The sequence below is a fragment of the Crotalus tigris genome, unplaced genomic scaffold, assembly GCF_016545835.1.
Source record: "Crotalus tigris isolate CLP2741 ecotype Arizona unplaced genomic scaffold, ASM1654583v1 scf7180000022970.308977840:1548163, whole genome shotgun sequence".
Lineage (NCBI taxonomy): Eukaryota > Metazoa > Chordata > Lepidosauria > Squamata > Viperidae > Crotalus > Crotalus tigris.
In genome coordinates, this window is record NW_024099557.1 from 2246571 (window position 1) to 2366503 (window position 119933).

The 119933-nt window shown below is 46.4% G+C and overlaps 1 protein-coding gene and 1 long non-coding RNA gene across 5 annotated transcripts; one reads left to right on the top strand and one right to left on the bottom strand.

The window, feature by feature from the left end:
- Positions 1 to 10351: 10351 nt before the first annotated feature.
- On the bottom strand, positions 10352 to 54221 carry MIDN (midnolin). 4 transcript variants are annotated; one of them, XM_039319280.1, is made up of 9 exons: positions 53816 to 54221; positions 40489 to 40715; positions 38007 to 38094; positions 37672 to 37734; positions 36417 to 36587; positions 25836 to 26273; positions 24740 to 24872; positions 22840 to 23118; positions 10352 to 10641 (listed from the first exon to the last, which is right to left on the bottom strand). In XM_039319280.1, the coding sequence occupies exons 2-9, from the start codon at positions 40704 to 40706 to the stop codon at positions 10388 to 10390; spliced, it is 1644 nt and encodes a 547-aa protein (XP_039175214.1). In that variant the 5' UTR covers positions 40707 to 40715; positions 53816 to 54221; the 3' UTR covers positions 10352 to 10387. The 4 variants fall into 4 exon arrangements, with proteins under 4 accessions (XP_039175214.1, XP_039175215.1, XP_039175216.1 ...); XM_039319281.1 differs by lacking the exon at positions 53816 to 54221 and adding an exon at positions 41301 to 41631; XM_039319282.1 differs by lacking the exon at positions 53816 to 54221 and adding an exon at positions 41188 to 41631.
- On the top strand, positions 50947 to 53081 carry LOC120297065. Its single transcript, XR_005553677.1, has 2 exons — positions 50947 to 51250; positions 51333 to 53081. It is a non-coding gene; the product is annotated as an uncharacterized LOC120297065 (long non-coding RNA).
- Positions 54222 to 119933: the final 65712 nt, after the last annotated feature.

Consider the following 119933-nt stretch of genomic DNA (forward strand, 5'->3'; position numbering starts at 1 on the left):
TGCCCACACCCTGCAGCATCATCTGTGTGTAATGGAGTGCAAGGGCGGAGTCTTGTCCCAACTGCCCGGCTCCATGTGCTTGGCTGCGCTGCTCCGTGTGGGCTGCGCTGGGAGCGACTCTCCTCTGTGGGGGCTGCTGGTAAGAAGGGGGCCGTGGGGGAAGGGGGGGTGGGGCAACAGCACATGTGCCCACAGAGAGGGCTCCGAGTGCCGTCTCTGGCATGCATGCCATAGGTTTGCCACCGCTGCCCTATACCATTTCAGACAAATGGCTGTCCAGTCTCTTCTTAAAAACTTCCAGTGTTGGAGCATTTACTGCTTCTTGAGGCAGGTTGTTCCACTGGTTAATTGTTCTAACTGTCAGGAAGTTTCTCCTTAGTTGTAGGTTGCTTCTCTCCTTGATTGGTTTCCATCCATTGCTTCTTGTCCTGCCTTCAGGCTGTTTGGAGAATAGCTTGACTCCCTCTTCTTTGGGGCAGCCCCTGAGATATTGGAACACTGCTTTCATGTCCCCCCTCGTCCTTCTCTTCATTAAACTAGATGTGCCCAATTCCAGCAGCATTTCCTTATATGTTTTAGCCTTCAGTCCCCTGATCATCTTTGTTGCTCTTCTCTGCACTTTTTGAGTCTCAACATCTTTTTTACATCATGGTGACCAAAACTGGATGCAGTATTCCAGGTGTGACCTTACCAAGGCGTTGTAAAGTGGTATTAAGTGTTCTCTGAGCTTGCTTGTTTTCTTGAAGATGTTTCATGTCCCAAACTAGGTAACATCATCAGTGTTAGTAACTGATGATGTTACCTAGTTTGGGTGATGAAAACATCTGCAAGAAAACAGCCAAGCTCAGAGAACACCAAGGCGCCCTCATTTCAACAACACTGAACGACAAATATTCTCCTTTATTGGGACTGCAAAGGTTTTTTACTCGAAAGGGTGGAACCAAGCAGGCCAGGGGGGTCCAGCCTCCAGTGCTTTGCCAGTGACTTGCTATGTTAACATGTAAACAGGCCTTTCCAGGCAGCCTGAAACGATCCCAGGGGAGCTTAAAGAAAAATAGAGAAATTCCAAGCTGCTTGACTGGAAGGGAGCTCTGTTTCCGGGCTTCTGTTTCTACAAGGGCAGCTGAGATCTTATCTAAAATTATTCCAGCTTGGAGTAATTGGAGAAACATTATGGACTAGAACAGTGGTTCTCAACCTTTTTAATGCCGCGACCCCCAACCGGTCGTAAGTCGAGGACTACTCAACTGGTGCAGCACCGTTTGCAGAATGGGACTTTTGGCGGGCTCAGCAGGGCAGAGACAGCCTGGACAATTCCTATTGGCTTTTGAAAGCCAATAGAATTAGACTCTATTCAAAAGAGTCTATTCTATTGGCTTTCAAAAGCCAATAGAATAAAAGGGAGTAGCACAGCTAAGGAAAAGGGGGGAAAAAATGGTGGACTGCGTTGTTTGGCAACCCCCGTGAAATGGTCGTTCGACCCCAAATGGGGTCCCGACCCACAGGTTGAGAACCACTGGACTAGAAACTTGTATTTGAGAAAGAGCCCAAAGCTGAACTTCGCCTTGGAGGAGGAGAACGGTCTTCATCACGTTCTACAACTTTATTTTACCCTGCCACAGATCTAAAGCCTAGAAATAGCTCTGCCCCGTAATTTCCTGAGTATTCTCTCTTCTATTTTTTTTTTTTAAACTGGGGGTGCGATCACACCAATCTTTGAGGAGAGGGGAACAACCAGAGAGATTTCATTCCAGGAATCACTAATGGCTAATGTCCTTAGGAAACCACCGCAAGAGAAATCTCCTTTCGCCTGATTTTAATTGGCCTTTGCCTCATTTCCATCCTCCCTCAGGAAACAGAGGGAGAAACAGTCCCAGAGCATGACGTCCAACAGGGAAGCCAAAGCTTAACAGGGTTGTGCAATGCAAAGGTTAGCAGGGGAAAAGGCTGCATGCGGCAGCAGAGTCATAAAAGGAGAAATGTAGAAAGAGAAGAGGGGAGGGAGCAGGAGGAGGAGGAGGAGGGGGAGGAAAGGGGGAGGAGGAGAAAGGGGAAGAGAAAAAGAAGGGGAAGAGGAGGAGAAGGAAAAGGAAGAGGAGGGGGAGGGGAGAAGGAGAAGGAAAAGGAGGAGAAAAGGAGGAGGAGGAAAAGGAAGAGGGAGGGGGAGAAGGAGGAGGAGGAGGAGAAGAGAAGGAGGAGGAGGGGAGGAGGAGAAGAGGAAAAGGAAGAGAGGAGGAGAAGGAAGAGGAGGGGGAGGGGAGGAGGAGAAGAGGAGGAGGAAGAGGGGAGGAGAAGGAAAAGGAGGAGGAGGAGGAAAAGGAAGAGAGGAGGAGGAGGAGGAGGAGGAGGAGGAGGAGAAGAGAAGGAGGAGGGGAGGAGGAGGAGGAAAAGGAAGAGAGGAGGAGGAGAAGGAAAAGGGAGGAGAAGGAGAGGAGAAGGAGGGGAGGAGGAAAAGGAAGAGAGGAGGAGGAGGAAAAGAGGAGAGGAGGAAAAGGAAGAGAAGAGGAGGAGAAGGAAAAGAGGAAGGGAGGAGAAAGAGAAGAGGAGGAGAAGGAAAAGAAGAGGGGAGGAGGAGAAGAGGAGGAGGGGAGAAGGAGGAGGAAAAGGAAGAGAGGAGGAGGAGAAGGAAAAAAGGAGGGGAGGAGAAGGAGAAGAGGAGGAGGAGGAGGAGGGGAGAAGGAGGAAGAGGAAGGGAGAAGGAGGAGGAAAAGGAAGAGAGGAGGAGGAGAAGGAAAAAAGGAGGGGAGGAGAAGGAGAAGAGGAGGAGGAGGAGGAGGGGAGAAGGAGGAAGAGGAAGGGAGAAGGAGGAGGAAAAGGAAGAGAGGAGGAGGAGGTAGTGGTCCAAGGCAAGTGTCACTTTCCAGTAGTGCACAAGTCCCTGGATTCACACCTGTCCCCATCAGTTCTAATGGAGAAAGAGAAGGAAGTCACAGCAGGAAGATATTTCTCCAGCTGAGTGATCAGTTGAGTAGAAAACATTGGTATTTCAAAAAGGACAAGAGGGAAACATATTTTTTCTGGAATCACCTTTGTCTCCTGCAAGAAGAAACCCGATAGACCCCTGGTAGATCTGTTGCTAGCAGGTTCCACGATATTTTTCTGAAGCACCTTTTCTTTGATGCTTGGGATTTGTCTTGCTAGGCCAGTGGTGGCGAACCTATGGCACGCGTGCCAGAGGCGGCACTCAGAGCCCTCTCTGTGGGCATGCACTCTATGGCCCCAGCCCTGCCTCCCCCTGTGGCCCCCTCCTCACCAGTAGCCCCCCTGGAGGAGAGTCACTCCCGAGCGCGGCCCTTGCAGAGCAGCACAGCCAGGCAGCGGGGACAAGACTCCGTCCTCACACGCAGTTGATGCTGCAGCGTGCGGGTGGAGGGCGTGGCCACCATGGTGCTGCTGGACCACCTGGGCAATCTGCGACGGGCCGTGGAGGCAGTGAGTGGCCCCGTGGGCAGGTGGGATGGGGCAAAGCAGGGGTGGAGGCAGTTTTTGGGCACTCGGTCTCTAAAAGGTTTGCCATCACTGTGCTAGGCCCATCACTCTCCTGGAGGACCGATAGTCCCGTTCCGGACGAGGATGTGGCCAATAAGGAAAATTAAGGCCAAAATCAACCCATGACCAATTAAGGGTTCCCCCACCAGATATTCAGGAGCCAGACTGGGCTGCTGGTCAATGACATGGACCAGGAAGGAAAGGATGGGCAGTAATCCATCAGTCACTGTCCTGAATTTACCCCACATAAACAACGCAAGAGCAGCAAGTTTGCTCATCAAAATAGGACATTTTAGTATGGGCAACACACTATTAAACACAATGTGAGGACCAGAAGGAAGTATATTTACTTGGCCTCAAGGAAGATCTCCAGAGGGATCTATAATTTCAGCCATCAAATGCGAAAATCACAAGACTTCCATTCTGAGTCCAGGCCAAAGTCTAAAACGCCAGTGCTCCCATTTCAAACATTAGTTGGACATTACAAATATATTGGAAATTAGAGCTAGTTTGGTCCGGTGACGAAGGCACCAGGCTAGAAACAGGGAAACAGTCATTCTAGTTCAGTGGTTTTCAACCTGTGGGTCGGGACCCCATTTGGGGTCGAACGACCATTTCACGGGGGTCGCCAAACAACGCAGTCCGCCATTTTTTCCCCCTTTTCCTTAGCTGTGCTACTCCCTTTTATTCTATTAGCTTTTGAAAGCCAATAGAATAGATTCTCTTGAATAGAGTCTAATTCTATTGGCTTTCAAAATTCAATAGGAATTGTCCAGGCTGTCTCTGCCCTGCTGAGCCTGCCAAAAGTCCCATTCTGCAAACAGTGCTGCACCAGTTGAGTAGTCCTCGACTTACGACCGGTTGGGGGTCGTGACATTAAAAAGGTTGAGAACCACTGGTCTAGTTCCTCCTGAGGCATGGAGACCAGCTCGATAACTTTGGGCCAATCATCAGGAGATGGTGACTTCTAGACCCTCCTTAAGCATGAAAGGGGTGACTTTGGGTGAATCACCAGGAGATGATGAATTCTAGTCCCATCTTAGGCATGAAAGCTGGTTGGGTGACTTTGGGCAATCACTAGGAGACCCTGAGTCCATCTTAGGCATGAAAGCCATCTGGGTGACTTTGGGTGAATCACCAGGAGACTGTGAGTTTAATGTGGAATAATGAAGAATCATTAGAATAATGATGTGTCTGCATAATTACTGGAAAAATGCTGTTAGTAGTATGTGACTAACCTAATGCGCATTGCACTTGGATACAATGTATGGACTAGATGACCTCCAAGGTCCCTTCCAACTTTACTACTACTACTACTATTATTATATAATGTAGCAAACTCTCTCCATTATATACCCGTGAGAAACAAACTTAATGTATTACAATGTGTATTTCAATGTGTATTCCTTTGTTCCTGAGAAAAGGAAAGTATAAAACTGAAGTCTGAACCCGCCCTCTGGGGTTCAGAATTGCTAGTTGCTATTGCTTTTGAATCTGTGCAATAAATCTCTCTGCTAAAACCCTCTGGAATTCGTAAGAGTCCTTGCATTTTCCACAAGAAGTTCTAGTCCCGTCTTAGGCATGAAAGCCAGCTGGGTGATTTTGGGTGAATCACCAGGAGACAGTGAGTTCTAGTCCCGTCTTAGGCACGAAAGCCGGCTGGGTGACTTTGGGTGAATCACCAGGAGACAGTGAGTTCTAGTCCCGTCTTAGGCACGAAAGCCGGCTGGGTGATTTTGGGTGAATCACCAGGAGACAGTGAGTTCTAGTCCCGTCTTAGGCACGAAAGCCGGCTGGGTGATTTTGGGTGAATCACCAGGAGACAGTGAGTTCTAGTCCCGTCTTAGGCACGAAAGCCGGCTGGGTGACTTTGGGTGAATCACCAGGAGACAGTGAGTTCTAGTCCCACCTTAGGCATGAAAGCCGGCTGGGTGACTTTGGGTGAATCACCAGGAGACAGTGAGTTCTAGTCCCGTCTTAGGCATGAAAGCCAACTGAATGACTGTACCATCACTCTCTCTCAACCTATCTCATCGCAAAGGGCTGTTATGGGGAAAATCAGAGGAAGGTTATTTTTCCTACCTTGAGTTATTTATAAAAATAATAAAGATGGGATATAAATAATAAAAAAACAAACATAAATCATTGCTATCCGAAGCATCAGGGAGCAATTCGTAGGAAAGGAAATTTGTTTCCAGGTCAGATATGCCTTCCTCATGCATACCCCTGGGGAGAAAACTGGAAATGAGGCACATTGTCTCACGCACATTTATGCCTGTGTGTTTGTGAACAAACCATACCACTGCAAAACAGCTGGAGCTTAAAAGGATCTTTCCTTCTCTTGCCCGGACAGTTTAATTCCATACCAAAATGAAAGAGAATTATTTAGGCTGCAACCGAAATGTGGCTCAAGCAATCTTTATTTTGTGTTTATTATTTTTTAAATCATTTTAAAAGTTTCTTTTTTTTAATACAGGTAACTTAAATGAGGTGATAAAACAAGTTATGTGTTTTCTCCTCGCACCCCCTCCCCCACATTCTTTCAAATCACACATACAGGAGGATCTTTATTATTATTTTTTAAATAATGCTTCTGGGATTCATTTTTGCTGCTACCTAAATGTTCAGCAATGGGGCGAAAAAAAAGCTGACCCCTCCCCCAGGTGACAAGTAGGGAAAAAAATGGATGAAGTGGGGAGGGGCAGGAAGTAAGAATATATATATATTCACACACCATACAAAAAAGTAGTACATTTAAATACACAACTTAAAAAAACATTTTAAAAACTTAAAAAAAAAAATCCCGCTACAGCATCACATACAAAGGAAATTTCACATCTAGGGGAAAGAAAAGAGGAAGTGTAATGACACAATTTGACCAGAGGGGGGGCGGTTGCCCACTTCCCTTAGTTGGCAAGAAAGTTCCAGGAAGAGATGCAAATTTTGTGTGACCTCAGAGGGTGGGGAAGGTGAAGAGCTGTGCAATTGTCTTAACATACAAGCAAAAGATGAGATGAAGGGGCTACCCTGGATTTTTGCTAAACACAAGGTTGGGGGGACCAACATAGAGAAATATAAATGGAGTTATTTGGAAGCAACAACCTGACACCATCTTGCAGGCACCCCAAAATTAGTTTTACAATCTTATTTGGATGAGCTCTCCCCAACACTTCAATCATCCAAATGTGTTGGATCCATCCAGATGTGTTGCTGCACCTCTCACTGGAGCAGCTGGCCAGCACATCTGGAGAGTAACATGTGACTTTCCATTCTCTACAGGACCTTAGTTTTCCTTTTAAGAAGTTTCTGGAATTATCATTAATCTACAAAGGAGAGAAGGCCCATCTTCAACCTGACTTCTAACCATAAAATGCTGCAAAAATCGTAGCCAAATTCCAATGCAAAGTTTGCCCCCTACTATCTTGGGTACCCTATTTCCCCCCCCAATAAATCTGAGTGGTGAACTTCAAAACCAAGTTTAATTAAACTTTTGATAAACTTCTTAAGACAGCCAAAAAAGTTGACTAGTCTCTAATCACAAATCTCTGTATTTCATAGATGGTGGAAAACAAAAAGTAATGGACACAGAACGGCCCATTGTTTGAAGAGGCAAGAGTGTTTCCGAGCTACAAAAAAGTTTTGTGCATTTTTCCTCCAAAAGGAGAAAACAGAGAATATCCCAGCTTCAACCTTTCAAGAGGACCCCCCTTTTTTTTTGAGAATGCCTCTTGATCTCAGCAGCGCTTTAAGGCACCAACCGCTGAAAAACTTTATCATTTCAAGAGCAGGCGCAAATTTGGCACAAGAGGGAAGATAGTGGAGTACAGTAATTGATAAGAAAGCCTCTCTCCAAAAAAAGACATTTGCTTCACAGATTTGTTCTGGTTTTGATTAGCCTCTTTTTTTTTTTAAGGAGGGGGAAAATTAACATGGGGTACTTAGTAGTGTTACAAATTCCTAGGCCAAAGATGCAGGTAGCCATGGATGGAGATGGGGGTCTCTCTCCTGTACCCCAAGATTGCTCCGATCATCTGAACTATGGAAAAGGTTTGCATAAAGAGAGGAGAAATGGTGGATCAGTCAGAGCAAAATGATAAATGGAGAGGGACCTCTGCCTGGTTTCCCCCCCCCAGTGTGGTTTTCCCGATGTTTTAATGCTTGCAAAATCCACTTGGACAACTTAAATGAAAACTCAAAATGAAACAGAAGGCTGAAGAAAGGGGGGGAAAGGGACACTTTCCAGCTCTTGATAAAAAAAAGAAAATGAGTCCTTATCTTTCTCTTCAGCCTGCCTAGATCAGTGGTTCTCAACCTGTGGGTCGGGACCCCATTTGGGGTTGAACGACCATTTCACGAGGGTCGCCAAACAAGGCTGTCCGCCATTTTTCCCCCTTTTCTTTGGCCACGCCCCTGGCACCCGGTGATGTATAAGTGGTTGGGGGGTCACCACAACATGGGGAACTGTATTATGGGGTCGCGGCATTAGAAAGGTTGAGAACCGCTGGCCTAGATGGATGGACTAAAAAGGACCTAGAATAGATGTTTAAAGAAAGAGGAGATGGAAAACTTGTCTTAGTTTCATCCCTCATCAATTGTGAAAAATGCAATCCAGCATCTTAAGAGGGGCATCACAAAGCAAGTCAGGAATTGCCTATTTGCTCTTAGAGAGACCTACACCAAAGTTATTGTGACTTTCTCTTCTCATAAGCCTAGGTTTATTGTAAGTTGGGGAACCTCATTGACTGGGGGACCTCGAAAGAAATTCATGCAAAATGTGGCCGTCAAAAATAATTTGCCAAAGATCCAGCTTTGAGTCACCATTCTATTCTATTCTATTTTCAGGGAGAACTGTGATTTTTTTTTTTTATATAAACATGTGTTTATATTCACATCATGACCCAGAGATGCTTAGGCCCTCCATGATAAGGTTTTCATAGAAATGGACTTGGCAGATTAAATCCTTATTTCAAAAGTTGGATCTATGGATGATCCCAAGTTATTCTCCACACACAGTCTTTTCTTTGAAACTCAAACATCACACATATACACACATATACACAAACGTACTTGTGGTTGCTAGATCTGCGAAGAAAAATGAGAACTAATTTCTACTGCCTATGAAAAATTATTGGCTCAGATCATCAATGTCAATCAGCAACAACAACAAAAATACCCTAGCATTTAAGTTTCCAGAGATTACTTTTGTGTCCATTAATTAAAAACTAAAAAGACAAATTAAAACAAAAATTGGATGAGAACAAGGACTTGGTCTCTGTAACCAGAGGGTGTAGTTTGGACTTCTGTGCATGGCAAAATGGCCTCTGAGAATGGACAGAAAGCCTGGGTCTTTTCATGGAGGATATGGGAGGCAGGATCAAGGATGCAGGCCGTTTTTAGGGGCTAAAAAAAAAAGGCATTGAAAACTCTCTCAGCAGCTACCCAACATGGATGAGGTAAACACGAAAGGAGGTGAGAATTCTGTCACAGGGAGAACCAAGGGGCCAAGTATTAGGGCTGATTTTTGTATGCAGTTGGCAAAAAAACCCCAGAAATATCACAAGACGGCTTTCTAGCTGTCCAAAGGGGCTCCAGAATGGTAGGTTTTAAATCTTATTCTCCCCAGCCTAGCTTGTAACATATTTTGTTGGTTCTTTAAAACAACAACAAAAAAACAAAAAACAGGCAAGATCAGAATCCCCTCTTATGTTTTAATGCACAGAATTGTTTTTTAAAAAACCTCCATATCTCGCATTCATGTTGTACAATGTGAAGAGAGGAAGCCCTCAAACTGGGGGCATATAGTATTTCTTTACCCTGTGTCCCCCACTCCATATCCCCTTACTCCTCCATGGTTTGAGAATTGCCTCCAAAACTCTCCTCCCCCCCCCCCCCCCGCACGAGTCACACCTCTTTAAAGTGCCCGTGACAGAAAACATCCTTGGAAGTGAATAGGGGGAGACCAGTGGGGTCTTAAGAGGAGATTGGACAGATCAAGATTAATTCAGAAATGCTACATATCCAGGAAGGGAAAGAAACACACACAGATAGACATGTGCGCACACACACAAGCATACACCCTTATTTCTTTTCTTTCTTTTTTTGACCCACCCACCCTCCGTCGGGGCCCTCCCTTAGTCTGAAGAATGCACAGCGCTTCCCGTTACACAAAAGTCACCCAAATAAAAAATAATAACAATTATTCTTTTTTTTTTTAAAAAAAAAAAAAAAGGAGGAAGCATTCTGAGACAAACCTGCCTCCCAGTTTCAAACACACACCCTTTTGTCAATGCTCGGGTGGGGAGGAAGCAGCCCATGCAAACTTTTGGGTTGGTTCGCCCCTTCCTCTTGGCCCTCCGATCCCCAATGGTAAAATAAAATTAGGAAGTAAGAAGGTTAAACTTTTCTTTTCTCTCTCTCTCTCTCCATTCAATCCATGACTGGTCCGGCTTTTCCTGAACACGTTTTTTTCTAAGGCAGCCATTGAAGATTCTTCTTTCTGAAATCAGAGGAAGCTCTCCCCAAGAAATGTGTTTGCCATCTTGCTTTCCAAATTGTCTCTCGCTCGCCTGCTTTTGCCCCCCAAGCTCTTTCAGTTCTTAAAATAAAAGCAGAACAGGTTTTTTTTTTTTGAAAATAGAAAATACTGTTCCAAGGCTGGGCTGATCCACTTCGGTGCAGCTGAAAACGAGGTCCACGCAACGCAATCCACAGCCATCTAGTCTTGTGTTAGAATCAAGCACCCAAAAAGCTTTGCTCTCACGGACCAAAAAAAAAAGTATTATTATTATTATTACTACTAAATGGTCTTTCAATTCTTTTTTTTTTCCTCAACACTCCCTGTCCCACCCTGCCCACCCCAAAAGATGCCATTTTCCCCCTACTCAAGGTTTATTATTTTTTATGCTACGACAAATTCGGATTTCATGTCCGCTTTGACTTCGGGTTTCCAAACTGAATCTTCGAAGTCTAGATCAAGGCTGCCTTCACTGGAAACACTGCTGTTGCGGCCAGATTTTCGATTGGGCAGCCAGTGGTAAGGGGCCCGGGCGTCCCTCCTTGCCTTCCGGCGCAGCCGTTTTTGCTGCATCAAAAGCTGCAGGCGTTCCACTTTGCAACGGGTGGCGCGGTTCTCCGTCTGGCGCAAGCGGTCGCCTAAAAGCGGAAGGACACAGAGAAACGAAGGTTGTTAGAAGGAAGAGTTGAGATGGAATCAGGTCACTCACTCAGCGGTGAAAAAGTGGGTTTTATATTGGGCTCCCGGATACAGATCCACTCCCAAGGATGTTTTTTCACGAGGCAACGGGACTTTCTTGTTTTTCTTTGAAAACATTTCGCTTCTCATCTAAGAAGCTTCTTCAGCTCTGACTGTATAAATCAGGGGTCTTCAAACATGGCCCTTTAATGACTTGTGGACTTCAACTCCCAGAATTCCTCAGCCAGGCACACTGGCTGAGGAATTCTGGGAGTGGAAGTCCACAAGTCATAAAAGGGCCACGTTTGAAGACCCCTGGTATAAATGCTCCCATTCCTCACCATCCAGTCAGAGCTGTTGGGTGAGAACCGAAATGTCTTCAAAAAAAAAAACACAAAAAAACACAAGTCCAGTTGCCTCATGAAAAAGCATCTTTGGGATAACTATAACCTGAATGGGCTGAGAATCTCCATAAACCAGGGGTCTTCAAACTTGGCCCTTTTATGTCTTGTGGACTTCAATTCCCAGAATTCCTCAGCCAGGCACTCTGGCTGAGGAATTCTGGGAGTTGAAGTCCACAAGTCATAAATGGGCCAAGTCTGAAGACCCTTGCCATAGACATACAGATCCACTGTTCTTTTTACCTTGTACCAACTGGACTGACAAGCAATTAATTGACTAGTCATTGTCCAAGCCCAGTTAGTCGACTTACAACCATTTGTTTAGTGACCGTTCAAAATTACAACGGCTCTTTGGTTTACGACTTGATCCTCATACTTGCGACTATTGTAACATCCCTCACGGTCACAATAAGAATTCGGATATTTGGCAATTGGCATGTATTTATGAGAGTTGCAGCGTCCTGGAGTGTGTGTCTGTGTGTGTGTCACATGATCGCTATTTGGGACCTTCCCAGCTGGCTTCTGCCAAAGTTAATGGGGGAAGCCGGATTTGATTAACGACCGTGTGATTCATTTAACAGCTGTGGCAAAAAAAAAAGATTGTTAACAAAATTGGATGTGACTCACTTAAGACTTGCTTTGCTTAGCAATGGAAATTCTGGTTCCAACTGTGGTCTTAAGCCGAGGACTAACTGTATGTGTCATCAAGACAGCGTCAACTCCTAGCTAGATCTGATCCAGGGTGACTTGTCCCCAGTTTTGTCTCTCTGGTGCATTCACCCATATTGAACCAAGTTCATTGACCATTATGCAACAAAGAAATGCAACACAACACTCTTGATTTCAGTCATCCCCTCTCATTGCCCAAGGAACAAACAGAAACCACAAACAGAAAACTAAAAAAAGAAGTTTTCCTTGCAAGTCTTCAGGCCTTTTTTTCCCCTGTATTCCAGGTGTGTGTCCTTTGGAGGGGAGGGGACACAAAATACTTCCCATCAGTGCTGAATTTTTGTTCTTGCAACAACCCAGCGATGTGGGTTAGCTGTGGGCTTTATCCTCAGCTAAGCCTCCCTTTGACGCACTTGACTATGTTAGCTAATTTGGCTGAGGTATCTGTGTTAAGCCTTGCCGTGTGCGAGTAGGCGGCAGTATAAATTTTTCTAAATAAATAAATAAATAAATTTCATTTTCTCCTCCCGACATGCAAAGTCAGTTGGGGAAGTTAGATCAGCTTAACCGCCATGTGATTCACTTAACAACTGCAGTGATTTGCTTAACAACCTTTACAAAAAGCGACGTGGTGTGACTCGCTTAACTGCCTTGCTTAGTAGCTGGCCCCAATTGTGGTTGCAAGTTGAGGACCACACGCATCAGCTGCTGGAGGAGAGCTACAAAAGTGAATTTTTGCTTTAGGCTCCCCTTTCCAGCTTCATAGGCCTATCCCGGCTGACCACTTCCCTCCTGGATATATTGGATAACTAAGTTAAAATCAGGCCACTTTCTTTCCCAAGGACCCTGGTCTGCCATATGAGATCCCCTCCCATGCATTTAAAAGACCTCTCAGCCCCGGGAGGGGCTTTATCTAGGTCACTGTCTCCGTGGCAACAGAGTCAGGATGCTGAAACAGTAGGTAGACAATGGTGCTGGGCATCTTCCTGACCCTTTCCCAGGTTTAGATGGCTTCCCCCTTTTAAACATAACCAAAGTCACTCCACTCCCAGCTTCCGAGACAGAGGATGCTTTTTCGAAAGAAAATTCCTCTTCTTCTTCTTTGCTACTTGCTTTAGCAGCCCGTGGGTGGGTGAACAATTGAACGTTTACACAAATGAGACAAAAGGAAAGTGAAAACCACTCGAACAATACTTGGCCGTGGCCCTTTCTTTCTAAGGGTCTCCTGCTAGGGGCACCAAGTGACTTATGGCTGATTTTTACACTTAAGACCGCTCCAATAACACCATGGTCCTGTGATCAAAATTGAGACGCTTGGCAACTGACTCATAGTTATGACGGTTCCAGTGCCCCAGGGTCATGTGATCCTCTTTTACGACCTTCTGATAAGCACAGTCAATGGGGAAGGCAGATTCACTTAACAGCCGTGCTTGCACATGGAACAGCTGTAATGATTCACTTAATGGCTGTGGTAAGAAAGGTCGTAAGATGGGGCAAAACTCACCACAGAAACATTGGGCTCCATTATGGTCATAAGTCAAGGACTACCTGTATTTAAACTTCAGTTTTGCTTAAGAGCTGAAACCTGAAATCACAGAGCACCATTCTTTTTATCCTACCATTATTTAAACCTTTCATTTCCCTCCCCAGAATGACAATGAGAAAGTCATGTCAAAATAGGCGTCTGTGACGGAATCAGGAAAAAGGAGAAAATACGCATTTGAGAGAAAGACCACGCTAGGCCAGCTTTGGCAGGCCCCAAAGTAGCCAAGCATGTGAAGAATTAACTAGCTGATCTCATGCCTTAAAGCACAGAAGGTGACAGGCAGGACAGAAACTGGAGGCGGCATTTATTTTGGAGGAATTCACCCGAAGAGACCACAAGTGTGCAAACGCCACCGGAGAGAAATACTTGACTCGGTGGACAGGCTGATCAATGTGGTGGGGTGTGTGGGGGTGATGGTGGAAGAGAAGAGCGGATTCATTTCCTTCACCAACACTTTAATTGGAGCGTTCCCCCAGTCAGTTTTATGGTGGACAGGAGGATTTCAACTGGGATCTCCTCAATCTTAACCTGGCCCTGTCTTGCAGTGTTCCCAAACTGGGCCACTGTGAGGGGACTGGACTTCAACTCCCAGAATTCTCAGCCACGGCCCATCTGACTAGGGCAGGGGTAGGTAACCTTGGCTCTTTTATGACGTGGACTTCAACTCCCAGAATTCCTGAGCCACACATGCTGAGGAGAAATGGAGAGGTTTCTATGCTGAGCCATGCTGGCTCAGGAATTCTGGGAGTTGAAGTCCACAAGTCATAAAAGAGCCAAGGGTGCTCTGGGAGTTGAAGTTCAAGCATCTGGGAGTTAGTCGGGTTGGGAAAAACTGTCGCAACCCCAGGAATTGGGAAACTGAGACAACACGACCAGTCCTTTTTGCGTTGCACAATTAGTTAACAGCGATATTCAAATAACCAGACTACAACTGCCCCTGAATTACGACTCCCATCATGTTTTTGAACACTAAAGTAGGGCCTCCACGCACATGTAAGCCTACGACACTCAAATCGAAATCAATCAGTTGAACTGAACTGAATTCAATTCAAATCTTCATTATAGTCAGAGGTCAGCGTAAAGCTGAGCCAATGATTAGAAACCATCCCAAAACAAAGGGGGGGGGGAAAACTGGCGTAATATGAGAGAGGCTGATTCTCTTCTCAGCTTGAAGTAATCCTGACCAGCTAAGATTCTCAGATCTGCTACGAAACCTTCCCACCAGTCCTCCTGCAGACACATCTCCCACCCTCTCCAACAACCTCCCACTATGGGGCCAGACCTATCTCTTTGCCAAATCACTTTGCACAGCCATTCCAAGCATTTTTACCCTTTGCTCTCTCAAGGGTGCAGAAAAACATTCCAGGCCTTTTCACGCCCCTGAGTGCAATCACCTCTTTTCTGAGAAGACCCTTTCCCATCCCTAAGCATGCAAAGCAAATGGAGTAACACACGGAGATTCGTGTGTTCTGCCTATTCCTCTCTCCTTCTTCCTCTGTAACGTTGCAGGATTTGGGCACCAATCCCAAAGACCATGCATTTTTGTAACTGTTCTCACCAGCGGCCTAATTTAACAACCACATCACTTAGCGGCAGACGTTCTGCTGCCAATTGTGGCCGTAAGTCAAGGACTACCTATAGTTTATTGAAGCAGAACCGGGGAATATTCCTCTCATTTTGCACACAGAGCACAAAAAAAAAAAAGTCTCTGGATTTGGGATTCCCCAAAGCCTCCATATTGCTGTAGTAGCTTAGCCTGATGAAAATAACCACAACTTTGAGCAAAGGTCACATGAAATGAAGTGAATCCTCAAGAAAGGAGGTAGGTGGAGGGTGAGTTTGTCCTCTAGTTATTCCCTAATTATATTCAATACAAGCGGGGAGGGGGAGAATTAAATGCAGGACTGGAAGGGATGAAAGTTGGCTATATTTGAGGGAGGGAGGGAGGAAGGAAGGAATGTCTGGATGTCAACAACTCAGGGGGTCACAATCTTCTTTCTTACCAAGTAAATATCGAATTGGGAAATGTTAACTTTCCCGTTTGAAAGCAACCCAAGCTGATGACCTGCAGTGAACCCCTTCTGTTTGGCAATCAAAATTATTTCAGAGCGACTGAAGAGCACTGCACTTTGCTTATGCTCAGAGATGGCCTCTTTCCTCACGCTTAACTTCCCTCTGCAGGCCAGAAGCCATGCTCCCATCTATACCAATAAACAAGCCAAAAGAAGGTTAAAAAAACAAAGAACAAGAAAAGGGTCTTTGTCTCCTTCATTTGTGTCTATGAAAAATGAGATCTGCCCCAAGGGCCGTCACCACCATCACCACCACCCCTGGCACAATATAATGGAGCAGGTACAGAGCTTCCTCCCCCCTCCCCAGAACTGGTTTGTGCATCCCTCCCACTTGGCTGTAGACAACTTCCCAAACAGTGTTTGTGTGTGTGTGTGACTGTGTGTGTGTTAAAAAAGTGCTCAATGCAGCATTTGTGATTTCAATATCTCCTTTATCCAGTTCCTCCCTTGCTTCCTTCCGTCCCTTCCCCATTCATTCTGGGGCCCTTTGTTGGGGAACAGAAAAAATACTGCCTGTGTGTGTGTGTGTGTGTGTGTGTGTGTGTGTGTGTGTGTACCCCAATGTTGCTTTGGGAGGGCGTGGGACAGATAGGAACCAGAGACAAAGCAGCATTCAAGGTGCAAAGGCAGAAACAGCAAAGGAAGCATGCAGCACAACCGCACTTCCTTTGCAGCACCCTTTTAAAAGGTGGCTCCCCCCCTCTAGTTGCAACCGTTTGCTTTTGGTTTCAGGCAGGTGGCATCTGCCGGCCCCTCCCTGGCCATCTCGCTTGTTGATTTTTGCTTTTTTTTATTTTTTAAAAAATTGCCATGTCAAGGAGCGCCTCGATGGTTGCCAACCTCCCAGGTGTTGGGGTGACGTCGCAGCTCAGCCGGCGTGCGTGTGCAGAGGAGTCTGGCGGCGTTGGTGCATGAGAAGAGAAAGGGGGAGGTGGGGAAAGGAAGGCTGTGAATTCCTAGAAAATGGGGAGGGAGGGAGGAAGTGGAGGCTGCCGGTTCCTTGGGGCGGCCTTGAAAGGCAGACAGCCTCCTCTGTGACAGCCTTCGTAGCAGAGAAACGGACACTAAGCCAGGCTCTGAGCAAGCAGAGTCACAGCTGGTTGCTCAAGCAGGGAGGCGGTTGGGAGGGGACCTCCACCTTCCCTTGACAAAGGGTGAGGCCAGATAGCCTTAGAAACCAGCAGAGTTTTGCAATGTCCAGCCCACAGCCAGACTCATGTGGGCAAAGGAAGGCCCACTGCGGGTTTCTCACCCAACCCCTTCTCACTTTGGACGCAGGAGCAGTCCTTTTCTGAACAAAGATTTAAGAGCTCAGCGCCATTTCTCACCTCTTGGAATTCAGTCATAATACAGATTGTCCTTGACTTACGATCACAATTGGGACCAGTGAACTGTGCTTGATTTTACGATTGATTTTACGATCTTTGTTGTGTGTTAAGCGAATCACTGCAAGTGCTAAGTGAACCGCAAGGCTATTAAGCAATTCCAGCTCTCCCCCCATTGACTTTGCTTATTGGAAGCTAGCTGGGGAAGTCACAAATGGCAACCACATGACCCCCACAGTGCTGCAACTGCCACAAATACACATCAGTTGCCAAGCAGACAAATTTTGATAATCTGACGGCAGGGATTTTGCAACTGTCGTAAGCCCGAGGACTGGTCATGTCACTTTTTTCAGCTGTAATTTTGAACGTTCGTTAAATGAATGGTTGCAAGTCAAGGATGGTCTATAGCGTTAAGCACTAAGATGGGTGGACTAACACCCAGAATTCTTCAGCCAGCCTCGTTTGCTGATTGGGGAATTCTGGGAATTGAAGTCTGCACATCTTAAAGTGGCCTAGAGGTGGAGATGTTAAGTCAAGTTTACTGGTCTCTCTGTTATGGTTCATCCTGCTGGGTTGCTTTTCTAAAGTCAGAAAATATTTTTCTTGCTTCTGATAGTTATCCAACACCATGCAGCCAAAATGGCTGCAAAACGGTAATGGAGAAGGCCCTTACAAGCCCAAAGAAGAGGGGATTAACCTATTTTTCCAAAGCGCCTGAAGGCAGGACAAGAAGCAACGGATGGAAACTAATCAAGGAGAGAAGCAATCTAGAACTGAGGAGAAACTTCCTGACAGTGAGAAAAATCAACCAGTGGAATAACCTGCCTTCAGAGGTTGTGGGTGCTCCAACACTGGAAGTTTTTAAGAAGAGACTGGACAGCCATTTGTCTGAAATAGTTTAGGGCAGTGGTGGGGAACCTATGGCACGTGTGCCAAAGGCGGCACTCGGAGCCCTCTCTGTGGGCACATGTGCCATTGCCCCAGCCCCGCTTCCCCCCACGACCCCGTCCTCACCAGCAGCCCCCCTGGAAGAGAGTCGCCCCCGAGCGTGGCCCACACGGAGCAGCGCAGCCAAGAACATGGCAGCCAGGCAGCGTAGTCAAGACTCTGCCCTCACGCCTCATTGCGCACAGTTGATGCTGTGGGGCGTGGGCAGAGGGCGTGGCTGCCATGGTGCTGATGGGCTGCCTGGGCGATCTGTGGCAGGCCCTTGAGGCAATGAATAGCCCTGTGGGCAGGCGGGATGGGGGGCAGGGTAGGGGGTGGAGCGGGGGCAGGGCCATTTTTTGGGCACTCGGTCTCTAAATGGTTCGTCATCACTGGTTTAGGATCTCCAGCTTGAGCAGGGGGTTGGACTAGAAGACCTTCAAGGTCCCTTCCAACTCTGTTATTCTGAAACCCTTTGCTTTCTTGTCATTTTTAGTCTGAGACAAAATAAGAGTCTACAACCCAAAGGCAAGAACAGGAGGCAAGGAAAGGCCTGGGACTCTTCTCCCTTTTCTTTCTGGCCCCAGCAGAAAATGGCTAGGTCTTATTGCTCCTTCCCGTTCTGCTACATAATTTTTGGCTCCTGCCCCAGAAAAGAGGCTGGTTCTCTTTATCCAAAATGTTATATATTCTAGCTTTGCTACTATGGAGCAGAGAAACTTGCCCATTGGGGCCTTCTCCTCCCAGTTACAGAATACAAAGTTTTCCTCAGCCTAGTTTCTCTCTCCTGCAAACATTTAAAAAGGTAGGCGCCTGCTCCAGCGATTAGCATGGTTGAAAAGATATTCGGAATCATGCAATGTTATTTGTTCTTCTTCTGACACGCCACAGATGCTAAAGTTGGATTCTGAAAAAGACAGGGAGGTTTTGAAATCTGGTGTCGGAGAAGACTCCTGAGAATACTATCGTCGGCCAGGAAGCAGATCATCAAACAAATCCATTCAGAATTCTCACTCGAGGCACAGGCTCAAATTAGTCTACTATACATGATGCGAAGACCAATGGACCAATAAAGGCCAATAAGAGTCAAAACCAACTTGATGGCACGTAATGAATCTATAGCAGTGTTTCTCAACCTTGACAATTTTAAGGCATGTGGACTTCAACTCCCAGAATTCCACAGCCAGCATTGCTGGCTGTGGAATTCTGGGAGTTGAAGTCCACATGCCTTAAAATTGTCAAGGTTGAGAAACACTGATCTATAGTGTGGTGGGCTAAGGAATTCTGGGAGTTGAAGTCCGCAAGTCTTAAAGTGGCCAAGGTTGAGAAATTCAGTGTTCAGAGCACTCAAACTTATGAATTGTCCAGTTCAGGTTTTTCAAACCAAGTAGACCCAAACCTGAATTCTAGGGCCGACGGTAGAGATGGATTTAGAGGTGCAAATATTTTGAAGTCACTAATTTCTCCAACTTAAAGTCCTCTAGACCAGGGGTCCTCAACCTTGGCTACTTTAAGACATGTGGACTTCAACTCCCAGAATTCCTCAGCCAGCTTTAAAGTTGGCCAAGGTTGAAGACCACTGCTCTAGATAGGCTGGGACTACAATTCCCATACTTTCTTTCGAACTCAGCCTCTGTCATCAAGGAACCTTAAAGGAGATTCAGATTGCAGAAGCTTTAACGACCCTGCCTGTTTCCAACAAATGCGTCTTTATTATCATTTACTTGCCCTCTCTATTCCCAAACCCACGCCATGTCAAGCAAAATACAAAATGAAAGCCATATTCCACTTTCCAGTGGAAAAGATGCCCACTGGAGGAGGAGGAAAGTATGAATGGAGAATGGACTGTTTTCACACATACAAACACACTCATTGAACAGTGGTGAAGAAAGAGTGGGAATCAAATTGCAGACTTTAATCCAAGCTATCATTTCTCCACTAAGCAACAGGCAGTCTATTTACATATGCAAAATCGAAGTTGATAAAATAGTAATCAAAAGTCTTGAGGGAAGACAAATTTAAGGTCTCCTGGGCAGGCAATGAGTTAATGCCATCTATTAGCAAAAGCAAATAGATAATCTATTGTTCCATTATGCTTCAGGGTACCAGGGACCTAGGCCTTATTAATCCTGATAAACAGTTAATAAAGGAGGTTGATGGATGGAATAACTTAGTTGCAAAAAATTCAGAGAGAGAGCTCAGGGGTGGCTCTAAACCAATGATTCTCAACCTTTCTAATGCCGTGACCCCATATTACAGTTCCCCATGTTGTGGTGACCCCCAAGTGGGTGTGGCCACCAATAAGAGGGAGTAGGACAGCTAGGGAAAAGGGGAAAAAATGGCGGACAGCATGGTTTGGTGACCCCCGTGAAATGGTCATTCGACCCCAAATGGGGTCCCGACCCACAGGTTGAGAACCACTGCTCTAAACCAACATGCTGGCTGGGGAATTCTGGGATTTGAAATTCACTTATCTTGAAAGGTTGCTGAGGTTGAGAAACACTGCTCTAAACCAGCATTTATTTACTGTCTGAGTTCACGCCCCATGTAAGTCACATTTAATCCTGACTCCAAGAACATATCCTAGCAGGTTTTTTAGCAGTGATATTGAAGAGTTTTTTTTCCCATTCCTCAGCAGGAAATCTAGTTTTGAATTTCCTGGTGGCCTCCTTTCCCAAGAAATAATCAACTCAGGCTGTGCTTTTGGACTTCAGCCAAGGCCAATGAGATAAACAGGAGGAAGTGTTGGGCTGATCTTGAAAGAAAGGAAATGTAGGTCGTATTTCACAGCTCCTTTATTGCATTTTGGACTGGAGTGGATTATGGGGTGGAGGTTTTACACACCTGCAGGAAGAGCTGACATTAGGGACAGGGATAAAAGCAAGACACTCTTGACACGTATGCCAGAACTCCCACAAAGCAAACAAATATAAAAACACCTATACTTAAAAGCGACAAACCAATAATATTTCATCAGTCAAGATCACACTAAAACAGTGTTTCTCAATCTCAGAACTTGGGAGATGTCTGGACTTCAACTCCCAAAATTCCTCAGTCAACATGCTGGAATTTTGGGAGTTGAACTCCAGACATCTTCAAGTTGCCAAGGTTGACAAATATTACACAAAAGGCTAGACGAGGCAATCCAGAAAACCAAGACCACAAGGTCCAGATCACAAACTATCCTACCTCACAGGGTTGTATACTGCCACACATACTCATGAGAGGAAGAAAGCTAATTGCATGTTTGAGAAATAGACTCGGTTGTGAGAACCATAACATACGGAGGCGGTTGTTATTTTCCAGGAAGGGAACTGATGCAATAACATGTCCAAGAATTCTGAGAATAAGGTAAATACCTCCAGGAAAATTAATCGTAAGTCCACATAGCTCCTATTTTTTGAGCTACAGCTGAAAAAGGGCCTGAAATACAATACCCCCATATAATTTACAATATTCCAACTATAGGGATAGACAGGCATCCTGCTTGCTCATTTCAGATAGAGCAGGGGCCTTCAAACTTGGCCCTTTTATGACTTGTGGACTTCAACTCCCAGAATTCCTCAGCCAGCATGCCTGGCTGAGGAATTCTGGGAGTTGAAGTCCACAAGTCATAGAAGGGCCAAGTGTGAAGATCCCTGAGACAGAGCATGCCTACTGCTTGCTGTCATTCTCACAAATGTTCATCATGGCTAAGGCATTCAGCCGCTTCCTCATGAATGTATCATGGTGACAGCAATCTATGGTTTATTGAGTCCCTTCTTCCTTCCTTCGGGGCATCCTGCAACTCTGGTAATGACTGGCACTTCCTGGCCTTTTTTAGGTTTCCAAAAAACAAGCAAACAAAAACAAAAACAAAAAAACAAAAACCCATATATCCATAAACTTCTTTGGCAAAGGATTCAGTAAAACAGCAGAAATCAGCAAAAAAAAAAAAAAAAATTACATCAGGAGTAAGACTGGTTTGTATAGGGAAGCCCTCTATTCCCGCCTTTCATGCAATTTTTTTCTGGATGAGTAACAACGAATTGCACCAGTTCTAGAATTGCACCAGTTCTAGCCCGCCTGAGGAATTCAGCATACGAATCCAATTAAATCATTCAGAAAAGTTCACTGCAACTTAAGTTTCTTTGGCAGTTTATTCCTCTCCATTGCCCAATGTCACAATGCTGAAAATCCAAAGGCAGGGGTAAAATGATGTAATAAAACAAAGAGCTCAAAGTTCTAACTTAAACCATCGTTTCTCCAAACCAGGATTCCCCAAACTCTTTTTTCAACCTTACAGGCACCCAAGTTCACCCCCTTTGAGAAGTTCCAGATCGTTCATCGAACCCCATTTATTACATGTAAATAAGTTAACAGCAACTACTTTAATGGTGCTGCCAATAACAATGCTGCTAATCCTCAACTTATGACAATTGGGATACCAGAACGCTTGTCAATAAGTGAGGCAGACGTTAAGTAGGTCACACCCCCTTTTACAATCTTTTTTTAACCACAGTTGTTCAGTGAATCTGGCTTTTCCCCCTGATTTGGCTTATCATATGCTGGCGGGGAAGGTTGATCTTAATTATAAGCCACCCAGGGTCGCTTTTTAGGGTGAGATGAGTGACATATAAATTTAAAAAATAAATGTGGATCATATGACCCTGGGATGCTGCCACCGTTCTAAATAGATGCTGGTTGCCAAAATGCCTGAATTTTGATCGCGGGATGTTGTGACAGTTGTTAAGTATGAGGCGAGGTCACTTTTTGGAGTGCCGTCGTAACTCTGAGCAGTCACTAAACGAATGGTCATACGTTGAGGAGTACTTATAATACCGTAACAAAAACAATCCTGGATATTCCACAGATGCTGCTCCAAACTCTTGCAAAATTAGGACAGTCCCAACCCAAAAACAATAACTGATCCTACCCAGGGGTGGGATTCAGCGGGTTCACACCACTTCGGCAGAACCGGTAGCTAATTTTTTGTTGCCCAGGCCCAGAATGGACTTCCGGAAGCGGCATCCACACAGAGAACCGGTTGTTCACATATTTGAATCCCACCACCATTTTTGCACATGCCCCTCCCAAGAATAAGCCCCGCCCCCAAGCTCCACCTACCCAAGACTTTCTGTTCTGCTCAGAGACCAATCTTCCCCTCTCTGGATGACTAAGACAGGGAAGGGAGAAACAAAGGGGGGGGGACCCCTAAAATCAAGGTTTGTGGACTCACCAGTGGGTTTGCAAGTGGCTGCTTGGCTTGGGCACTGGACCCCCAAGTGCAAGGGCTGGTTAGCAGCAGCTGCCGTTCTTTCTGAGGTAGTGTGGTTGTTGAGATCCAGGGAAGGGGTGGACAAGGAGCACTGCGTCTGGCACCGCAGCTGCGTCAGCGACTGGGGCATGCCCTGGTAGTGCCGCGTGGCACTCAGGAGGTCGTTGAGGATCTGCAGGATGGTGCTGATGTCTCGGCGTGGCCTCCCGCTGCTGTCTTGGCAGTTGGGGTGCAAAGTGCCTGCAGGATGGAAGGAGAAGCAGAAAAGGTTGTAGCAGCGCATCAAATCTATTGTGGGGGGAAAACCAGCAGTATTGGTTTATAGCAGGGGTCTTCAAACTTGGCCCTTTTACGACTTGTGGACTTCAACTCCTAGAATTCCTCAGCCAGCGTGCCTGGCTGAGGAATTCTGAGAGTTGAAGTCCACAAGTCATAAAAGGGCCAAGTTTGAAGACACCTGGTTTATAGCAATGTTTTTCAACCTTAGGCGCTTTAAGATGTGTGGACTTCAACTCCCAGAATTCTGGGAGTTGAAGTCCACACATCTTAAAGCACCTAAGGTTGAAAAACACTGCTATATATTGTAGTGAGATTTTTTTCAAAATGTTTAATCTCTGGTGGCTTTTCTAACAAGCCAAGTTGCTAGTCCTGTAGGGGAAGGATCAGCAAACTTTCTTCTCTTAAGGGGCCAGATCCTGCCCCTCCTTCATGTCTCTAGGCACACCTGCCAGGTCTATGGGCCAAGGAACATGGCAGGCATTGGGAAGGGCCAACCCTCCAGCAAGGAATCTGCTGATAGGCTGCTTGCATTCAAGAGGCCCCTTTGCCCTGGTAGTCCAGTTGAGTCTCGGGCTTGATGTCATTTCCCCCCCCACCTCAACCAGATTTGGCCAACCAGCTTTAATTTACCCACCTCCCGGTCGAAGTTATTATTCAACTTTTTCTGTAATAGAAAGCAACACATGCCACTTTTTTTTCTTCTTTAAGCCAAATGCTACTTTCACTTATAGCAGAATTTTTTAATAGGTTTCTTTAAAACAGTGGTTCTCAACCTGTGGGTCGGGACTCCATTTGGGGTCGAACGACCATTTCACGGGGGTCGCCAAACAACGCAGTCCGCCATTTTCCCCCCTTTTCCTTAGCTGTGCTACTCCCTTTTATTCTATTGGCTTTTGAAAGCCAATAGAATAGACTCTCTTGAATAGAGTCTTGAAATAGACTCTCTTGAATAGAGTCTAATTCTATTGGCTTTCAAAAGCCAATAGGAATTGTCCAGGCTGTCTCTGCCCTGCTGAGCCCGCCAAAAGTCCCATTCTGCAAACGGTACTGCACCAGTTGAGTAGTCCTCGACTTATGACTGGTTGAGTAGCCTTCAACTTACGACCGGTTGGGGGTCGCGGCATTAAAAAGGTTGAGAACCACTGCTTTAAAAAAACGGGAGTGGGGGAGGGAAAACAATTTTGAAGTCTCTATTTATCATGGATAGATTGCTGAGTGTTTGGGCTAATGATAACAGCGGCATCTTTTGCAAGCTGAACAGGTTCTGCAGCCATCAAGAGACAATGAGTTCCACAGGCTGGGGGCGAAAAGCAAAAAGTCATTTAGCTTAAATAAGGATAAACCTGTCAGATGCAGCCGCCATATTTCCTGGGAGAATACAAACCTAGGCAAACATTTGGAATTTCATTGGTTTCTTTAATTAATCCAGTGTTTCTCAACCTTGGCGACTTTAAGATGGGTGGACTTCAACTCCCAGAATTCCCCAGCCAGAGCCCCTGTGGGACTCTGAAGCTTGCATGTATTACCATCAACCCATATTTCCTCTTATGGGGCAGACAAGAGAAATGGAACACAGACATACCAGAAAACGTTCCCGAAAAAACCCCAGGGGCGTGGTTAACAAAGCTTTCTATCACAGCGCCATGTTTGCGGGTCCGAGAGGCCTGTGTGGGGCTGGTGCTGGGCGAACTTTTACTTCTTGAGGCGCAGTCTACCTGCAAAAGTCAAAGAACAGATGCTAAGCAGGGACAAGGACGGGCTGGAGACTCGTGAGAACCTTCCCTGAACCTTTTTTCAGACATGGGCTCATGATCACAAAAAGTCTGAAGCCAGCTTTTTCCTGCTCTCTCAAATGAAAACAGGGATAGGAGAAGATTGGACGCCTTATTCTGAGGCAGCTAGAAAAAAAAGAACAGAAAACCTGAAGCTCTAAGCCAGGGGTCTCCAAACTTGGCCCTTTTATGACTTGTGCACTTCAACTCCCAGAATTCCTCAGCCAGCGTGCCTGGCTGAGGAATTTTGGGAGTTGAAGTGCACAAGTCATAAAAGGGCCAAGTTTGAAGACCCCTGGGTATAAATCCTCCCATTCCCCACCATCCAGTCATGATGATTATGCTACCCTAGCAGTGTACCAAAGGCAACCAGAAATAATAAAATAATACTAAATACATTTGTATTTCATAGCAAATAATGAAGTGCTCCCACAGATTCACTAAGCCAGGGGTCTTCAAACTTGGCCTTTTGAGGACTTGTGGACTTCAACTCCCAGAATTCCTTAGCCAGCGTGCCTGGCTGAGGAATTCTGGGAGTTGAAGTCCACAAGTCATCAAAGGGCCAAGTTTGAAGACCCCTGCTCTAAGCCTCTTCTTTGGACCAAAGTTACGGTGGGCTTGTGATGTTCATCCTTAAGGACAGCATCTTCACAAATCCGCCCTGAGTCACCTGGAGAGTAGCCTAGTTTTGCTGAACTCTCTGTCTCCTGGTAAATGGCCCAAAGTCAACTATTTTGAGTTTCATGCCTAGGGCTGAATTAGAACTCTGTCGCCTGGTTTCTAGACTGGTGCCTTGAAAAGCTGCCATGGGTCAGGACTCCGCACCCAAAGGTCCAGCTTCAGCGTTTTCTGCTCATGCTCCACCCTCATTGGTTTTAACACCCCACAAAGCACCCCATAACTGACCTCTGAACACGAAGACATGACGCTGCCGCTCCCCCCTCCGTTGACTGTCTGTGCGCTGGCTCCATGTGAATGGAACATCCCTGCCGTGACGGGTGTCGGGTTAGCGGTGGTACAGTAGAGAGGCATAGTCTGCATTGGTGACGGAGAAGCAGCAGGACTGGGCACAGGGCTTGGCGGGCAAGCGGGCGCCGTGGGGAGCCGGGCAAAAGTGGGGGAGGCGGGGCTGCTCCCAGGGAGGGTGCGGCAACTGGAAGCAGCTGGTCCGGCCGCGGCGGGTGTGGAGCCTCCAGCTTGTTCTCCGCGGCTGGCAATCACGTGGCGATGCTGGAGCTGCCCGCTGTTTTGCTGAGCTGCCAGCTGCAGCTGGACAAACATCATGTGATCGCCCACCCTCAGGGCAAGGGTCAGGGGGGACCTCCCGGACAGGAAGTCGTTTACCTGGAAAAGAGAACAGCAGGTGGAGTGGTCAGATCAGATGGCTGATTTTTAAGCCAGGAGTTTCAACTAAGCACAAAGATATTCCTGGACACCCCCTCCAAACGTGTGGTAGATGGAAATTAGTGCTACCTGGTGCAGGATTAAATTAAAATAAACTAATAAGTAAACCTTAAGTTACTGCAGTTACAACACTGCAAATGCTATAGAAGTAGTCTTTGACTTATGACGGGTCACTTAGTGATATTTTGAAATCACCACTGATCTGAAAAATGGGATTTACTACTCAAAGTTTCAAAATTTCTGACGGTCAGGCCCCCTCCACAGTCACATGACCAAACTTTGGGCACTCAGCAACACAGCCACATTTACACCCGTTTGCAGTGTCCAGCGGTAACGTAACTGTGTTCTACAACATTTTTCCCCAAACTGACACTTACTTCCAAGGTTTAGCAAAACCACAGCCGTAATGAACCACTGATTCACTTAAGGATTGTGGCATTTGCTTTATGACTGCAGCATTCACTTAACAACTTCCAGAAAAAAAGTCATAAAATTAAAATATGTCACAGGACCATCCTGTTTTACGACTGTTATTGCCTACAACTGTAGTGGGAAGACTCCATTGTAGTTGTATGTCAAGGACCACCTGCTCCTGAAAACATATCTTAAGATTTCTTTGGTCCTTTCTTAGGAGACAAGGGGCTTCAGCACTCTAATGCTTAGTGCAGGGGTCTTCAAACTTGGCCCTTTTATGACTTGCGGACTTCAATTCCCAGAATTCCTCAGCCAGGCACCGCTGGCTGAGGAATTCTGGGAGCTGAAGTCCACAAGTCATAAAAGGGCCAAGTTTGAAGACCCCTGGCTTAGTGGATTTGTGGGAACACTTCCATTATTTGCTATGAAATATAAATGTATGAATTTATTAATTAGTATTATTTTATTATTTCCGGTTGCCTTTGGTGCACTGCTACGGTAGCATAATCATCAAACTAAGAGACTCATCACACAGTAAGTTGCTGTTTTGAATTAAGACTTTCCTGCATGCAGCAAGATAGGTGGCAAACAAATTTAATAATTAAAATAAAATATTCAAGAAAACACAAGACCCTGGTTAAAGCTCTCTTCCTAGACCAGGGGTGGTGAACTGTGGTCCCTTCATGACCTGTGGACTTCAACTCCCAGAATTCCTGAGCCAGACATGCTGACTCAGGAATTCTGGGAGTTGAAGTCCACAGGCCACAAAAGGCCCATAGTTCCCCACCCCTGTACCTAGATCTTCTCCTTCCAGTCAGCTATTGAGTGCAGAACAAGAGGCAATGTTCAGCTGAGGTGGACTAATTTAAAGACAGATCATAATATACCCGATGGGCCTTCAGAACAGGAGAGAGGACAATGTGGCCTAGCGGATGGAGACTGGCTAGGAAACCCCAGAGCAGTCAATATTTGCTTAACAGGTGGGACCTGTAACTGAAGGGTGGCTTTTTTAAAGTAAGTAAGTAGGTAAGTAAGTAAGTAAGTAAGAAAGAAAGAAAGAAAGAAAGAAAGAAAGAAAGAAAGAAAGAAAGAAAGAAAGAAAGAAAGAAAGAAAGAAAGAAAGAAAACTAGGCAGTGGCCTTTGATGTCAGAACTGAGGTATTACAGAAGAGAAGCAAGAAGAAGCCACCTTCAAACCAGGATGAAACTTTTCATAGGGTGGCCTCCCCAAATCTGGGAAGGGGAAAAGGCCACAAGGGCTGACTTGTGCACCAAGGGCTCATGCTGCTGGTGTGTGTGTGTATCTATTTATCTCTTAGGCACTGCCACCTCTGGTGTAAAGAGACTGGGAAAGGTATGCCAAACAGGGCTTTGGCACCACCCAGCAGGTCTTGGGGTGCTCCTGATCCCGTTTGCAAGCAAGCCTAGAGCAGCTGAGCCACTTTTTCAACCCCCCCCCCCACATGCACTAAGCAAGCGTCTAGATCTCATGGAGGACTGCCATATCCCTCCGCAGCACCATGCACACAAGGGATGGAGGACAACAAGGACTGCAGCAAATGATTCACCAGCCCTTGGAAGGTGCCAGATGGCAAGCTGCGGGCTTCCGGAAAAAAACAAAGCACAATGACAAAAGGACCTCTCCCATCTCGCTGACGGAGAATCGCCCTTCTGCACAGCTCCCTGCTTCCTGTCAGCGCACGATCAGCAACAAACAAACCCCCCCCAATCTTCCTTCGCCTCTGCAAAAACGTCAGCAAAACGAGAAAGGCGGCAGTTATCCATGCCTCCAGCTCAAAACACCCAACCTTCTACCACTTCTGCCTTTCTAGCCTTCCCCCCCCCCGCCTCACTGCAAAGACGGAAGCACGGATGGGAGGGAGGTTTCTGAGAAACCCGTGGGAACGGCAGCTCAAGGAAAGGTGGGTGGCCTTAAGAGGCGGTCGGGGCTGTGAACGGCAGAGCATCTACGGGAGGAAGAGGTGGGTGGGGAGGTGAGTTTCGGACACCAGGTAGGAAAAAATTGGGGTGGGGAGGCAGCCCAAGCAACTGAGTAGGACTTTTGGAGAAAAAAAAAAACACATTTTTTTTTCATGTAAAACAGGGCGGGAGGGAGCTAGAGTAAAAACTAAGTCCTATTCTAGCAAGAGGGCACCCGAGCACGTGCAGAGGGCGCCCCTCCTTGCCAAAAGAGAAAGTGTTGCATACTGTATACATATCTGCTTCTTCCTTTTGTACTTATTATCGCAAGCTGAAAGGTGCATGCTTTTTTTGAGATCAGAGGTCTCAAAGCACCACTTATTTTCTGGGTTCCAAACCGACTTTACTCGCCCAGCTTTAAAAGCCAGCAAGGTTAATCACAAAGGATCACAGAATCCGGGAAGGTTTTTTTTTTTCTTTTCTGATACTTAACCAGGAGTGGAGCCCTCAATTACGGGGGCACTCTATCCCCAAACACTAACCAGATGTTTAAAGAGAGAGGAGGCTGCTGAGGGGCTTTCCAAAATACATCAAAATGGATGGAGGGCTCAAGGGAAGTCAAATGAAGCCTGGATCACAAGCAGCATGAAGAGCTTCAGGGTCCTTGTGGGTCTAAAAGCCACTAATGGACCCTAAACGCCATCCTGGCAGGGTTCAGAATTGCGATGGAAAAAAAAAATACGTCTCCCCTAACTTGATGCCCCTGCAGGAATGCCGGATTATAATGCCCATTGCACTTAGCCAGCACAATTGATGGAAATAATAATCCAGTACAATTTGGGGGGGGGCAGCAGGGTTGGGGGGGAAAGTGATTCCCCAATTCTGCTTTCTGAAGTTCAAAACCTTCACATTTTTTTTCTTCGTGCCACTGATGCTTATCTAAGTTGACCACGCTGTGCTCAGAAGGGGAAGATGGGTCCTAAACAGCCTTCGCCATCAATAAATGGGACCGCTGGATTAACATGTCAAGGAACAAACAAAGGACCCCCCCCCAACAAAGCACCCCCATGGGCTGCAGACAGAATGCAGCCCTGAGAGGAAGGCAGGAAACTGGGGATACTGCTGTTGGTCTGGGCCAGCCAGGAGATTCCTGGGCCTTAAACCGCAGGTCCCCAACACTGGTTACCCTGAAACTGGGGAGCATCACTTAAAACCTGTGTTGTTGGTTTTTTTTAAATCTCTGCAGCTTGTTCTTACATCGCAGATCGCCCAGCTTTTCTTTATGCTACCAGTCACGAAATTCCAGCTTGGCCCGAGTCACAAAAGGCTCCCTTACCCTGCAAGTCACGACATCCGCACACACCTCCCCGTGCGCAAAGCGCCCGCCCCCATTGGTGGCACTTAAAGACCGCTGGGCACCCACCCAAGACAGTGCCTACCGCATTGAAAAGCAAAGGGGAAAGAGAGAAACGGGAGGGGGGGCTCCTTTAAGGAGAACAAGAGCACCAGCTGCAGAAGGACCCTCCCTCCCTCTCTCCCTCTTCATACATGCATGCGTGTGTGGTTTTGATGTGCTTCAGCCTTCTCTTCCCTCCCTCCCTCCCCCCTCCCTCTCTCCATCTTCATACATGCATGCGTGTGTCGTTTTGATGTGCTTCAGCCTTCCCTCCCTCCCTCCCCGGAATTCCCTCTTCTTGGTGTCTGAATGCAAATCATCCCTTTGTTCTCCCAGGAACATCCAGCACAGATGGTAATTACCATATGCAAAAAAAAAAAAAAAAAAAAAAAGCCAGCCAGATAGGTTTGATTGACTGGGGGTCCTTGGCTGGGAGCCCCCCCCCCTCCTCCCAGATCTGCTCTCAGCAGCTTCTTTGTCTTGGTTGCCAAATAGCACAGATCTTTTAATTATTATTATTTTTTTTTCAGAAGGGAAGCAGGTCACCACCACCCGGGAAAAGCCCAAGGTTAGGGTTTCAGGACTGCCTCCTTTTTAATATTCTCTTTCCGGATCTTGGACAAACTGCAGCAGCCAGCCTTGCAGGAAGGGCTGTCAAGGGAAATGGCCCCTCCCCCCCTCCCCGCCACCCTACACAAAAGGGGAAAGGCAGGAAGGGACACACAAAGCAGGGTGGAGAGGAGACAACCGTGGCAACTTTAAGAGGTTTGGACTTCAACTCCCAGAATTAGCTGGCTGGGGAATTCTGGGAGTTGAAGTCCAGACCTCTTAAAGTTGCCAAGACGCTTGTCAAGATCCACCCAAATCTGCTTTCTTCCATCTAAGCCAGTGTTTCTCAACCTTGACAATTTTAAGGCATGTGGACTTCAACTCTCAGAATTCCACAGCCAGCAATGCTGGCTGTGGAATTCTGGGAGTTGAAGTCCACATGCCTTAAAATTGTCAAGGTTGAGAAACACTGAATTCTAAGCCAAAGGAGCTTAAGCTCTGCATCCAATCAGGAAGGGATCAAGGAAATCTCCCTGATTCTCACAATCCCCCTCCAGGCAGCACAGGAACTAAATCCTCAAGAAATCTTGCCTCCTCTGCTTCTGGTTTGGGAGAGCTGGCCATCTTAAGACCTCCATCTGTTTATTCCCTCCCGGCCAGCTCTTGTTTTCCTCCTTCCCATCCCTCCTGCTCTCCTCCAGATCCCTTTGACGTCAAGAGACCAATCTTCGGTTAGCGGAGATCTCTCCGGACACCTCCCTCCCTCCCTCTCTCTGTTCCCCCCACCTCCTTTGTGGGATGACTCACTCAGCCTCAGCGTCAGTTTCCCCCCCCTAAAAAAGTGGAACACTCCGTGACCAGGCCCTGGCGTGCCACAGGATTCTTGGCAGTGCCAACATGTCCTTCCTTAAGCTGCTTGCCTCCCCCTCTAGTATATGGGGTGGGTGAGAGGGAGGGGAAGACACACACATTTGCACACCAAAGCTTGGAGGCTCAAAAAGATCACAAAATAGGAAGTCTCTCTCTCTGTCCAGGGCAATCAATCTGTAGCATGGTTTGATTCAGGCAGCCCTTTAAGAGGTTGGGGGGGGGGAAATCTCCAAAGGTATCTAGAACACCCCCTTGCTTGGTGCAGGGTCTTCTGTTGTGTTTCCCTGAAAATAAGACCTGGTCTTATATTAATTTTTGCTCCAAAAGACGCATTAGGGCTGATTTTCCAGTTAGATCTTATTTTCAGGGAAATACGGTACTAAATGCGATCTTAACTGGGGCTTATTTTTCAGTTGGATCTTATTTTCAGGGAAACACAGTACTAAAACACTATGGACCCTAGGCTATCCAGCCTGGGTTTTGAACACCTCCACCAAAGAGGATATGCCACATCAAGAGACCACCTCTCCTAGTGATTGACAGCACTTAGCTTCAATAAATCAATCCTAATCACAAACCTGAACTTTCATTCTCTGTAGATGTAATTCCTGATTTTCATGCAGAACGGGTGGGGTGCTAAGAGATTTTTAAAAGGTCCACCTGAGAAGGTGTTAGGCTGCAAGAGCAGAGTTCCAGAAGAGAAAGAAAAAAATGAAGTACAAAGGATAATCACCCAACTGGAAAATATCCTTGAGGTCATCTAGTCTGACCCCCCCTGCCCAAAGGTGAATGTTGAAGAACAACTTCAGCAAAGGAAAGACAATTTCCTTCAGAGTCAGGCCATACAACATCAAACACTGGGAAGTTTTTACTAATGTAAAAAAAAAAAAATCTGCTTCCGTATTGATCAGACTTCTGCCCTATAACAAAACCAGAACAGGTCTTGTTCCTCTTAGGCGTGACAAACTCTTTAAATGTTTGATTACCACTAGCACAGCACTTTCCCATCTCATTTTGGATACACACATACATAACCCTTTCGTGCTTTCCTCTCCCCCCTTGCCAGCATATAGGCAGTCCTCAACTTATGACAACCGTTCAAAATTATGACAGAACTGACAAAAAGGTGATCGGTCATCACACCACTGCAATGTCCCAACAGTCACATAATCAAAATCTGGGCAGTTGGCAACCGACACGTATTCACAATGGTTGCAGTGTCCCAGAGGTCATGTAAACAGCATTTGCGACCTTCCCAGATGGCTTCTGACAAGCAAAACCAATGGGGAAGTTGGATTGTCTTAACAGCTGGCTGGGGAATTCTGGGAGTTGAACTCCACACATCTTAAAGTGGCTGAGGTTGAGAAACTCTGCTCCAAAGGGACTGAAGGGATAGGATCCAGTCAAAGAGGAAGAAAATCCAGAGCAAAGCTTACCATTGAATCAGAAAGCAAAGTCCGGCTTCCCAAACCAAGAGAGATCATTCAGATTAGATTCAATTCCCCCCCCCCCCATTCAACCACGCCTGGCCTAAGTTAACCCTGGCTTCTTTCCAAGCTGTGGGTGGTGGCATTGTAAACACAGGGTGAGCCGGGCTTGATAATCTCCTTGGCAGCAACGCACACGGCCTCATTTCATAACCAGGAATGCCCTCTGGTGTCAGATGATTACCCCCCCCCAGGTCCCAGCATCCACAGCCAGAAGAAACAATGGAATTTGTAATACAACCAGGATTATCAGCAGGTTACTGGTTGTTTCTTAGCTGAATAGATGAGGTAAAAGGAAAAGAGACTCTCTTAATAAGCTCTCCTTCTTATCCACCCTGAGGAATTCTGGGAGTTAAAATTCACAAAGTTGCCAAGTTTTTAGAGCCCCTTGCTTTAAAGCAGTGTTTCTCAACCTTGACAATTTTAAGGCATGTGGACTTCAACTCCCAGAATTCCACAGCCAGCATTGCTGGCTGTGGAATTCTGGGAGTTGAAGTCCACATGCCTTAAAATTGTCAAGGTTGAGAAACACTGCTTTAAAGTATCAGCCATGGATGGAAAGGGGGGGGGGGCAGCAATTTTTTTATAAAGCTGGTCAGTTTACCAGAGGCCCTGTTCAGCCTTCCTAAATCTGAAGCCCACCAGATGGCCTCATCCAGCAAACATCAAGAGCCACACACCCAAGGGGCCCTTGAAGGGAAGGACATCACTCTATCAAGCAGGACATTTGGCCTTCAAAATTAACAATTCAGAGCAAAGCTTTCCAAATTTACAGCATTTGGGCTTCCTACGCTGGGTCCTCAAAATACCTGGGGGGGGGGGGAGTTATTCCAAGTGTCTTATTTCCCTTAGGAATGTTGACCCACAAACATCTGTGAACAGGTAGTCCTCAACTTACAACAGTTCATTTAGTGACTGCATAAAGTTATAATGGCATTGAAAAATGTGATTTATGACCGTTTTTCAGTTACGACCTTTGCAGCCTTCCCCATGATCATGGGATCAAAATCCAGGCCCTTGGCAACTGACTCATATTTGTGACCAAGTCACATGATCCCCTTTTGCGACCTTCTAACAAGCAAAATCAATGGGGAATCCAGATTCACTTAACAACAGGGTTACTTAATAGTGGCAAGAAAGGTCGTAAAATGGGGCTCACTTAACAAATGTCTCACTTAACAGAAATTTTGAGCTCAATTGTGGTCATAAGGACTACCTGTATGTCTTTGTTGGCCAGTGAGGGCCAAAGGGTAGGACAGGGGTAGGGGTAGGCAACCTTGGCTTTTATGATTCATGGACTTCAACTCCCAGAATTCCTGAGCCAGCCATGCTGAGGGGAAAGGGAGAGGTTTCCAAGCTGAGCCATGCTGGCTCAGGAATTCTGGGAGTTGAAGTCCACGAATCATAAAAGAGCCAAGGTTGCTTACCTGAAAGGTACTAGCAACTCTTAGCTTTTTTGTGGTGCTTTTTCCCCCTTTCCAATTTCTTGAGAAATAAGCCATGCCAAAAATCTTTTCCAAAGCCCGGAACTGTTACAGATTAATCCATGGACCACGGTATGTGCTCATCTCTCCTCTTCCCTCCTCATCGCTTCTTCCTTTCATCTCTTGCCTTTCAGAAAGGTAACTTGTGGGCAGGGAACACTTCCTGCTTTAATATTATTGAGGATCATAGACTCATAAGGGCTGGAAGGGACCTTGGAGGTCTTCTAGTTCAGGGATAGGCAACCTTGGCTCTTTTATGACTCGTGGACTTCAACTCCCAGAATTCCTGAGCCAGCCACGCTGAGGGGAAAGGGAGAGGGTTCCAAGCTGAGCCATGCTGGCTCAGGAATTCTGGGAGTTGAAGTCCACGAGTCATAAAAGAGCCAAGGTTGCCTATTCCTGTTCTAGTTCAAAACCCCCTGCTCAAGATGAGAGCCACATCAAACCCCTAAAACCCCACTGCCTAAATTGCCCTTCCTTCTCCAAGCAAGACTATCTTAGTCTTATGGCACATTCTCGCTCCTGAAAATATCCCAGGGTGTCTGTCTGTGCAAAGAGAAAGGAATGTGCAAATAGCAAAAGCAATTGAATCAGAGCCAGAGTTATCACAAACAGAAGGCCAGCTAGCAAGTCCCTCTTCACTTCATCACTCTTTGGTATCCTTCCCCCATCTATTTCCTCTCTAGGTCTCCCTATCCAACCCTTCCTTTTCTGCATTTTAAGTACCATAAACCTGAATGACTCCCAAACCCCTCTTTCCACCCTCCCTTTCTTCTCTGTCAACTGGGTGCAATGTGATTCCCCCCCACCCAACACTCTGCAATCCCTTGACTTCCCTTGCAACCCGATGTTTTGTTTTGTTTTTTAATTGCAAAAGAACAGGAAGGGATGTTATGCTGGGTTACAAAAAATTAGAAGTCACATGCAACAAGGGAAGGGACAGGATTAAGTGAAGGAAAAGTTGGAAGGGGAAGGAGAGTGTTTTGTGTTTGTTAAGGGGAGGGGTGGAGGCAAAAGAGAAGGGTACAAAACCCTTCAGACAGGGAGGAGAAAATGAACAAACAGGCAATTAAAATGCAAGGACTGTAAGACAGCCTATGTCAAGGGGATTCATTTTGAGTAGAGAATCAAGGAAGTAAAACCTTGACTCCTGTAATTCTCCTCCCAGGGTGGAGATAGCTAAGAAATACTATTATCTGGCTGGAGAAAACCCTATTATTCTCAGCTCTTTGGAGAAGCAACTTTTCTCAAAAAGACTTCCTAAAAAGAGGGGGGGAGGGGGAGGAGGGAACCTAGAGAATAGGTAGGTCCCCAAAGTCAGTCAGTCTTTCTACATATCAGCTCAGCCAGGCTTCACCAAACTTAAGTATCAGTGACAAAGCAAACTATGATACCTTCTCATAATATTCATTCATTGCTATAATTGATCAGTAGAGACAGATCTAGGAGTTAAAAGTCAGACAGATTTGGTGGTTCTTTAAAAAAAAAACAGTTAATGAGTTAAACAGAAAGTCTAACGAATGAAGATCAGGAAGGATGAGCAAAAGCAGTAGAAATTAAAAGCCAGTGGAAATTGCTTAAGTCAGGACCTAAAGTAAAATACAACTGGTGAAAATGCTAATAAAGAGAATCTGTCTATAGATCTGCAGAGGAGAACCAAAACAGAATTAGAGCACCCTGGACTAGTCAAATAGACAGCACAGGACCCAGCCAAAAACTTAAGCACTCAACTAGCGTTGATAAGACAAACCAGCTGCTCATAAGCTTGCTTGCTTAATCAGAGCATCAAAAAAAGATCTGAAAGCGGTTGACTCTGAAATCAGGTTTTGTGTACATGAAGCCTTAGCTTTTTCTGTCTTACCGAAACTACAACTCTCAGGATTCCTCTCTAGCACGCTACCTGGGGAATTCTAGAAAATCTTGGCATACAATGAGGACATCAAGTAGAGCAGAGGTCCCCAACCTTTTGGGCATCAGGGACTGGTGCCATGGAGAACGTTTTTTCCGCGGACCAGAGGGGGTGTGGTTTTGAATACTGCCTGCATCCCGAGGACGGAGCTTTGTTCGTTTGTGTGGCCCGCTTGCTGGCATGCTGCGGACCGGTGCCGGTCCACAGACCGGGGGTTGGGGACCCCTGAAGTAGAGGATACATTTTTATTACTATTATAATAATAAAGAAAACTGTAGCAGAACTGAAACAATGATAAATACAAGAGAAGAGCAACTACTTAGATAGAAGGGAAATAGGCTAAACGCACTAACCTTCCCATGGACAAGGACAGGGGTAGGCAACCTTGGCTCTTTTATGACTCGTGGACTTCAACTCCCAGAATTCCTGAGCCAGCATGGCTCAGTTTGGAAACCTCTTCCTTTCCCTTCAGCATGGCTGGCTCAGGAATTCTGGGAGTTGAAGTCCACGAGTCATAAAAGAGCCAAGGTTGAGTACCCCTGGACTAGAATCTTGATAAGAGATTTTGCTTTGTCCCTGACAAAGTCACTATTTATTTATTTATTCATTAAATTCTCAATTTATTCAATCCTGATGTCCTTCCAATGTTTTGCTTTGTGGCCTAAGGTGCCAAATCACTTGGACTCCTGGGAATTGTAGCCCAAACTTCTACAGCAGTGTTTCTCGACTTCAACCACTGGAATTCTGAGAGTTGAAACCTCAACCTACAGGGTCCTGCTCCCTTTGCAGTGGACCCATAATGACAGTGCTGTATCTACTACAACTCCCCATCTTTTTTTTGCCTGCACATCTTTTTCTCTTAAACAGTGGTTCTCAACCTGTGGGTCGGGACCCCATTTGGGGTCGAACGACCATTTCATGGGGGTCGCCAAACAACGCAGTCCGCCATTTTTTCCCCCTTTTCCTTGGCTGTGCTACTCCCTTTTATTCTATTGGCTTTTGAAAGCCAATAGAATAGACTCTCTTGAATAGAGTCTAATTCTATTGGCTTTCAAAAGCCAATAGGAATTGTCCAGACTGTCTCTGCCCTGCTGAGCCCGCCAAAAGTCCCATTCTGCAAATGGTGCTGCACCAGTTGAGTAGTCCTCGACTTATGACCAGTTGAGTAGTCCTCGACTTACAACCGGTTGAGGGTCGCGGCATTAAAAAGGTTGAGAACCACTGCTCTTAAAGATGGAAGAATTGGACCAAGCAAAGTTTTTAAAAGAGCACAGACCATTTATTCATATCTACCTGAGTCGCATCTTACCTGAGTTTCGGTTAAACTTTCTAACGCTTGCATCACCGACTGTTCTGGCCTGGATGCTTGAGACTGTAGAAGAAAAGAAGAGAGGAAGTTCTGAATTTCCTGCCCCTAGAACAGGGGTAGGCAACCTTGGCTATTTTATGACTCATGGACTTCAAGTCCCAGAATTCCTGAGCCAGCCATGCTGAGGGGAAAGGGAGAGGTTTCCAAGCTGAGCCATGCTGGCTCAGGAATTCTGAGAGTTGAACTCCATGAGTCATAAAACAGCCAAGGTTGCCTATCCCTGCCCTAGAATGACCTTGGCCTGAAACCATGGTTAGCAAACGACTAAAAATTACCATCAAGCCAGCTTCCACCGTGGGCACCAAAGTCAGCTTGCTCCCTTCTCCGACCCCCAAATCTTGCAGCTTGCCTGAATTCAGCCGACTGGAGGAGAAAAGCAAGGAATGGAAAGAAAAAACAAAGACTTAGTTTACAAGGTCAGAAAGGGCCACACCGATTACCAAACACTTCCTCAAACATTTTAACTGTTTGCAACTGTTATAAAGACAGGGAAAAAACAACAACAGCAGCATAGGATTTCTAAGGAGCTTGTGATTAAAAAAAAATAATAGAAGGCTGCTGTTGCTTTTATTATTATTAAAATGGTTCCTGTGACAACATTAGTTCTAATAAAGATGCAGCCACCAAGAAAATCCTTTTTTTCTCTCTCTCTCTCTCTCCCTCCCACTAAACTCCTGTCTCAGCCCAGGCGCTCCACTTTCCGCTCCTTATGTAAACATAATATCATAAGTCTCTCTCTTATCTCTGCTGCCCCCATGAGAGAGGAGGGCTGTGATTCTGCAGGCAACTCTCCAAAGGCAAACATCCCTTGCTTTTCCTACTGTTCCAGACAATTGAACTGACAGATCTGGGAAGCTAAAGAAGGTTAAGGGATGGGGGTGGGGGAGAGAAGCAGATAAAAGAATCCTATCAGCAGCTGTTGGAATATTTTTGGTGGGGTGGGGTGGAGGGTCCAGAAGAAAGAGACTTGAAGGTGGGTGAATTTTGTTTTTCCAGTCTGATTCCCAAAAAAGGATGGGAGAAGGTAGCTTTTTGGGAACAGATCAATTGATAAAACCAGCTCCCCCCCCCCCCCCGCACACCTTATCGTTTACCATTATTCCCGTCAGAATATTCTAAGCTTGTACAGATACCTAGAACTTCTTAATTGCCAAAAGGGCTGGGAGATAAAATGACATATTTTTTTTGTTGTTTTAAAGCTAGATTTTAAATCATCTTTCAGTTTACCTTAAGCTCAGAGGCTGGGAAGATGCATAAAGGAGTAAAAGAGGGGTAGACTTTGGGGCCCAGTGCAGCGTTGAGGGCTGATTGTACAAAGACAGAGCTGTTTTGCATCTTAAGGACTGATCCGTTCTGCATTCTCTAACAAAGCTAAGGGGGGGGGATTTAGTTAAACAAAGAGAGCGGCTCAGACACTCCAGATAGCCCTGTCTCTCCCCCCCCCCCAAACCAAACCCTTCCTCCTCACAAAGGACATTTCAAGTCAGCCCCAGCTAGCCTTCCCTGCACCTCCAAGATTTCTCCAGAAATCTTGGGGGGAAATTTTTTTTTTTACAGCAGTTAGAAGGTCTGTGTAAGTGATGGCCTGCATCTGTGTGCATGCAAGCGTGAATGTGTGTGTGCGCGCGCGTGCATGTGTGTGTAGGCGTACATTTCTCTCTATGCACTTGCACGCTACCCAAATTCAACCTTCAGAACAAAGGACACCTCCACCAAGGGAAGGGAGGCGAGGACAGAAAGGGAATCTGAAGCCAATATATCTTTTTTTTTGGAGGGGGGCGGGGGCGGGAAAGAACCTGAAGAGGATTTTCCTAGTCTTCCTCTCTCTTCATCTTAAGCAAAGTTGCCAGGACAAATTCTGATCCGGAGATCAGATCAACAGATATTAATATTTCTTCTCCAGCAGGGAAAAAGAGTGGGATGGGGGGGTTGCATCGGCATGTTATTTAAGGAGAGGGGGCTACACTTCGCTCTTTACAAAAGCTTTCTGAGTTTTACAAGGGGATAAAAATGAGGAATAAGGTATTTTGCGGAAAGAAATCTGCAAAGAGGATCAAGCTATATTTTTCTCTTCTAAGTACTCCATATAGGCTCCCTCTTGGCTGTTTTATAGTATGCCTGAATGTCAAAAATGAATCCCACTGCAGTCCCTCTCTCTCTCCTCTCCCTCCCTATATACACACACACACACACATACATACATACACAGTCTCCCTTCTGAAGAGATGCATGGATTCTTATCTAAACAGTATTCCACAATCAGCACATTTGCAATATTCCTTTTAAAAAAAGACGGTATATAATTACAGGCAGGCACCAAGATTTCTGCAGGCATTCACACACAATACACAAGAAAGTTCAAAGGCAGTTGCTGAGTAGCCTAGAATTCTACACTGTCTACTTTTCTCCATACACTTCGGGAAGTTTTCTCACTCCTTAGGAAGGCGGCTGCAGCCCTCAAAAATCTTTTAATACCCAGAAAAATCCCAAGCAGCTCCCGAATTTGCCTTTGAATTTGCCTTATCTGAACTCGAGATGATTTCCCCAGAGGTTCAAAGCAGCTAGTACTGCTTTTAATTAAAGGTCTCTCTCTCCCAATTCAAAAAAAGAAACAAATGGCTTGAATTCTAACTTCCCACTATCTTCTGCCCCCCACCCAAGTCTTTATTTCGAAACGGGGGGGGGGTAGGAAACGGACGAAAGATTCGACATACACTCAGAGGAGAGAGACATCCACAATCGCACAAGAGTGAATACCTTTCTTTATGTAAGAGAGCCAGCCGTTCCTTGGGGACTTTAAGCTTCTGAGACAGCCTCCTCTTCAGACCTTCCACCGTCTCTTCCACGGGGACAGAGAGCTCATACCGGGCCCCGGTGGTCGTGTGAATGAAAACATTCATAGGAGGGTCACTCTGGACAGTGTCGCAGGCTGGGGGCCCCCGGCTGCAGCTCCTGGGGGTGGGTTGGTGGTCCATTCGATTCACCTGGGGTGCAAAGGGGAAGGAAAGGGGTGGAGGAGGCAGAGATGAGGCCGAGAAGAAGCTGGGAGGCAGGCTGCCCCGCAGACAAAGGAGCGCCTTTTTCCCCCCGCCGCGTTTACACGACCCTGGAGCGACTCCGTCTCCTCTCTCTCCCCTCACCCCCCCCCCGCTACTGCCCTCGGCCGGGCGCAAATTCAAGTCCAACTAACGTCTTCGGATCTTTTCAAGAAAAGTTCTGCTCCGCCAGCCATCCGTGCGCAGAGAGCGCGGAGAGGGGAAAGGGCGTCTTTTGTCCTTTCACGACCCCCTTCCGCCAGAAAGCTACCCGCAACTCACTTATTTCTCCCCCCCCCCACTATTCCCGCGGATTACACGCGTCCTTAAGGGATGCGGAGAGGGAGGAAAGGATATTGTTCTTCTTCCGATCCCCGACACACATACACACATTCCATCCCACCCCCCCAAATAATACTACCTCTGCCTTCTTACGGAAATGCAGCAGGGAAGGTTAAAAATAAAAATCTGAAAAGCCCAAGAAAGGAGGAAAAACTAAAAGAGAGGCGCGCGGGCTACAGCTGGCTTCCCCACCTGGGCTTGAACCCGTGGCCAAACGCGCGCACACCGAGCAGCGAAGCAGCCGGCTCCAGCCGCCGCCGCTGCCGCTCCCGGAGTCTGGTGTGAAAGTAACCAGTGCCGGGAAGACACAGCGAAGGAGGGGAGATGAAAGAGGAGGGGGGGGGGAAAGGAAGAAAAAGTTAGAATGTATCAACGTTCTAAATGGGCGGAATTACTCTCCCCCTCCCCATTCATTCTTTACTCCTTTTTTCTCTCGGCCAGCCCCGCCGCAGCCAATCGGAGCTCTCCTCCCGCAGAGACGCCAGCGCGGCCGACCAATGGCTGTCGCTTCGCGGCTCTCCCCCACGTGGAAGAAGACCGGATGCCTCGCCTCGCCGCCCCCACCCCCCCCGCCTTCGCCCGCCCCGCCAGCGATCAAGCAATAGTGGGCGGGGCTTTGGGTGCCAGAATGGAGTTTTTCCTCCACCCACGCGCTTCTGCGAAGCCAGCCCCCGTATTTCCTCGCCCTTCCCCCCCCCTTTTTAAAGGGCCATTCATGATGTATTATTTCTACAACAAAGAGCTTTATTAAAAAAAAAAAGTGATACGGCGTGCGGGAGTTTTATCGAGATGCACAGACGGCGATAAACGGAGGGATCGCAATTGTAAAAGGGAGGGTTGGGGGGGATGCAATTAAAAGAGGCAGGAGGGTTTATTCAAACGTCATAATTCGGCTTCTTTTGATGCTTCAGAAAAAAATCGGTGTTTTTTTTTTTTTAAAGAAACGCTGCAATAACGTTTATTATTTAGGAAGGGTTTCATTTGGGATTTCTTTCGGCCGTTTAGACTGAATCTTCTTGCAACTGAAACAAATGCTGGGCTACATGCACTTTTTCCTCGGGGAAGTAACTTCTACTGTTCCCTGGGGCTTTTACTCAGAAGTAAACATGACCAGTCCTATTTATGTTTCCTATCTCCACTATAAGCATCGGTGTAACAGGCTTAAACTGGAACAGAACCAGACAAATAACTTGAGTGTGCAATTGTATCACTGGGGGGGGGGGTAAGGAACAAGAGGGGTAGACACTTCAGTGGGGGAACCCAAACAGTTGTAATTAACGATATAATTAATAAAGCCCCGGAGGATTTCAATGTATCAAAGTCTCAGTAAATGCAATTTTAAAAGAAGGATGAGAAACACGATCCTGCGTTCCTGTTCCATTGTGATCTATTTCTTTTGATAACTAGAAAATCTTCACATCTGAGAGTCATAATTTATAGAGTAGAATACTTTGTATAGAGTATAGGTCAGGGGTCTTCAAACTTGGCCCTTTGATGACCTGCGGACTTCCAACTCCCAGAATTCCTCAGCCAGCCCACAAGTCATCAAAGGGCCAAGTTTGAAGACCCCTGTCCTTATATATATACAAGGAGTATAAATCCTTCCATTCCCCACCATCCAGTCAGAGCTGAAGAAGCTTCTTGGATGAGAAGTGAAAGGTCTTCAAAGAGAAAAAAGAAAAGCCAGTTGCCTCGTGAAAAAACACCTTGGGGACAACCATGACCTAGAGCAGGGGTAGGCAATCTTGGCTCTTTTATGACTCGTGGACTTCAACTCCCAGAATTCCTGAACCAGCCATGCTGAGGGGAAAGGGAGAGGTTTCCAAGGTGAGCCATGCCAGCTCAGGAATTCTGGGAGTTGAAGTCCACGAGTCATAAAAGAGCCAAGGTTGCCTACCCCTGACCTGGATGACTGATAATTTCCATAGACACCTCCCCCATCTTACTGAAAAAAAAAAAAAGAATAGGACCTACCGCTGTCCAGATTGGCCACCATAAAACCTATAAACCTGAGTTTCGATAGACCTTTTTTCTCAGCGTGTCACGAATCACGAGATAACCTTTCTCTTAATCCCCGAATACACAAACCCATCAAACATAACTCCCTCCTTCCCTGCACCCCCAAAACTGTTTGCTCAGGTGGTGAACAAGAGCGGAAATCTAAAAATTTAAATTCCCTTTGGAGAAGGCAGGAAACAGGCAAAAATGGCTAATGTTATGTTCAGCTTCTTTAACACCAGCAAAAGTTAAAAATCCCAATTGTTTGGAGAAAAGGGTTCAGTTATTATATTGCTCTTCGGTGCCACAAACGGGAAGAAAAAAGAATCACTGGTGCCTTAATCAGCCTTCAGATGTGTCAGGATTAAAACTCTCCAAATTCTTTCCAAGAATTCTTGGAATTGTATTTTCCTTCTGCCTCTGGAAGAGGCCAGGTTGAAAAAAGCATCTTGAAGACATCTATCTGGCCCAGGTCAATAACTAAATTTCCTAGTCCTGCGTCTCAGACTTCAGATAGATCCCAAGAACTGAAGGAAAATGTTTTCAAGGGGGAAAAAAGACCCAAGAAAGTCCAGTTGCCTTTTGGAAAAGCACTTTTGAGACAACCCTGACCTGCATGACTGAGAATCTCCGTAGACAGGTAGTCCTCAACTTATGACCACAGTTGGGAGCAGAATTGCAGGTGTTAAAGGTGGTTGTTAAGCGAATCACGATGGGGTTTACTACCGTTTTTGCACAATTCTTAAGCAAATCACTGCAGTTGTTAAGTGAATCACTTGGTCACTGAGCAAATCCAGCTTCCCCCATTCACTTTGCTTGTAGGAAGCCGGCTGGGAAGGTTGCAAATGGGGATCACGTGACCCTGGGATGCTGCAACCGTCATAAAAGACAACAACAACAATAATACAGTTGGAAGGGACCTTGGAGGTCATCTAGTCCAACCCCCTGCTCAGGCAGGAAACCTTATACCATTTCAAACAAATGGCTGTTCAGCCGCCTTCTTGCCAGTTGCCTGAATTTTGCTCACGTGGCCCTGAGGATGCTGCAACGGTTCTAAGTGCCAGGGCGGGTCATTCATCCTTTTTTTTTTCAGTGCTGTTGTGACTTTAATTGGTCACAAAATGAATGGCTGTAAATCGGGGACTACCTGTAATTAGAAGGCTTAATCCTAAAAGGCAAGCAATGGAAAATGGAAAACAGCTTGACTTACAACCATTTGTTTATGGGAGAGTTCAAAGTTACGGAACTGAAAAAAAGTGACTTACGACCAGTCCTCACACTTACAACCAACTCAGCATCCCCCTTCCCCCCTCCCAGGCATGTGATTAAAATTGGGTGCTTGGCAATCAGGATGTATTTACAACAGTTGTAGTGTCGTGTGTGTGTGTGTGTGTGTGTGTGTGTGTGTGTGTGTGTGTGAGAGAGAGAGAGAGAGAGAGAGAGAGAGAGAGAGAGACGATGGCCATTTGCCCCCTTCCCAGCTGGCTTCAATGGGGGGAAGCTGGACTGATTTAATGACTGGTTGATTCGCTTAACAACGGCAGTGATTTGCTTAACAACCATGATAAAAATGGGTTGCAAATTGGTTGTAAAATTGGGCTTGACTCATTTAACAACGGCCTTGCTTAACAACGGAAATCCTGGCCTCAATTGTGGTCATAAGTTGAGGACTACCTGTAAAAGTTGAAGAGGACAGCCAGCAGCAAGGGAGATAGTTACAGAAGTGATGTGGTCACTAGACCTGGAAGACCGTGGCTGGCTGGGGGAATTCTGGGGGTTGAAGTCCACAGTGGCCACGGTTGAGAAACACTGATAGAACATAATGCTTTGGCAGGCTGAGAAAGAGATGGGTCATAACCATCCAAAGTTCAGCTTGTTTCAGATACTAGGCTAGGCTTCCTTCGGTTCTGAATCAGCCCGTTGGGCAGATGGCCGCCTATGATTTCAACAAATCAAACAAACTATCATATATGAGTCGTGTTCTCCACCTTTCCAGATTTTCGCGTCCTTGCAAGGAGGCCATCAAGAGCCACGATTTACCTAAAAAGGAAAAGGATCTCCTGCTTGAGCAGGGGGTTAGACTAGAAGACCTCCAAGGTCCCCCTTCCGGCCTTATGTTTTAACTGCTAGTGCCGTTCCTTAGCTTCCAAGGCTTGAGCCTTGGCTCCTGATCTTGGGGAGCCAAAGGGGGGAAAAAAGCAGGAACCAGCCAGAAAACTCCCTGCCAAGCCTGGCAGCCAGAAGGGCAACACCCCAGCTTCCTTCTGACCAGTCCAGTCTCATAATTCGGGCCTTGTGCCAATCACATTCACAGGACATACCTAAATGGGTTGGTCACTCCATAGGGGAAGTGATTTACCTTCCTGGTTCTCACTTCCCTTTAGAACAAAGATGCAAATGTAAACACCAGATTAAAAAAAAATATTATTATCCAACTTATTTGCCGCCCATCTCGCAGTTCAAAACAACTCAGCAACGGACTCTGATTTTAAAAAGTACACAGGGCCCCCATCGAATCAAAGTTCTCCCTTTCACTCCTCTCTATACAAAAAAAAAAGAGCACGCAACGGACAAATCTCAGACAAAAAACGACATCTTGCTCATAGCATGTATCCTCCCGCCATGGCGAGATACAGGTAGTTCTCTACTTACGACCATTCATTTAGGGCAGGGGTAAGCAACCTTGGCTCTTTTATGACTCGTGGATTTCAACTCCCAGAATTCCTGAGCCAGCGTGAGGGAAACTTTGGCCCCCTTCATGACTCGTGGACTTCAACTCCCAGAATTCCTGAGCCAGCATGGCTCAGCTTGGAAACCTCTCCCTTTCCCCTCAGCATGGCTGGCTCAGGAATTCTGGGAGTTGAAGTCCATGAGTTATAAAAGAAGTGGCCTACCCCTGATTTTGGGAATTCAAAATTACAATGCCACTGAAAAAAGTGACTTATAACGAGTCCTCACACTTATGGCCATGAATCAAAATTCACATCCAGTTTTTGCCCATAGGGTTAACAAAAAAGTGAGGAAAAAAATGGCTTGGCTTTATTGTTATTCCAGCTTCCATTTTTGGGGGTGTCACCGAGGTAAATAAGGCATGGATACAGAGAACCCAGGATACTGGCTGGATACTCACATCCACAAACAGTTAACCACAATGAATTCTAACCAAGTTTAAGATGGGGTGAAAATGCAGCTGCCTGGTCCTTAGTTAAGCAGTTAAGCCTCAGCACATTGTGGTTTGCTGTGTTCCAACTTAGCACAACTATGAGCAGAAAATGAATTACAATCATTTGTAAAACATGGCTGATAGCTTACTACAGTGTTTCTCAACCTTGGCAGTTTGTCTCCCAGAAGTCTGGGAGTCGAAGTCCACCCATTTTCAAGCTGCCATGGTTAAGAAAGACTGGCTTAGTATGAGGCATGAATCTAGCTGTTATTCAGCAGGCCATGATTTAACAGATCATGGCTTAACCCATTGCTCTGGCATGATGTATTATTAAATGTGATAGCAATTTGTATCAGTGAGCAAAAGGCTATCAGAAAAACATGAAGTGGGCATGAGTTCTTGGTCATTGGTGATACAGCTGATTTATGTTTTGGAAATTTTTTATTATCTGCCATGTGACAGCGGCTGAAGACTAACCCACAACCCCAGACTGAACTGAATCACTGGGTCACTGTGTGGAAGGTATCAGGCAAGCTTCTTTGAGCCTATTGCTACACATATATTTAGATTAAAATAGGAACATGCAGACTTTTGGGCTTGTCTGGACTGAATCCAGAATTAGACCACTTTCAGGTGGAGATGATGACTTAATCTTGAGAAGAAGAAAAAAAAAATGCTCACAAGACCAGGGAAGCCATAGCTGGATTCCTATTTTAAAGCAAGTCATATTGTGGTTTGTTGAGTTCCTGCTTAAGAGTGATGTGCGAACTAGATCACCTCCAAGAGATTTTATTAGGCAAAGACTTTCTAATCTAGATGAGTCATCATCTAGGGTTAAAAACAATGTTCTTGTAGAGGTTAAAAGCTCAATGAGGAAAAGTAACAACAGAATAAACTTGTATGGATTATAGACCAAATTATCTTGAAAGACTTGGACTGTGTGGAGAATAATAGCAGAAGAGGTCAGAAAGAAAGAAAAAAAAACAATGCAGAGAGAAATAATTATGTATAGAGGGCGGAATCCTTGGTGCTCTCTGAGCTTGTTTGTTTTCTTGCAGACAGTTCATTACCCAACTAGGTAACATCATCAATGCTGGTAACTAGTAGCATTGATGATGTTACCTAGTTGGGTAATGAAATGTTTGCAAGAAAACAAGCAAGCTCAGACAGCACCAAGAATGCCACAGTTCAGCCCTGAGATACAAATATTCTCTCCTATCAGTATGTACTGTATGGGTAGGCAACCTTGGCTCTTTTATGACTCGTGGACTTCAACTCCCAGAATTCCTGAGCCAGCATGGCTCAGCTTGGAAACCTCTCCCTTTCCCCTCAGCATGGCTGGCTCAGGAATTCTGGGAGTTGAAGCCCACGAGTCATAAAAGAGCCAAAGTTTCCCTCATGCTGGCTCAGGAATTCTGGGAATTGAAGCCCACGAGTCATAAAAGAGCCAAGGTTGCCTACCCCTGGTATAGACAATTACTATTCTCCCAAGAATTTATCAGTCATTTCTTCCAGTTTATCTTTAGGCCAATAATGGAAGGAAGATTTGGGCTCAACAGACATAAAGAAACACAGTTCTGATTTCCCTGACTATTATTAGTGCTTTGAGGACGCAATGAAAACTTACGTTGGGTCTTTTGTCTTTAAAGGGGACTAGGAACCGAGGCCTAGAATGAGCATCTAAGGGACCGATTCTACTTTTATTGTAAAAAGCAAATAGGGGCAGTGTTCACTTTGGGAGCTTTAAGAAGCGCGGACTTCAACTCCCAGAATTCCCCAGAATGCCCAGCTACCCAGCCAATTCCCCATGGCTAGAGAATTCTGGGAATTGAAGTCCCCATTCTCTTAAAAGTTGCCAAGATTGAGAAACATTGTTCCGGCCTACTTTCCACCTTAATCTGACTATATAGATCATATTCTGTATTAACGTGGCTGCCAAAAGGGGTATTATCAAGAATGAGTCAGCAAAGCAAGAGCTCCCTCTGCTGGGATAAACTGAAATAGTTGGGGACAATAGGGTTGAGAAAAAGATCTGAGGTGGCAAATGGTTTGAGGATGTGTGTGTGTGTGTGTGTGTGTGTGTGTGTGTGTAAACTGAAATAGTTGGGGACAATAGGGTTGAGAAAAAGATCTGAGGTGGCAAATGGTTTGAGGATGTGTGTGTGTGTGTGTGTGTGTGTGTGTGTGTGTGTGTCTGTCTCTGTGTCTCTCTCGAACCTCTGCTTGGAAACTTTTGTGGCTCAGTGAGTGATATCATGGCTGCCCCCAGGTTAAACTGCAATCATTCCCATCGGTTTATCCGAAAGACCTCAGAGAAGTCGGGAAGCGTTTTTGAACTGGATTGTAGGGTGAAATTAATTTATAGTTTCTGGAGAGACAGAAATATTCTCTCTTTCTCTGCTCCTGTGCAAAGAGCATTCAGCTGACCAATCTAAGATGAAAACAACCAACGCTCTCGTTCAGGGGTCTTCAAACTTGGCCCTTTTACGACTTGTGGACTTCAACTCCCAGAATTCCTCAGCCAGACACGGGTGCCTGGCTGAGGAATTCTGGGAGTTGAAGTCCACAAGTCGTAAAAGGGCCAGGTTTGAAGACCCCTGCTCTGGTTTATAGCATCCTCTAGCTCTGGAAAGATACAGGTAGTCCTCAACTTACAACTATCACTTTAGCCACCATTCAAAGTTCCACGCCACTGAAAAAAAGTCCCTTCGGACGAGTCCTCGTGCTTACTACAACCATCACAGCATCCTCACAATAATGTGATCAAAATTTGGGAGTTTGGCAACCGGTATATATTTACAACGTGAGGCTGTGTGATCACCATTTCCAACCTTCCCAGCTAGCTTTCCAACAAGGAAACTCAATAGGGCAGGGGTCTTCAAACTTGGCCCTTTTACGACTTGTGGTCTTCAACTCCCAGAATTCCTCAGCCAGCATCGCTGGCTGAGGAATTCTGGGAGTTGAAGTCCACAAATCATAAAAGGGCCAAGTTTGAAGACCCCTGCAATAGGGGAAGCTGCATTTGCTTAATGACCCGCTTGATTTACTTAACAACTGCAAGGATTCACTTAATAACTGTGGGGGGGGAGGTTGTAAATGAGGATGCGACTTACTTAAGTACCGCCATGTTTAGCAATGGAAATTCTTGTCCGAAATGGGGTCATAACTTAAGGACTCCCTGTACCTGCGGCTTAGGCACTACTGTCTTTGATTGTGTGAGCCCCCCCCCAAAAAAAGTAGCCCAGGAAGGAGCTGCAGGCAGAAAGGAATAGAGGGTGTGCGGTTAAAATGACACCCCCAAGCCCAAAGGGTCAATAACAAGTAAATATTATTCTTCCTTCATTTGAATGGTAGGCAGTGTTAGTCCCCTGGAAGAGAGGCACCCCAAAATTTTGCCACAACTTTGTGTCTTTTTTCACTGTTTGGGATGCCCCAAATCCTGGAGCTTTCTGCCTCCAAACTGACATTGTCAAAGTTTGAACCGGTCAGGAAAGGAACAGGATTTAGCGTGCCTGGGTGTGTGGAGGGCGTATTAATTGCAGCTGACTTTAATTCAACATAATCTCCAGTGGAGGAGATTCCCATTCCCTCCCCTCCTTTTGAAGCAGGGCCTTCCATGTGTCACCCGAAGGCTCCCCAGTGGGAGCACCCACTCCTGTTTTAAAGGAAAGTGAAAAGATTCTCAGGTCAAAATGTCAAAGGCATGCATGCCGTTCCCCCGGCCTGCAAAACTAGACTGGAAATTTTCCAGCCCCACCGCATTTTTTCCAAGTGAGGTGGGGTGGACTGGGCTGCAAGCTCACACCCCTTCCGCACCAATAACTTAAGCCTGCAAGCTGAAGCTACAATTTATTTTCAAACCAAGGAAAAATAAAGTCTCCTAAATGCTCTCTGGACCACAGAACACTAAGCCGGTGGGTGGGTAAGTTTATATTCCCTCCCCATGCCATCCTCCAGACAAAATAGAGGCAGAGGTGTCAGAGAAAAGGCATAAAAAGAGAAAAACAAAAGCTTTGCCATTTGCAAATCTGTAGGGCTATCCCTGTTTCCCCCCCCCCTCTTTTTAATTAAATGGAGCAACATTAACATTTTCAGGGTCCATCCATCAATGTGTTCTGGGGGATGCTGGCCAATTCAGCTCCACAAACCCAGGACCTGCAAACTCAGACGCAGAAACACTGTTTACTGTTTACAGAATGAGAAAGACTCAATGCCCAGGTCTGAAGATGCTGGCACAGGAATAATTCAAGAGACCCAAATCTCCCTTGTGCCTTACCGAATCCACAATTCTTTTGAGAATCAAGGGGAAAAAATAGTTGTTGTTTTTTAAACTAGTCTCTGCAATCTCCTCTGAACAAATAGGGTGGTAGGATTTGGAAACGGGAAGATCACTTTGCAATGCATCTCCTCCCAGTCCTCAAAGGACAGCAGTTTTTTCCCCCCCATCACTGCCCTTGACCCTCCTTACAGTAAGCAAGCATTTTGTGCATGGAAACCTCCCCTTTCCACTGAGGCATTGCAAATGCTGAAGCAATATTTGAAGTGGGCAGAGAAGGGCTCAGGACTTGCGTGACTCAGGCAGGCAGCTTTAATGGCCTGAGATTCCTTCCTCTCCCCCCCTCCCCCCCCAGCCTCTGCCAATGCACAGGGCGTTGCGCGTGGCCGAGTTTAATTTTCTGAATGCTTCAGTGACACATCTTTGGATCACCCACCTTCCCACTTCGGCAGCCTCCCCTTCCCAGTGCCAAACAATGCCTTCCATCTCCAATCCCGCCTTTGGGATTTGGAGAGCTGGGGGTCGCCACCCAAACTGTCCTCCCTCCCCCCTCCTCCCTTCCATCAGGAAGGCAAAATCATCCCAAGTTTCCCAAGGACACCCAAGTGGGTGGCCAGCAAAGCGGTGACTGGAAGGAGGAAGGAAAGAAAAGTGGCTGTAGGTCCAGCGCAGAGGCAAGAGAGGAGCAAGGAAGGCCATCCCAAGGTGGGGAGGGTTTAAAGGGGGGGGGAGAAGGAAGAGGAAGAGGAGAGCACCCTTTGCTAAAAGATGGCTTCTCTGCTCACAGGTCTTCAACTGAACCTCACAAATGAAGGCAAATATAAATGTCCCAGGATAACGTTGCAGGATCCAATCTGGCTCCGTCACCCAGATCAGAGATTCTACTCTTCCAGAGCTTCACACATTCACACATTCTGGCCAGAGAGAACTTTCTTGAGGAGTAGACTCTGGCATGAGTCCAAAACCTCAGAAGACTCAACCTCTGATCCTACTGATGGATCCAGACGGGATTCCTGAATCATCTGAATCTGTTCCGATCTGCAAAGCTATTTCTTTCCGGCTCCTGGATTGGGGAGAATAAAGTCACCTCGCTGTTCCTGAGCATATTCTGATGAGTCTCTCATCAGAGAATAAACAAAGGCGACCTGCTTGCAGGCACCCAGGTTTCCAGGTCAGAAGCCATGCGGGAAAATATCACAATTAATGTGTGTGTGTGTGTGTGTGTGTATTCTATTTGCCTAGAAGGAGGCCTCGGACTCTGGTCACCCACTCTGTACTCCCACCATATCATAGAGTTTCTGGGAAGCCTGAAAACTGAGTGGGAGAGAGAGAGAGAGAGAGAAAGCTGGGATAGGAGAGCGTGGATCAGTTTTTCCTGCAGGAGGCTGGGGGGGGGGGGAGAGAAACAAGGGTGAATGGAAGAGGTGCTGACAATGCAACAAAGGAAAAGGGGGACAGGGTGGGCGCCAGACACGGGATTAAGTCAGATCCTGCAGACGTGGGCAAAAATCAATGGGAGGTGGAAAGGCTGCCCCCCCCTCTCCAAAGGGAGGGTACTTCGGTTTCTTTTGGGCAGAAAAAGTGGCTGGATAAAAAAAAAATGAATGGGATTCCCTCAAAAGGAGACACAGATTCTCCCCAGCAGACATCACATCCTGGGGTAATACATGTGTGTTTTCCTATCTGTGTTATCTTGCCTTTCTCTCTAGGAAATGAAAAGGAAAAAAAAACATAGGACATTTTTTTCTTGCTTCTCTGGACTGTCTAAATGTCCTGACTTCCAGCTTCCCCCAAAATTAGGACCGGGGAGTTTTGTAAAAAGTATCTAGTTCTTATGATATTCAGAAATGGATTGGTAAGGGTAGGAAAAGTTAAGGCACCATCCAAGCCATAAGCCAAGAGACTCTTGGTTCTTAAGAGAAGGCTAAAAATCTGTGGAGATTCTCAGTCATCCAGATCATGGTTGTCCCAAGGGTGTTTTTTCCCCCCCAAAAGGCAACTAACTGGACTTTCTTGGTTTTTTTCCCCCCTTGAAAATGTTTCACTTCTCATCCAAGAAGCTTCTTCAGTTCTAACTAGAGCAGGGCTTTTCTAGTTTTTTCTTCCCTCCCACAGCAAACGGATTATTCCGGAAGGCTTCTTAACCCCTTATAGATGTTCATAGGCAAACACAGAGAGAATCCAGGCACTAAGAAAGAAATCAAGCCAGATGGGCTTAAATGCCAAACTCTCCTCTCCCAGAGTGGCTGATTCTTTTAAATAAAATGATTTCTTCCTTGTCAACTAAAACCATAAAGTTTGGTTCAGAGAGAGCATCTGGCTGGTTGAGAAAAATGCCTTTTCCCATAAAGGCTTGAGAGAACACATAAAGCTTTTGTTCACTGTCATACTCGCCCATCCTATCGCCCTCCGAAATCCCACATCTGTTTAATGTCCGCAGGGATTCCAGGCCATTATACTGATTTTTTTTTTTTTGTTCCCTGGGAAAGGAGGAGGGGGATCTTTCTTGGATTTAAAAAAAAAAAAGAGTGAAAAACAGCATAAAAATCATTTCTTTTTTCCCTGGCCTGCAAAATGTGAAGACCTAATTCTATATTAATTCGGTGGGAAGAAGTCCCAAGATGGGGTCACATACTGATACAGCCCCTCCCCTCCACTTGCGATGCTACCCTTGCTTAATCTGGATTTGATCCTGCCGAGAACAATAAACTGGATCTAACTCTCTTCAAGCAGTGGCCACCCTAACTAAGATACAAAGGTTAGCCATGACCGATTTTTTTTTCTACCTGCTTCTTCCAGCACCACCCAATTTATTATTTTGACAAACTAGAGCTCTCTCGATCTAGTAGTGCCAGCAAGTCTTCAGTAGGACAAACAGATCTACTCAATAGGAATGACACTACTCCAACCTAAGGTGCTTCTAATACAAGTTGTTGCTTAAAAAAACTCTGGAAAGTAGTTTTAGATGGGTCTACTCACGGCTCAGCTCTACTTGAGCTGAGTGGGATTTACGCCGAAGTAAAAGAAAAGAACCAACTCGGCCAGAGAGCAAAAAAAGAGATCATCTACCGTATCAAAGAAGCATCGCCCAGGTGATTCCGACCCGATCTCTCTGCTTCCCACAGGGGAGCTGGCCCCGCGTCTCCACAGCGTAACGTGGGAACCCAAGCCCGGTTGACCCCCCCCCAATACACCGGATTCGCCTTCCCAACACAGAGAGCCGCCACGGGTCTCTTTTGGCAAATTCCGAGACGCTTCAAAGGGACTCACCGAGGCCGTCAGACGCCTCTCCCCCGGACCGATCCCGAATCAAAACAAAACGGGGATTTTAATAAGCTGAATAGTCGACAATCCGAAATGTCCTCTCCGCAGGAAAACAAAACAAAACAAAACGGGGGGGGGGGTATCCTCGCTCCGGACAGACGGGAGCTCCTGAAGCGCCGGCAAAAAGATCCGTAAACGGGAGGAGGCGAGAGCAAACCCAACCCGCGTCTGTGATGGTCGTGGGAAAGCAGCGGCGGTGGCGGCGGCGGCGGTGGCAGGAGGGGAGGGAAAGCGAGGATCTCTCGCTTTGCAAGCAGCAGCAGCAGCCGCCGCCTGCGCTGCCCGGTTCGCCAAAGGTGTCCGCCTGCCAGCCCCGGTGGCTTTTTTAATGTTCAGGGAGGCGCTCCAAAAAGTTTTTTTTTTTTTTTCCTCTCCCACACGCGCGCGCGCGCGCGCACACGGAGAGTCACACGGGGCTGGGTGGGGCTTGCGAAGGAGGGGGAGGGGGAGGAGAGGGGGGGGGGAAGGAAAAGAAAAAAGAAAAGAAAAAAAGAAAAGATCCAACTCCGAGAAGAGAAAGGCGGGGGACGATGAGGCAGCGCGGCTTCCCGAGGCTGCAAAGTCAGCAGTGGGATTTGCCCGGTGACGTCACGCCGCCGCCAACCTCGCCGGCTGCGGCTTCGGCGCTCGCGGCCGCCCGACGGAGGCGCGAGGCGGATCTCGCCCGGGCTGGCTGGGATCGACCCGGGCACGGTTGTGGGGCCCGATCGCCTCTTCTTCTTTCCCTCTCTCGCCCCCCCCCCGCGCTTCCCCTTTGCAGCTCCGACCGCCGGGGCTTTTGCGGGACGGCCAGTCCACCTTGGCTTTCTCCGACCCCCTTTTAGGGTCGCAAAGCGAGGCTTGGAGACTAGGGGCGGGAAGGGATAAAGTGCACGGTCGCCCCGGGCACGGTTGTGAGACCCGATCGCCTTTCCCCCCCCTCCCCTTTGCAGCTCCGACCGCCGGGGCTTTTGCGGGATGGCCAGCCAGCTTTGGCTTTCCCCGACCCCTTAAGGTCGCAAAGCGAGGCTTGGAGACTAGGGCCGGGAGGGGCGAGCCGAGCAGCCCGGTACACGATTCCAATCTCGCTGTTCCGTGGGCGAGGCTTTTGAAGACTTGGGCGGCGTTCACACGACGCGCTGGACCCGGGCGGCTGCAGACGCGTTTGCGCAATAGGCTGTTGTTCGTGGCTTGGGCTGGGCAAGCCCGCCAAGGATAATAGACGGCGTGCTTCCGCAAAGGAGTTAATGGGGTAACTAGGTGTAGGGAAGGGGTTGTGTGAAGGCAGCCAGGGACGATGAGAGGCGATCAGTGGCTCAGTAAAGGGCGATGAATGGGTAAAATCTATGACTGGAGCTACTGTATTTTTGAGCTGACAGTCTTGCCAATTGCTCGAATGAATGGAAGGGGATCAGTTCAGCACATCTTTTCAAAAAAACTTCAGGCTGTATCCTGAAGGGTCCTATCCCTCCACTTGGTTTATTTCCTAAACCTAAACCATGATCAGCTGAGTGTTGAGCCCAAACCACATTCTCTTTCAACCACTAGCTGGGCTCTGAGGGAGATGGATGGTTTAGAAATAATAGTGATAGGAAATATAAACAAACAAACAAATAAATTGTGGGAGGACAGCACTCCCCCCCCCGCAGATATTATAAAGGCAGAATATTATATTTCCCCAAAGAATCTTAAAGGCAGAAAAAGGAGGCCCGGTTTTTCTTAATAGCCCCAGGCAGAAACCAGGTCTGTAGAAATGCAGATCTGATAATCCTATTCAGAAAGGTTGGAGCAGGAAGTTAGAAGCTGATGAGATTAGAAAGACAAAGATCCTTAAAATCTATATACCCACCAACAGAATACCAAAAGGACACACTGAACCTCAGGTCAAAGTTCATGCCACAGGAACAGGAAACAATCTCAAAAGCCCAAGAAGGTATAAAAAGCCATCACTCCCAGCAACATGCGGTCAGCTGTTCCAGAGCCTCATGTCTTGTGATTCTGCTCTTCAATAAAACTACAACCTTCGTTCTAAAGCAGTCTCCATTTTGTTTATTCCCGGCTTGGATTGGACCCTGATGAAGATTTTTCTTTCAACAAAATAAAATCAGATAATATTGATTGGAAACGTGGAAAAGGCCTTCATCCTGCAGTGGATAGACCAGTGGTTCTCAACCTGTGGGTCGGGACCCCATTTGGGGTCGAGCGACCATTTCATGGGGGTCGCCAAACAACGCAGTCCGCCATTTTTTCCCCCCTTTTCCTTAGGTGTGCTTCTCCCTTTTATTCTATTGGCTTTTGAAAGCCAATAGAATAGACTCTCTTGAATAGAGTCTAATTCTATTGGCTTTCAAAAGCCAATAGGAATTGTCCAGACTGTCTCGCCCTGCTGAACCCGCCAAAAGTCCCATTCTGCAAACGGTGCTGCACCAGTTGAGTAGTCCTCGACTTACGACCGGTTGAGTAGTCCTCGACTTACAACCGGTTGGGGGTCGTGGCATTAAAAAGGTTGAGAACCACTGGGATAGGCGATGACTAAAATGATGATGAAATAAAATAAAAATCCAGATCATCATTAGAGGGAAGTTAAGAGTTTGCAGGCTATCTTTGCTGCCCTTAGCGTAGGTGAGGGGCGTCTATGGGAGGGAGACAAAAAAAGTTAACATGGCACCTTCAGGGCTGCCATCTTGACCCCATGGATGTTTCTAGTAGGAAGGCAAAGAATTATTTAAACGTGACTGGAAAGTAACCGTTATCAACTCTTATTTCCATTTGTTTTTATTTAATTTCTTCCAAATGCTTTTATGGTTCCCAGGAGGAAACATATACACTAACCAATAAAAAACATATATCAAACGTATCAGACCATTAAAATGCAATAACTGGGATAACATTATAAACTTAAAATTTCAGCGCCATTCGCTATAAAACCCCAAGGAATTTCACTGTGTAGAGAACTCAGGTATCAGTTTTCATCCAAATGTATACAGCTAGTCCTTGACATATGACTGTAACAGAGCTTGCCCATTACAGTCATAAATGGCGTATGGTCATGATTTAAGGTCATAAATCATGGTGATTGTAAAATGAGTCGGTCACATGACCAAACCCAATTTCACAACCTTTTTTTGCAGCAGTTAAGTGAATGCCGCGGTCATTATGTGGGCCCATAATTCGCTAAGGGCATGACTTTGCAGAAAACTGGAACTAAACTGCAGAAAACTGGAAGTAAAGAAAACTGCCAGTTTTCAGCAAAACCGTCATAAAATGTGGTCATGTGACTGCAGGACGCTACAAACATAAATGCAGCCATATTACGAAGTCACATGTCCACAGAGGGGGCACAACGGCCAGAACTTCGGATCCAAGTTATAAGTAGACCCAAGATAGGGCTGTCATAACCTCAAAATGGTCCCTAAATGACCGATCATAAATTGAGGGCTATCTATATTTAAAAACACATCTTACCAAAATTCCCAAATATTAAAAAGTGAGGATGTGAATCTTAACATCTCTATGGAGAAGGCCACAATTCAAATGTAAATGAAATGATTTATTATTATTTATTTATTAATATTAGATTTAATATTCTGTTGGCCTCATTTTTTGAGCCTGTCCCTTATGACAAAGGACCCAGAAATATTGCAAATCGCAGCTTGGTGCCATTTTTTTCAGTAGTTTTCCTTGTTTCCTATTTTAATGTTATTATTCATCAAATATAACCAAAATAGTAACTTGTTATGACACACCAGTGATCGTGCACACTTTTTTTATATACACAAGAGCGATTAAAATGAAGCAAAGAGATTCACATAATATTAAAATAGAATTAATTCTGTCCTTTAGCATGTAACTTAATCTAATCCATAAAGAAATATAGTACAGGCAGTCCTCAATTTATGACTACATGACGCATCCTTATGACCAGAATTTCCATTGCTATTCAAGACAGTTTTTAAGTCCGACTCATGCCGGCAGAGGAGGCATGCTACGGGCCCCCGTCAGACCAATTATTCCGCCTAGTGGGGTACAGGAGGAGGGCATTCTCTGCTGTGGCTCCTCCCCTCTGCAACATCTTGCCCCACCCCAGATGTGAGGTTGGCCCCCACCCTCCCATCCTTTTGTTAGGGCCTAAAGTTCTGGCTCTGCCAGTTGGCTTGGGACCTCAGTGGGGGAACAGCGCAATGGAGGTGGTTGATCGAGTGACAACAGATCCCACACCCTCCCCACTCTGGCCCCACCCTCCCCACCTGTCCTTAGGCTTTAATGCTGATTTTAATTATTTATGTTTTAATTGTACATGTACAGACATATTTTTTGACTGTAAGCCGCCCAGAGTTACCCTACAGTAAGATGGGAGGCCAATACATTTTATAAATAAATAAATCATAGATAAATAAATGCCAGTTGCCATATATCTTGAATTTTTGACCATGTGACTGTGGGGATGCTGCGATGGTCATAGGAGCGGAGACGGATCGTAGATTGCTTTTTCTCCGCACCTTCAAACAGCTGCCAATGGCCTTAAAAACTGAGGAATGCCTATTTGCTTTCTTCTAATTGTTACAATATAAACACACTTCAAAAATCAGATGGACGGATAGGTAGGTAGGTAGAAGATGCTTAGATGACAGATGGATGAGATAGGTAGATAAATAGATAGATGAGATGGATGGATGGATGGATGGATGGATGGATGGTGAGGGTAGAAGGAAGGAAGGAGTTTGATGGAGAGAGAGGGAAGATAGATAGATAGATAGATAGATAGATAGATAGATAGATAGATAGATAGATGGATGGATGGATGGATGGATGGATGGAGGGAGGGAGGGATGGTGGGTGGGTGAGGGTAGAAAGAAGGAAGGAGTTTGATGGAGAGGGAGGGAGGGAAGGAGGGAGGGAGGAAAGAGATAGATAGATAGATAGATAGATAGATAGATAGATAGATAGATAGATGGATGGATGGATGGTGGGTGAGGGTAGAAGGAAGGAAGGAGTTTGAAGGAGGAAGGGAGGGAGGGAGGGAGCGAAGGAAGGAAGGAAAGAAGGAAGGAAAGAAAGAAGGAAGGAAGATAGATAGAGAGATAGAGATAGATGCATGGATGGAGAGAGAGAAACAGAGATGAGCTTTGCAGCATCCCCAGGATCGCATGGTCAAAATTCAGATGCTTGGCCACTGGTTCATATTTATGACCATTGCTGTGTCCCGGAGGGGTCATGTGATCCCCTTTTGCTACCTTCTCACATGCAAAGCCAATGGGGAAGTCAGATTCACTTAACAACCAGGTTACTAATTTATCAACTGCGGGGGTTTGCTTAACAATGGTGGCACGAAAGGTTGTAAAATGGAGCAAAACTCACTTAACAAATGTCTCCTTTAACGACAGAAATTTTGGGCTCCGTGGTGGTCGTACGTCGAGGGCTACCTGCGTTGTGTCCCGCCAACAGAGATCTGATCAAGCACAAGAAACAGCTTTAGGGCAGGATCCACCCTCAACTCCCTCTGCTCCTTTCAGCCTTCTGACCTGTCCTTGTGGCTGGTGACTCAGGCGCAAAGGTCAGCTTTCTCTCCCTTTTTTCTTTGCTTTGGATTCACCCAACACTTGGGCAGGGCTTCAAAAGAGTCAGCGGAATATTCCAAAAACCTTTGGGCAGGGTGGTGCACTGCAAACAGCAGTGTTTGGACAAGGATGCCTGTGACTTTTAAACCCAGACGAATTGCCGCCTGCTGCTGCTGCTGCTGCTGCTGCTGCTGCTGCTGACTGTGAAAAAGAGAAACACACACACACATATACACACACACACACAAACACACAATCACAAAAGGTTACACAATGCCGCTTTTACCTACAGGTAGTCCTCGGCTTACGACCACCATTGAGCCCAAACTTTATGTTGCTACGTGAAACGTTGGTTAAGGACGTTTTGCCCCATTTTACGACTTTGCTCGCCACAGTTGTTAAGGGAACCACTGCAGTTGTTAATTTAGTAACAGGGTTGTTAAGTAAATCTGGTTTTCCCTTTGGCTCTGCTGGTTAGTAGGTCGCAAAAGGGGATCACACGACCCCAGAATGCTGCAACCGTCATAAATACGAGTCAGTTGCCAAGCATCTGAATTTTGATCACGCCACCATGGGGATGGTGCAACAGTCATAAGTGAACAAGGGTCTTAAATTCCTTTTTTAACCATTGTTGTAACTTTGAACGGTCACTAAATGAACTATTGTAAGTTGAGGACTAATGGTATTTGCACCTTGGTCCTTTGGCTGTGCCCCTAATCCAGCCCTCTTGAGGTCCTGTGAATGGAGGGTGGGCAAGTTGAGGAAGGCCATGGGAAAGTTACAAAAATGGGGTTGCACTTCTATGAGATGCAGCTGAGCAAGTCATCCCTTAATAATAATAATAATAATAATAATAATAATAATAGTAGTAGTAGTAGTAATAGTAATAGTAATAAAGTTGGAAGGGACCTTGGAGGTCATCTAGTCCTTTGACAGGCCAGACTGGAACACAATGACTGGGGATTACAGTTAGTCCTTGACTTACAACGGTTTGTTTTAAGTGACCATTTGAAGTTACAACAGCACTGAAAAAAGTGAGTCGTCCTCGCACTTACGACTGTTGCAGCCTCCCTGCAGATCAGAATTCAGGCGCTTGGCAACTGGCAGGTTTGTAGAGTGATTGCAGCACCTCAGGGTCACAGTATCTGACAATTAAAGCCAAGAGGGGGGGGGCAGAAGCCGGATTCACTCATTGACCATACGATTCACTTAACTGCAGTGATTCACATAACAACGGTGACCAAAAAGGTCAGAAAACTGGGGTGTCACACCACCTTGCTTAGCAATGGAAACTCTGTCCAAATGTGGTCATCGGACAGGAACTATGTGAAGCTACAAAAAAAATTACAAAAAGTATAAGCGGGGCTAGGCAACCTTGGCTCTTTTATGACTCGTGGACTTCAACTCCCAGAATTCCTGAGCCAGCCATACTGAGGAGAAATGGAGAGGTTTCCATGCTGAGCGATGCTGGCTCAGGAATTCTGGGAGTTGAAGTCCACGAATCATAAAAGAGCCAAGGTTGCCTACCCCAAGCAATTGTTTAAAAAAAAAAAATCAGAAAGCCAGCTTGCCATTGACTTTGTTTGGGAGAAGACAGTAAGAAAGGTCAAATTCTGATTATGTAACTGTAGCAGCTGTGAGTGGTTGACTGTGAGCGGGTTGCAAGGCATCCGAATTTTGTTCACAAAATTGTTCATGGTCAGAATTTCGAGTACCGGGCATAAGTCATTTCATTCAGCATTGTGGTAACCTCAAATGGTCACTGAATGAATGGCCATAACTCGACGACCACATGCATCAAGGCATCACCTGCGCATCAAGTATTTAAACCTTTGACATTAGAGAGAAAAATAGCTGAAATGCTGGGCCTCTAATACCATTTACAGGTAGTCCTCGACTTACAACAGTCTGTTTAGTGACCATTTGAAGTTACAACAGCACTGAAAAAAGTGACTTATGACCGGCTTTCACACTTATGACTGTTGCAGCATCCCCGTGGTCATGTGATCAAAATTCAGACTCATATTTACGACAGTTGCAGTGTCCTGGGATCACATGATCCCCATTTGTGAACATCTGACAAAGTCAACCGGGAAGCCAGATTCACTTAACAACCGCATTACTGACTTAACAACTGCGGTGATTCTCTTAACGACTCTGGCAAGAAAAGTCGTAAAACGGGGCAAAACTCACTTAAAAACTGTCTTGCTTGGCAAGGGAAATTTGGGCTTAATTGTGGTCGTACTATTAGCTGAATAGACAGTGGTTACACAGTGGTGAGGGAACGGCTCTCTCTTGTATGCTCAGAGGCCCTGATGCAATCTGTTTGTGCTTTTTAAAAGAAGGCCACTTATGGGAAGCAATTGAGACACGAGATAGAATCTCGATCACATTAAATCTCCGGATTGGATGGAGATCTCTCTTCTTACTGGAACTCTGAGGGCTAAACCGGTCTTAGTCACTGGAGAAGCTCCATGGGGAATGCTAATAGCTTTTTCACATGCTGGGTTGTGACTAAGAGCTTCCTGTCCTTTTTTCATGCTGGCTTTGACTAGATAGCTTCAAAACCTCGATCAGATTCACACTGCCTTGGCTGCCTCCTGCTATGTGTCGGCACGGTATAATAAAATACATGTAATTAACTATGGTCTGGTCATAATGGACACAGCTCCTGTTATGGCTGCCATCTTGACTTTTTGACCATTTCTGACAGACACTGAAGCCATCCATCACTAGGTTCCCCCCCCCCAGCTCTTAAATTCTCCCACTTGCTCAGGACACCTCATGGCCAATACAGGTAGTCCTAAACCAGCGGTTCTCAACCTATGGGTCGCGACCCCATTTGGGGTCGAACGACCATTTTACGGGGGTCGCCAAACAACGTGATCCGCCATTTTTCCCCCTCGGGGCGCCGCCGCGCATGCACGCTGCGCATGGGGCCGCCGCCGCGCATGCATGCCGCGCATGGGGCTCCACTGTGCATGGGCGACGTGCATGGGGGCTACGCTGTGCATGGGTGATGCGCATGGGGGCGGCAATGCGCATGGGTGACGCGCATGGGGGCAGCGATGCGCATGCGCACTGTGCCATGCATGCGTGCCGCGTGAGTGTGACGGGGGTTGCCGTCACACAAAGGTTGAGAACCGCTGTCCTAAACTTTTGATCACAATTGGGACCAGAATTTCCCTTGCTAGGTAGTTGTTAAGTGAGTCACACTTTTTTTTTTAACTAAGTGAAGTTGTTAAGTGAATCGCTTCAGCGGTTCACTGAATCTGGCTTCCCCGTTGAGATTGCTTGTCAGAAGCCAGCTGGGAAGGTCACACAAATGGTGATCACGAGACCCTGGGATGTCCGAAAAGTGCTTTTTCAAAGGGCGACTGGATGTTGTTTTTCCTTGAAGATGTTTTGCTCCTCATGTTTGCTTCTTCGGTTCTGACTGAATGGTGGAGGATGGAACGATTTATACTCCTTGCAGTCATCTGGTTGTTAAGCACTCTCTCTGAGGATCATTGAGATCACTTGGAGGTTTTATCTGTGCCCTCAGGGTCACCTGAATCAGAGTGCAAATGGATGTGGAAATCTTCTTGGAACTGCTGAAAGGATTGTGTCGCAAACAGGAGATAGGTGATGTCCTATCCCTCCCCCCATCCCCCATCCCCCACCCCAGTTGAGAGAGCGCTGCTCAGTCTTAAGGTAGATGGCCTTTTTGTCCTCTCTTTCAAACCGGAGGTCCTCTCTATCCAGAATGTGGACTTCGCTGTCTTCAAAAGAGGGACCTTTGTCTTTCAAACCTAGACGGACGGCTGAATCTTGTCCTGATGGGTTTGAAAAAACAGGCAGAAATTCACTAAGGCGGTGTGGCAGCAGGGTGGATGCTTCTCCATTTGCATTCCCCTAAAGCAGGGGTAGGCAACCTTGGCTCTTTTATGACTCGTGGACCAACTCCCAGAATTCCTGAGCCAGCCACGCTGAGGGGACAGGGAGAGGTTTCCAAGCTGAGCCATGCTAACTCAGGAATTCTGGGAGTTGAAGTCCACCAGTCATAAAAGAGCCAAGGTTGTCTACCCTTATCCTAGGACAAAGATTAAGAGCAGGTGTCTTCAAACTTGCCCCTTTTACGACTGGTGGACTTCAACTCCCAGAATTCCTGGACCAGCCACGCTGAGGGAAAAGGGAGAGGTTTCCAAGCTGAGACATGCTGGCTCAGGAATTCTGGGAGTTGAAGTCCACGTATCATAAAAGAGCCAAGGTTGCCTACCCCTGCCCTAAAGAGAGGGGTTGGCCACCTGAAGCCCATGGCTCCATTCAGCCCCGCCTCTTTTTTTCTTCAAGTCTTCCAAACACCTTTGTTGAAAATCACCTGCTTGGTTTTGTACCATGGGGAGACCAAGGTTGTACAGGTAGTCCTCGACTTACAGCCACAACAGAGCCCACAATTTCTGTTTATAAATGTGAGACATCTGTAAAGTGAATTTTGCCCCATTTTACCACTTTTCCTGCCACAGCTGTTAAGTAATTACCACACTTAAATTAGTAATAGCAATAGCACTTAGACCACAGGTCGGCAACCTGCGGCTCCGGAGCCGCATGCGGCTCTTTGAGCCTTCCCCTGTGGCTCCCAGCCTCCTCTGCCTTTGCAGAGAGAGACAGAGACAGAGAGAGGCAATTGCGCTTCCCTGCTTTCTCTCTCTCTCTCTCTCTCTCTCTCTCTCTCTCTCTCTCTCTCTCTCTCTCTCTCTCTCTGTGTGTGTGTGTGTGTGTGTGTGGTGTGTGTGTGTGTGTGTGTGTGTGTGTATGTGTAAAAGAGAGTGCACTCACATGTTCTCCGAGGAGCTGAAAAGCTTTCTGGGCGGAGCTCCTCCCTTTGCTGCGTCTCAGCAGGAAGCAGGAAGGGCAGGAGAGAGCTAGCTAGCCCAGCTAGGCTGACTCAGGAATTCTGGGAGTTGAAGTCCATGAGTCATAAAAGAGACCAGGTTGCTTGTTGGACAACAGCTTGAAGCTTGCCAGGTGAGCAGCAGATAGGAGGGGGGGGGGAGAAAGAGAGAGAGAGAAAGAGAGAGGGAGGGACGGAGAGAGAGAGAGGAAAGAGAGAGAGAGAGAGAGAGAGAAAAAGAAAGAGAGCGGGGGAAGAGGAGTGGCAGACCAAGGGCAGATAGAGAGGGAGGGAGAGAGAGACAGAGAGAGAGAGAGAGACCCTTTTGACATCTAAAATGAAGATAACACTGCATATATCCTTTTTTTTACCTGTGTGTGTGTGTGTGTGTGTGTGTGTGTGTATACACATACATATATACATATACATATACATATATATACACACACATACATACACACACAAACACACACACACAAACACACACACACCTATAATAAAGGTAAAAAAGGATATATGCAGTGTTATCTTCATTTTAGATATCAAAAGGGTTTTGCGGCTCCCAGTGTTTTGTTTTTGGTGGGAAACGGGTCCAAGTGGCTCTTCAAGTGTTTTGGGTTGCCTACCCCTGACTTAGACTTATATACCGCTTCATGGTGCTTTACAGCCCTCTCCAAGCAGTTTAAAGAGTCAGCTTATTGCCTCTACCCCCCAAACAATCTGGGTCCCCATTTTACCGACCTCGGAAGGAGGGAAGGCTGAGTCAACCTTGAGCCGGTCAGGATCGAACTGCCAAACTGCTGGCAGCCGGCAGTCAGCAGAAGTAGCCTACCAGTACTGCATTCTAACCACTGCGCCACTACGGCTCTTGACCCAGTTGTTAAATGAATCTGGCTTCCCCATTGATTTTGCTGGTCGCAAAAGGTGATCCCATGAGTGCAGATGCTGCAGCCGCCGGAAGTCCATGCCAGTTGCCAAGCCTTCCACTTTTGATCACATGACCATGGGGCTGCCTCAGTGGTTGTGTGAAAAACAGTTCCTTTTTTTCCAGTGCCGTTGTAACTTCAAACTGTCACTAAACGAACTGTGGTAGGTCAAGGACCCCCTATAGCAGTGGTTCTCAACCTGTGGGTCGAACGACCATTTCACGGGGGTCACTAATCAACGCAGTCCGCCATTTTTTTCCCCTTTTCCTTAGCTGTGCTACTCCCTTTTATTCTATTGGCTTTTGAAAGCCAATAGAATAGACTCTCTTGAATAAAGTCTAATTCTATTGGCTTTCAAAAGCCAATAGGAATTGTCCAGGCTGTCTCTGCCCTGCTGAGACCGCCAAAAGTCCCATTCTGCAAACGGTGGTGTACCAGTTGAGTAGTCCTTGACTTACGACCGGTTGAGTAGTCCTCGACTTACAACCGGTTGGGGGTCGCGGCATTAAAAAGGTTGAGAACCACTGCCCTATAGTATGTCATCTAAAAGAAGAGGTAATAAATAAGATTTTATCCTGGGCTGAAATGGATAGGTTGACGTTAGAACTCAAGGATAAGAGTGACACAGATTATTACAAAATCTGGAACAAATTGTATAATTGGTTGGGGAAAAATAGATGGGAAAACTCTCTGATTCAGCAAAACACGTTGATCAAGAAAGATACTGATCAAAGGAAAAATATTAAAATATTAAAGTGAAAATTAAGAATATAGATGTCGGGATCTACCAGGGAGAATATTTAGGAGAAAAAAAACCATTTGTTTGAACATGTGGATTGTGAATGATAGAAATCAATTGTTAACGATTTTTCTTTTTACAAATGTAAACCAAGCAAACCCACTGTTAACCAACTATTCTGTGATTTATGTTTTAAAAACCGATAAAGCTTATAAAAAAATAAAAATAAAAGGGAGGTTTTAAAAAATCAAAATCTCCCTCTCAACCCCTTTCCCCACTGCATCGCAAGTAAACAATTTTGGTCTCACCCACGGAGGTGACACAGCCCTGCCCACGTCACCTCTTCGGCAGTCTGCTGTCCCTTCCTAGAAAAGGAGAATTGTTCCTGCAAAAGTACGTAACACAAAGGCACAGATCCGTGGGTGTGAGTAAGAAATAGACTCGCCTCTCTGCTTCGGTTCCAAAGTAGTAGGTGGCAACACAATTTTGGCTGTGAGTGATCTCCCAAAATTAAGCAGAGTCAGACCGGGTTGGATAGGGATGAGACACCACTAAGAAATCCCAGGGGATAATTTTAGAAGGAGGCAAAGAGAAGCCACACGTGTATCATTAACAAACAAACAAACAAAAAAACAACGACAACAAACCTGGTATAGAGATTACCATGTCTATTGTCATTATTTTCATTGTCATGAGATCTGCTGTCGTTGGGAGTTGAATTTGACCTAAGGCCATCACTACGTGTCTCCGATTTGTATTTTTAAAGACTGGAACTCAGATCCCTTTCTGCTACAGTGTTTTTGATTGGTTATGTGACATCAAGTCATTGTTGACTCCTAGTGACCACATACAGGTAGTCCTCACTTAACGACCGTTCGCAGTCACACAGACTCCTAAGAAAGGAACGTACGAGCCATCTATGGAGTTCCAAAGGCCACACACACATTTTCCCCATGAAAATGGGGAATGATGATCGCATTTTGGGCACTTGGCAACCAGCCCGCATTTATGGCTGTTTGTAGTGTCCCACGGCCACCTGGCTGAGTTTGGGCATTTGGGGCCAGTTTCCAGCATTTACTTCCAATTTCCAGCAAAAACAGCCTATTGGATAAAATGGATTCATTTAAGGACCTCTGCATTCGCTTAACGACTGCCACAAAAAGGGTTGTAAAATCGGGAGTGGTCACGTAGTAATCTACTTAACAACTGCCTTGAGTTACGACCGTAAATCCAGGCTGCATTAGAGTTGTAAATTGAGGACTGTTTGTGAATAGCTTTCTCCATGATGATCCCTCCCCTTCCATAGAAGAGCCAATCAGGTGTAGCAGGAAAGATGACAGGACTAGGAGGGGGAAATCCAGTTCTAGCTCCCCCCCCCCAGCCATGGAAGCTGATTGGCTGAATTTGGGTCAATCCCTCCCTCTTAGCTCAAGAGCTAAGAAGTGTAGTGGGGGAGGGGATGGACTAGGAGTGGAGAGATCTGTGTTCTAATCCTACATCATTTCCAGAAGCTGATTGGCTGGGACCCGCCCACTCCATCTAAGAGCCAATGAGGTGTAGCGTGGAAGGGACTGGATTAGGAGTGGGGAGATCTAGTTCTACCTCAGCCATTTAGAAACTCCCTGGATGACTTTGGGCTGTTCCCCACTTTTTCACCCAGTCTACCTAACAGGGTTGTTTTTGTGGAGAAAATAGGAGCAAGCAGCAGGTTCACTGAGCTCCTGAACTTTAAAGGTGAGACAGAAATCTAAGCTGCTCACAAACTGACAGTCTTCAGCAAAACAGACGCTTCTCCTGCTTGTACAGATGATCTTTAACATGTTTGCACAACGATGGGTCCTGTTTCTTCCCTGCCCTGCCCTGCCCTGCCCTGCTTTTACCTCTGCAGCAGGGATCAGACCACAGTACCCATCTGTCCAAACCACTGTGGCTGGCTGATGGGAGCTGGATCCCAGCATCATCTCTAGAAGGCCAAGTAGATTCCACAAACATACAGAGGAGAAGGCGATGCCAACCTCAACCCCTAACATTGCCTCTGAAGGCAGGACAAGAAGTGACAGATGGAAACTCACCAAGGAGAGAAGCAGCCTAGAACAGTGGTTCTCAACCTGTGGGTCGGGACCCCATTTGGGGTCGAACAACCATTTCACGGGGGTTGCCAAACAACGCAGTCCGCCATTTTTTTCCCCTTTTCCTTAGCTGTGCTACTCCCTTTTATTCTGTTGGCTTTTGAAAGCCAATAGAATAGACTCTCTTGAATAGAGTCTAATTCTATTGGCTTTCAAAAGCCCATAGGAATTGTCCAGGCTGTCTCTGCCCTGCTGAGCCCGCCAAAAGTCCCATTCTGCAAACGGTGCTGCACCAGTTGAGTAGTCCTCGACTTACGACCGGTTGAGTAGTCCTCGACTTACGACCGGTTGGGAGTCGCGGCATTAAAAAGGTTGAGAACCACTGACCTAGAACTATTTCCTGACAGAGAGAACAATTAACCAGTGGAACAACCTGCCTCCAGAAGTTGTGGGTGCTCCAACACTGGAAGTTTTTAAGAAGAGATGAAGGAATGAATGAATCTTTATTATCGAAGTATAACATGTATACAGTGAGAATGGACAACCATTTGTCTGAAATGGTATAGGGACTCCTGCCTGAGCAGGGGGTTGGACTAGAAGACCTCCAAGGTCCCTTCCAACGCTGTTATACTGTATTTCTGCAACCCAGTCACCCAAGAGTTGTGAGTTCACAACAAGAAAACGTTGCTGTTCCCCTCCTCCAAGGAGGAAAATGGAGGAGGCAGAGGAGATTTACATGCAAAGCAATCAAGCTGCTAGTCCAAATTTGGCATTTTGAGACCAAGTTTATCTCGGTTTTTATCTCACAGGTGCTTTTTTTTTTTTTTTTCAAAAGGCAACTGAACTTCCTTGGCGTTTTTTTTTCTTTGAAAACATCTCACTTCTCATCCAAGAAGCTTCTTCAGTTCTAGAATCCATTATTTTACATGTTCTAGAACTGAAGAAGCTTCTTGGATGAAAAGTGAAATGTTTTCAAAGAAAAATACATAAGGAAACGTCCAGTTGCCTTTTCGGGGAGGGGGGAAAGCACATCTGGGACAACCATGGACCTGGGTGATTGAGAATTTCCACAGACACCTGGCTTTTATCTTTTTGCAGCAGCAGCTGGGGGACCCTCCGATTTGTGCAAAACCCCCAAAATAAATTAAACCCGGTTTGGTTTTATAAGCCAGCTTTCCCTTGCTCTTGAGTGGTTGTCTTGGGAGCCATCCTCACACACCTGGACGAGAGAAAGTTGGCAAAGGGTTTACAGTGTGCAAAGCATTCCTGCCTGCTTACTTTATCACAAAAGGAGCTAGGCGTGGGTGAATGTCATTGCACAGGCATCCTTCCTTTCCGTGGGGCCTGCTGATACCCCACCTTGAGTCCTGACCTCTGCTCCCCCAACAGCTATTGCTAGCTTGATGCCTCCCACGATCCCTTCCTTCTTTGGACTGCCGCTAGAGGCCTTTCCAGCTCGTTTCCAAGTCTCCCACTCGCTGGTTTGCGAAAGCCGACAGCAGCGCACCCTGATTTGCAGCACACCTCCAGCAATTCCTGGGCTGGGCTGAGTTTCACCTACACCTGCCAGCTCAGCGCGACCACGCTGGCCTCGGGATCACAGAGGCCCCAGGCAACAGGTAGCTCAAGAACCAGCTGTGTTACACGGCACCGGCAACTCTGGGCCAAAAAAAAAGATCTCGCACAAAGTTACTCCTGATTCTCTGCTGGAATTTATATAGAATAGAGCTGGAAGGGACCTTGGAGGTCTTCTAGTCCAGCCCCCTGCTCAAGCAGGAGAACCTATGCCATCTCAGACCGGTGGCTGTCCAGTCTCTTCTTGAAAATCTCCAGTGATGGAAGCGCCCACGATTTCTGGAGGCAAGCTGTTCCACTGATTGATTGTCCTCACTGTCTCACATTCTCCAGCTTTTCAGATGTTCTCAGATCAGGACGTCTATGGGGATTGTCCGTCATCCCGGCCATGGTTATCCCAAAGTTGCTTTTTCAGGAGGCAACTGGACTTTCTTGTTTTTCTTTGAAGACCTTTTGCTTCTCATCCAAGAAGCTTCTTCAGCTCTAAATAGATGGTGGGGAATGGAAGGACTTATATCAGACCAGGAGCAGATCCATTTGGGATCTAGATCCCGCAGAGCTCTTGGCCCTTTGGTTCTTCCATGCCAATACCTCCAAGCAGTGGTGGGATTCAAATATGTGAACCAACCGGTTCTCGGTATGATTGCCGCTTCCAGAAGTCCATTCTGGGCCTGGGCAACAAAAAATTAGCTACTGGTTCTGCCGAAATGGTGCGAACCAGCTGAATCGACCGCTGCCTCCAAGCAATTTGCTTCAGCAGGTTCACTGGCCTCCACCATCTTGTCTGAAATGACATTGTTAGGACCGCCATCCTTTTGCTCCTTTGCTTTGCTAGATGCCAGTCTGCGATGAACTATGGGAGGGAAGGAGCTGGGGGGAAAGGGGCAAAAGCCGAAATTAAGCTCCGTGTTGTCAGCTCACCATCCCAAGGCCACAAGCTGGGAACTGGAATGCAATGGCTTGTGATCCGGCCCACCTTGGAGGAATATCGCAAATGCTGAAATTTGATGATGATCCTTACTGCAAGATTTCAAAATGGGAGAGGAGAGAGATGATGGGAGAGATCTTGCTGGAGAAGATCCACTTTGTTACAAGTAGATCTCGACTTATGACAACAGCTGGGGCTAGAATTCTTGTGGCTAAGATGGATTATAAACATCGTAGCCAATTTTACACCTTTTGGGGGGGGGCACGGTTGTTAAGAGAATCACATTCCCCCATTGACTTTCTTATCAGAAGCTGGCCAGGAAGGTCACGAATGGAGATCACGTATGTCTGGGATGCTGCAACCGTTGCCAATACGACAATCGTACAGGCGTAACTTGGAACAATGATTGATACAACAGCCTATTACATTCAATCTGGGTGTCCGGGGGGGCATTTAAAAAGTCAAGATCACAGCTGTCATTGGGACTTTTTTGACCCCCTCCCCACCACCAATGCTCCTGCAATTAATTATTTCTCTGTCACACTCAAATATGTTATACATTAGTATATATTATTATATAATGTACTGTATATAGATAGTCCTTAACTTATGATTGGTTAGTAATTGTTACTAACAGACCCCTCCAAAGGCTAGGTGTGATTCAGTTCCAGAGTTGGGATGGCTGCACACACACACACAAACACACACACACACACACAGAGAGAGAGAGAGAGAGAGAGAGAGAGAGGGAGAGAGATTGTTGCAAACTGAAGATTACCCGTTTAACATCAATATATAAACTAAGAGCTTCTGAACTGTAAGGCCTATGACGCCGAATAATACAGGTAGTCCTTGACATATGACCACGCTTGACCTGAAAATTTATGTTTCTAAGCAAGACATTTGTTAAGTGAGTCATGCCCCATTTTATCATTGTTAAGCGAATCGTTGAAGTCGTGAAGTGAATCATGCAGTCATTAAGCGAATCTGGCTTTTCCCCTTGACTTTGCTCACTAAGAAGGTCACAAATGGTGATCACATGATCCCAGTTTGCTGCAACCATCGTCCATACATGCCAGTTGCCAACCCCCAAAGTTTGATTACATGACCATGGTCAGGGGTAGGCAACCTTGGCTCTTTTATGACTCGTGGACTTCAACTCTCAGAATTCCTGAGCCAGCATGGCTCAGCATGGAAACCTCTCCCTGTCCCCTCAGCGTGGCTGGCTCAGGAATTCTGGGAGTTGAAGTCCACGAGTTATAAAAGAGCCAAGGTTGCCTACCCCTGACCATAGGGAATGTTGTGAAAATGTTGATAAGTCATTTTTTTTCAGTGCTGTTGTAACTTTGAACAGTCATTAAATGAATGGTTGTAAGTCGAGGACTACCACGTAATAAGCAAACTTTGATCCATTTATTTATTTATTTAAAGCACTTTACCTGGAGAGGGCGGTGGGGAGAAGACATAAAAGAAAATACACGATTTTATATGTTTTTTAAGTTTCAATGACCCAATTCCAGGAGTAATTCTGGTGGAAGTCTGTTCCATAGAACTGGAGCCAGGTGTGTGTGGGGGGGAAATTCTTGACCACACAGTAGCTATTCTAAGTAGAATCTAACTACATTTCCTCCACCCTGTTCTCCTGCCAAGCTTAACCACTCGACCAATTTTTCCATTCGGCGTCAAAGAATGTTTGAAGTCCACCTTGGAACAGATCCTAATTTTTTTCTACCGGAGCTTGAAAAAATGGCCAGTCGGTCCCCGTGGCTGTGCAAAATTCATGGGCAGCGTCTGTGAGGAGAATCTCTACAGGACTGCCACCCACGTGCCCTAAACTGGACTTGGAGCTTGGATGGGCCACGAAAAGCAAGAATTGGAGGAGGAAGCGCTTTGCTGGACCAGCGGACCCCAAGTCTCGCTCTGGGGTCCGGCTTGATATCCTCGAGATTCCTTCCTTCCCACCCACCCACCCACCCACCCACCAAGCCGGGTAAATCCTGCTCAACTAAACTGATTGCAGGCTTGTCTTGGTGGAAAGCTGCCTGCCTTCCTCCCGTGGCAACTTAAAAAGCAAAAGATTAAATCCCCGCATCGCATTCCCGTCTAATTCCACCCAGCGTGCCACGAAACCTGGCAGCTACAGTGCTGTGTGCCAGGGTTTCTAGACTGGCGGCAGATGGTTTTGTCTGCCTAGCTCTGCCTGTTTGGCCTGAAATGAACAGAAATGGCAGATGTTCCTGGCTGCACCATTCTCCACGTACACACTTCACCTACATGCAAAACCAAAAAACAAAAACCCCATCCCCTCGTCTTCTTTCCTGGCTCTGAACCGGTGTGGGATCCCAGCACCCCATGATCATCAGATTTTGAGCTTGTGGTTTGCTGCTGTAGTGCAGCTCACAGCCCTAGCATCACACTCCTCTCTGCTGAAGACTCGAATCTATGTTCTGGATGAATGGCAGAAATACAGCAGATGTCAATCAGCAATTACCCAGTGCCACAGAGGCTAAGGCCCAGCGAGATAAATCTCGGCAGAACCTGAATTGCTAGCTCAAGGCACTCCTTTTGATCAAAGCTTAGAATTTGGGGCACGGCAATCAAGGAAGATCTCTACTCAATTTGTATCTGTTAAGGAAAACCAATCAGAGCACTAATGTAAGCGTTTTTTTTTTTTTTTTTCCAAGGGTAAACTTTGCAGGAGAGGAGTTGCAGGAAAAAAAAACAGAATTTCACTGAGAAATCCCAGGTTATTTGAGGCAAGGCAAAGAGAAACTTTGGACCGCATTATCTGAGCCATCTAATTCCGACACTGATCTTTAGCACTGCACATTAAAATAAACCTTGGATTACGTGAGTCATTAGAACTCGGGGGGAATGGCTCAGAAGAAGCAGATTGCAGATTTACGCCAAGTGGATTTTTCTGAATGAAACTGGAACACTTTCTGTACGTGGAGTTTTTTCAAGGAACTGATGAATTCCGTCACGTATTTGTATGCTGTAAGTGGAGTGAGCTTGACTTGCAATCAGATACGGGCAGTCCTCGACTTACAACAGTTCACTTAGTGACCGTTTGAAATTACAACAGCACTGAAAAAAGTGATGTAGGGATGTTTTTCACACTTATGACCGTTGCAGCATCCCCCAGGGTCATGCTTGGCAACTGACTCACATCGTAGCTGGCTGACCAGCTGTACTCAGCGTACTCACTCAAATATGAGCCAGCCGTGTGCTGCAGCTGCCAAAAAAGCCAACACAGTTCTAGGCTGCATTAACAGAGGGATAGAATCAAGATCACGTGAAGGGTTAATACCACTTTACAAGGCCTTAGTAAGGCCACACTTCGAATACTGCATCCAGTTTTGGTCACCACGATGTAAAAAAGATGCTGAGACTCTAGAAAGAGTACAGAGAAGAGCAGTAAAGATGATTAGGGGACTGGAGGCTAAAACATAAAAGGAATGGTTTTGGGAATTGGGAATGTCTAGTTTAATGAAGAGAAGGACGAGGGGGGACATGATAGCCGTGTTCCAATATCTCAGGGGCTGCCCCAAAGAAGAGGGAGTCAAGCTATTCTCCAAAGCACCTGAAGGCAGGACAAGAAGCAACGAATGGAAACTAAACAAGGAGAGAAGAAACCTAGAACTAAGGAGAAATTTCCTGACAGTGAGAACAATTAACCTGCCTCCATAAGCGGTGAATGTTCCAACACTGGAAGTTTTTAAGAAGATACTGAACAGCCATTTGTCTGAAATGGTATAGGGTTTCCTGCTGAGCAGGGGGCTGGACTAGATGACCTCCAAGGTCCCTTCCAACTTTATTATTATTATTATTATTATTATTATTATTATTATTATTATGGTTGCAGTGTCCCAGGGGTCATGTGATCCCCTTTTGCAACCTTCTGACAAGCAAAGCCAATGGGGAAGTTCAGTTTCATTTAACAACCAATTTAAGAACTGCAGTGATTCACTTAACAAATGTGGCAACAAAAGTCGTAAAAGGGGGCAAAACAAATTTCTCATTTAGCAACATAAATTTTGGGCTCAATTGTAGTCATAAGTTGAGGACTACCTGTACTTGAACAAACTGAAAGCCCGCCATAGCAATGGCTGCCAGCTTGAACCAAGAACATGGGTTAACTCAACCAGCAAATTAACTATGTTGCCCAAACATAATGACTGTTTAATTGTTACAGGTTACAGTTTACAGACAGTCCTTGAGTTACGACCACAAGTGAGACTAGAATTTAAATTGCTAAGCAAGGCAGCTGTTAAGTGAGTCACGCCCAATTTTACTATTTTTTGCCACAGTTGTTAAGCAAATCATGGCAGCTGTTCAGGGAATCCCAGAGTCGTTAAGTGAATCCGAGTTCCCCCATTACTTTTACTGGTGGGAGACCAGCTGGGAAGGTCACAAATGGAAATCACACGATCCTGGGACACGACAACAGTTGTAAATACAAGCCAGTTTCCAAGAGCCCAAATTTTGATCATGTGACCGTGGGGATGCTGCAACTGTGATTATAAGTGCAAGGACCGATTGTAAGTCGTTTTCTTTAGGGCTGTTGTACCTTTGTAGCTAAATGAAAAGTTGTAAGCCGAGGACTACCTTGATACTCATTCAACCAGAAGTAAGCCCTGATTTCGGTTAAATGCATTCTATAGTGTTGCCATTCTTCTTAGAAGAAATAAATAAAGTGGGCTTTGAGCTGGGCTATTGCTCTAAGCTTCAGTTTGCTGCTTTCATCAAAGATCAGCCGCAAAGGGGGAGATGCCTTCATGTGAAAGCGAACTACTTAGGGCTGCATAGAAAGACAACATGCTCAAAGGACATTTGACTCAGCTCCAAATTAGCTCAGATTATCACACATGAGGAGGAGGAGGAGGAGGAGGAGGAGGAGGAGGAGGAGGAGGAGGAGGAGGAGAAGAAGAAGAAGAAGAAGAAGAAGAAGAAGAAGAAGAAGAAGAAGAAGAAGAAGAAGAAGAAGAAGAAGAAGAAGAAGAATAAGAAGAAGAAGAAGGAGAAGGAGAAGGAGAAGGAGAAGGAGAAGGAGAAGGAGAAGGAGAAGGAGAAGGAGAAGGAGAAGGAGAAGGAGAAGGAGAAGAAGAAGAAGAAGAAGAAGAAGAAGAAGAAGAAGAAAAAGAGCAGGAGGATGTGGAGAAGGAGGTAGAGGAGGAGGTGGAGGAGGAAGAGATGGTGGAGGAGGAGGAAGAAAAGGAGGAGCAGGAGGATGTGGAGGAGGAGGAGGGGGAGGAGGAGGAGGAGGAAGAAGAGGAGAAGGAAGAGGGTTAACTCTAACCAAGCTTAAATAGCTGTGCCAAGGCTTGTAAACCAGCTTCATAAATTAGCTAGTCAAACAGGTTGTGTGTACATACCTAATGCATCCTCGGGGCATTTTTCTCTCTCACTTTTTGCAAGGGGTGATCTGACACCAGTTTTCCAATAATCCCAGGGGCTGCCACAAAGAAGAGGGGGGGGGTCAACCTATTCTCCAAAGCACCAGAAGGCAGGACAAGAAACAATGGATGGAAACTAACCAGGGACAGAACCAACCTAGGAGAAATTCCCTAACAGTGACGACAGTTAACCCGTGGAACGACTTGCCTCCAGAAGTTGGAGGTGCTCCATCACTGGAGGCTTTTAAGAAGAGACTGGACAGCCACTTGTCTGGAATAATATAGAGTCTCCTGCTGGAGCAGGGGGTTGGACTGGAGGACCTCCGAGGTCCCTTCCAACTCTGCTATTTTGTTAATTAGACCTGGCTCGTAGCATCGCCAAGCGTCAGACACAACTGAATGCTAAGCTTGGGGAACTGACCCATGGGAGGGAAGGAGGCAGGGAGGGAGGGCGTCCTCTAACTCTCCCATCTCCTTCGGCCAAACTTGGCAGGGTGGATGGTGCAGGAGGGCTGGGTTTCCAGGTGACTCAAACTGGCCTGCACACCCTTCAAATATGCTCAAGGGTTCAACCCTGGGAAGGAAACCATCCAGAGGGCCTTCAGGATGAGTTGCGGCTGAAGGTCAGCCTCTTGGTCTCCTCGCTCTGAGTCAGAAGGGCTGGTGGGTGTTGCTCCTCCCGCAAAGGTGTGGCCTGGCCATGACGCCATGGGGCTGTCACACAGCACACAGGGGCACACTCACAGCCTAGGCATTCCCACGCCAAGGCAAGGCGTGCCAGTGTCCCAGTTGGTACCCAGCCAGAAATGCAACACTGGTCCTGTCATCCACCCAGCCCGGAGGAGGTGGGAAATTGCACCCGGGTGCATCAGTCCACAGAGCACGCCTGCAGCCAGTTCTCTCTCTCTCTCTCTCTCTCTCTCTCTCTCTCTCTCTCTCTCTCTCTCTCTCTCTCTCTCTCTCTCTCTCTCTCTCTCTCTCTCTCTGTGTCTGTGTGTGTTTGAATTTTCTCTGAAGAAGGGATTGGAAAGACGCACACACACCAGGTGCAAGAAAGAGAATTAAAATCCTGGGATGGGGAATACCAATTTTTCAGAGACATAATTTTCGATCGTAACCCCTCTGTCCTTTTGCACTTCGTAAAGGCCCAATGTCCAATGCGGGTGTTTAAGCGTGCGTGACTCCCAATAAAACCAACCAATTTTAGAAACAAGCAAATAAAGAAAACACTATTTTTGAAATACATCATTTCAATAGCCAGGAAATTTCGCAGAAGGGCTGAGTTCCGTTCCTCTGCTGCATTTTTCTGTTGTTGTTTGAAAGATTCCAGTGTGATCTAAGCATCAGTTTCACAATATAAAAAAAAAAAGGTTGAGACTCTAGAATTAAAGTGTGCATAGAAGAGCCACAAAGATGATTAGTGGACTAGAGGATAAAACATGCAAAGGACAGTTGCAGGAATTGGACATGTCTAATCTAGTAAAAAGAAGGATTAGGGCTGATATGATATCAGTTTTCTAATATCTAAGGGGTTGCCACAAAGAAGCGGTGCGTGTGTGTGTGTGTGTGTGTGTGTGTGCGCGCGCGCGCACGTGTGTGTGTGTGTGTGTGTGTGTTTCAACCTATTTTCCAAAGCACCAAAAGGCAAGACAAATCAAGGAGAGAAGCAACCTAGAACTAAGAAGGAATTTCCTGTCAGCAAGAACAATTAATCAGTGGAATGGCTTTCTCCAGAAATTGTGGGTGCTCCAACACTGGAAGTTTCTTAAGAAGAGACTGGACAGCCATTTGTCTGGAATGGTATAGGGCAGTAGTTCTCAACCTTTTTAATGCCGCGACCCCCAACTGGTCGTATGTCGAGGACTACTCAACCGGTCGTAAGTCGAGGACTACTCAACTGGTGCAGCACCATTTGCAGAATGGGACTTTTGGCAGGCTCAGCAGGGCAGAGACAGCCTGGACAATTCCTATTGGCTTTTGAAAGCCAATAGAATTAGACTCTATTCAAGAGAGTCTATTCTATTGGCTTTCAAAAGCCAATAGAATAAAAGGGAGTAGCACAGCTAAGGAAAAGGGGGAAAAAATGGTGGACTGCGTTGTTTGGCGACCCCCGTGAAATGGTCGTTCGACCCCAAATGGGCTCCCGACCCACAGGTTAAGAACCACTGGTATAGGGTCTCCTGCTTGAGCAGGCGGTTGGACTAGATGACCACCAAGGTTCCTTTCAATTAAATATCTATATGGTCATTGAGAGTTAACAACAACTCCATGGCACATCAATCAATCAATCAATCAATCAATCAACAGGCAATACAAATAGTCCTCAATTTACAACCATAATGGAGCCTGCCCATCATGGTCATAAATCTTGATGGTTGTAAATTGGATCACTCATATGAATGACTGGATTTTACGAGCTTTTTGGGGTGGTGGTCATTAACTGAATGCTGCAGTTGTGAAACAAACCAGTGGTTCACTATGGGACAGTTTGGCCAAGACACAGAAGTAGTAAAATATGGTCACCTAACTGTGGAACACTGCAATCATCCTAAGCTACTGGTCATAAGTTGAGGAGTACTTGTATTTCTTAATTTTATTTGCTCATTTTAACAGTTTTCCTTCCAAGGATGGCTTATTAGAAATTGAACACTGGTGGCTTTCAACATTTGGGTGCTTAATAAACAGCAGCAATAAGCTAATGAGTCATGCCCTGAAAATATTCCTGAGAATAATTCACACAAGAATATACAACAAAATTGAAGAGCGTCTAGGTAACACACAATTTGGTTTCAGAAACAATCTTGGTACACGAGATGTGCTGTCCAGCATTCAGGTTCTTGTACAGCGTTGTAGAGATGTCAATCACAGTGTTTACATGTACTTCATTGATTTCAAAAAAGCTTTTGATAAAATAAGACACAGCAAACTATTAGAAATCCTGAAACAAGGGAACTAGATGACAAAGACATCCAAATAATAAAGAATCTGTATTGGCATCAGGTAGCAAATGTGAGACTAGGCCAAAAATACTCAGCTGATGCAGAAATAAGAAGAGGGGTTAGACAGGGATGTATTCTGTCTCCACTGTTGTTCAATATCTACTCTGAGTCAATCTTCAATGAGGCACTGGAGAACATCAATGCTGGCATCAAAGTAAACGGTGTTTGGATCAACAACTTAAGATATGCTGACGATACAGTTCTGCTTGCCAGTAAGCATGAAGACCTTCAGCTCCTCATCAACAGAGTCACAGAAATATCTGAAAAATACAGCTTGAAGCTTAACACCTCAAAAACCAAGATCATGGTCGTCAGCAAACAACCCGTTAATTTCCACCAATAAATTCAGAAGGAATACCACTAGAAAAAGTTGAAAGGATCATACACCTCGGTTCCAATTTACATGAAAGCTGGGACATGACCGTTGAAGTAAAGGCAAGGATAGAGAAAGCCCGAACAGCATTCTTCAAAATGAAAAAGGTCTTCTGCACTCATGACAGAAGCCTAAGATTGAAAATCAGGCTTGTCAGATGCTCTATTTTTCCTATCCTGCTCTATGGAGTAGAGAGTTGGTCTCTGACAGTAAGGCCACCTGAAGAGACTAGAAGCATTTGAAATGTGGATTTACAGGCAGCTGTTACGTATAAGCTGGGTTGACAAGATCAGAAATGAGGAGGGGAAAAGCCGCCTGGGAAAGGCAAGGGAAATCATCAAAACAATTAAAAAACGAAAATTAGAATATTTCGGACATGTGATGCGACACCCAGAAAAATACGGCATACTCCATTTAATCCTCCAGGGAAAGATTGAAGGCAAACGAGGTCCAGGCAGAAGAAGAACATCATGGCTTCAAAATCTAAGGGACTGGTTTGGACAAAACTCAGCAGCACTTTTTCATGCGAATTGCTGATAAAAACAGGATTGCCAACATGATCGGCAACATCCGATAACGGATATGGCACAAGAAGAAGAAGTAAACAGCAGGTAGATGAGAGACAGGGCGAATTGTATGGACAATAAAGAGAGCTCCCGTTTTCCCCTCTTCCTGTATTAAAACATAGGAATATATGAAAGAACAGGTGAAAAAGATGTCTAGAAAATGAATTCACCTGTACACAAGGTATTTTCAACTAGAATCCCATATGACTATGCTTCCTGCATTTCTTTTCCCCCTCCCCTTCCTCCTTCTCTTCCTCCTCCTCTTCCTTTCCTCCTCCTCCTCTTTCCTCCTCCTCCCTTTTCCTTTCATCCTTCTCCTTTTCCTTTCCCTCTGCTCCTCCTCTTCCTTTCCTCCTCTTCTTCCTTTCCTCCTCCTCCTCTTCTTCCTCTTCCTCCTCCCCTTTTTCCTTTCATTCTTCTCCTTTTCCCTTCTCCTCCTCCTCTCCCTTTCCTCCTCTTCTTCCTTTCCTCCTCCTCCTCCCCTTTTTCCTTTCATCCTTCTCCTTTTCCTTTCCCTCTTCTCCTCCTCTTCCTTTCCTCCTCTTCTTCCTCTTCCTCCTCCCCTTTTTCCTTTCATTCTTCGCCTCCTTTTCCTTTCCCTCTCCTCCTCCTCTTCCTTTCCTCCTCCTCCTCCCCCCTCCTCCTCTTCTTCCTTTCCTCCTCCTCCTCTTTCCTCATTCTCCTCCTCCTCTTTTTCCTTTCATCCTTCTCCTTTTTCTTTCCCTCTCCTCCTCCTCTTCCTTTCCTCCTCTTCTTCCTTCCTCCTCCCCTTTTTCCTTTCATCCTTCTCCTTTTCCTTTCCCTCTGTTCCTCCTCGTCCTTTTCCTTTCTTCTCCTCCTCCTCCTCCTCCTCTTCCTTTCCTTCCTTTCCTCCTCCTCCTCCTCCTCCTCCTCCTCATTTTCCTTTCCTCCTCCCACCTCCTCCTCCTCCTCCAGAATGGGTGTAGATCTTTTACATCTGGCTGGGAATTATGAGAGTGATATTCCATCCATCTGGAAAGCCACAGACCAAGGGCTGATTGAAACATTTGCACCTTCCCTCTGACACAACGGGCCCTCCCAGCTCTGCTTAATTGCCACCCACTAATGGGATTCTTGGCTGCCACCCCGTCTCTGCCAGTCTCTCTCTCTCTCTCTCTCTCTCTCTCTCTCTCTCTCTCTCTCTCTCTCTCTCTCTCTCTCTCTCTCTCTCTCTCTCTCTCTCTCATTCTCTTCGCTTCTTCTCCGCTCTCCGTTCCCCCGTGCCTTTGCATGACTGGCGATGCCACAAGCTCTTCTTCAAAATCATGATTATCATTAGGGCAGCGTTACAGAATTAGCCAAGCAGCTCTGGAAGGAGGAAAGGGATGCCTCAGAGACCTGTCAGCATACCATCCAAGCCCAGAGCGGCCAGTGCTGAATTCCTCTAACCACTAGACCACCCTTCCTGAACGCCTGGAGACTAGCCAGAAGGGCAGGGAGGCGTTTTGTGGATCACACACCAACAGGGAGGGACAGCCGCCAGTAGTAGGTACAACATGGGTGGCTTGGGAAATGGTTCAGGTAGGTTACTTGCAAAGTGTAGTCTGGAAACAGGTCTACTCAAAAGCAAGCTTCAGTGGGCTCAGCCAGGTTTTCCTCCCGGCTCACTGGGCCCAAAGTTGAAAACAACTCAGAGTTTAATGCCTTCTGTTTTCAGAAGAAGAGGAAAGAGATCCATTGGCTTACACCCTGGGAAACTATGACTAAGATTTCACAGGGCGCCACCCCAGTTAGATTTTTCTTAATCCAACAACGTAAGAGATTCGCTGGACATCTTTCTTTAAAAAATAGCAGCCAGCTTTCTTATAAAATGATTGTGGATGGCAGGAAGGATAATAATAATAATAATAATAATAATAATAATAATAATAATAATAATAAGAAGAAGAAGAAGAAGAAGAAGAAGAAGAAGAAGAAGAAGAAGAAGAAGAAGAAGAAGAAGAAGAAGAAGAAGAAGAAATGTTTCTACCAATTCAGAAACGTTTCTACTAATCCATCAATGGAGAAACTGCAAGGAATCAGTCAGTACCTGACAAGAAAGAAACAGTGCAGTTCTGGAAGCAGATATGGGATAACCCAAAGAAATACAACAAGGATGCGGCTTGGTTAAAAGAGGTAGATGCAAATAAAACAGAAGTTGAAATGAAAGAACTAGTAATAACAACAAAAATGGTAGAAAAAAGAGCAAAGAAAATCAAAAAATGGTCAGCACCAGGTGAAGATGAACTGCATGGGTTTTGGTTGAAACATCTAACTGTTATACACCCACTCATTGCCAAGCAGTTCAACAATATACTACAAGGAGGAGAAATTGAAAAATGGCTAACAACTGGGAAAACCTACCTAATAATGAAAAATCCAGCAAAAGGGACAACACCAGGCAACTACAGGCCAATTACCTGCTTACCAACAACTTTCAAATTACTAACTGGTGTGGTAGCTGATGCAGTACAACAGAATCTAGTTGAAAACAATCTCTTTTCACCTGAGCAGAAAGGAAACCGCCCCAATAGCAGAGGAACAAAAGACCAACTCCTAATAGACAAAATGATCTTGGGAAACTGCAAGAAAAGGACGACCAACTTGAATGTGGCATGGATTGACTACAAAAAGGCATTTGACTCTCTGCCACATGACTGGATAATCAAGTGCCTAGAAATAACAGGAGTCAGTAGAAACATCAGAAAATGTGTGCAAAGATCGATGGCACAATGGAAGACACAGTTGCAGATCAATGGTGAGAGGATGGGAGAGGTTAATATCAAGAGAGGAATATTTCAAGGAGATTCATTATCACCATTACTATTTGTTATTGCACTGTTTCCTCTGTCAACAATACTGAATAACTCAGTACATTGCTATCAAACATCAAAAACATCTGCCAGACTATCCCACCTCCTTTATATGGATGATCTGAAGCTGTATGGAAAAACATCATCTGAAATAGAATCGCTGCTCAACACTGTCCGTATATATAGCCAAGATATTGTAATGGAGGTTGGCTTGGACAAATGTGCCACACTTACTATCAAACAAGGAAAAATAATGAAAACTGAAGGAATCAAGATGCCCCACGAAAATAACATTAAGAGTTTGGATGAGGAAGAGTACTACAAATACTTGGGTATCCTTCAAGCTGACAACATCAAGCACACTGAAATCAAGAAAAAGATTAGAGGTGAATACATCAAGAGAGTGAAGAAGATCTTAAAATCCAAACTCAATGGAGGAAATACCATAAAGGCAATCAACACCTGGGCAATCCCAGTTATTAGGTACACAGCTGGAATAGTGGACTGGACTCAAGCAGAACTAAAGCAATGGATAGGCAGACCAGAAAAATAATGACAATGAATCATGCCATTCATCCACGCAGTGACATTGATAGACTTTATCTACCAAGGCAAATAGGTGGGCGTGGAATGCTACAAGTACATCAGATGGTTGAAGAAGAAAAAATGGCTTTGGAAGAATATCTGAAGAACAATGATGAAGATGCACTGAAATTAGTATATCAGGAAGGCTTACTGACTACTGGAGAGACCAAACTGGCCTACAAGAAAGACCAAATGAAGAACAAAATAGAGGCATGGGAAGACAAACCACTACATGGGCAGTACATTAAAAAAATAGCTGGGAAAGCAGATAATAACAAGACCTGGCAATGGCTAAGAGCAGGAAAATTGAAGAAAGAGACCGAGGGACTAATTCTGGCTGCACAAGACCAAGCCTTAAGGACAAACGCATATAAAGTCAAAACTGAGAAGACAGCAACAGACAGTAAGTGTCTGTGCAAAGAAGCTGAAGAAACAGTGGACCACCTGGTAAGCTGTTGCAGGAAGATTGCACAGACTGACTACAAGCAGCAGCACGACAAAGTAGCAACAATGGTACATTGGAAGATCTGCAAAAAATATCATTTGCTTGTAAGTGAAAACTGGTGGGATGATAAAATAGAGAAAGTCATAGAAAATGATAAAATTAAACTACTCTGGGACTTCAGAATTCAAACAGACAAGCACCTGCAACATAACACCCCAGACTTAACAACTGTCGATAAGAAAGACAAAAAAGTCTGGATAGTGGACGTGGCAGTGCCTGGAGACAGCAGAATAGACGAGAAAGAACTGGAGAAGATAACAAATACAAAGACCTACAAATAGAAATAGAAAGACTGTGGCAAAAGCAAGCAAGGGTAGTACCAATAGTAATAGGCTCCTTGGGTGCAATCCCAAAACAACTGGAGCACCACTTGAACATCATTGGCATTGACAAATTCGCTATTAGTCAATTGCAAAAGGCGGCCTTACTAGGAACTGCTTCCATCCTGCAACGATACCTGTAATACCATCAAACATCCACATCTGCCTATCCCAGGTCCTGGGTAAGGACTCGATAGGTAGACAAAATGCCAAATCCAGTCTGAACATCTGGCTGACTGTGCGATGATCGATAATAATAATAATAATAATAATATAAACATCCCCTGGATTTCATTGAGCAAAACTTCATAAGGCATCACCCTTCCCCAATTTAGCTTGCTTTGTGAAGGAAATCACTATTTTCAGCCGAGGTTGGCCTTCATTTCAAAATAGTCAAATCTGCTTCTCTGGAATTTGGACAGGACATTTAAATGTGCTTAATTTACAGAAGTAGCAAACTTTTTCCTGCGTTTTTTTACTCTGCCCATTTCTGTCTGGCTCAAAACTTCTGTTCTGCTGCTCTTTTCATTCCCAGACACTTTTATTCCTTGCTCCTTGGCAAGAGGTGAGAAACATCTGGATTAGTGTTTCTCAACTTTGGCAGCTCGAAGATGTGGGGACCAACTCCCAGAATTTCCTAGCCAGCCATGCTGGGAATTGAAGTCCCCACATCTTCAAGCTGCCAAGGTTGAGAAACATTGTTCTGGATTAATCACAACCTATCTATGTTGGGTGTTATGGAGACAGGTCTTATGGCTATAGTATCCACGCTTGTCAAAACTTGTCAGGCCCTGTTCTCAATTAACTCAGGTTAATACTTCTACTAGGTAGGACTCCACTGGAGTGAACTGACAGGAGCATAAAAGAATAAGATAAGATAGATAAAGTAATAGAAAATGAAGAAGCTAAATTGCTCAGGGACTTTAAAAATCAAACAGCCAGAAAATTGCTTGCTTGCTTGCTTGCTTGCTTGCTTACCTGTCTATCTATCTATCTATCTATCTATCTATCTATCTATCTATCTATCTATCTATCTATCTATCTATCTATCTATCTATTTCTCTCTCTCTGTGTCCTATCTATATCTATATATCATCTATTATCATCTAGTCCAGTGGTTCTCAACCTGTGGGTCGGGACTCCATTTGGGGTCGAACGACCATTTCACGGGGGTCGCCAAACAAGGCTGTCCGCCATTTTTCCCCCTTTTCTTTGGCCACGCCCCTGGCACCCGGTGATGTATAAGTGGTTGGGGGTCACCACAACATGGGGAACTGTATTATGGGGTCGCAGCATTAGAAAGGTTGAGAACCACTGCTTTATCATCTATCTATCATCTATCCATCTGTCTATCTATCTACAGTATCTATCATCTAATTATCTATTATCATCTCTATGATCTATCAATCATTTATCTGTCTATCTATCATCTAATTATCTATATATCTATCAATCAATCATCTATCTATCAGCTAATTATCTATCAATCATCTATCTATCATCTAATTATCTCTCTCTCTCTCTCTGTCCTATCTGTATCTATATCTATATCTATAGCTATATATCATCTATTATCATCTCTATCATCTATCATCTATCCATCTGTCTATCTGTCTATCTATCTATCTATCTATCTATCTATCTATCTATCTATCTATCATCTAATTATCTATCTATTATCTATCTATCTATCTATCATCTCTATCATCTATCAATCATTTATCTATCTGTCTATCTATCATCTAATTATCTATCTATCATCTAATTATCTATCTATCTATCTATCTATCTATCTATCTATCTATCATCTATCAATCAAATTTTTTGCTGCCCATCTCACTGTCAAGTGACTCTGGGTGGCTAACAACATTATAAAAGCAATTACAAAAATTAAAGCATTAAATATTAACATAAACAGAGATATGTTGTTCAATCGCTAAGTTGTGTCCAGCTCTTCACAATCCCATGGATCACAGCACATGCACCCCGCCCCATCGTTCACTGTCTCCCAGAATTACACAGAGATTATATAAGATAAAAACCAAAATATAGGTAGTCCTCAACATACAACCACAATCAATTCGTGTTGCAAAGGTTGTTAAATGACTCACATTCGACTTTACAATCCCTTTTGCCATTATTGTTATACCCATTCCTGCAGTGGCTAAGCGAGTCACAAAGTTGTTAGGCAAAACTAGCATCCCCCATTGAGTTTGTTTGGGGCGGTTGGTTGGGAAAGTCACAAGTGGGGATCACCTGGCCCTGAGCTGCTGGTTGCTAGGCACCTGCTGGTTGCTAAGCACTCAAATTCTGATCACAGGACAACTGGGATGCTATAACGGTCATTAAGTGTGAGGACTAGCCATAAGGCACTTTTTTCACTGCTGTTGTAACTTTGAATGGTTGTGAAACAAATGGTTGTAAGTTGAGGACTATCTGCACAGTGGGAGGGGGGAGGGGAATCTTCTTCCTACCGGTAGATTCGCTGTGGTGGCGCAGTGTGTGAAGGCTGTACTGCAGGCTACTTCTGCTGACTGCCGACTGCCAGCACTTCGGCAGTTCGATCCTGACCGCCTCAAGGCTGACTCAGCCTTCCATCCTTCTGAGGCCGGTAAAATGAGGATCCAGGTGGTTGGGGGGGTCAATAGGCTGACCCTGTAAAAGGCTTAGAGAGGGCTGTAAAGCACTGTGAAGCGGTATAAAAGTCTAAGTGAGATTGCTATTGCTAATCCACTAACCACCTCGTGTCGAAGGCCTCCATCGGGATCTCAAGTCAAACTGCAGAATCAGATTTTGGGATCTTTTCAGAAGGCCAGGCAGGTGGGTGCAGATCTCACCTCAAGGGATAGGAGATTCCAGAGCAGGGGTCCTTAAATGTGGCCACTTTAAGACTTGCGGACTTCAATTCCCAGAATTCCTGAGCCAGCCATGCTGAGGGAAAAGGGAGAGGTTTCCAAGCTGAGCCATGCTGGCTGGGGAATTCTGGGAGTTGAAGTCCACAAGTCTTAAAGTGGAGGTGGGAGCTACAGCAGAAAAGGCTCTTTTCCTGGACCCCATCAGCCAGAATTAGTCTAATTAGAATTAGACTGATGGGGTCCACAGCAGGCCCCGTCTGTCAAACAAGTGTGGAGGGCCAATCCCATTGGAATTAGCTAGTCCAGGGGTAGGCAACCGTGGCTCTTTTATGACTCGTGGACTTCAACTCCCAGAATTCCTCAGCCAGCATGGCTCAGCTTGGAAACCTCTCCCTTTTCCCTCAGCATGACTGGCTCAGGAATTCTGGGAATTGAAGTCCACCAGTCATAAAAGAGCCAAGGTTGCCTACCCTTGAGCTAGTCCTTTCTTTCTTACAGGTAGTTCTCAACTTACAACCACAACTGAGTCCAAAATTTCTGAGGCAGTTGTTAAATGATCCCCTCCCATTTTACAACCTTTCTTGCCACGGTTGTTAAGTGAATCCCTGCAGTTGTGAAGTTAATAACACGGTTGCTAAGTGAATCTGGCTTCCCCATTGACTTTGCTCAAATACAAATAGTCCTCAACTTACCACAGTTCATTTAGTGACCATTCTAAGTTACAAAAAATGAGTTGTGACCACGTTTCACACTTAGGATTGTTGCAGCATCCCCATGATCACATAATCAAAACTCAGATGCTTGGCAAATGATTCATATTTATGACGGTTGCAGAGTCCCCAGGTCATGTGATACCCTTTGGTGACCTTCTGACAAGCAAAGTCAATGGGGAAGTCAGATTCACTTAACAACCAGGTTACTAACTTAATAACTGCAGTGATTCACTTAACAACTGTGGCAAGAAAGATTGTAAAATTAGGCAAAGCTCATTTAACAAAAGTTTCACTTAACAACAGAAATTTTGGGCTCAGTTCTGGTCGTAAGTCAAGGACTACCTGTATATATAGCATTAAACATAAAGATGTTTAGTGTTACATATATTTGACATTTAGAGTTTGGGGTTTTTTTTTTTTCCTTTTTCTGTACACAAATATTTTTTTATTTTTTATTTTTCTTTATTAATGCTGGATGTCTAGCACTGATGGTGTTACCTATTGGGGTCATGAAACATCTGCAAGAAAGCAAGCAAGCTCAGAGAGCACCAAGGACGTCAACCCTGAGCTACAAATATTCTCTTTTATTAATGCTGGGTATTTGTTCGTTTTTCTGTTTTGTGTTTTACTCTTGTTGATAAGCGAAAGTAAAGACCAAAAAAGAAAAAAGAAAAAAAGAAAAAGTAGGATGCTGCATTTGGGCCTTTGGAGATAATAATAATAATAATAATAATAATAATAATAATAATAATAATAATAATAATAATAATAATGGATGATCTGAAGCTGTATGGAAAAACATCATCTGAAATAGAATCACTGCTCAACACTGTCCGTATATATAGCCAAGATATTGTAATGGAGTTTGGCTTGGACAAATGTGCCACACTTACTATCAAACAAGGAAAAATAGTGAAAACTGAAGGAATCAAGATGCCCCACGAAAATAACATTAAGAGTCTGGATGAGGAAGAGTACTACAAATACTTGGGTATCCTTCAAGCTGACAACATCAAGCACACTGAAGTCAAGAAAAAGATTAGAGGTGAATACATCAAGAGAGTGAAGAAGATCTTAAAATCCAAACTCAATGGAGGAAATACCATAAAGGCAATCAACACCTGGGCAATCCCAGTCATTAGGTACACAGCTGGAATAGTGGACTGGACTCAAGCAGAACTAAAAGCAATGGATAGGCAGACCAGAAAAATAATGACAATGAATCATGCCCTTCATCCACGCAGTGACATTGATAGACTTTATCTACCAAGGCAAATAGGTGGGCGTGGAATGCTACAAGTACATCAGATGGTTGAAGAAGAAAAAATGGCTTTGGAAGAATATCTGAAGAACAATGATGAAGATGCACTGAAATTAGTATATCAGGAAGGCTTACTAACTACTGGAGAGACCAAACTGGCCTACAAGAAAGACCAAATGAAGAACAGAATAGAGGCATGGGAAGACAAAGCACTACATGGCCAATACATGAAAAAAATAGCTGGGAAAGCAGATAATAATAAAACCTGGCAATGGCTAAGAGCAGGAAAATTGAAGAAAGAGACCGAGGGACTAATTCTGGCTGCACAAGACCAAGCCTTAAGGACAAATGCATACAAAGTCAAAATTGAGAAGACAGCAACAGACAGTAAGTGCCGCCTATGCAAAGAAGCTGAAGAAACAGTGGACCACTTGGTAAGCTGTTGCAAGAAGATTGCACAGACTGATTACAAGCAGCGGCATGACAAAGTAGCAACAATGGTGCATTGGAAGATCTGCAAAAAATATCATTTGCCTGTAAGCAAAAACTGGTGGGATCATAAAATAGAGAAAGTCATAGAAAATGATAAAATTAAACTGCTCTGGGACTTCAGAATTCAAACAGACAAGCACCTGCAACATAACACCCCAGACTTAACAATTGTCGATAAGAAAGACAAAAAAGTCTGGATAGTGGACGTGGCAGTGCCTGGAGATAGCAGAATAGAAGAGAAAGAACTGGAGAAGATAACAAAATACAAAGACCTACAAATAGAAATAGAAAGACTGTGGCAAAAGCAAGCAAGGGTAGTACCAATAGTCATAGGCTCCTTGGGTGCAATCCCAAAACAACTGGAGCACCACTTGAACACCATTGGCATTGACAAATTCGCTATTAGTCAATTGCAAAAGGCGGCCTTATTAGGAACTGCTTCCATCCTGCGACGATACCTGTAATACCATCAAACATCCACATCTGCCTATCCCAGGTCCTGGGTAAGGACTCGATAGGTAGACAAAATGCCAAATCCAGTCTGAACATCTGGCTGACTGTGCGATGAATGATATAATAATAATAATAATAATAATAATAATAATAATAATAATAATAATAATAAGAAGAAGAAGAAGAAGAAGAAGAAGAAGAAGAAGAAGAAGAAGAGAAGAAGAAGAAGAAGAAGAAGAAGAAGAAGAAGAAGAAGAAGAAGAAGAAGAAGACGTAGTTGGAAGGAACCTTGGAGGTCATCAAGTCCAACCCCCTGCTCAGGCAGGTAACCCTATACCATTTCGGACAAATGGCTGTCCAGTCTCTTCTTAAAAATTCCAGTGTTGGAGCATTCACCACTTCTGGAGGCAGGTTGTTCCACTGGTTAATTGTTCTAACTGTCAGGAAGTTTCTCCTTAGTTCTAGGTTGCTTCTCTCCTTGGTTAGTTTCCATCTGTTGCTTCTTGTCCTGCCTTCAGGCGCTTTGGAGAATAGCTTGACTCCCTCTTCTTTGGGGCAGCCCCTGAGATATTGGAACAGATGAGAAGGTGAGAAGGAGGACAAAGCACCAGGAGACCCGAGATTGCCAAGGGAATCAATTGCTAATCCCAAGCATTTCCATGATCGTATTGGCCACTGCTTACTCATTCGAGTATTTGGGGCAGTTTGTCATACAGTGTCTCATTTTTGCCAAATTTGGCTATCTTTCCTGCTGACACCTGATTCACCCCTGTGTGAGCGATGAAGCCATGGGTGTATCATATCTGGGACAATCCAACATCTTGCACTCTTGGTCTTCCTTTGCTTTTAAACATCTTTAGTCCTGATTTCAGGAAAAGTCTAACCAGTTTTCAATCAGGGTAACTTTAAGGGACGGTGGACTTCAAGTCCCAGAATTCCCCAGCAGGCTGTGCTAGCTGGGGAATTCTGGGACCTGAAGTCCACCATTGCTGGGCTGGGAAACTCATTCTACAAATCTTAAAATTACCAGGCAAGTTGGTTGGCTTAACAAGTCCTTGGTTGCCTCTGGCCAACATCCAACATTGGTTATTCTTGAGCACGTTTTTGGAGCATTTTACCAAACTGTTTGTTATCGCTGGCCAAAAACACATGGCAAAACAGTGGCTGTTTGTCTCATGTCTAAATTATTTAGTTTGCAAAACATCAGCCACTAACACCCAGTGAGGCATACCTTAGGTAAAATATGCTAGCTTAAAAAAAAAAAAAAAAAGACATTTTCAGCGGTGATTTGAGTTTACAGAATTCTTTTAGTACAGTGTTAGATTCCTGGGGCTTTCTCTCGTCCTCCTTTTTTTAAAAAAAAAAATTAGTTATTAATACAGGTTATCCTTCCTTAGTGATTGCCTCAGATAGCGACGGTTCAGTCATGAAGGTGATGAAAATAAGGCTTATTTTTTTGTGGGGGGGGGCAGGGTGGCCATTGGCCCTTCAAATCTGTATCCGAAGTATTTTGGGGGGGAGGAATCCGTCATAACTTTGAACAGTTGCTAGGCAACTGATCGTAAGTCAAGGATTACCTATGAGTAGTCCTCCACTTACAACCAATAGACAGCCCAAAGTTTCCATTGCAAAGCAAGAAAGCTATTAAGTGAGTTGTGCCCCATTTTACCTTTTTTGGCTGCAGTTGTTAAGCAAATCACTGCAGTTGTTAAATGAATCATGCAGTCATTAAGCGGATCTGGATTCCCTCATTGAAGCTGGCTGGGAAGGTTACCAACAGCGATCCGATAGTGCTGGGAGAGTGCAACCCGTCATAAATATGAGCCACTTGCCAAGCGGCCGAATTTTGATCATGTGACCATGGGGAGACTGCAACAGTTGTTAAATATGAAAAAGTCATAAGTCACTTTTCCAGTGCTGTTAACAATAATAATAATAATGTTGGAAGGGACCTTGGAGGTCATCTAGTCCAACCCCCTGCTCAGGCAGGAAACCCTATACCAGTGGTGGCGAACCTATGGCACATGTGCCAGAGGCGGCACTCAGAGCCCTCTCTATGGGCACGTGCACCATGCCGTGGAGATGGCAACCATCCCTCTTCAAGTAGCGGCCTGCTAACTCTCCGAGATAACCAGGTGGCCCGATGCATCCCAGCACGGCTGGTTTCCGTCACCCCGTCCCATCCTTCTTGGCCTCGCACGCTCTCCTTTTCCCGGGCACGACCCACTGCATCGCCTCCTCAGCTGTCCCAGCTCAGAGGTGGCTTCTCTGAACTGCTGGCGGAGGGCTGCAGAGCCCCAGAGTGTGCTGGTTGAGGAGCCGGTAGGCTGTGGCTGCTGACGGACACTGTCGGCCCCATATGCTCGCTAGCCTCTGTGTGCGGGGGCCGATGGTGTCAGGCAGCAGCCACCCCGGCCCCTGCCTCGCCTTGCCCTGCAACAATGGCACCTGCCTCGCCTTGCCTCGCCTCACCTCGCAGGACGAGTCTCCTGCCCACCGCCCCACCTGCCAGAGACCCCCTGGATCTCCCCCAACTCTGCCCGGCCCCCACAGGCGTCCCTCCCCACAAGCAACATTGAGATGACCATGCCCACCTTGGCCACACCCACCCAGTCTGCCATAACCACATCCATGCCCACCCAGTGGGCCACGCCCACCTGGCACCCAGCGATAAATAAATGGGTTTTGGGTTGCAGTTTAGGCACTCGGGCTCTAAAAGGTTTGCCATCACTGCCCTATACCATTTTGGACAAATGGCTGTCCAGTTTCTTCTTAAAAACGTCCAGTGTTGGAGCATTCACCGCTTCTGGAGGCAGGTCATTCCACTGGTTAATCGTTGTCACTTCAAACGGTCACTAAACAAGTGATTGTAAGTGAAGGACTGCCTGTATATTGTACGTTGGCTACAGTGACTATTTTAATAAAAATATTGAGGAACGAGTCATGAGTGCACTGAAAATCAAGGTAAGGCGAAGGTTCGTGACCAATTTGTCAAAAGCTCAGGGGCCAGCTTCACAATCTTAAGAGTCAACAACGTTGTCTTCCTGTTTGATATATGGCAGTTGCCGGCGAGGGAGAGGGCAAAGCTGTGAGACACCAGGAAACCATCTCTATTTCAATCATTAGCGACGTTTAGCTAAATGGGCAACACGTGTAGCTGTGAGTCATGAGGCGGTTTCTGCCAGTGACCGAGGAAGGAAAAAACAAGCTGACTGCTTCCTTATTAAAAAAAAAAATAATACTCTGAGCAATTAATCTCCGGAACTCACTTCCTCAGGGTATTTGCCGATGCGATATTCCAACTCCCGCCCCCTCCCAGAGGATGGGATGATTGGACGTGGAAAGGCGTCTTCTGGAGTGCTGGTGCCTATCAGTCTTGGTTGAGAGGAAGCTGTAGGAAGTTGGAACAGTTTGGGGGTTCTTAGAGCCCTTTTCTTGGAAAAGACTGGGGTGGGGTTACCCTTGTCTTGAGCTGGGAAGGGACAAAGAGATCCAAAGAGAACCGAACTGATAGAAGGAAATATTTATTGCTCAGGATTGAACTGTGGGGTCCTTGGTGTTCTCTGAGTTTGGCGCTATATCGTTCTAACACTGATGAGGATACCTAGTTGGGTCATGAAACGTCTGAAAGAAAACAACCAAGTTCAGAGAGCATTAAGGAGCCCACAGTCGTTGTCGTCGTACTCCTCCTCCTCCTCCTCCTCCTCCCTGCAAACTCCTCTCCCTTCTAGCACTGATGATGTTAGCTAGTTGGGTCATGAAACGTCTGCAAGAAAACACTCAAGCTCAGAGAGCACCAAGGACCCCACAGTCGTCATCTTCATCGTCCTCCTCCTCCTCCTCTCTGCAAACTCCTCTCCCTTCTAGCACTGATGTTGTTAGCTAGTTGGGTCTTGAAACCTCTGCAAAAAAGTAACCAAGCTCAAAGAGCATCAAAGACCTCAAACGAAACTGTCCTCAGAAGCCTTCCAAAACAGCCCTGGGAATGGATGGGTCCATTCCACCGGTAGCTCAAGCTGACCTTCAGTCTAAGTTGAAAGCAAGATGACCGTGGTCTTCTGCTCAAGGATGATATGTCTAGGACTTCACCTCTGGAGGAAGCTGAATTCTCCCATGGAGAGACATAGGGCTTATCTTGTTTGGCTGACTTCTAAGAATGACAAAGCTGTCCAGAGGTTGTGGAAACGGGTGATGTCAAGGTTATGACCTGAACCTTCTCCTTGGAGGTGACCTTTCTCTCGCTGAATCACAGAGCTTTGCAACAACAGGTGGCCCAACCTCAAGGCAGGTGATTCATGGGTCCTGCTGGTTCCTCTGGCACCAAGACTTTTCTCATCTTCCTTCAGATCCTTCTAACAGTTGATGCCAGGGATCAAACGCTGGCACCTCCTGCTCCCGAGGCAAGGACAATGCCGCTAAGCTGTGCTACGAAAGCTGCCTCATAGGCAGAGAGCCACAGGTCCATTGCTCTTGTTATGAGCTGCTCAGGATGGCACCAAATCATTCCCAGTTTGGCGTCACATGGGAAGGAGACTGGACTCCTAAGCAGAGCCTTTCCCAGATTCCATCAAACTCCACCCATCCCCTTTGATCTCTTCCCAATGGACCTGGCCCATTGAAGACCTACAGAGTTTTGATTACCAAGAATAACAGAGTTGGAAGGGAGCTTGTAGGTCTTCTAGTCCAGAGGCCCCCAACCTTGGCCACTTTAAGACTTGTGGACTTCAACTCCCAGAATTCCCCAGCCAGCCAAGCTGGCTGAGGAATTCTGGAAGTTGAAGTCCACAAGTCTTAAAAATGGCCAAGGTTGGAGACCCCTGTTCTAGTCCAAACCCATGCTCAAGCAGGAGACCCTATACCAGTGGTTCTCAACCTTTTTAATGCCGCGACCCCCCAACCGGTCATAAGTCGAGGACTAAACTGGTCATAAGGCGAGGACTACCCAACCAGCTGTAAGTCGAGGACTTTCCCTGCCCGGGAGCGCCGCGCATGCGTGGTGCCGTCCCCTGTGCCGGCCGAGGCGTAGCTGGCAAGCGGCAGAGACGGAGCAGGCTGACCACCGGCTGGGCCACCAGCTGGCCCAACCCAAGGGAGGTAAGGCACCCATCGGAAAAGGGGAAAAAAATGGCGGACAGCCTTGCTTGGCGACCCTCGTGAAATGGTCGATCGACCCCAAATGGGGTCGCGACCCATAGGTTGAGAACCACTGCCCTATACCATTTCAGACAAACGGTTGTCCAGTCTCTTCTTAAAAACCTCCAGTGATGGAGCACCCACAATTTCTGGAGACAGGTCGTTCCACTGATTAATTGTTGTCACTGTCAGGAAATTTCTCCTTGGTTCCAGGTTGCTTCTCTTCTCAGTTAGTTTCCATCTATTGCATTGGTTCTCAACCTTTTTAATGCCGCGACCCCCAACCGGTCGTAAGTGGAGGACTAAACCAGTCGTAAGTTGAGAACTACCAAACCGGTCGTAAGTCAAGGACTTTCCCTGCCCGGGAGTGCCGTGCATGCGTGGTGCCGCCCCCTGCGCCGGCTGAGGCGTAGCTGGCAAGCAGCAGAGACGGAGCAGGCCGACCACCAGCTGGCCCAGCCCAAGGGAGATAAGGCACCCGCCGGAAAAGGGGAAAAAAATGGCAGACAGCCTTGCTTGGCGACCCCCGTGAAATGGTCGATCAACCCCAAATGGGGTCGCAACCCATAGGTTGAGAACCACTGATCTATTGCTTCTTGCTCTACCTTCAGGTGCTTCAGAGAATAGGTTGACCCCCTCTTCTTTGTGTCACATTGGAAGACTGCTATCATGTCACCCCCTAGACCACAGGTCGGCAACCTGCGGCTCCGGAGCCGCATGCGGCTCTTTGAGCCTTCCCCTGTGGCTCCCAGCCTCCTCTGCCTTTGCAGAGAGAGACAGAGAGAGGCAATTGCACTTCCCTGCTTCTGTGTGTGTGTGTGTGTGTGTGTGTGTGTGTGTGTGTGTGTGTGTGTGTGTATGTGTAAAAGAGAGTGCACTCACAGTGTTCTCCGAGGAGCTGAAAAGCTTTCTGGGCGGAACTCCTCCCTTCGCTGCGTCTCTGCAGGAAGCAGGAAGGGCAGGAGAGAGCTAGCTAGCCCAGCTAGGCTGACTCAGGAATTCTGGGAGTTGAAGTCCATGAGTCATAAAAGAGACAAGGTTGCCCACCCCTAGCTTGTTGGACAACAGCTTGAAGCTTGCCAGGTGAGCAGCAGATAGGAGGGGGGGGGGAGAAAGAGAGAGAGAGGGAGGGAGAGAGAGAGAGAGAGGAAAGAGAGAGAGAAAGAAAGAGAGTGGGGGAAGAGGAGTGGCAGACCAAGGGCAGATAGGGAGGGAGGGAGGGAGAGAGACAGAGAGAGGGAGACCCTTTTGACATCTAAAATGAAGATAACACTGCATATATCCTTTTTTTACCTATGTGTGTATGTAATTTTATTCTCTTAAAGCATTCTCTTGGTGATCATTGTTTTAATGGTATGGATATACCCAAGAGTCATATTTTTACTTTTATTTTTAACATGTGTGTGTGTGTGTGTGTGTGTATGTGTGTGTGTGTGTATTACACACACACACACACACACACACACACACACACACACACACACACACACCTATAATAAAGGTAAAAAAGGATATATGCAGTGTTATCTTCATTTTAGATATCAAAAGGGTTTTGCGGCTCCCGGTGTTTTGTTTTTGGTGGGAAACAGGTCCAAGTGGCTCTTTGAGTGTTTTGGGTTGCCTACCCCTGCCCTAGACCATAGGTCCCCAACCTTTTGGGCACCAGGGACCGGTTCCGTGGAGAAAGTTTTTTCGTGGACCGGAGAGTGCCTGGTTTTGTGTGCTGCCTGGGGCTTTGCTTGTTTGTGCAGACCGGTTGCTGGCATGCCGTGGCCCGTACTGATCCACAGACCGGTGGTTGGGGACCCCTGCCCTAGACTTTCATTTTATTAAACCAGATACTGTCCGCCTGAGACTGCAATACATATTCTTGATAGCCTGCTTCCCCCAAAGCAATCTTATTTATTAGGATGCTTGGTGTTACAAATGGACTCTCACCTCTTGGAATGGAAATTAGTAGCAGATTTCAAGCTCTGCAGATCCAGCAAACCAGCCTGGGAACCACCTGTCCCGCCCCATCTCACTGGAACGCCATTCCTCCATCATGGCCTGGGTCATTTCTAAATCTAGCGTCTAGGAAGAAATCCTAAACCTGGCCAGTTCAGGGTAAGAAGGGCCATCCTATCCTTGAAGAATCCTGGACATTCATTCCTCAGCATACTTTCTTCAGAGGGCAGGACAAGAAACAACGGATGGAAAAGAGAGAAGCAACCTGGAATTAAGGAGAAACTTCTTAACAGTGAGAACAATTAACCAGTGGAACAGCTTGCTACCAGAAGTTGTGGTGCTCTATCACTGGAGGTTTTTAAGAAGAGCCTGGACAGTCTGAAATGGTAAAAGATCTCCTACTTGAGCAGGGGGCTGGACTAGAAGACCTCCAAAGTCCCTTCTAGCTCTATTCTGATTCTGAGGCAGGGCTGTGCCAACAGGTTACAGGTAGTCCTTAACGTACGACCACAATGGGCGCCAGAATTTCCATTCCTAAGCAAGACGGCTGTTAAGTGAGTCAAGCCCGATTTTACGATCTTTTTGCCACGGTCGTTAAGAGGATCACTGCAGTTGTTAAGCGAATCACGCAACAGTTCAGCGAATCTGGATTCCGCCGCTGACTTTGCTTGTTGGAAGCCGCCTGGAAAGGTCGTAAATGGGCGATCACAAAGTCTCAGGACGCTGCAACCATCGTAAATACATGCCGGTTGCCAACTTCTGATCACAGATGCGTGGGGATAGTCCGACGGTCATAGGTACGAGGACTGGCTGCAAGTCATTTTTGTGGTAACTTCAATAAACAAATGGTTATAAGCTGAGGCTACCTGTACTTTGGGAATAGGATGCATTCAAGATCTGACCCCATTACTGAGGGATAGTTATCTTCACCCATCTTTGAGTCAGAAGAAATACTGATCAACTTTAGGGGAGGAATGAGAAGGAGCTTCCGGTTAAAAAAAAGATGGTGGATCAAAGCAAAGGATAATCATCCCAGTCCCTGATAGGCTGCTGCAGCCTTCAAACCACGCCTACAACAGTCTGTCTGGCCAATGGGCCAGGGATGATGTCAACACAGATTCCCCAGCCGGAAGTAATGGAGAGTTTATATACCTGAAAGGTTGACCTCTGACTCAGTTAGCGGAACTGTGTGCGCTGCTTGATCCACCCAGCTCTGCTTGCGATTGGTGGCTGACCGGGTAAAGTACATAATGCACAACCCTGGCCCCTCTGTGTGAAACCTGCTTTTGATTGGTCATCCCTTGAAGAGTGCAGGTGTGCAGGTGTTTAAGTTGGGTGGAAGCACTTAAAAAGGACACCTGCCTAGGAGGCTTCTGGAGTCTGGGAAGGCAGCTACGGCAACTTTAGGGCCTGTGGACTTCAATTCCCAGAATTCCTGAGCCACGGGTCATAAAGGTCATAATACAAAGATGATTAGGGGACTGGAGGCTAAAACATATAAGGAACGGTTGCTGGAATTGGGTATGTCTAGTTCAGGGGTAGGCAACCTGGGCTCTTTTATGACTGGTGGACTTCAACTCCCAGAATTCCTGAGCCAGCTATGCTGAGGGGAAAGGGAGAAGTTTCCAAGCTGAGCCATGCTGGCTCAGGAATTCTGGGAGTTGAAGTCCATGAGTTATAAAAGAGCCAAGGTTGCCTACCCCTGGTCTAGTTTAATGAAGAGAAGGACGAGGGGGGACATGATATCAGTGTTCCAATATCTCAGGGGCTGCCCCAAAGAAGAGGGAGTCAAGCAATTCTCCAAAGCGCCTGAAGGCAGGACAAGAAGCAACGGATGGAAACTAACCAAGGAGAGAAGCAACCTGGAACTAAGGAGAAATTTCCTGTCAGTTAGAACAATTAACCAATGGAAAGTTCCCAGAGATGAGAAACATTGCCAGACGCCATCTGAAATGATGGTCCTCGCAGGGAGTTCCACTGCAGCTCAAGAGTCCTACAAAATAGTCCTTGGTATATGACTGCAACTGAGCCTGGAAATTATGGTCACATGTCCTAACAGCCATAAAGCAGGTCACCACGTGATTGGATCTGACTTTATGACCTTTTTTGCAGCAGTCGCTGAACAAATGTGGCAGTGAAGCGAAGGTGGCAGTCGTAAAGTGAATCCATTGTTCGCTATGGGCTGGTTTTTCCTGGAAACCGGATGTAAATGCAAAAGTCTTGTAAATTTGGGTCACAGGAGCACAGGGTGCTGCAAATGGCTGATGCTGAGCACCCTAAATGCAGCCATGTGGCCCATGCAGTGTGTGTGTGTGTGTGTGTGTGTGTGTGAAGTAGCTTTGCTGGGTCCATTCTAACTTCAAATGATCATTAAAGTCACAAGCTGAGGACTAACTGTACTTCAGAGTCACTTCGTTGTTGCCTGTCAACTGAAACAGGAGTCAACAGGCTAAGAAGATGCTCTTCTGCTCAGAGAGGATATTTATCTCACGTTCAGGTGAACTGGGTTAATGTCACCTCTCTTTCCTCCTACATGCTGAATTATTATAAACTCCTTTCTCTGCCTTGTCTAGGAATAATGTGCTGCCCACACAAATAGGGCAATGGGTGGCCATTAGCTTAGAAGCGTAATTATAGAACTAGTTCATAGATGCTAACCAAGCCCAAATCAGCTGCACTGCTGAGCCTGGATACTTGGTAGAGCCTCCACACGCCGGAGTAGTCTACCTGAAGTTCAAGCCCTGCTGCAGAGTTTGGGCTCTATTTTAACCAGGAGCTTCTGGGACAATGTTCTCAACTTCAACGGCTTTAAGATGTGTAGACCGCAACTCCCAAATCCCTCAGCCGGTATTTGTGGACTTCAATTCCCAGAATTCCCTAGCCAGCATTGGAGTAGGTGAAACTAGCCCCGATTCTCTCCCCTCCCTTCCTCTCTCTGCTCTCTGCCAACTTCATCCAAGGTGGGCTGATGCTCTGGATCACCCTGCTTCAGTTCAGTACTCGCCACTACTTGCCAGGGCATTGCTGTAGACGTGCTTGCTAAGCATTATGGGAGCTGTAGTGCAACCCCTCAAGCAGGCATCGGATAGCTTCCCTGCTATTAGGAAAGAGGGAAAAGATTTGGACCTGTTGTTCCCCATCTGCACTTTCTGCTCCTAAAAAAAGATTTGGAGGTTGCACTCAGTTCTGGAGAGGGATTTCCAAACTTGGCAACATTTAAGACTTCAGCTCCCAGAATTCCGAGAGTGGGTCAAGGATGACTTGTAATGGAGCATGAATGAATGTCACCAGGGCCCCCTGCTCTGAAAATACAAGTTCTCGACTTACAACCATTCACTTAGCAACCGTTCAAAGGTATAACAGCACTGGAAAAAGTGACTTATGATCGTTTTTCATACTTAACAACTGTTGCAGCATCCCCATGTTCACGTGATCAAAATTTGGATGGTTGGCAACTGTCTCGCATTTATGACGGTTTCAGACAAATGGCTGTCCAATCTCTTCTTAAAGACTTCCAGTGTTGGAGCATTCACCACTTCTGGAGGCAGGTTGTTCCACTGGTTAATTGTTCTCACTGTCAGGAAGTTTCTCCTTAGCTCTAGGTTGCTTCTCTCTCTGTGTGGATGCCACTTCCGGAAGTCCATTCTGGGCCTGGGCAACAAAAAATTAGCTACCAGTGCGAACTGCCTGAATCCCACCACTGGTTATAAGTTGAGGTCCATCTGTATACTGTAAGCTGCCCAGAGTCTCCCTAAACCAGTGGTTCTCAACCTTTTTAATGCCGTGACCCCCAACCGGTCGTAAGTCGAGGACTACTCAACCGGTCGTAAGTCGAGGACTACTCAACTGGTGCAGCACCTTTTGCAGAATGGGACTTTTGGCGGGCTCAGCAGGGTAGAGACAGCCTGGACAATTCCTATTGGCTTTTGAAAGCCAATAGAATTAGACTCTATTCAAGAGAGTCTATTCTATTGGCTTTCAAAAGCCAATAGAATAAAAGGGAGTAGCACAGCTAAGGAAAAGGGGGAAAAAATGGTGGACTGCATTGTTTGGCGACCCCCGTGAAATGGTCGTTCGACCCCAAGTGGGGCCTCGACCCACAGGTTGAGAACCACTGCCCTAAACAGTGAGATGGGCAGTATATAAATTTAATAATCGATAATAAACGAATAAAGGAGAGTGCTGGAGGAGGGGAGAGTTAGCCAGGTCGAGCAATGTCTCTTGAGAAAAAGAAAACAATTTTGCAATTGGCCTTTTCCACCTGGCTCTCCCCTTTCTAATCAGCCTGGCCTGGAGCTAAACCAGGGGTGGAGGGACCACTTCCTCCCCAGCTCTGCAGTGGGGAGGCTTGCCAAAACAAGCAGGCTTGGAAGGGAAGGGAGCCAACAAGCACAGGGAGAGCATCAGTGGGTGGCTGGCTAACTGGGTGGGGTGATCTGGGAAACTTCCACCCCCCCACCCCAAGATAGAAATAACGAAAGCCTATTTAGGCTATATCAGCAGCAGGAAGGGGCACATGGAGAGGAAGAGGGGCTGTGTGAACTTTCTAAAGCTTTTCCAACTTGGCAAGTTGGGTGGACTTCAACTCCCAGAATTCTCCAGCCAACAGGTACTGAGCACTGGGACCATTTGCCTTCCTACCCCCCCCTCCCCTCCCAATTTTCCTGAGGCAATTATGGTCTTTTGGATATGTTTGTCGCAGGAATTAGATCAGGGGACTTCAAACTTGGCAACTTTCAGACTTGTGGACTTCAACTCCCAGAATTCCTCAGTGAGTTGCCAAGTTTGAAGACCCCTGAACTAGATCATGGCGGGTTAAGAATGAGGCTTTAACGGCATCATAGCGCCATGCATCCATCCATGGAGGGCTTATTCAATAAACCATGAATATAAGGTTTATCTGTGCCGCCTGGGTGTGGCTATTTCATAGCCCTCTCCACCCAGCTTTCTGACTTTCCCAACCCGTTTTCCTCGGCCCCTTCTGACTGCAGCTAGTCCTTATCACCAAAACTGGCCCAAAAATTTCTGTTGCTAAGTGGGACAGTTGTTAAGTGAGTTTTGCCCTGTTAACATACTTACAGTTACAAATTGAATCACTGCAAATGTTAAGTTAGTAACAAGGTGGTTAAGTGAATCTGGCTTCCCCATTGACCTTGTTTGCCAGAAGGTCACAAAAGTGGATCACGTAGGCCTGGGATGCTGCAAACCGTCGTAAATTGGAACCAGTTGCCAAGCACCTGAATTTTGATCAGGTGATCCTGGGGAGGCTGCAACGGTCGTAAGTGTGAAAAAGGGTTATCAGTGGCGTTGCAACTTTGAATGGTTGTATGTCGAGGACCCGTATTGTTGGAAAAAATCAAAAGTTGGGGGGCTGTTTTGGGCATTGCTCTCATCCAACTGGCCCCCTTCAATAGTGGACAGTAGTTTATTCTCCATTCCTGGCTAACCTGTTTCCCTTTCCATTGTGCAGCATTGCAGGCTGACTCTGCTCACTGCCAGGAGTTCGATCCTGACCAGCTCAAGGTTGACTCAGCCTTCCACCCTTCCGAGGTCGGTAAAATGAGGACCTCGATTTTTTGGAGGGGGGGAATAGGCTGACTCTGTAACCCACTTTGTAGAGCACTGTGAAGGGGTACATAAATTTAAGTGCTATTGCTATTTTCCATCCCATTCCTGGATTTGAGGCTGCTTGGGGACTGGCCTGTGTCGGCCTTGCCCTCGGCTGGCTGCCCATCTGCCGGCGGCAGTGGGGGCCGAGAACAATGGAGGTGGCAGGACATCCTGGGGGGCGGGGGAACAAGGAGGCATTGATCCGGAAAACGCTTGTTGTCGCCTGGGGTGGATTCCTAGCAGGAAGACCGGTCAACACGGGGAGTGGAAGAATGCGTCCCTTTGTGCCGTGAGGTCTGCATTTACAAGGAACTTGCTTTGTTTTCTCGTTCCTGTCCAAACACCATCCGCCTTCCCTTCCCTCCTCCTGTCCGGCAGCTGGAAACACACATAAAAGCCGCCTTATTTATGCTCGCTGGGCGATAAGGCGGGCGGAGTCCGGTTAGTGCATTATGTAAGCCTATCTAGTCTGGTTTATAAACCAGGGTTTAAGATTTAGCAATTAAGGCAGCCCTTCCCAGACTTTTTCCTTCCTTGCTCCAAGCTGCTTGCTTATTTGTTTGTTTGTTTGGATCCCACCTTTATTATTTTTACAAATAACTCAAGGTGGCAAACGTGTCCCAACACACCTTCCTCCACCTGTTTTCCCCAGCACAACCACCCTGTGAGGTGGGTTGGAGAGAGGGGGACTGGCCTAAAATCACCCACCTGGCTTCAAGAAGCAGTCATAAATCCCTTCAGCGTGGCCCAGTTTTATGATCTTTTTTGATATGGTTGTTAAGCGAACCACTGCAGTTGTTATGTGAATCATCTGGTCATTGAATCCGGCTTCCCTTACTGACGTGGCTTGTCAGAAGTGACTGGGAGGATAGCAGATAGTGAACATGTGACCCCAGGATGCTCCAGCCATCATGAACACGTGCTAGTTGGCAAGTGCCTGAATCTTGTTCACAGATCTGTGGGAAAGTTGCGAATGGTTGTAAGTACCAGGACCGGTTGTAAGTCACTTTTTCAGTGCCACTGTAACTTCAAACAGTCCCTAAATAAATGGTTGTAAGTTGAGGACAAGGTTGCAGCCCCCTGCCAGATTTTGGCATACTCCTTTTTTTTCCAGTCCTGCTTTCCCACAACAGAAAGATGTAAGTCTGAAGTGTGAAATGGGTGGCAAACAAATTTGGTAGGTAGGTAGGTAGAGAGAGGGATATAGATAAATAGATGGATGAAAGGAAAGAAAAAAGAAAGAAAAAAGAGGGGAGGGAAGGAAGGAAGGGACGGAGGAAGGAAGGAAGGAAGGAAGGAAGGAAGGAAGGAAGGAAGGAAGGAAGGAAGGAAGGAAGGAAGGAAAGGAAGGGAGGGAGGAAGAAAGAAAGAGAAGAAAGAAAAAGAAAGAAAGAAAAAGAAGGAAGGAAGGAAGGAAGGAAGGAAGGAAGGAAGGAAGGAAGAAAGAAAGAAAGAAAGAAAGAAAGAAAGAAAGAAAGAAAGAAAGAAAGAAAGAAAGGAAGGAAGGAAAATAGTATCTTGTAGTAGGCTTGGATAAATTCCTAAATAGGACAGCCAGGCTGGCAGACAGCCAACCTGCCAGGCCTCTCCAGGGCTTACAATTCCATGGGACGGGGCCTCTAAACAGGCACGCCCGGGAGTTGGTCCTGCGCATCTTGTAATTTGCCAACCTCGGCAGGAGCCAATTCTGGCGACTCCCCAAGGATCCTGGGCCTGTCAAAGCAAGCCGTTCCCAGAATGCATGCATGACGGGCTACCTCCAGCTTCAGGGGTCACCTGCGCCTTTGCAAAAACACACACAGCTTCCTTTAGCCATACAGACACCTGGCAGATGGTTCCTGAATTGTTTAACGGGTGTTGAATCTGCCTTTGCGCCGGGGGGGGGGATGGGAAGGAGTTGGTGGAAGTTAATGGTGAAGATATATGGAAAAACCTCCATCGTTTTGCTCAGTTTCAGTGCTGGACAGTCCGATACGTGTCTCAGCATCCGTTCCAGCTATTTCAGGACAGTCTGTTTGCTCTGTCTTCTCCAAACAGTTGATGTTTGGAAATGGTCCCGGAGAAACCAAGTTGGCTGGAAGTCACACTCGCAACTCATCCCAAGGGCGTCAGGCCGAAAAGGGCCACTGTGTCCTGCTCTCTACAATGGCCGTGACTTTCACAGCTATCTCCCCAAGGCCTGGATACTCTGCACAGCTATTGGCAGAGCAAAAGTCCACAGACTAACAAGGGCTTGGAAGAGATATGAAAGAATTCACATGCAACTGGAGAATAACCAGAGCTGCGAAAACCTAGACCAGTGTTTTTCGAACTTGGCCACTTTTAAGAGGTTTTGCTGGCTGGGGAATTCTGGGAGCAGAAGTCCACACATCTCCAAGTTCCCAAGTTTGGAAAACACGGATCAGGACAATTCTTATGTGGCACTAAAGGGGTGCAGAACAAAAAACAAAAAACCCCTCTTTACTGCCCTCCAGTGGCTGCTCAGATTTCTGCATCCAAATATGAAAAGCTCATTGGAGGCCTCTTTAAATCAAGGTCTTGAGATGGAGGCTGTCCCAGGAAGCAGGAAATGGCAAGCTACACAGCTAAATTTGCAGGTGGGAGCTGGAGAAAGACTTTAATTGTGGGTGCCCACGTTGGAGGGATGGAGGCTGTGGTCATCCCGTGTGCCCACACAAGGAGGTGGGCGAGGAAGGCCCAGAGAAGGAGGACGGCTGCTGACGGAACCAGCGAGAGGCAGGCAGAACATCCCATGATTAAATGGGGCAGGAGAGCAAGGCCGGGACCTAAGGCGGCAGTTGATGACGGCCCTAATTTCACTCCAGCTGGGACAGCTTCGCCTCAGCCAGTTCCTACTGGGTGGCAACTTTTAGGCTTTTATTCTGAGCCCTGCAGCAGTGGGCACACCCTGTCATTATCGAGAACCGCCTGGGAAGGCAGAGCAAAGACGCGGGAGAGGGATGTTGGGGGGGGGGGAGAAAGGGCAGGGATGGGAAAGTCGCCCGTGGGTAGGAAGGGAAGGGGGTGGCTGCAGGGTGGCCTACCCAACCCTGCGGGAGGAATCTCTTTAAGGACCAAAAGGCACCCGGCTGGTGTGGTTGGCAACGCGGTGCCCAAGCCAATATACCTGGCAGGAAAAGCCAACATTTGAAATAGGAAGGCAACGCCGGATTTCAAAGTGAGTCAGGGCTACGTAGAAGCGGCAACCCAGCACCAGCTTTAAAAACCTCGAAAATGCCTATCCTGGATCTGATAAAAGAGAGAATGACAGCGGTGCCCACGTGCAAAGTGCATTGAGTTGCCATGCCTTGAGGGACGAGGCAGCAGCCTTGCTTTTCTCGAGATAGCTTTATTTGGGCTTTTTTTGTGTGTGTGTGGTTTTAAGGCAGCTTCCTTTGCCAAAGGCTCCTGCAAAAGAACAACAACAAAAAAAAGTCTTCCAAAAGAAGACAGCGTGTGCTTATTTTGTTTGGAATTTTCTTTTTGGTGTTCCATGTGCAAAATGTCTCAAGCCACTTCTTGGGTCAAGGATATGCAAGGAAGATTCTCATCTCTAAAGATTTTAAGAAGAGGGTAGAGAGCCTTCTGTCTCTCCTGGATGATTGAACTGGTTTTCTTGTACTTAGATAAGTATTTCTCAAACTCAGCAACTTTTAAGATGGGTGGACTTCAACTCCCAGAATTTCCCAGCCAGCATGAATTGACAAAACTTGAACAATGGATCCCATCCAACAAAATGAAGTTTAATGTGGAGAAAAAGAGGGTTTTACACTTAAGGCAGGAAAAACAAAAACTGCAAGTACAGATTAGGCGAAGCCTGGCTCAATTGCAATAACTGTGAGACAGACCTTGGAGTCCTAGAGGACAATCACTTAAATATGAGCCAGCCCGGTGCTGCAGCAGCCAAACAAGCTAATGCAATCCTTGGTTGTATAAACAGAGGCATAGAATCAAAATCATGTGAAGTATTAGTACCACTTAAAAAAAAAACCTTAGTAAGATCATATCTGGAATACGCATCCAGTTTTGGTCACTACATTACAAAAAAAGATGTTGAGACTTTGGAAAAAGGGCAGAGAAGAACAATTAGGAAGATTAAAGGCCTGGAGATTAAAATATGAAGAAAGGTTGCAGGATTTGGGAATGGCTAGTCTAGAGGAAAGATGGACTAGGGATGACATGACAGCAGTGTTCCAATATTTGAAGGGTTGCCACAAAGAGGGAACCAAGCTATTCTCCTAAGTGCCTGAAGGCAGGACAAGAAGCAATGGATGGAAACTAATCAAGGAGAGAACCAACCTAGAACTAAGGAGAAACTTCCTAACAGTGAGGACAACCAGTGGAACAGCTTGCCACCAGAAGTTGTGGGTGCTCCATCACTGGAGGTTTTTAAGAAGAGACTAAGATAGCCAGTTGACTGAAATGGTATAGGCTCCTGCTTAAGCAGGGGGTTGGGCTAGAAGACCTCCAAAGTCCCTTCCAACTTTCACTCAGTTCTGGGATTTGAAGTCCACACATCATAAAGTTGCCAAGTTTGAAAACTATTGTGCTAAGACCAGGGTTTCTCAACCTTGGCAATTTTCAGATGTCTGGAATTGGCTGGCTGGGGAATCCTGGGAAATGAAGTCCAGACATCTTAAAGTTGCCAAGATTGAGACACACTGGACTACGTAATTTTATGATTTTATGATTCTAATCTATACTAAAAGAGATCTGCGGTAAAAAGACACCATCTGCAAATGAATAAAAGCAGCAGTGTGCAAAATGGAATAAACATATGATAGATGACCTCTTATCACCATTTCCAGGCCCAAGGCAAAAATGTTTCCATTTGTGCATGGAACAACATCCCTCATTTTTCTTATTACATTCATATATTAAATAGGGTTTCATACATTTGATGAATCAGGAACTCAGAATGGCATGCATAATTCCCGCCTCCCCTTTTATTTATCCTTTTCAAATCTCTGTGATGACAGCAAGGGGGAGAGATGGAAACAGACAGATCCAAATACATCTAAGTTTGCACAACACACCAACGTTGTTTATTAAGTTAACCCATTTTTCTGATCCAGCATCAATTGAACAGGTAGGTTTCCATTGCACAAGGAACCCGATACTTCCTTGGACAAAGGATTGTCCATTTTTTTTTCTTGAAAGCCTCCAGCGATGGAGCACCCACAACTCCAGGAGACAAGCTGTTCCATTTGTTAATCATCCCATCAGGAAATTCCTCCTTATTTCCAGATTGGAATGCCCTCTGACCTGCTTCACCCATTAGTCCTTGTAAACGGAGTTTAGCATCTTGTGTGAATGCAGCTATGGGTGGTTTCTGGCAAAGGATTCCTGGGAATGTAACAATCAGAAGACTTGAATCCATCTTTTTAATTTCTAGGGATAGTCCATCAGACCATAGCATACAGGTAATCCTCGACTTACAACCATTTATTTAGTGACCATTCAAAGTTACATTGGAAAAAGGGGCAATTTTTCTGTTGTAGCATCTCTATGGTCGCGTGATCAAAATTCAGATGCTTAGCAACTGGTTGATTCCCTTTTGCAACTTTTTGACAAGCAAAGTCAATGGGGAAACCAGGTTCACTTAACAACCATGTTAGTAACTTAACATCTGCAGTGATTCACTTAGCAACTGTGGCAAGAAAGGTTGTAAAATGGGGCCAGCCAGTCTTGCTTAGCAACAGAAATGTTGAGCTCAAAGGCGGTTGTAAGTTAAGGACTGCCTATACTTGATTGGTACGTGAGTTCCCATGAATCATAAGCAAACTTTACTAACCTGGTTTGCACACCCCAATTCATGGGTGGTTGATTTGAGTTACCCTTGCCTGCCAGTTCAGTCACGCAGAAAATTACTAAAGGGAATATACTTATGTAAGGCTCACCCATGCATACATATTTTGTATACACCAATATAACCAGCCCGAACCAGTTCTCTGGGCTGGCGAGGATCATCCTTCCATGTCCCTGTAGATCTCAGTCCTTGGGCCCCCGTTGTGCTCCAGCTGCAACATTTTGTGATAAGGGGAGAGGGAGGGAGGGAAGCCTTGCAAAGAAGGAATCCTGGAGAAGCAGGGAGCTGGGCTTGTACAGAGGGACTCATGTCACACAAAGATCCCTTTCAGCCCCCCCCCCCACGGTAGAGAAGAGGAGGGGGGGCAAGGTCAAGCTGGAGCTGGCCTTTTGGCCTTGCAATTTGCTATTTATATATTGGCTAAGGGTGGAGAAGGGGGCACCAAAGGGCCCCTAAGGAAACAAGAACCACAGTGTCACTCTCCCCCACCCACATTAGTAAAATTCCTCTGGGCTTGCCTTCCTCCTCCTCCTCCTCCTCCTCCTCCTCCTCCTCCCACCCAGGGTTGGCTTTCACAGATCACCAGAGGGCAGAAAGAGGAGGGGGAGAAAAAGCTTTCCTGTAAAAGGAACAGTTGTGGCACTTTGCCCAGGAGAGAGCAGGGCCCGCCTGAACCCGTTGGCTTGGCTGGAGCAACCCGGAGGAAGCTGCCGCCAGCTTGGGCTGGGAGATGCTGAATGCCCCAGAAAACCGGTGGAGGGAGGGGATGTGCACACCCATGCACACTGCCGCCTTGGGAGGGTGCCTGTTGCAAACATTTGTCCCAGCTTGTCTAGGGAAGGAAAGCATCTTGCCTTGTCAGGAGACAAGGGAGAATCAGAGCTGAATTTTAAACCAGGGAAATTATAGCCAAAGATTCTGGCCCACTGTATTTGTTCTTTTTTCCTTCCTTCCTTCCTTTCTTCCTTCCTTCCTTTTCCTCCTTCCTTCCTTCCTCCCCTCCCCTCTCTGTATGTCTTACACACGCAAACGCATCATTGCCACCCTGCCCCCAACGAGTTTGAGAGGGGGCTTTTTTTCCCTGCAGCACAAAAAAAAAAAAAAAAAGCCTCCTTCCCTCCCAGACGCGTTTAGGCCTGTTTTGCGCACTGGGCTTGTCGTGCACAATCTCCACTCCAGAGCCACGAAGCCTGGTCGTGCCCTCCTCCGTTCCTGTCTCCCGTCTTTAGGTGTGTCCATAACCGCCTCTAATGTACACTTTAAAAAAAGAAAAAGAAAAAAAAAGATCCGGGCGGATAGCCGCAGGCGCCCAGGTCCGCGTTCACACGCAATTGGGTCAAGGCACCCTCGCGGGCCTCCCTCTTTTTGTGCACAACTGCCCCCCCCCTTCTGCCGCTCCCCAATTCCTTCGTCGCTCTCTCTCTCTCTCTCTCTCTCTTTGGCATTGCAACAGCACCAAAGTATAGACTTCTTCTAAATAATAATAATAATAATAATAATAAAAATCAATGAACGCCTTCCCGGGCTTTGCAGCTTCCTTCCTACTCTTTTTTTTCCTGCCGTTTCCTCGCTGGGTTAGCACCCCCCCTCCTCCTTGTTTTACTTCTTCTCTCTCCCCCCCTTCGTTTCCTCAGAGACAGCTGCGCACCCACGCGCTCCCCTCCCCCCCCATCCGCACCCGCCGCTGCCGTTTCCACGGCCCCTCGCTTCAAAGGCGCGCGCGCGCCACCCCGTGCCCTGCGTGGGCGCGCCAAATCTCTCCCATTCACAGGGCGGGCGGGCGGGGGGGGGGACGGGAGAGAGAAAGCGAGCTCCCCTTTTTTCTTTCTTTCTCTTCTCCACCAACACGCCCGCCCGCCCGCCTGCCTGGCCGGCTGGATCTTTCCTCCCCCCCCCCGCCGCTCCTCTTTCTCCCTCCCAACTCCCCCCTCCCCCGTCGGAGGAGCGAGCGCACAATGCGCCCGCGAGCCCTCCGCGCACGGCGCGCACCTGGAGCCTCCCGCTTCCCTCCTGCCCCCTCGAATCTGGCAGCTGGCCAGTTGCCACGGCAACCGCCATCAGCTCTGGATGTATTTTCTTAACCAGGGCTCTGTGGGAACCTGGCCGGCGGCCAAAGCGCTCCGCCTCGGCTTGCGAGGCCGCCCTCCGTAGCTGGCTGTCAAGGCCGCCGCGGTGCAGAGAAAGTCGGCCTCTGCTTGCCCGTCGGCGTCCCTCCCCTTGCCCGGTCCTCCCTTCCACGCACACCCTGCCTGCACGGAGGAGAGGGCTCCCTCCCCCCCGACGTCCTCGCTCTGCGCGGGGGTGGGGGGCGACAGCGGCGTCTCCCTGCCTTATCTCGGCCCCATCCATTCCCCCGCCCCCTCCTCTCTAATAAGCGATCAGCGCCGGGTGTGCGTCGTTTCCCACTCCCACGCAATTGTGCCAGCTAGGCACGGCCCCGTCAGCCGCTACCAACGCCACGCCAACCGGGCGCCGGGCGCCACACCCAGCACACCAATTTCGAGGCCCGGCCCGTCGGATCCCACAGCTCTGGCTTGGCTTGGCGGGGCCTGACCTCTGATTGTGACCCACGCAGCCCTGCCTGCTTCTTGGCATCTTTTCCGCGGGAGCCAAAGCTTGATCGCTCTTCCCGCCTTTCCTGTCCGGCGGTGCTGGGTTGGGTGCAGCTGTTGTGGGTTGGTGTGTGTGTGTGTGTGTCCTCACAACAGCCTAGTGAGGTTGGCCAAACTGGGAAAGGCAGACAGTCCCAAGGCTAAGTGCTCCTGCTTCCTCTTAACAGAATAATAGCAGAATAACAAGGTTGGAAGGGACCTTGGAGGTCTTCTAGTCCAACCCCTCTGGTAAAGCAGGAAACCCTATAGCATTTAGACCAGAGGTCCTCAACCTTGGCAACTTTAAGACTTGTGGACTTCAACTCCCAGAATTCCTCAGCCAGCCAAGCTGACTGAGGGATTCTGGGAGTTGAAGTCCACAAGTTATAAAAGGGCCAAGTTTGAAGATCCCCGATTCAGACAAATGGGTGCCCAATTTCTTATTAAAAACCTTCAATGTTGGAACAGCCATAACTTCTGGAGGCAAGTAGTTCCACTGATTAATTGTTCTAAGTGTCAGGAAATTTTTCCTTAGTTCTAAGTTGGATCTGTCCTTGATTAGTTTCCATCCATTGCTTCTTGTCTTGCCTTCAGGCACTTTGGAGAATAGGTTGACCCCCTCTTCTTTGTGGCAGCCCCTGAGATATTGGAACACTGCTATCATCTCACCCCTGGTCCTTCTTTTCATTAAACTACACATACCCAATTCCAGCAACCGTTCTTTATATGTCAGTTCATATGAAGAATGATATCCCTCTCCCAATGGGGCTTCATCTAGGTTAGGCCCCATAATTGATTTGCAGCTCTGAACTCCACCCTGAGAATCGAGGATGATCCAAGAATACGTTCCCCGTGGTGCTAACAATCTGCCTCTTTTCTACCACCCCTTTAAGATGTCTGGGCATCAACGAGGTGATGTTCAAACCCTGACACTGGGGTACCTCCCTCCTAAAAAGCAGCAGCCTCCACCAGATTTTGGCCTGCTTCAAAAAAAAAGGGCAGACGTGGGCTAACTGGAAAAATAGCTAGGCTGTCTTGGTTATCAGAGGATAAATTCCCTGGGGAATATTTGCATTTGGACTCTTTATTTCTTGACCCCATGGAGAGGAGAAACTTGGGGTGCAATGCCAACATTCAAAGAAAGCTACTTTTGATCGAAAGAAGTGGGGTGCTTTGAAGGAGACAGAATAAGCTGGAGTGCACAACTCTGCAAGTCGACAACACAAGCTTAAAGAAATCAAATCGCTTGGGGGCAGTGCTGGAAGTATTAATTTTTCATTTCATCCCAACCAGCATCAAAGGAACTTGGGAAGGTGTTCACAGATCCTTGAGTTTAGCTCCTCCCCAGCCCTGCAAAGATGGCTCAGCCAAGAGATGAAGCGAAAGTCAGGGCTGAATGCAAAACCTCTCCCGAAGTAAATTAATCCTTTAGTCCCTACAAAAAAACAGGAAAGTAAGATAGAAATGGGCAGAATTCCTCTGTGGAAAAAAAAAGAGGATATTGATAACATCCTAAAAAAAAATGGTGCACTAATAAAATCCTGAAATAAGGCTGGGGGGGGGGGGAAAGAGTGAATAATAAGGAAATGTTGGTGTGCCGTAAGGCATCTCTGCCTTGCTCTTCCATAGGGTTTCCTCTTGGGATAGACACACAAACTGATACACAATTGTATTTCAAGCCCCAGCACCATCTACTGGCTGCTTGCAAGAAAATAAAAACACAATAGCAGCTGATCTGGTTTAAAGGAGAGGGACAAAGATTCAGAGGAGCTGAATCCTAATAATGAAGGCAGAGTGGTGAATTCCCCATGGAAATCAGGCTGGGCATGATGAGAGTTGTAGTCCCATACATCTGGACGCTGCCCACCAAGCCGGGAAAACGGATGTGGAAGATGACCTTGTAGTCATGGGGTTGTTTTTTTCCAACCCGTGAATGGAAAGTCTTGTTTTCTGCCACCAGGTCCACTGCACAGCCTGTTCTACTTTCTGAGTGTACGTATGTGTGAGTGTGTCTGGCCCAGCACCCAGGGCAGCTGACCTAAGGTTATCGCTGTGAAGGCTATTCAAGCGTAATGACTGGGTCAGGCGCATGAGGGTAGCTGCTATCTTTCCGTCTCTGGAAGGACAGAAAGGAACAAACAAAGAGCTGCCTTACTGGAACAATTAACAACGCAAATGGTTACTTGTTAAAGTGATCCCACAGCTAGGAAGGAGAAGGAAAAAAATGTTCCTTTCAAAGTTAATGGAGCACCCCTTGTTTGCCCAGCTCCGTATCTGACTTTACTTTTCTAGGCTTGTTATATTTTCTCAAACAACGTATGATTTGCAAGGTTGAACTTAAAGCCTGCTTCCTGGTGCCAACATTCAATAGGAATTCTTCTCCGTTGGTCCTCCCAACAGCCCACAGCCCTTGCTATGAATTTTAGATTAAGCTTCAGAGAATACCATGATAAACCGCAGCTCCTAATTGTCCCGGTCAACACAGCCAGCGAGGCTGGGAGCAGAGATAAAGCTACCTTACCCCAGCTGAAAACAGAAAGATGCCAGACTAATGTGGTGCCAGTGAGCCTGACGACAATCTGTAAGGTTAGCCTGATTCTCGTGTTACAGATAGGCAAGGACAGGGGGGGGAAAAGAAAAGTGGAAAAGATAAATAGTTCTGTCCCCTTATATGGTCAAGTGTCCACTTGAAAGAGGAAGGCAGGCGGCATGGTGGTGTAGTTCTGTCTTGGAAAGCTGACACCCAAGTAACGTCTTCTCTGATATATTGTTCTGCTTGTGAGATGTGTCACACCCTTTCTAGAGATGTTGCAACTCGGGATGATAACCGGTTCCCCACACAGCTTTCCCTATCCTGCTGCTGGTAGGTATATTGGGGCCTAGTTTCCCCAATAGCTGTGGGATTTGAATCCCAGCCCATCTACACCTCTAGATCAGGGGTGTCCCACCTTGGTTATTTAAAGACTTGTGGACTTCAACTCCCAGAATTCCCCAGCCACCATAGATCTACTAAGGTTTCCCCCCCCCCACAGTCCCGAGAGTTCACCCAGGTCCATATGAATCACCACCCTGGAGTGCCAGAGGACTGGTGGGTGGAAGATGCTTCGATTCCCAGTACACGAAGCACCGTTTGTACTGGGGGCTGACTTCTGCCTCAGTTGTCCTCCTCGACTTATTTGTCTACCCCATTCCACAGAGGGTCAGGGAGAAGAGGCCCCAGTCTGGAGAAGACAGGCTCAATCTGGATAGGGCAGGCGTAAGAAGACGAGGGACTATTTTCAATATGTCCTGGATGCCGTGTTTGGCTTTGACGGGCGGGCGTGGGGTAGCCTGTTCTGGGAGAAGAACAAATGTGTCGTGCCGTCTCCCGCCAAGCCCTCCTGCCGAGTTGGAAGAGTCATGTTCCCCTTATCTGAACTCGGAAGAGCGAGGTTGAATTCCTTCTCTCCCCAAAGGACGGGAAAGCTCAGCTCTCCAAAGAATGGGGCATGTTATCCACCAGCTGCCCTGCAGAAAATTTCAGCACCCAGGCAGGTGAGAAGACTGGAGAAGCGGTTTAAACTGACCCACGGTCCAAATTCGCCACTCAAAGGACCATGTTTTCAGAGCATGCACAAAGTATACTCAAAGGCGATCCAATCCTTCCTCTGACCCAGCTACACATACAATACAGGTAGCCCTTGATTTACGACCAAAACCGGGACCAGGATTTCTGTTGCTAAACAAGGTAGCGGTTAAGTAATTTGGGCCCGATATTGCCTTTTTTGGATTGGAAAGCAAAACACTGCAATTGTTAAGGGAATTGTGTGGTTGTTAAGCGAATCTGGCTTCCCCCCCCCCTTTGTTTTGCTTGTCGGAAGGAGGTTGCAAATGGCGATCACATGACCCTGGGAAACCCTGCAACCCTCATAAATGCAAAACTTCCTGGCTGCCAAAGTTCCCAATTTTGTCCATGTGACCGTGGGGATGCTGCGGCAGCTTTAAGCGATTGGACCAGTTTTCAGGGCTGCTGTAACTTGGAATGGCCGCTAAACGAATGGTTGTAAATTGAGGACTAACTATATTTATGATTATTTGCTGAGCTTTCTCCAGGAGGATAAAAAGGCTCAAGATATCCAAAGGCCAGTTTTGTGGGGCACCAGGAGGCTTTCTCCCTTGCCCCCGACGAGGCAGCCTCTGCTGCTCCACCAGGACCAAAATGCACCGTGCCTCTAAGCATATGGGTTGTCCTCGAGTTATGACCACATTTCCATCGCCGACCAAGACATCGGTTATGTGAATTTTGCCCCATGTTTTTTTTGCCCCACCTTTCTTGCCATTGCCGTTAAGTGAATCACTGCGGTTGTTAAGATAGCTTCTGTGTGGCTAAGTGGCTTCCCCCACTGATTTAGCTTGTCAGAAGGTCACAAAAGGGGGTCACGTGACCCCCCCCCCCCGGACAAGCATTCAAATTTTGGTCCCATGACTTTGGGAATGCTGCACAGGTCGAAAGTGTGAAAAACGGTCATAAGCCACTTTTTTCAATGCCGTTGTTAACTTTGAACCATCACTAAATGAGCTGTTGTAAGTCGAGGACCATCTTTACCAAAAAGGACCTGTTATCCCATAACTCTGAATCGGCTCAGGCCTTTCTCTCGAGGAACAGAGTTTCCTCCAGACCAGAGGTCTTCAAACTTGGCTCTTTTAGGACTAGTGGGACTTCAACTCCCAGAATTCCTGAGCCAGCACAGCTCAGCTTGGAACCTCTCCCTTTCCCCTCAGCATGGCTGGCTCAGGAATTCTGGGAGTTGAAGTCCACGAGTCATAAAAGAGCCACAGTTGCCTACCCCTGTCCGGGGACAAAGATTAAGAGCAGGAGTCTTCAAACTTGGCCCTTTTATGACTTGTGGACTTCAACTCCCAGAATTCCTGAGCCAGCATGGCTCAGCTTGGAAACCTCTCCCTTTTCCCTCAGCATGGCTGGCTCAGGAATTCTGGGAGTTGAAGTCCACCAGTCATAAAAGAGCCAAGGTTGCCTAGCCCTGCTCCAGACTCACCCTGGAGGACTTGCCTGGCTGTTAAAAACTAATGGCAGAGATACCTCCATCCCCTTTCTCGTCTCTCCCTCTGCTTCTGTTCTGGCCACAGGCCGAAAGAGGAAATTTTGGCTCAAGCCAGGCCGTTGGCAGCTCCAGCCCGCTTCAGACATTCCTGGGTGAAGGCAAACAAGGGCAAAGGAGGCGGCTGGACCTTGGAAAACTTTTGCTTTGGGCCGGCTCTTGGACCACTCTTCCCTGGAAAGGAGGCGAGCAAGGAGCCCTCAAGAGACTGAACCTTATGAGGAGGAGGAGGAGGAGGCGGCATTGGTGGGGTCTGGGGCAGGGAAAGGACTCCTGGCTGGCCGCCCACATTCCTCACCTCATACCTCATTACCCAGAGAAAAGCCATCTTAAATCAGCCAGAGAGTGGGGAGGATGTGTATGTGTGGGATGTGTGTGTGTGTGTGTGTGTGAAACACATAAGAGGAACTCCTTCTTGAAAACAAGCAGCAGGAGGGAGAGGGCCAACCCCGGACAGCTGTTCTTGGAGAGATTTAATCCTAAACGTGGTTTAGGGGTTGCCCAGCGCTTGGAGAGGCAGGAGGAGATGCTAAGAGGTTCCAATAAAGAAGAAAAAGAGGAAAATAATGACTCAAAGGTGCCAAAAGAAGGTATATGAGAGACGGTTTGGTGTAGTGGTTAAGGTGTTGGCCTAGAAACAAAAAGCACGGAGTTCTAGTGCCACCTTAGGCATGAAGAGTCAGACGGGTGACTTTGGGCCGATCACCAGGAGACGGTGAGTTTTAGTCCTGCTTGAGGCATGAACAGTTGATTGAGTGTTAATAATAATAATAATAGTAGTAGTAAAGTTGGAAGGGACCTTGGAGGTCATCTAGTCCAACCCCCTGCTCAGGCAGGAAACCCTACACCATTTCGGACAAATGGCTGTCCAGTCTCTTCTTAAAAACTTCCAGTGTTGGAGCATTTACTGCTTCTGGAGGCAGGCTGTTCCACTGATTAATTGTTCTCACTTTGTGCCAGTCACTCTCTCTCAGGCCAGCTCACCTCACAGGGTTGTTGCGAGGAAAATAGGAGAGGAAGGAGTTATTAGTATGTTCACCACCTTGAGTTACTTGTATACTGTTTTTACGAGAGTGGCTGCCCTCTTAACCAATCCGATTCTCTCCTTTTCTGTGGAAAATGCAACTCCCAGAATCCCTCTGCCGCTATTCTGGCAAGGCATTCTGGGAGGATAGTCCTCACACATGGGAAGGGCAGGCTGGTTGGTCCCAAGCAACCTAGCTGGGAGCTAAAAGCAGCAGCACTGACAATTCCAAGGCAGATTACTTCTGACCGTGGACATCTCATGTGCTGGATTGGAAGATCTGCCTTGTTTCGAATTCTGTTCTCATACCGTAGGAAAACAGCTGCACACTTGGGCCTTCAGGAATTTATATTGTCTCTCTTCCAACAGTGCAGCTGAAATCTCTTTGCTATGAGGAGATCTACTTTAGACCAGGGATGCCCAGCCTTGCCCACTTTAAGACCTGTGGACTTCAATTCCCAGAATTCTCCAGCCACCAGGGCTGGTTGGGGAATTCTGGGAGTTGAAGTCCATTTATTAACCTAACCCAGGGGTAGGCAACCTTGACTCTTTTATTACTTGTGGACTTCAACTCCCAGAATTCCTGAGCCAGTCCATGAGTCATAAAAGAACAAAGGTTGCCTACCCCTGACCTAACCACAATTGGCTGGATTTATACAATAGCCAAATCATAAATTGTGATTTTATAAACCCCGATGCTGGATTCAGACATGTCGCCACCCTCCAAAACCAACCGCATGATAAATTAGCAAACGTAGACATTTCCTTCTAGCATTTTTTGTCCCAAAGATTTGCATAACTCCCACTCTGTGAGAAGGGCAGCTCAATACTTTCTTTTCCTAAAAAAAAAAAGAAAAAAAAGAAAGCAAAGTCCCAACGAGATACGGCTTAAACCACAATACCTACCATGCCAAGCAATACGAGAGATTTTACCAAACCGTCAGAAGCAGATTATTGGGGGGTTTTGGGGGTGGGGTGGGGGTGAGAAACGGAGGGGCCACAGGATGGTGCGGTGGAACAAAGAAAGGAGCCGAAGAGAAGCAGGCCGGCCGGAAGCAGAACATCAAAAGATGGTCTGTTGTTGGTTATTCCTGTCATGTTTTAATTAGGATCAGCTCTGGTTCTGTTCTGCGCATGGGAACATCTGACCTTTAGAAAGGAAGAGACGGGTGGGGGGGGGAACGAGGGAGGGAAACGGGAGACAAGAGCTTCTAATAATCTGCTAGTTGCTTTTAATAAACTCAAAGCCAAGAAAGCCTTTTTTAAAAATAAAAAAAGCCCCAGAGGGTCTATTTTTTGATCTCTTGCAAGAGAGGGAGAGAGGGAGGGGGAGAGAGAGAGAGAAGGAGAGGGAGAGAGGGAGGGGGAGAGAGAGAGGGGGGAGAGAGAGGGAGAGAGGAAGGAGAGGGAGAGAGGGGGGGAGGGAGAGAAAGGGGGAGAGAGAGAGAGAGAGAGAGAGAGAGGGGGAGAGAGAGAGAGAGAGAGAGAGAGAGAGAGAGAGAGAGAGAGAGAGCACCCACGAAAGAGAGGTGGTGGTGCAAAGCAAGATTGGAGAGGACCAAGACTGCATCCTAGGTGGCAGGACCAAAAATAACACCTCACAGCCTCACACCCGGGCTGACGTGAGCACAACCCACTAAGTTGGCGTCACAGCAGAATTGGTGAAATGCAAGAGGGGAAGAAGAAGAGGGAAGGAAGAGAGAAGAGAAAGCAAAAGGCCGATTTGGGTTACAGGGGGGAAATGGGAGCCAGGAGCAGGCAGGAGCCTTGCAAATGGGAGGTTTAGCCAAATGACAGCTGACACCGACTTTTCTTCCGAAAATGGACGCTGTATGGATTTGGTCTGCAACGGTCTCTGGAACAGCAACTTCCTCTGGGCTGAGTTCAAATATTCTAAGTATTTTTTTTAAAAAAAAAAAACCAAAACAAGCAAATAAACTACTCTTTCAAGATGATTTGCAATATATCTGAGAAATTGGCACTGGGCTGTGAAAAAAACAACCCAAACAGCGCGAGACGGCAATCAGAGCCACAATTACATCACTCACTGGGTGTTTGACAATCCCTCCTTTCTAAGCCAGGGTTTAACTCTGGTTACTCAAAGTTACACAAAACTGATTTAGGCACATAAACCTACCGGTTAAGAGTCAGTCTGGTGTATGGTTAAGGCAACAGGCTAGAGTTCTACCCTAGGCATGAAATCCGACTGGTTGAGGCATGAAATCCGACTGGTTGATTTGTGAGTTCTAGTCCCGCCTTAGGCATGAGAACCATCCAGGTGACTTTGGGCTACTCAGCAGGGGGCTGTGAGTTCTAGTCCCGCCTTAGGCATGAGAACCATCCAGGTGACTTTGGGCTACTCAGCAGGGGGCTGTGAGTTCTAGTCCCGCCTTAGGCATGAGAACCATCCAGGTGACTTTGGGCTACTCAGCAGGGGGCTGTGAGTTCTAGTCCCGCCTTAGGCATGAGAACCATCCAGGTGACTTTGGGCTACTCAGCAGGGGGCTGTGAGTTCTAGTCCCGCCTTAGGCATGAAAACCATCCAGGTAGCTTTGGGCCAATCCCTCTCTTTCAGCCCACCCCACCGGGTTGTTGTTGTGGGGAAAACAGGAGGAGGAAGCTGTGTTGGATATGCTCGCCACCTTGCGTTATTTGTAAAAAAAATAATAAAAGGCAGGATACAAATGAATAAATGATCCCTACAAAGTCAAAATCAAAACCACATTTATACGCCAAGGGTGTTTTCAACTTTGCTAATGATATTCCCAGATGTGGTGGATAAACCCTTTGGCTGAAAACCCCCCGGAGACAAGCGACCTCCCCCCCTCCCCCCAACCTTTTCCTCTAGTGTCGTTCACTACAGTGTCAGGTTT

Excerpts from the sequence above, each read along its gene's own strand:
- MIDN (XM_039319280.1), bottom strand. The coding sequence starts at position 40,706 with ATGGACCACCAACCCACCCCCAGGAGCTGCAGCCGGGGGCCCCCAGCC. Across the intron at positions 26,274-36,416 it reads CAGTCCCTGATGCCCAAAAG|GTAAACGACTTCCTGTCCGG; the intron begins GTTGGGGACCTC and ends TCTCTTTTCCAG. Across the intron at positions 24,873-25,835 it reads TCATGTCTTCGTGTTCAGAG|GTAGACTGCGCCTCAAGAAG; the intron begins GTCAGTTATGGG and ends TGACTTTTGCAG.